The sequence below is a fragment of the Heptranchias perlo genome, chromosome 17, assembly GCF_035084215.1.
Source record: "Heptranchias perlo isolate sHepPer1 chromosome 17, sHepPer1.hap1, whole genome shotgun sequence".
NCBI classification, from domain to species: Eukaryota; Metazoa; Chordata; class Chondrichthyes; order Hexanchiformes; family Hexanchidae; genus Heptranchias; species Heptranchias perlo.
In genome coordinates, this window is record NC_090341.1 from 3,201,379 (window position 1) to 3,345,557 (window position 144,179).

Sequence of the window (144,179 nt, forward strand, 5' to 3'; positions counted from 1 at the left end):
GGGATCTTGCTGTGCACAAATCAGGCTGCCGCGTATCCTACATTACAACAGTGATTAGATTTCAAAAGTACTTAATTGGCTGTGAAGTGCTTTGGGACATCCTGAGGCTGTGAAAGGCGCTATATAAATGCAAGTTAAAAAGGCATAGAGGATTGATGGCTTTATAAATAGAGGCATAGAGTGCAAAAGCAAGGAAGTTATGCTGAACCTTTATAAATCACTGGTTAGGCCCCAGCTGGAGTATTGTGTCCAATTCTGGGCACCGCACTTTAGGAAGGATGTCAAGGCCTAGGAGAGGGTGCAGAAGAGATTTACCAGAATGGTACCAGGGATGAGGGACTTCAGTTATGTGGAGAGACTGGAGAAGCTGGGATTGTTCTCCTTAGAGCAGAGAAGGTTAAGGGGAGATTTAATAGAGGCGTTCAAAACAATGAAGGATTTTGATAGAGTAAATAAGGAGAAACTGCTTCCATGTGGCAGAAGGGTCAGTAACCAGAGGACACAGATTTAAGATAATTGGCAAAAGAGCCAGAGGCAACATGAGGAAACATTTTTTACGCAATGATCTGGAATTCACTGCCTGAAAGGGCGGTGGAAGCAGATTCAATAATAACTTTCAAAAGGGAATTGGATAAACACTTGAAGGGGGGAAATTTGCAGGGCTATGGGGAATGAGCAGGGGAATGGGACTAATTGGATAGCTCTTTCACAGAGCCAGCACAGGCATGATGGGCCGAATGGCCTCCTTCTGTGCTGTGCAATTCGATAATTTTGTGAAGTCTTTCTTTTTTCGCGTGGTCAGGTGACACCAATGACTGTGGGAGAAAGGGAGGACTGAGGGAGTTAAAGGGTTAATGCTCCTGAGGTTCACGCTGGGCAGCGCAAGGTACTGGAGTAGAGTCACCGAGCAGCGAGCCAGATTGCGGTCGAGGCTTAATGATAATGTGGTGGGCAAACTTCCCACCAGGGCTCCGACTGGGCTCGGTGACGAGGGCACAGCACGGTTTGAAGCGGCTGGTGAATGCAGGGGCTTTGGGAGAGTCCGTGGGTGAAATACTGTTTACTGAGGCAACAGTCGAAAGCCTGGAACATGTGCGAAATATCTACAGTGCCATTGCCAAGTTGGAACTGGCAGCAGCAGTTCAGTTGTTTTTTTTTTCGTTTGGAATTAAAAGCGCCAAAGAGAAATAATTAATCCCTGAACCAAACAGAGGCCCGGCTGTCCCGCGGGAGTCCCCAAGATCGAGGGGGTGAGGAGGGGGGGTAGGTGGCGGGGGGCCGCGGGGGGTCGTGATCGCGGCAGGGGAGGCCTAAGATTTCCCCGTGGGGCCCGGTGGGGGGGGCGGGGGAGAGATTTTAAGCTCACCGTTTCGTGCCTGTTCTGTCCGCGAACCACTTCCGTGCTGGGTGGGGCCTGGCGGGTAGGGGGGGTTGCCAACTCTCCAGGATTTGAAGATTAAATCTCCAGGACACTGCTGGGAGCAAAAAAACCCCGGAGAAAAAATCATGGGGGCATCTAAAAAAAATGGTGTTTTTTTCAAATTAAATTTTCTTTGAAGACTTTTGTTTATTTGTTATAAAAATAATGTGGAGATGCCGGTGATGGACTGGGGTGGACAAATGTAAGGAATCTTACAACACCAGGTTATAGTCCAACAAATTTATTTTAAAATCACAAGCTTTCGGAGATTATCCCCTTCGTCAGGTGACGAAGGGGATAATCTCCGAAAGCTCGTGATTTTAAAATAAATTTGTTGGACTATAACCTGGTGTTGTAAGATTCCTTACATAAAAATAATGGACATGGGGAAGAAAGGATGTTTGGCTGACAGTCAAGAATCATGCAATTGGGGAACGAAGAGTCTGTTCGGTTTCCAATTGGCCGTGGGGAAGGCGGGGCATTGAGAGGATGGACGTGTCGGGCGACCAATGACGGGAGTGAGGAGGCGGGGCGGTTGGAGGCCGGAGCCTTCAGGAATACACCCAGCCAGAGCTGGCGACCCCTGCCTGGCGGGAAAGTCAATGCTGAATTGCCACTCGGTCACCCGGTAAAAATTCCAGTCGGGTCCCAATGACACCATCAGGACCTGACGTGCAAATGTTTAAACAGGACCCCTCTGGCCTTGGGCGGGCGTCCATACCGCCTACTCAGGAGAGCAGGTTAAAACAGGAGAGCTCCAGGTGGATCCAGGCCAGGTATTTAGGCTTTAAAGTTGCCCCCACAGAGTCCCTGCAATCCCACACCATGTCAGTAAAGAGGGCTGGTTGCAGCAGGAAAATTTCTTCACTCAGAGGGTTGTGAATGTTTGGAATTCTCTACCCCAGAGGGCTGTGGATGCTCAGTCGTTGAGTATATTCAAGATTGAGATCGATGGCTATTTGGATACTAAGGGAATCAAGGGATACGGGGATAGGGCGGGAAAGTGGAGTTAAGGTAGAAGATCGGCCTATTTTTTTATTAGAACATAAGAAACAGGAGCAGGAGTCGAGCCTGCTCCGCCATTCAATAAGATCATGGCTGATCTTCGACCTCAACTCCACTTTCCCGCCCGATCCCCATATCCCTTGATTCCCTTAGATTCCAAAAATCTATCGATCTCAGCCATGAATATATTCAATGACTCAGCATCCACAGCCCTCTGGGGTAGAGAATTCCAAATATTCACGACCCTCTGAGTGAAGAAATTCTTCTTCATCTCAGTCCTAAATGGCTGACCCCTTATCTTGAGAAAGTGCCCCCTAGTTCTAGAATCTAGATACATCCTCTCAGGATCTACCCTGTCAAGCCCTATAATCTTATATGTTCCAATGAGATCACCTCTCATTCTTCTAAACTCCAGAGAGTATAGGCCCATTCTACTCAACCTCTCCTCATAGGACGACCCTCTCATCCCAGGAATCAATCTAGTGAACCTTCGTTGCACTGCCTCTAAGGCAAGTATATCCTTCCTTAGGTAAGGAGACCAAAACTGTACACAGTACTCCAGGTGAGGTCTCACCAAAGCCCTGTACAATTGCAACAAGACTTCCTTACTCTTGAACTCCAACCCACTTGCAATAAAGGCCAACATACCATTTGCTTTCCTAATTACTTGCTATACCTGTATGTTAACTTTCTGTGTTTCATGTACAAGGACACCCAAATCTCTCTGAACACCAACATTTAATAATTTCTCACCATTTAAAAAATATTCTGTTTTTCTATTTTTCCTACCAAAGTGAATAACCTCACATTTCCCCACATTATACTCTATCTGCCACCTTCTTGCCCACTCACTTAACCTGTCGATATCCCTTTGCAGACTCTGTATCCTCCTCACAGCTTACTTTCCCACCTAGCTTTGTATCGTCAGCAAACTTGGATACATTACACTCGGTCCCTTCATCTAAGTCATTAATGTAGAATGTAAATAGCTGAGGCCCAAGCACTGATCCTTGCGGCACCCCACTAGTTACAGCCTGACAACCTGAGAATGACCCGTTTATCCCTACTCTCTGTCCGTTAACCAATCCTCTATCCGTGCTAATGTCCTAATCAGGACACTGTGCTTTGACGATGAGGCTGCAGGAAGTTGAGCAACGAGGGGACGTCCGGTTTCCCCCATGCCCCCACCCACCCACCATGGGATGAAGGTTCTCAAGGCTGTGGTTGGCAGAGCAAGGCAACAGGTGCGTGAGGCACCGCATACAGCAGTGGAAAGGTAAGTGAGACACATCACACACACAATGCTGTTCATCATCTCCTTGGCAATAACATAGTGTACCTCCTCCGACAATGTGATGTCCTTCAAATTACACAGTGATAGCCATCAGAGCCTCACAGACACTTCCTGATTTCTCCCTGGTCACTAGCGCTGTACAGTGGGGTATAAATTCATCTTGCACAAATTGGCTGTCGCGTTTCCCTACATTACAACAGTGGCTACATTTCAAAAGTACTTCCATTGGCTGTAAAGTGCTTTGGAGCTTCCTGAGGATGTGAAAGGAGCTCGAGAAATGCAAGTCTGTCTTTTTTGGGCAGTAGCGAGTAGTCAGCCCTTGTTACACTCTGGCAGATTTGATTTTCCCTGCTTCACAGGAACGTAAATCAGAAAAGATTTGACACCGAGCCACATAAGGAGATATTAGGACAGGTGACCAAAAGCTTGGTCAAAGAGGTAGGTTTTAAGGAGCGTCTTAAAGGAGGAGAGAGAGGGCGGAGAGGTTTAGGGAGGGAATTCCAGAGCTTAGGGCCCAGGCAGCTGAAGGCACGGCCGCCAATGGTGGTGCGATTAAAATCGGGGATGAGCAAGAGGCCAGAATTGGAGGAGTGCAGAGATCTCGGAGGGTTGTAGGGCTGGAGGAGGTTACAGAGATAGGGAGGGGTGAGGGATTTGAAAACAAGGATGAGAATTTTGAAATCCCAGAACCCTGGGCAACCCTGCAAATCTGCAAAAGCCAAGGGCACCCACAGGGAACACTATGGATTGGTTTGTCTTGGCAAATCTGCTACCTGCTGGATGTATAATGGACAGCAGACTCTCTGATCCAGACTAAGTTCCTGGCAGCCTGGTGAAAACCTCCATCTTTGACTCCGCCCCTGCCTCAGCTCATCTGCTGCTGAAACCCTCACCCAGGCCTTTCTCACCTCCAGACTCCACTATTCCAGTGTTCTCCAGCCCGGCCTCGCGTCCTCCATAAATTTCACCTCATTCAAAACTCTGCTGCCCCGTATCCTAACTCGCACCAAGTCCCGTTCACCCATCACCCCGTGTCCTCGCTGGCCTACATTGCCTCCCGGTCCCCCAACACCTCAAATTTTAAATTTTAATTGTTGCGTTTGAGTCACTTCATGACTTTGTCCCTTCCCAATCTCGGTAACTTCCCTCCAGCACTGAAAACCCAACCCCCGAATTCTCCGTTCCCCTGACACTGGCCTTTTTGCGCATCCCGGCCCCCTCCGTTTGTCCCACCATTGGCAGCCCTGCCTTCGGTTGTCTACGTCCCCATCTTTGGAATTGACTCCATAAAACCTCTCCCTCTCCTCCTCTTTCTTTAAGGCCCCATTTAAAACCCTCTTTGACCAAGCTCTTGGTCACCAGCTCCTAATACCTCCTTTGGCTTGGCGTCCATTCTCAATTGATTGTGCTCCTGTGAAACGCCTTGGGGCGTTTTTCTACATTAAGGGCACTGTATATAAATGCAAGTTGTTGTTCTTGTTGTGTCCTCGACAGCAGGCAACGAAGGCTGGAAGTGGGGTGGGCACACTTTAATCTGCGGTCACTTGTAGGTTTTGAAGCTTAAATGCTTCCGCAATTAATGTCTCTGCTGCTGTTGTAGTTGCCAAAATTGTGGCCTCTTTCTCAAGACCGTTTCTTCGCACTGACTGGCAGCTGGCTGAATTCGAGTGTGGCTGTGCCTCCCCTGTCATGGGTTGTCAGTCCACACAATGGTCGACATACTCTTCATTTTATCTCCAGCACGATCATCCTACATGGACAGCTTGAACACGACATTTGACTGTTGCGCAGCGACAGGAAGTAGGATCACAGGGTCGTCATGATGAGGTCAATGTATTTAAATACCAGCCCTCCATCCAGAAATAAAAGAGCAGTAATGTCACGGCAACACCATCATTTATCTCTAAGTTCGCCTCCAAGTCACACACCACCCGACATGGACATGTATCGGCCGTACCTTCCTCCGACAGTGCAGCGCTCCCTCAGTACTGACCCTCCGACAGCGCAGCGCTCCCTCAGTACTGACCCTCCGACAGTGCAGCGCTCCCTCAGTACTGACCCTCCGACAGTGCGGCTCTCCCTCAGTACTGACCCTCCGACAGCGCAGCGCTCCCTCAGTACTGACCCTCCGACAGCGCAGCGCTCCCTCAGTACTGACCCTCCGACAGTGCAGCGCTCCCTCAGTACTGACCCTCCGACAGTGCGGCGCTCCCTCAGTACTGACCCCCCGACAGTACGGCTTTCCCTCAGTACTGACCCTCCGACAGTGCGGCGCTCCCTCAGTACTGACCCTCCGACAGTGCGGCGCTCCCTCAGTACTGACCCTCCGACAGTGCGGCGCTCCCTCAGTACTGACCATCCGACAGTGCGGCGCTCCCTCAGTACTGACCCTCCGACAGTGTGGCGCTCCCTCAGTACTGACCCTCCGACAGTGCGGCGCTCCCTCAGTACTGCCCCTCCGACAGTGCGGCGCTCCCTCAGTACTGACCCTCCGACAGTGCAGTGCTCCCTCAGTACTGACCCTCCTACAATGCTGCACTCCCTCAGTACTGACCCTCCGACAGTGCGGCGCTCCCTCAGTACTGACCCTCCGACAGTGCAGTGCTCCCTCAGTACTGACCCTCCTACAATGCTGCACTCCCTCAGTACTGACCCTCCGACAATGCAGCGCTCCCTCAGTACTGACCCTCCGACAGTGCAGCGCTCCCTCAGTACTGACCCTCCTACAATGCTGCACTCCCTCAGTACTGACCCTCCTACAATGCTGCACTCCCTCAGTACTGCGCTGGGAGTGTCAGCCCAGATTTTTTGCTCAATTCTCTGGAGTGGGATTTGAACCCATGACCTTCAAACTCAGTTTACCAACAGAGCCATGGCTGATACACATGAGGGAAAGTTGCCTATCAGATGAAAAATTTAGTTCTTGAACCTTATCGAAGCAAATTAGCTGGAAGAGCTTCACTTCCTCTCACTTCCCTGAATGCTTTGTTGGGAGGGGTGGGGGTTTCGGGGATGGGGGGGCGGTGGTTAGAGAGATTGAATTGTCCAATATTTATATGGTCCAATAGTTATATTGTCCAGTATTTGTGGGGCTGAATTCATGCCTATCTCTGTGTTTTTCCTCTCTGTCCTATTTTTGGATGTCTGTGTGTTGAGGTGAGGATGCCAGCATACAGGCAACAGCCATGCAAATAAAATAAAACAAATTTCAAGTTTCAGATAATGTCAAAAATACGAAAATATGGAAATCAGCATGTAAATAGAATCATCCAGGAACCACAATGGTTCAACATGGACGATGCAAATTAACGAATTTATTAACATGATTTGCACAGGATGTGGCTACAGTTCCTCAGTAACACTCGGGTTAGGTCTCGCCCGGTCCAACCAACACAACCATTAAACATCGGAGGCAGGATATCTCAGCCCCATGCCCATTGTATCAGCTGTTGCTTAACTAATGTCAGTCATGGCTCAGTGGGTAGTGCTCGTGCCTCTAGAGTCAGAAGGTCATAGGTTCATAGTCCCACACTAGAGACCTGAGCCTATAATCCAGGCTGACACTCCCAGTGCAGTGTTGAGGGAGTGCTGCACTGTTGGAGGTGCTGTCTTTCAGATGAGACGTTAAAGTGTGGCCCGTCTGAGCTCTTAGGCGGATGCATGAGATCCTATGGCACTATTTCGAAGAAGAGCAGCGGAGTTTTCCCTGGTATCTTGGCCAATATTTATCCCTCAACCAACACCTAAAAGATATGATCTGGTCGTTATCACATTGCTATTTGTGGGATCTTGCTGTGGGCAAATTGGCGGCCGCGTTTCCTACATTTCAACAATGGCGACACTTCAAAAAAAGTACTTCATTGGCGGTGAGGCACTTTGGATGTCCTGAGGTTGTGAAAGACGCTATATAAATGCAAGTCTCTCTTTCTTTATGTCACAGGGATGCAGCCTTTGATACCGACACATGGACTCCTCCCAGCTGTGTATAGTTGTACCAGCAAAACATAAGCCTCACCCATGGCCTTCTGTCCCAAACACGATACAAGTCATGCACTGAATACTGGACTCACAAAATATTGGTACAGCTAACGTAGAGAAAATATTTCCACTTGTGCGTGAGTCCAATAGTGGAGGCCATCAATATAAAATAGTGACTAATAAATCCAACCGGGAGTTCAGGAGAAACTTCTTTACCCAGAGAGTGGTGAGAATGTGGAACTCGCTCCCACAAGGAGTAGTTGAGGTGAATAGTGTAGATACATTTAAGGGGAAGCTCGATAAACACATGAGGGAGAAAGGAGTAGAAGGATATTCTGGTGGGGTGAGATGAAGTAGGGAGGGAGGAGGCTCGTGTGGCCCATAGACCATTGGGCCGAATGGCCTGTTTCTGTGCTGTAGACTCGATGTAACGACTGCCCAGAATATGTGTACAAAAAGAAGAAAAAAAAATCGGGGGAAAGGATTAAAGGTGGAAAAGTAAGACCAGAGTCAGACGGTCTAATTCTTCACAGGAGATGATGGGCCACACTCACACTGCTGGGATCAACATAAGAACATAAGAAATAGGAGCAGGAGTAGGCCAATCGGCCCCTCGAGCCTGCTCCGCCATTCAATAAGATCATGGCTGATCTGATCCTAGCCTCAAATCTAAATTCATGTCCAATTTCCTGCCTGCTCCCCGTAACCCCTAATTCCCTTTACTTCTAGGAAACTGTCGATTTCTGTTTTAAATTTATTTAATGATGTAGCTTCCACAGTTTCCTGGGGCAGCAAATTCCACAGACCTACTACCCTCTGAGTGAAGAAGTTTCTCCTCATCTCTGTTTTGAAAGAGAAGCCCCTTATTCTAAGATTATGCCCCCTAGTTCTAGTTTCACCCATCCTTGGGAACATCCTTACCGCATCCACCCGATCAAGCCCCTTCACAATCTTATATGTTTCAATAAGATCGCCTCTCATTCTTCTGAACTCCAATGAGTAGAGTCCCAATCTACTCAACCTCTCCTCATATGTCCACCCCCTCATCCCCAGGATTAACCGAGTGAACCTTCTTTGTACTGCCTCGAGAGCAAGTATGTCTTTTCTTAAGTATGGACACCAAAACTTTATGCAGTATTCCAGGTGCGGTCTCACCAATACCTTATATAACTGCAGCAATACCTCCCTGTTTTTATATTCTATCCCCCGAGCAATAAAAGCCAACATTCCGTTGGCCTTCTTGATCACCTGCTGCACCTGCATACTAACCTTTTGATTTTCTTGCACTAGGACCCCCAGATCCCTTTGTACTGCAGTACTTTCCAGTTTCTTGCCATTAAGATAATAACTTGCTCTCTGATTTTTCCTGCCAAAGTGCATAACCTCACATTTTCCAATATTGTATTGCATCTGCCAAATCTCCGCCCACTCACCCAGCCTGTCTATATCCCCTTGTAGGTTGTTTATGTCCTCCTCACTCTCTACTTTCCCTCCCATCTTTGTATCATCTGCAAACTTTGATATGTTACACTCGGTCCCCTCCACCAAATCGTTAATATAGATTGTAAAGAGTTGGGGACCCAGCACCGACCCCTGCGGAACACCACTAGCTACTGGTTGCCAGTCCGAGAATGAACCATTTATCCCAACTCTCTGCTTCCTGTTAGATAACCAATCCTCCACCCATGCCAGAATATTACCCCCAATCCAGTGATTCTTTATCTTGAGCAATAATGGCCTGAGTCATCGGTGGAAAGTAACTGGCTAGAATTGAATATGATGTGGAGATGCCGGTGATGGACTGGGGTTGACAATTGTAAACAATTTTACAACACCAAGTTATAGTCCAACAAATTTATTTTAAATTCCACAAGCTTTCGGAGGCTTCCTCCTTCCTCAGGTGAACGGTGTGGAAATGAAATTTTCGAATCCTTCGCATTTGAAAATCACAGAACAATGCCTGATGATTACTGCCCGTTGCCAAGGCAATCACAGTGAGCAGACAGAAAGGTGTCACCTAAAAGGCCACCGAATATACAAACCCCCCAAAAAAAAAGAGAGAGAAGGAAGACAGTCAATGACCCGTTATATTAAAAACAGATAACATTTGTTCGCTGGTGGGGTTACGTGTGGTGTGACATGAACCCAAGATCCCAGTTGAGGCCGTCCTCATGGGTGCGGAACTTGGCTATCAATTTCTGCTCGACGATTTTGCGTTGTCGTGTGTCTCGAAGGCCGCCTTGGAGTATGCTTACCCGAAGGTCGGTGGCTGAATGTCCATGACTGCTGAAGTGTTCCCCGACAGGGAGAGAACCCTCCTGTTTGGCGATTGTTATATTGAATAGTTCAGGCTGCAGTTTGAATTAATGCTGTGGAGCTTCGCATGGCCCAAAAACAGGAGCATTTTACTTCAGGTTTTACCTGTGATTAGTCACTGGGGTGAGGAGCTGGGTTAGAATCCATTGTCGGCCATTTAAAAAAAATGGCTAGTGGATCTCCCATGGCATTGCTCGTCGGGCGACAGGCTGTTTTGTAAAAGGCAGTGGCGTTCAACCGTGCAGCGCACAACCCAGCGTGAAGCTCGGCCCCTCTGAGGTCACAAAGTCTAAGCTCAGATCAATCGGAGTTCGGTTGTTGTTTGGTTCGAGAACTTTGCAGATTGGAATCTGCGTCTTAGTTTCGGGCTGCACCTCAGAAGCACTCAGCATTTGTCACCAGTCAGCTGTGAAAACCGGCATAAAATTAACCTGCACTGAGTGTGACACAGGACGTGTGACGTTTGAGGTGACAGGAAGTGTATGCACACATACCATTTTTATAATCTCTTGTTACATATTAAAATCTCGTGTCTTGTGTAACACTTATTTCCTGTAGCATTTTTCAGTCACACTTTCCTGTCACGCTTTTCTGTCGCTTTCCTATTGATTTTACTCGCCTCTGATTGAACCCTGCATTATTTGGTCTCCGAGGTATGTGACAGATCTACCGATTTCCTTCTGTGGCTGTCTCCTGATTGGCTCAAGGTTTACTTAAGGCTACTCAGCTCAAGTAAGTTCTGTTGAACATTTTAATTTTTTTAAATTTTAAGTTATGGCTTATTTTTAATGCGGCCCCTTTCCTGATTTTGCCAGGTCTGGGACCTCCATTGGTTCTGTATTCCACCCCTTCTAGTTGGCTTTGCTTCCCCACCCCTCTACCAGCTCTGCAGCCCCTTTGCCCATTCCCACCGCTGCTAAAGGGTGAGTGGGATGGGTCATGGGCAGGATGCAGGCCGACAGCACGTACTGTTCTGCGTTCCTATCGTCTAAAACACTGTCAGACCCCCTCCCCTCCCCTCCATCTCTCTCATGTACCCAACTGCCCAACTTTCACTGTCAGCGCGCAGCTACCCCTGATCTCCCAGCCCGCCCGCTCTAACCTCACCCTCCCACTCTAACCTTCTGCCTGGCTCGCTGGTGCCAACTGCACACTGACCTGAGGCATGGCTGTCACCAGCGAATAGCATGGCAATGTAATGGTAGGACGTTGGAGGGGTGAGTGGGCACCACAGGAACAGGAGGAGGCCGTTCAGCCCCTCGAGCTCGTTCCGCCATTCAGTCAGCTCACGGCTGGTCTGTCCCTCAACTCCATTTACCCGCCTTTGCTCCATATCCCTCGATACCCTTACCCAATAAAAATCTATCGATCTCAGTCTTGAAAATCCACACCTTTCTGGGGGAAGAGAGTTCCAGATTTCCACTCTCCTTTGTGTGAAAAAGTCCTTCCTGATTTGTGCCCCCTTGTTCTAGATTCCCCCACCAGAGGAAATGGTTTCTCGGTGTCTACCCCATTGAATCCCTTTATCATTTCAAAAACCTCGATTAGATCACCCTCATCCTTCTAAACTCAAGGGAATACAAACAAAGTTTATGCAATCCTGGGACTCCCTCCTCGCCATCTCAGATCCCAACTTCCTGCTCAATTACTGTCAGACCCCAGGAATGCTGAGTGAGCTAGATCTACAGTCCAACCTCCAGTCCTGTTGTAGCCTTGACTGCTCCTCCACAATGCTGCCAATCTCCAGACCCCCTCCCCAGTGATACCAATCTCCAGGACCCTCTCCCCAGTGATACCAATCTCCAGAACCCCCTCCCCAGTGATACCAATCTCCAGAACCCCCTCCCCAGTGATACCAATCTCCAGGACCCTCTCCCCAGTGATACCAATCTCCCGGACCCCCTCCCCAGTGCTGCCAATCTCCAGGACCCCTCCCCAGTGATACCAATCTCCAGGACCCCCTCCCCAGTGCTGCCAATCTCCAGGACCCCATCCCCAGTGATACCAATCTCCAGGACCCCTCCCCAGTGATACCAATCTCCAGGACCCTCTCCCCAGTGATACCAATCTCCAGGACCCCCTCCCCAGTGCTGCCAATCTCCAGGACCCCCTCCCCAGTGATACCAATCTCCAGGACCCCTTCCCCAGTGCTGCCAATCTCCAGGACCCCCTCCCCAGTGCTGCCAATCTCCAGGACCCCTCCCCAGTGCTGCCAATCTCCAGGACCCCCTCCCCAGTGCTGCCAATCTTCAGGACCCCATTCCCAGTGCTGCCAATCTCCAGGACCCCCTCCCCAGTGCTGCCAATCTCCAGGACCCCCTCCCCAGTGAAACCAATCTCCAGGACCCCCTCCCCAGTGATACCAATCTCCAGGACCCCCTCCCCAGTGATACCAATCTCCAGGACCCCCTCCCCAGTGATACCAATCTCCAGGACCCCCTCCCCAGTGATACCAATCTCCAGGACCCCCTCCCCAGTGCTGCCAATCTCCAGGACCCCATCCCCAGTGATACCAATCTCCAGGACCCCTCCCCAGTGATACCAATCTCCAGGACCCTCTCCCCAGTGATACCAATCTCCAGGACCCCCTCCCCAGTGCTGCCAATCTCCAGGACCCCCTCCCCAGTGATACCAATCTCCAGGACCCCTTCCCCAGTGCTGCCAATCTCCAGGACCCCCTCCCCAGTGCTGCCAATCTCCAGGACCCCTCCCCAGTGCTGCCAATCTCCAGGACCCCCTCCCCAGTGCTGCCAATCTTCAGGACCCCATTCCCAGTGCTGCCAATCTCCAGGACCCCCTCCCCAGTGCTGCCAATCTCCAGGACCCCCTCCCCAGTGAAACCAATCTCCAGGACCCCCTCCCCAGTGATACCAATCTCCAGGACCCCCTCCCCAGTGATACCAATCTCCAGGACCCCCTCCCCAGTGATACCAATCTCCAGGACCCCCTCCCCAGTGATACCAATCTCCAGGACCCCCTCCCCAGTGATTCCAATCTCCAGGACCCTCTTCCCAGTGATACCAATCTCCAGGATCCCTCCCAAGTGACGCCAATCTCCCGGACCCCCTCCCCAGTGATACCAAAGCATGAGATGCCCACACCAGTGCTGAAAGACCTTAGGTCTCAATGCTAACAAACCCGAGGCTCATCCCCAATCGCTGCTAAACCTGGGGCCCCACTCCCAATCCAAAACCCTGGGACCCACACCCCATTAATGGCAACCTTCAGGACCACCTCCCCATTAGTGCTGCTAAACTCCAGTAACCCTCTCAAACCCCTCATGCTGCTAAAGTCCACGATTGTCCCCTATTCTGAAAAGCTCAACACTTCCACCAGAGTCCTACCGAATGCTGGGACCACCCCTCCCAGTGCTAGGAGAGACCAGCCCCCTAGCGCTGCTAAATCCCATGCCCCCTCCCCTGGGACCCTGACGGCCAGTACCTACCTCCAGCCTGCTATACCGCGCGTACCAACTGGCTGTGGATACTTCTCTTTAAATATGGTAAGACACAATGATTGAGGACATAAGTGGAGGAAGCACTGCATCCTCCAACTCACCATTCTCTCCTTCATCACCATCCCCTCGCTCCTTCCCACTCCACTCTCTTTCATGCTCACCATTCACCACCACACTTTCTGCAATACCTACCTTTCCTCCTTATTTGCCCCCTGAGCTGTCACCGATGCCTGACACGAAACGCAAACTCCTATGTTAACGCCCATTCACCACCTCCCTCTCCCATTCACCACCTCCCTCTCTCCCATTCACCACCTCCCTCTCTCCCATTCACCAACTCCCTCTCTCCCATTCACCACCTCCCTCTCTCCCATTCACCACCTCCCTCTCTCCCATTCACCACCTCCCTCTCTCCCATTCACCACCTCCCTCTCTCCCATTCACCACCTCCCTCTCTCCCATTCACCACCTCCCTCTCCCATTCACCACCTCCCTCTCTCCCATTCACCACCTCCCTCTCTCCCATTCACCACCTCCCTCTCTCCCATTCACCACCTCCCTCTCTCCCATTCACCACCTCCCTCTCTCCCATTCACTACCAACCTCTCTCCCATTCACCAACTCCCACTCTCCCATTCACCACCAACCTCTCTCCCATTCACCACCTCCCTCTCTCCCATTCACCACCTCCCACTCTCCCATTCACCACCTCCCTCTCTCCCATTCACCACCAACCTCTCTCCCATTCACCACCTCCCTCTCTCCCATTCACCACCTCCCTCTCTCCCATTCACCACCTCCCTCTCTCCCATTCACCACCTCCCTCTCTCCCATTCACCACCTCCCTCTCTCCCATTCACCACCTCCCTCTCTCCCATTCACCACCTCCCTCTCTCCCATTCACCACCTCCCTCTCTCCCATTCACCACCTCCCTCTCTCCCATTCACCACTAACCTCTCCAGAGCCCCACTCCAGCCCCATTCCTCTCCTAATGTCTCACACTGCCCCACCGCTCAATCCAAACTCCCCAACCCACCTCGTCTTCAGATCCAACTTCACACTTACATTCCAACCAGCGCAGAAACTGACTCTCAATAAGTATAAAACCCTCTACATTTTTATTTATTAGAAATCTGTCCACAAATAAATCTAAACAATGAAATCAGATACATACATTATAGAAAGGTATTTACACTGCACAGATTTTGTAGATATATAATATACACACACATACCTTATAAACACATTACATAAATACATTGTAAGATACTATTTATACATTTAACATTAATTTATTTTAACTCCCGTTCTTTTATTCATCAGCCTCTACAATTATATAAAATATTCCGATATACAATTCCATTAATTGTTCAGTAATACTCAGTTACATATGTAATTTTTCTTACACCACAATGTTTATAAAACTATCGTTTTTACTTTTCATAAGTATGTAAATATGTAAATTATATATGACTTCAATCAATTTCTTCATTTTTCTCCATAAATCTATCTACATCTACATCTATGATTCTATGAGCAGGAGACCTACTAGAATCATAGATGTAGATGTAGATAGATTTAGACATGTACAAGACCAATATCCAAGGCACAGGACACCACATGTTTAGGAAGAACAGGAGGAAAGAATTAGATAAATCAACAATTTGTGGTTACGGGAGGTCATTGGGTTTAAAAGGCGGTCGATTACAGGTTAAGGGGAGACTGAGGGAGGGGAGGGGAGGTCCTGCCAAAGAGTGAGTTAGAGTTGCAGGCGGCCGATGAGTCTTCACTTCAACACAGAGAGGACGAAGAGTGTGTCGTTCAACGACTCAGTTCAGAAGACCACTGACCACAGAAACACCGTCCAGTGTGGACCAGTATCTCAGTGAGGGCCGAGAGAGGGCAGGGGCAACTGAAATAAGAACATATGAAGAAAGAAAGGGCTTGGGTGTGGAAGGTGCAGCTCTTAAACTCAATCAAAGCAAGATTTAATCCCATTCATTAATCCGATGTTCATTCACCGCTGATGTGTGAAATTCCTTGCCGACTGGTGTAATAAATACAACTCCTGTTCCCACTGATGGGCATTAACTGGTTTAATGAAAAGAGGGAATTGTTGCAAAGGGACAATTACGGAGTTAATGACCGTTTCACGCAAGTGAACATCAGTCAGATGAACCCAAAGACGTCTTCAATGAATTACACTCCCCGCCGTTAGTTTCAATCTACACGTGCGGATGTTTTGCAGAGTGCGACCTGTTTCGAAGGAAAATCTGACGTCTTGTACTTGTAGTCAGCTAAATACACTGACCCCAAGGTCCCAGGGTCTCTGCTGCTACCCGCTGGAACCAGCCCAGCAGTGGGAAAAAGGAAGGAAGGAAGGAAGGACAGACTTCATAGTATCATAGTAGGTACAGCAATGGAGGAGGCCATTCAGCCCATCGTGCCTGTACCGGCTCTTTGAAAGAGCTATCTGATTAGTCCCATTCCCCTGCTCTTTCCCCGTAGCCCTGCAAACTTTTTCCCTTCAAGTGTTTATCCAATTCCCTTTTGAAAGTTACCATTGAATCTGCTTCCACCGCCCTTTCAGGCAGCGCATTCCAGATCATCACATCTGGCTCTTTTGCCGATCACCTTAAATCTGTGTCCTCTGGTTACTGACTGTTCTGCCATTGGAAACAGTTTCTCCTTATTTACTCTATCAAAACCCCTCATGATTTTGAACACCTCTAGCAAATCTTCCCTTAATCTTCTCTGCTCTAAGGAGAACAACCCCAGCTTCTCCAGTCTCTCCACATAACTGAAGTCCCTCATCCCTGGTACCATTCTGGTAAATCTCTTCTGCACCCTCTCTAAGGCTTTGACACCTTTCCTAAAGTGTGATGCCCAGAATTGAACACAATACTCCAGCTGAGGCCTAACCAGTGATTTATAAAGGTTTAGCATAACTTCCTTGCTTTTGTACTCTATGCCTCTATTAATAAAGCCCAGGATCCCCCATGCTTTTTTAACAGCCCTCTCAACTTGTCCTGCCACCTTCAGCGATTTGTGTACATACACCCCCAGGTCTCTCTGTACCTGCACCCCCTTTAAAATTGTCCCATTTAGTTTATATTGCCTCTCCTCATTCTTCCTACCAAAATGTATCACTTCACATTTCTCTGCATTAAATTCTATCTGCCATGTGTCTGCCCATTTCACCAGTCTGTCTCTGTCCTCCTGAAGTCTGTTACTATCCTCCACATTGTTTACTACATTTCTGAGATTCGTGCAAACTTTGAAATTATACCCTCTATACTGAAATCCAGGTCATTAATATATATCAAAAAGAGCAGTGGTCCTAAAACGGACCCCTAGGGAACACCACTGTATACTTCCCTCCAGTCTGAAAAACAACCGTTCACCACTACTCTCTGCTTTCTGTCCCTTAGCCAATTTTATATCCACTCTGTCACTGTCCCTTTAATCCCATGGGCTTACATTTATGTAGCGCCCTTCATGACCTCAGGACATCCCAAAAGCCAATGAAGTGTTTTTGAAGTGTAGTCACTATTGCAACGTAAGAAACGCGGCATCCAATTTGCACACAGCAAGATCCCACCAACAGCAAGGTGATAATGACCAGATCATCTGTTTTAGTGACGTTGGTTGAGGGATAAATATTGGCCCAGGACACTGGGGAGAACTCCCCTGCTCTTCTTCGAAATAGTGGCTACGGGATCTTTTACGTCCACCTGAGAGGGCAAATGGGGCCTTGGTTTAACGTCTCATCCGAAAGACAATTTATGGTATATAGAAGTTCACACTAAAAACCATCTGTCAAACGGCCTCTATTAGCTCTCTCCAGAGAAGCTGGAGATTGTTCTCCTTGGAGCAGAGGAAGTTCAGGCAGAGATTTGTTAGGGGTGTTCCAAATTTTGAAGGGTTTTGAGAAAGTAAATAAGGAGAAACTTTTTCCACTGGCAGGAGGGTCGGTAACCAGAGGTCACAGATTTATGGTAATTGGCAAAAGAACCAGAGGAGGAGATGAGGAGAATTTTTTGTACACAACGAGTTGTTATGATCTGGAATGCGCTGCCTGAAAGGGCAGTGGAAACAGGATTCAATAATAACTTTCAAAAGGGAATTGGATAAATACTTCAAAAGAAAATATGCAGGGCTGCGGGGAAAGAGAAGGGGAGTGGGACGAATTGGATAGCTCTTTCAAAGGGCCGGCACAGGCACGATGGGCCGAATGGCCTCCTCCTGTGCTGCGGGATTGTCTGATTCTAAGATGAGTCACTTTCTCAGGAAAGGAAAACAGTGAAATCTCACACTCCGGCCAGGTCTGGTCGAATGCTGGGCTCCATTGCGAAGAGTTTGGGTTTGGTTCCCCAACCTTGACTCTCATCCAAACCCATTCTTTGCAGTTCTCAACTGGGCCGTAGAATGGGATGGTCTGGGGTAGCAGTTCAGTGCTGGGATTGGGGGGGGGTGGGTACAGGGATCAGCAAGGAGATCCAGCTGTGACGATGAAGGAGTAGATAAACCATAACACTTACCATTCAGCTGAAGAAAAGGCAAGGTTAAGATAGGGGGCGGAGAACGGGGGGATTTAAACAATGATGGGCAACAAAATGTTTTGATTTCCTATTTAAATAGGTCAGCGTTGACGCAGACCGTGTCTCACCGAGGTACATCTGAGCTGATTGAATTCCTCAGCTTGTTTCCAATCAGCCTGCCAAGTTTTTTTTTAAGTAAAGAGAGATGATGCACAAATGTTACATCCACAAGCAACAGCTGCATCGATAGAACTCGTCAAGGGCACGGTGTGAATGGGCCGGGTAGCTTGTTAACGGATGGATTTATTCCGTTCAGGGTGCCATGAGGGGGGAGCGAGGGAGTCAACGCACGTGGGCCAGAGATGCCGCGGCGAGTCTTCACGGGCCGTGCCCAGAATGTTGTGCGTATCGGGAGTCACAGATGGACAAACAGCTGTCATTTACTGAACTGGCAACAACAACAGGAGCAAGAACAGCAATAGACGAAACATCTGAGGGCAAAATCTCCACAGCTCCTGGTCAGACGATCGGAGTAAATGAAAATAAGCTTTAAGGATTCACATTTTTAATTTCTTTCTTCGCTTTCAGTTTCCCTGGTTGTCAGCCGTTTCTCAGTGCCTACATAAGAGCATAAGAAATAGGAGCAGGAGTAGGCCTAATTTCAAGGGCAATTAGGGATGGGCAATAAATGCTGGCCCTGCCAGCGAAGCCCACATCCCATGAACGAGTAAAAAAAAAATAAGGCCCCTCGAGCCTGCTCCGCCATTCAATAAGATCATGGCTGATCTTCGACCTCCACTCCACTTGCCTGCCCAATCCCCATATCTTTTGATTCCCTTAGAGTCCAAAAATCTATCAATCTCAGTCTTGAATATATTCAACGACTCAGTATCCACAGCCCTCTGGGGTAGGGAATTCCAAAGATTCACAACCCTCTGAGTGAAGAAATTTTTCCTCATCTCAGTCCTAAATGGCCGACCCCTAATCCTACAACTATGCCCCCTAGTTCTAGACTCTTCAGCCAGGGGAAACAGCCTCTCAGCATCTACCCTGTCAATAACCCTCAGAATTTTACACATTTCAATGAGATCACCTCTCATTCTTCTAAACTCCAGAGAGTATTGGCCTATTCTACTCAATCTTTCCTCATAGGACAACCCTCTCATCCCAGGAATCAATCTAGTGAACCTTCATTGCACCGCCTCCCAGGCAAGTATATCCTTCCTTAGATAAGGAAAACCAAAACTGTACGCAGTACTCCAGGTGAGGTCTCACCAGAGCCCTATATAATTGCAACAAGACCTCCTTACTCTTATATTCCAACCCCCTTGCAATAAAAGCTAACATACCATTTGCCTCTGAGTTAGTAGGTCATGGGATTGAGTCCCACTCCAGAGACTAGAGCACATAATCCAGGCTGACACTCCCAGTACAGTACTGAGGGAGTGCTGCACTGTCGGAGGTGCCGTCTTTCGGATGAGACAATAAATCAAGGCCCCGTCTGCTCTCTCAGCTGGACGTACAGCACGGGTTAGATACAGAGTAAAGCTCCCTCTACACTGTCCCATCAAACACTCCCAGGGCAGGTACAGCACGGGTTAGATACAGAGTAAAGCTCCCTCTACACTGTCCCATCAAACACTCCCATACAGCACCGATATGAAGAGCGTGTGAATTGGAAGTAGCTCACTGTAATATTGGATTGGTGACAGTATGTTTGTGCTGAAGTAATATATAGCACTCAAGGGCAAGGTTACACAATCAGATCTTGTAATTCAATACTGATGTACACATGGTCCTGTGCAGGGACTAATGCAATGAATAACCAAATCCCATTTATTAATTAATGTGCTAAGGGCCAACATGAGTTAAATATCACCGATAACTCCTGTTGCCCAATAGTTTACACACCTTTATTTGTAATAGAAGATTATGCAGAACATAAAGTACTTTATACAATCATCAATGTTAACTTCCTGTAATTCAAAAGTTTATTTAAATCGTGCTATTTCTGCAGTTTGGATCACAAACAGATGGAATCGTGCAGACTCTGCACGATCAAATATTCTAAAATATTCCCTCCACTTAAAAGGGAAATGTCAGCACTGGAGCACAGAAATCGCTGGACGAGAAAAGGCCAGAGTCCATTTAGTTCGCCTTCTACCATCCTGGTAGTCACAGGATACAATGACAACATCTTGCGGATGAAATGTTAAACCGTGGCACCGTCTGCCCTCTCAAGTGGACATAAAAGATCCCTCGGCCACTATTTCGAAGAAAAGCGGGGGAGTTCTCCTGAGGTGTCCTGGGCCAATATTTATCCCTCAACCAACATCACTAAAAAAACAGATTATCTGGTCATTATCACATTGCTGTTTGTGGGAGCTTGTTGTGTGCAAATTGGCCGTCAAACACTCCCAGGGCAGGTACAGCACGGGTTAGATACAGAGTAAAACTCCCTCTACACTGTCCCATCAAAAAAAAAGTCAACGGGAAATTGAGGAGCAAATATGTAAGGAGATTACAGACAGCTGCAAGAAAAATAGGGTGGTAATAGTAGGGGACTTTAACTTTCCCAACATTGACTGGGACAGCCATAGCATTAGGGGCTTGGATGGAAATAAATTTATTGAGTGTGTTCAGGAGGAATTTCTCATTCAGTATGTGGATGGCCCGACTAGAGAGGGGGCAAAACTTGACCTCCTCTTGGGAAATAAGGAAGGGCAGGTGACAGAAGTGTTAGTGAGGGATCACTTTGGGACCAGTGATCATAATTCCATTAGTTTTAAGATAGCTATGGAGAATGATAGGTCTGGCCCAAAAGTTAAAATTCTAAATTGGGGAAAGGCCAATTTTGATGGTATTAGACAGGAACTTTCAGAAGTTGATTGGGAGAGTCTGTTGGCAGGCAAAGGGACGTCTGGTAAGTGGGAGGCTTTCAAAAGTGTGTTAACCAGGGTTCAGGGTAAGCACATTCCTTATAAAGTGAAGGGCAAGGCTGGTAGAAGTAGGGAACCTTGGATGACTCGGGAGATTGAGGCACTAGTCAAAAAGAAGAAGGAGGCATATGACATGCATAGGCAGCTGGGATCAAGTGGATCCCTTGAAGAGTATAGAGATTGCCGGAGTAGAGTTAAGAGAGAAATCAGGAGGGCAAAAAGGGGATATGAGATTGCTTTGGCAGATCAGGCAAAGGTGAATCCAAAGAGCTTCTACAAATACATAAAGGGCAAAAGGGTAACTAGGGAGAGAGTAGGGCCTCTTAAGGATCAACAAGGTCATCTATGTGCGGAACCACAAGAGATGGGTGAGATCCTGAATGAATATTTCACATCGGTATTTACGGTTGAGAAAGGCATGGATGTTAGGGAACTTGGGGAAATAAATAGTGATGTCTTGAGGAGTGTACATATTACAGAGAGGGAGGTGCTGGAAGTCTTAACGCGCATCAAGGTAGATAAATCTCCGGGACCTGATGAAATGTATCCCAGGACGTTATGGGAGGTTAGGGAGGAAATTGCGGGTCCCCTAGCAGAGATATTTGAATCATCCACCGCTACAGGTGAGGTGCCTGAAGATTGGAGGGTAGCAAATGTTGTGCCTTTGTTTAAGAAGGGCGGCAGGGAAAAGCCTGGGAACTACAGACCGGTGAGCCTGACATCTGTAGTGGGTAAGTTGTTAGAGGGTATTCTGAGGGACAGGATCTACAGGCATTTGGAGAGGCAGGGACTAATTAGGAACAGTCAGCATGGTTTTGTGAGAGGAAAATCATGTCTCACGAATTTGATTGAGTTTTTTGAAGGGGTAACCAAGAAGATAGATGAGGGCTGTGCAGTAGACGTGGTCTACATGGACTTCAGCAAAGCCTTTGACAAGGTACCGCATGGTAGGTTGTTACATAAGGTTAAATCTCATGGGATCCAAGGTGAGGTAGCCAATTGGATACAAAATTGGCTTGACGACAGAAGACAGAGGGTGGTTGTAGAGGGTTGTTTTTCAAACTGGATGCCTGTGTCCAGCGGTGTGCCTCAGGGATCGGTGCTGGGTCCGCTGTTATTTGTTATTTATATTAATGATTTGGATGAGAATTTAGGAGGCATGGTTAGTAAGTTTGCAGATGACACCAAGATTGGTGGCATTGTGGACAGTGAAGAAGGTTATCTAGGATTGCAATGGGATCTTGATAAATTGGGCCAGTGGGCCGATGAATGGCAGATGGAGTTTAATTTAGATAAATGTGAGGTGATGCATTTTGGTAGATCGAATCGGGCCAGGACCTACTCCGTTAATGGTAGGGCGTTGGGGAGAGTTATAGAACAAAGAGATCTGGGAGTACAGATTCATAGCTCCTTGAAAGTGGAGTCACAGGTGGATAGGGTGGTGAAGAAGGCATTCGGCATGCTTGGTTTCATTGGTCAGAACATTGAATGCAGGAGTTGGGATGTCTTGTTGAAGTTGTACAGGGCATTGGTGAGGCCACACTTGGAGTACTGTGTACAGTTCTGGTCACCCTATTATAGAAAGGATATTATTAAACTAGAAAGAGTGCAGAAAAGATTTACTAGGATGCTACCGGGACTTGATGGTTTGACTTACAGGGAGAGGTTAGACAGACTGGGACTTTTTTCCCTGGAGAGTAGGAGGTTAAGGGGTGATCTTATAGAAGTCTATAAAATAATGAGGGGCATAGATAAGGTAGATAGTCAAAATCTTTTCCCAAAGGTAGGGGAGTCTATAACGAGGGGGCATAGATTTAAGGTGAGAGGGGAGAGATACAAAAGGGTCCAGAGGGGCAATTTTTTCACTCAAAGGGTGGTGAGTGTCTGGAACGAGCTGCCAGAGGCAGTAGTAGAGGCGGGTACAATTTTGTCTTTTAAAAAGCATTTGGACAGTTACATGGGTAAGATGGGTATAGAGGGATATGGGCCAAGTGCAGGCAATTGGGACTAGCTTAGTGTATAAACTGGGCGACATGGACATGTTGGGCCGAAGGGCCTGATTCCATGTTGTAACTTCTATGAAACACTCCCAGGGCAGGTACAGCACGGGTTAGATACAGAGTAAAGCTCCCTCTACACTGTCCCATCAAACACTCCCAGGGCAGGTACAGCACGGGTTAGATACAGAGTAAAGCTCCCTCTACACTGTCCCTTCAAACACTCCCATACAGCACCGATATGAAGAGCGTGTGAATTGGAAGTAGCTCACTGTAATATTGGATTGGTGACAGTATGTTTGTGCTGAAATAATATATAGCACTCAAGGGCAAGGTTACACAATCAGATCTTGTAATTCAATACTGATGTACACATGGTCCTGTGCAGGGACTAATGCAATGAATAACTCAGTTTCCAAATCCGGTTTATTAATTAATGTGCTAAGGGCCAACATGAGTTAAATATCACCGATAACTCCTGTTGCCCAATAGTTTACACACCTTTATTTGTAATAGAAGATTATGCAGAACATAAAGTACTTTATACAATCATCATTGTTCATGATTCAAAAGTTTGTAATTCAAATGTTTGTTTAAATTGTGCCACAGGCAATTTCGGAGCTTTCTGTGCGCAAATTGGCTGCCACATTTCCTATATTACAACAGTGACTACACTTCAAAAGTACTTCATTGTCAAAAAGCGTTTTGGGACATCCTGAGGTCATGAAAGGCGCTATATAAATGCAAAAAAAAGAGGCAGACACTTGCACTCACTGGTTGTCTGCAGTCTCCCCCACACCCCAGTTACCATGTTTCACTCTTTAGACTATTGGTCAGACCCAGTCTAAGAGCAAATACTTTCTGCTGAGCTCCCAGTTACATGACAACAGGAATAGGGAATGCTCATGGCGCACTGCTCTCTCGCATTGTCACTTGAGAGTTTCACAATGTCACACCAAGGGAGCAAGAGAGAGGGAGACAGAGACAGGAAGAAGCAGTCAGAGAAACAGGCGAGAGAGAGAGAAAGACAAAAATACGGAAACACAGAGATAGAGAGATGGAGAGAGACAGACATACAAAGACAGACAGAATAAAGCAGAAACAGTGATATAGACATACAGAGATGAAGAGGGAGGGAGCCAGACACAGACACATGCACAGAGAGGGTTTTATTAGATTTACTCTAGGTGAAAAATGGTAATGGAGAAAATAATTGGGCTTAAGATAAACAAATCTCCAGGACCTGATGGTTTCCACCCCAGGGTATTAAAAGAAACAGGTGAGGAAATTGTCGATTATTAGTCAGAAATTTCCAAAGTTCTCTAGATTTGGAAATTATGCCTTTGGCATGTAAAATTGCAAATGTCACTCCATTATTTAAGAAGGGCAGGAGGAAGAAACCAGGAAACTACTGTCCTGTCAGTTTACCTTCAGTTGTGGGGAAGCTCCTGGAATCTATCATCAGGGACAGAGTGACTGAACATTTGGAACATGTATCAGTTGATCAAAGAGGGTCAGCGTGGATTTGTGAAGGGCAGGTCACGTCTGACTAATCTAGTTGAATTTTTTGAGGAGGTCACTAGCATGGTGGATAGCAGAGTGTCCGTGGATTTTGTCTACGTGGATTCCAGGAGGCATTTGATAAGGTTACAGACAAGAGATTATTGGCAAAAATGAGAGCGCACGGATATTGGAGGTAACCTCGAGACATGGGTCAGTAATTGGAGACAGAGAGTGGGGATAAAGGACTCATTGTTTGATTGGCATGATGTGACAGGGATCTGTTCTGGGGTTTCAGCCTTTCACCATATATAGCATTTCAATGATTTGGATGAAGGAATAGAGAGTTGTGTATCCAAGTTTGCAGATGACACTAAGTTAGGAGGCACAGTAAGTTGCGCAGATGATAGCAGAAAGTTACAAAGGGACGTAGACAGACTAAGTGAGTGGGCAAAACTATGGCAGATGGAGTTCATTGTGGGGCAGTGTGAGGTCATCCACTTTGGATCTGAGAAAGATAAATCGGAATATTGTCTTAAATGGTGAGAGACTAGGAGCTGTGGAGGAGCAGAGAGATTTAGGGGTCCATGCGCACAAATCACTAAAAGCTAATGGACAGGTACAAAAATTAATCAAAAAGGCTAATAGGATGTCAGCCTTTATCTCAAGGGGGTTGGAATTCAAAAGTGAAGAAGTTATGCTTCAGTTGTACAGAACCTTGATCGGACCCCATTTGGAGTATTGCGTTCAGTTTTGACACTGGACCTCAGGAAATGAATCAAAAGCAAAATACTGCGGATGCTGGAAACCTGAAATAAAAACAGAAAATGCCGGAGCAGCTCAGCGAGTCAGGCAGCGTCTGTGGGAAAAGAAACAGAGTTAACGTTTCAGGTCGAAGACCTTTCGTCAGAACTGGGAGATCTTAAAGAGTTAAAGTTTTTAAGCAAATACAGAGCCAGGGAAAGGGAGGGATGGGGAGGGGGGAGGAAAGAACAAAGGGAAGGTCTGTGATAGGGTGGAGCTGCTGGTGTGATTAATTGACAAAAGGGATGATGGTGCGAGGCAAAAGGGGGTGATAATGGGACAGGTTAAGAAACAAAATATGGGTCTATGGGAGCTGTAAATGGAAACAGCAGAACCAATACCAGAAGCTGCAGTCTCACAAAAAAAATGGGAGCAGTGGTTATGGAAATCTTTTGTTGGCCTTGGAGAAGGTGCAGCACAGAGTCACCAGGATGATACCGGGGCTTAAAGGATTAAAGGATTAAATTATGGGGATAGGTTGCAGAAACTTGGATTCCCTCGAGTTTAGAAGGTTGAGGGGTGATCTAATCGAGGTGTTTAAAATGATAAAAGGATTTGATAGGGTAGATGGAGAGAAACTATTTCCTCTGGTGGGGGGAGTCCAGAACAAGGGGGCAGAACCTTAAAATTAGAGCCAGGCCATTCAGGGGTGATGTCAGGAAGCACTTCCTCACACAAAGGGGAGTGGAAATCTGGAACTCTCTCCCCCAAAAAAAGCTGTTGAGGCTGGGGGTCAATTGGAGATTTCAAGACTGAGATCGATAGAGTTTTGTTGGGTGAGGGTATCGAGGGATACGGAGCAAAGGCGGGTAAATGGAGTTGAGGAACAGATCAGCCATGATCTGATTGAATGGCGGAACAGGCTCAAGGGGCTGAATGGCCTCCTCCTGTTTCTATGAGGGAGAGCGACAGAGGCAGACATGCAGAATGAGAAAGACAGACATGCACAGGCAGAGAGAGACAGAGATGGACAAACATACAGAGAGAGAGTAAGAGAGAAAGAGAGAGAGGAGATAGAGACAGACACACAGGAAGACAGATAGACAGAGTGATTACCCAGGGCGATTGGTCACCTATTTTTGAATGCATTGCGTATTGAGTGCAGTGCTGATCCTGTTGCTAGGAGATATTGTTAAGTGTGAGTCATGGCTGCTCAGTGCCTGCAGGCCCCTGAGTTCTCCTACATCCTAAAGCTAAGGGATGATTTTAATACTACCCGCCCGATGGAAACGGGTAACCTATTAGCAGATGTCCTGCCACCTTCAATTTCAACCTGAGCAGGCATCAAGGGCAGCCGCCTGAAATTGGCGGAGTCCTCCTTTAAATATAGAAATCTGATGACATCATCAGGGTCCAGACTACAATTTTAACTCTGGCCTGAGTGCGGAAGCCAACGCGATTTTAACTCTGGCCTGAGTGCGGAAGCCAACGCGATTTTAACTCTGGCCTGAGTGCGGAAGCCAACGTGATTTTAACTCTGGCCTGAGTGCGGAAGCCAACGCGATTTTAACTCTGGCCTGAGTGCGGAAGCCAACGCGATTTTAACTCTGGCTTGAGTGCGGAAGCCGCTGTGATTTTAACTCTGGCTTGAGTGCAGAAGCCGCTGCGGTTTTAACTCTGGCCTGAGTGTGGAAGCTCCGCCAGGTAAAGACAGCGAGAAAGAAGAGCCGTGACCAGAAGAGGTTGTTTTCAGGTACTTTCCCTGTGGGGCCAGGAGGAGCAGGGGCAACAAGAGGGAAATGAGAGGGCAACAAGGGGGCAACAAGGGGGCAACAAGGGGGCAATCTTAGGGACTGTAGGGAAATTCAATAGAATATGATCTTAGGAACATAGGAACAGGAGTAGGCCATTCAGCCCCTCGTGCCTGCTCCGCCATTTGATAAGATCATGGCTGATCTGTGATCTAACTCCATATACCTGCCTTTGGCCCGTATCCCTTAATACCTTTGGTTGCCAAAAAGCTATCTATCTCACATTTAAATTTAGCAATTGAGCTAGTATCAATTGCCGTTTGTGGAAGAGAGTTCCAAACTTCTACAACCCTTTGTGTGTAGAAATGTTTTCTAATCTCGCTCCTGAAAGGTCTGGCTCTAATTTTTAGACTGTGCCCCCTACTCCAAGAATCCCCAACCAGCGGAAATAGTTTCTCTCTATCCACCCTATCCGTTCCCCTTAATATCTTATAAACTTCGATCAGATCACCCCTTAACCTTTGAAACTCGAGAGAATACAACCCCAATTTGTGTAATCTCTCCTCGTAACTTAACCCTTGAAGTCCTTCAAGGAACTATGATTTAAATACAAACCTGGCAATAAAATAACAGGAAAGGGTCTGATGGGGCGATAAAGTTGTAAAATCCCGGTATCGCATTGACAGCAAATAATCATTGTCAGGTCAAGTCTTCTGAGTTTTCTATTCCACTCATGTGGATGGTGATCTCTGGGTTTTTTTCGCTTATTCTAGGGATGTGGGCATCGCTGGCGAGGCCGGCCTTTGTTGCCTGTCCCTAATTGCCTTGAGAAAGATGGTGGTGGGCCTTCTTCTTGAACCATTGCAATTATTCTTTGTAGCAGTTTGACACAACCGAGGGGCTTGCTGGGCCACTTCAGAGGGCAGTTAAGAATCAACCATTTTGGTGTGGGACTGGAGTTTTTTTTTATTCGTTCATGTGATGAGGGCGTTGCTGGTGAGGCCAGCATTTATTGCCCATCCCTAATTGCCCTTGAGAAGGTGGCGGTGAGCCGCCTTCTTGAACCGCTGCAGTCCGTGTGGTGAAGGTTCTCCCACAGTGCTGTTAGGAAGGGAGTTCCAGGATTTTGACCCAGCGACGATGAAGGAATGGCGATATATTTCCAAGCCAGGATGGTGTGTGACTTGGAGGGGAACGTGCAGGTGGTGTTGTTCCCATGTGCCTGCTGCCCTTGTCCTTCGAGGTGGTAGAGGTCACGGGTTTGGGAGGTGCTGTCGAAGAAGCCTTGGCGAGTTGCTACAGTGCATCCTGTGGATGGTACACACTGCAGCCACAGTGCGCCGGTGGTGAAGGGAATGAATGTTTAGGGAGGTGGATGGAGTGCCAATCAAGCGGGCAGCTTTGTCCTGGATGGTGTCGAGCTTCTTGAGTGTTGTTGGAGCTGCACTCATCCAGACAAGTGGAGAGTATTCCATCACACTCCTAACTTGTGCCTTTTAGATGGTGGAAAGGCTTTGGGGAGTCAGGAGGTGAGTCACTCGCCGTAGGATACCCAGCCTCTAACCTGCTCTTGTAGCCACATTATTTATATGGCTGGTCCAGTTAAGTTTCTGGTCAATGGTGACCCCCAGGATGTTGATGGTGGGGGATTCGGCGATGGTAATGCCTCATGTTGAGGTAGCGGAGTGTGGACGTCGTTCAAGGACACCACAGGAGACAGGCCTTCGTCCAAGAACTTCTGTGTTCTGACACATCTTCCCTGCACTCAAGAAAAGAACCGTCAGATCCCAGTGCTTTTTGGGAGGGGGCGTTGAGGAGAAACGAGTACAAGAGGAAGTGAACAATGACAATAATAACTTGCGTTTATAAAGCGTAGTGAAACGTCCCGAGGTATTTCAGAGGAGTGTAATCAGACAATTGACACCGAGCCGCAGAAGGAGATATTAGGACAGGTGACCAAAAGCTCGGTCAAAGAGGTAGGTTTTAAACAGCAACTTAAAGGAGGAGAGAGAGGTAGAGAGGTGGAGTGATTTAGGGAGGGAATTCCAGAGCTTAGGGCCCAGGCAGCTGAAGGCACGGCCGCCAGTGGTGGAGCGATGAAAATCGGGGATGCGCAAGAGGCCAGAGTTGGAGGACGTTGGGTGATGTGAAGCAACTGCTACGGTGAAGGAGCACATGGTCCAGTTTCACTTTGACCCCTTCAACCCTCTCATTCTGCAGCTCTTTACATTCCTCTGCTGTTTACAGATTTTTCAAAAAAATTATTGACAAATCTCAGTCTTGAATATACTCAATGACACAGCCCTCTGGGGTAGAGAATTCCAAAGATCCACAACCCTCTGAGTGAAGAAATTCCTCCTCATCTCAGTCTTAAATGGCCGACCCCTTATCCTGAGACTATGCCCCCTAGTTCTAGACTCTCCAACCAGGGAAATAACCTCTCAGCATCTACCCTGTCAAACCCCCTCAGAATCTGTATGTTTCACCTCTTATTCTTCTAAACTCCAGAGAGTATAGGCCCATTCTACTCAATCTCTCCTCATAGGACAACCCTCTCATCCCAGGAATCAATCTAGTGAACCTTCGTTGCACTGCCTCTAAGGCAAGTATATCCTTCCTTAGATAAGGAGACCAAAACTGTACACAGTACTCCAGGTGAGGTCTCACCAAAGTCCTGTACAATTGTAATAAGACTTCCTTACTCTTATACTCCAGCCCCCTTGCAATAAAGGCCAACATACCATTTGCCTTCCTAATTACTTGCTGTACCTGCATACTAACTTTTTGTGTTTCTTGTACGAGGATACCCAAATCTCTCTGAACACCAACATTTAATAGTTTCTCACCATTTAAAAAATATTCTGTTTTTCTATTTTTCCTACCAAAGTGAATAACCTCACATTTCCCCACATTATACTCCATCTGCCACCTTCTTGCCCACTCACTTAACCTGTCTATATCCCTTTGCAGACTCTTTGTGTCCTCCTCACAGCTTACTTTCCCACCTAGCTTTGTATCGTCAGCAAACTTGGATACATTACACTCGGTCCCTTCATCTAAGTCATTAATATAGATTGTAAATAGCTGAGGCCCAAGCACTGATCCTTGCAGCACCCCACTAGTTACAGCCTGCCAACCTGAGAATGACCCGTTTATCCCTACTTTAACCAATCCTCTATCCATGCTAATATATTACCCTCAACCCCATGAGCCCTTATCTTGTGTAACAATCTTCTATGCAGCACCTTATCGAATGTCTTTTGAAAATCCAAATATACGACATCCACTGGTTCCCCTTTACCTACCCTGCTAGTTACATCCTCAAAATACTTCAATAAATTTGTCAAGCACGATTTCCCTTTCATAAAACCATGTTGACTCTGCCTAATCATATTATGATTTTCTAAGTGCCCTGTTACCACTTCCTTAATAATGGATTCCAGCATTTTCCCGACGACTGATGTCAGGCTAACTGGCCTGTAGTTCCCTGTTGTCTCTCTCCCTCCTTTCTTGAAAAGCAGGGTTATATTTGCAGTGACAGACCTGTACCCACCAGTACTGTACCCCAGTGTTATACAGTGACAGACCTGTACCCACCAGTACAGTACCCTAGTGTTATACAGTGACAGACCTGTACCCACCAGTACAGTACCCCAGTGTTATACAGTGACAGACCTGTCCCCACCAGTACTGTACCCCAGTGTTATACAGTGACAGACCTGTACCCCCAGTACTGTGCCCCAGTGTTATACAGTGACAGACCTGTACCCACCAGTACTGTACCCCAGTGTTATACAGTGACAGACCTGTACCCACCAGTACTGTACCCCAGTGTTATATAGTGACAGACCTGTACCCACCAGTACTGTACCCCAGTGTTATACAGTGACAGACCTGTACCCACCAGTACTGTACCCCAGTGTTATACAGTGACAGACCTGTACCCACCAGTACTGTACCCCAGTGTTATACAGTGACAGACCTGTACCCACCAGTACTGTACCCCAGTGTTATACAGTGACAGACCTGTACCCACCAGTACTGTACCCCAGTGTTATATAGTGACAGACCTGTACCCACCAGTACTGTACCCCAGTGTTATACAATGACAGACCTGTACCCACCAGTACTGTACCCCAGTGTTATACAATGACAGACCTGTACCCCCAGTACTGTGCCCCAGTGTTATACAGTGACAGACCTGTACCCCCAGTACTGTGCCCCAGTGTTATACAGTGACAGACCTGTACCCACCAGTACTGTACCCCAGTGTTATACAATGACAGACCTGTACCCACCAGTACTGTACCCCAGTGTTATATAGTGACAGACCTGTACCCACCAGTACTGTACCCCAGTGTTATACAGTGACAGACCTGTACCCACCAGTCTCCAAGGCTGTTTAATAACTGTAAAACTACTGGGATCATTTCGAGTAAAAATCGTTCGAGGTTAAATCGATATTGTCCTTTTTTTGGCAGTGTTTACTATCAGTTTCTTTCTCTTCTTGCCTCTGATGATGGTGTTGGCTGCTTTGCTGGTTTACCGCTCTGTGCCCATCAGTCACACTCCAGAACCTTGGCCAAGGGCGCCAGCTCTGACAATTAGCATTGCCGAGGCTGCTCGACTGCATGAGGCATCACCACCAGGCCAAATCCTCTCTTCACCAACTCCCGCGTGTGTTAATTTTTCGGCAAGGTTAATGCCAGTGGAAACTCTGGCAGGATTGACCATCCCTAGAGACGGGCAATGAGGCTAATTGTAACTCGCAAACTGGTTAGTTCTTGTTGGACCCCATCTGGAGACTGCATTCAGTTCTGGGCACCGCACCTCAGGAAGGATATATTGGCCTGGGAGGGGGGCAGAGCAGATTCACCAGAATGATATTGGGGCTAAAAGGGTTAAATTATGAGGACAGGTTGCAGAGACTAGGCTTGTATTCCCTCGAGTATAGAAGATTAAGGGGTGATCTAATCGAGGTGTTTAAGATGATTAAAGGATTCGATAGGGTCAATAGAAACTATTTCCTCTGGTGGGGGGAGTCCAGAACAAGGGGGCAGAACCTTAAAATTAGAGCCAGGCCGTTCAGGGGTGATGTCAGGAAGCACTTCCTCACACAAAAGGGAGTGGGAATCTGGAACTCTCTCCCCCAAAAACTGTTGAGGCTGGGGGTCAATTGAAAATGTCAAAACTGAGATTGATCGATTTTTGTTGGGTGAGGGGATTAAGGGTTACGGAACCAAGGCGGGTAAATGGAGTTAAGATACAGATCAGTCATGATCTAATTGAATGACGGAACAGGCTCGAGGGGCTGAATGGCCTCCTCCTGTTCCTCCTAACTGCTGCTAAAGCAGCAGAAGCCAAGGCAAATATGAGACCTTCCTGCCCAGCAAGGAACAGCAAGTCACTGCCTTAACCACCCAGGCCAGCTCAGGTGCAGTAGGTAGGGCGTGCAATGAGACCGATAGCTTTGCAGAGACTCTAAAGGGTTACGTCACGAAAGCAGAAGCCCGTTCGTGTGTTCAGAACAGCTTGAACTCATTTTAGCCACTCACTCGAACTGAGTTGCATCTGACATAGGAACAGAAAATGCTGGAAACACTCAGCAGGTCAGGCAGCGTCTGTGGAGAGAGAAACAGAGTTAACATTTCAGGTCGATGACCTTTCAGCAGAACTGGAAGAAGTTAGAGGTTTAACAGTTTTTAAGCAAGTACAGGGCCTGGGAAAAGAATTACATTGAGTTACATCGAAACTACAACACAGAAACAGGGGGAGAGAGTTCCAGATTTCCACTCCCCTTTGTGTAAAAAAGTGCTTCCTGATTTCGCTCCTGAACGGCCTGGCTCTAATTTTAAGGTTCTGCCCCCCTTGTTCTAGATTCCCCACCAGAGGGAATAGTTTCTCTCTCTCTACCCTGTCGAATCCTTTTATCATTTTAGAATCATAGAATCATAGAAAGGTTACAGCACGGAAGGAGGCCATTCAGCCCATCGAGTCCGCGCCGGCTCTATGCAAGAGCAATCCAGCTAGTCCCACTCCCCCGCCCTTTCCCTGTAGCCCTGCAAATGTTTTACTTTCAAGTACTTATCCAGTTCCCTTTTGAAGGCCATGATTGAATCTGCCTCCACCACCCCCTCGGGCAGTGCATTCCAGATCCTAACCACTCGCTGTGTACGCTCAGATCTCTCTTTTCCTGTACCCCTTTTAGAGTTGTGCCCTCTAGTTTATATTGCCTCTCCTTGTTCTTCCTACCGAAATGTGTCACTTCGCATTTTTCTGCGTTAAATTTCATCTGCCACGTGTCCGCCCATGCCACCAGCCTGTCTATATCCTCTTGAAGTCTATCACTATCCTCCTCACTGTTTACTACCCTTCCAAGTTTTGTGTCATCTGCAAATTTGGAAATTGTGCCCTGTACACCCAAGTCCAAGTCATTAATATATATCAAGAAAAGCAGTGGTCCCAGCACTGACCCCTGGGGAACACCACTGTACACCTCCCTCCAGTCCGAAAAACAACCGTTCCCCACTACTCTCTTTCTTGTCCCTTAGCCAATTCTGTATCCATGTTGCTACTGCCCCCTTTATTCCATGGGCCGCAATCTTGATAATAAGCCTACCATGCGGCACTTTATCAAACGCCTTTTGAAAGTCCATATACACCACATCAACTATATTGCCCTCATCTACCCTCTCTGTTACCTCATCAAAAAACTCTATCAGGTTAGTTAAACACGATTTGCCTTTAACAAATCCGTGCTGGCTTTCCCTAATCAATCCACACTCATCCAAGTGACTGTTAATTCTGTCTCGGATTATTGTTTCTAAAAAGTTTCCCCACCACTGAGGTTAAACTGACTGGCCTATAGTTGCTGGGTTTATCCTTACACCCTGTTTTGAACAAGGCTGTAACATTTGCAATTCTCCAGCCCTCTGACACCACCCCCCCGTATCTAAGGATGTTTGGAAGATTATGGCCAGTACCTCCGCAATTTCCATCCTTACTTCCCTCAGCAACATAGGATGCATCCCATCCGGACTGGGTGACTTATCTACTTTAAGTACAGCCAGCCTTTCTAGTACCTCCTCTTTATCAATTTTTAGCCCATCCAGTATCTCAACTACATCTCTTTTTACTGAGACTCTGGCAGCATCTTCTTCCTTGGTAAAGACAGATGCAAAGTACTCATTTAGTACCTCGGCCATTCCCTCTGCCTCCATGAGTAGATCTCCTTTATGGTCCCTAATCATCCCCACCCCTCCTCTTACTATCTGTTTACCGTTTGCATGCCTGTAGAAGACACATGAATTCCCTTTTATGTTGGCCGTCAGTCTATTCTCATACTCTCTCTTTGCCCCTCTCATTTCCTTTTTCACTTCCCCTCTGAACTTTCTATATTCTGCCTGGTTCTCACTTGTGTTATCAACCTGACATCTGTCATATGCCCCTTTTTTCTGTTTCATCTTACTCACTATCTCTTTTGTCATCCAGGGAGCTCTGGCTTTAGTTGCCCTCCTTTCTCCCTCGTGGGAATGTGCCTAGACTGTACCTGAACCATCTCCTCCTTAAAGGCTGCCCACTGTTCAATTACAGATTTGCCTGCCAATCTTTGATTCCAGTTTACCCGGGCCAGATCTGTTCTCATCCCATTGAGATTGGCCCTCCTCCAATTGAGTATTTTTACTTTAGAGTGGTCCATGTCCTTTCCCATAGCTATTCTAAACCTTATGATACTATGATCGCTGCTCCGTAAATGCTCCCCCACTGACACTTGCTCCAATTGGCCCGCCTCATTTCCTAGAACCAAGTCCAGCAATGCCTCCTTCCTCATTGGGCCGGAAACATACTGGTTGAGAAAATTATCCTGAACACATTTCAAAAATTCCTCCCCTTCTTTGCTCCTTATAGTATTATTATCCAGTCTATATTTTGATAGTTGAAGTCCCCCATTATCATTACTCTATGGCTTTTGCACCTCTCTGTAATTTCCCTGCAAATTTGTTCCTCTATCTCTTTCCCACTAGTTGGTGGTCTATAGAATACACCCAGTAGTGTAATGGCACCTCTATTGTTTCTTAACTCGAACCAAATAGATTCTGTCCTTGACCCCTCCAGGACATCCTCTCTCTCCAGCACTGCAATATTCTCCTTAATCAATCTTGCCCTTTCCCTCTTTTCTTTTGTTCCCTTTCTTTCCTGAACACCTGGTATCCAGGAATATTTAGTACCCAATCCTGCCCTTTTTTGAGCCAGGTCTCCGTTATCACCATGACATCATAGTCCCATGTGGCTATTTGCGCCTGCAGCTCACCGACCTTGTTTACCACACTTCGTGCGTTTATACACATGCACCGCAAACCCATTTTAGACTCTCTTGTACTCCCTCAGTCTGATCCCACCTAATACTGTACTATTTCTTGCTCTAGTGCTATCTGTCTCTCCTGATCCTTTGTGCACCCTGTTTCTCTTTTCCAATGCTACATCCTGGTGCCCATCCCCCTGCCAAATTCGTTTAAACCCCCTCCCAACAGCACGAGTGAACCTCCCCGCAAGGACATTGGTCCCAGCTCTGTTGAGGAGCAACCTGTCCGGCCCGTACAGGACCCACCTCCCCCCAGAACTGGTCCTAATGCTCCAGGATTCTGAAGCCCTCCCTCCTGCACCATCTCTCCAGCCACACATTCATCTGCTCTATCCTCCTATTTCTATACTCGCTAGCGCGTGGCACCGGGAGTAATCCGGAGATTACTACCTTTGAGGTCCTGCTTGTTAATCTCCTTCCTAACTCCTTAAAATCTGCCTGCAGGACCTCATCCCTCTTTCTGCCTATTTTGTCGGTACTGATATGGACCACCACCTCTGGCTGTTCACCACCCCCACCCCCCCCCACATCTGCAGAATATTCTGCAGGCGCTCAGTGACATCCTTGACCCTGGCATCAGGGAGGCAACATATCCGCAGATCATCCTGAAATCACGTCTGCAGCCGCAGAAAAGCCTGTCTGTTCCCCTAACTACAGAATCCCCTATCACTATTGCTCTCCTGACCTTTCTCCTCCCCCCGATCCCTGTACAGCTGAGCCACCCATGGTGCTGTGGACTTGGCTCTGGCTGCACTCCCCAGAGGTAACCCTCTCCCCCACCAGTATTCAGATACCGGTTAGAGAACGAGATGCCCTCAGTGGATCCTTGCACTACCTGCCTGGTCCTCCTTGTCTATCTGGCGGTCACCCAGTCCCCCTCTGCCTGCACTCTCTTAAGCTGCGGGGTGACCACCTCCTGAAACATGTTATCCACAAATCTCTCAGCCTCGCGGATGCACTGCAGCTGCTGCAGAATCTATTTAGTTCGAGTTAAGAAACAATAGAGGTGCCATTACACTACTAGGTTGGATTCTGTAGGCCAACAACCAGTGGGAAGGATAAAGAGGAGCAAATTTGCAGGGAAATTACAGAGAGGTGCAAAACACTTCAATCAGATCAGTCCTCAATCTTCTAAACTCACAGGAATACAAACCAAGTCTATACAACCTGTCCGCATAATTTAACTCTTTAAGCCCTGGTATCATTCTGCCTGAATCTACACTGCCCCCCCTCCCAACAACAGCAACAACTTGCATTTATATAGCGCCTTTAACGTAGTAAAACTTTCCAAAGCGCTTCACAGGAGCGATCAAACAAAATTTGACACCGAGCCACATATGGGGATATTAGGACAGGTGACCAAACGGTAGATTTTAAGGAGCATTTTAAAGGAGGAGAGGTTTAGGGAGGGAATTCCAGAGCTTAGGGCCCGGGCAGCTGAAGGCACGGCCGCCAATGGTGGAGCGATGAAAATCGGGGATGCGCGAGAGGCCAGAATTAGAGGAGCGCGGAGATCTCGGAGGCTGATACATCCTTCCTGCGGTGTGGTTCCCAAATCTGAGTTCATGGAGTCTGACCAAGGCTCTCCACAACTGGAGGGGGACTTGAACTCAGGACCTTCTGACTCAGAGGCGAGAGTGTGGACACTGAGCCCACGGCCTATGAAGGGTCCCCACCCTGGGGGACCTGCCGTGCCTTTCTAACATGTCCTGAAAGAGCGACAGATATTGGCCGAATAATATGTGAAAAGAAAACAACCCTGGATTCTCCTCCCGACCAAACCTCAGGAATTTCTGAGTGCGTTTGTTCCGGAACCATCTCAACACCAGCTTCTGATCAGCGAAATGTGGCCAAAGTGACCATGTGCTTCCAATTTGTCCTTCCCTGTTTTTGCTCCCAGTGGCTGCATCAATCAGTCCACGGGCCAAAACCATCAGTCGCAAGGCCCAATCCACGAAGCCTCCCCACAACGCACTGATAATGCTGCCCAGCCAGACTCCAACTTCACACAGAGCGACAGGAACAGGCCACTCCACTGTTCCCAATAGCAACGCAGATTCCCTTTACATAACTGCAACAACAAAAAGCAAAAAATACTACGGCTGCTGGAAGCCTGAAATAAACCCAGAAAAATGCTGGGAAACGTCCAGCGGGTCAGGCAGCATCTGTGGAGAGAGTGAGAGACAGAGTTAATGGGATCAATTTTAGGGGGCAATTGCGGGTGCGTTGGGGGCAGGGTTGTGGTGGGGGGGGGCGGGTGGGGGGATCTCCGAAAATCGCAGAAATCCCGTTCGGGTTCGGAAGCCGGCTCCAACCCGCTGACTTCCGAGTTTCCCAGGGACCCGCCTGCGTGCGCGCGGGCGACTCGAAAACGGATTAAAGCCGGTGCGATGACAGATAAAGAGCCAAATGTACCTCATTGAGGTATTTAGGGCACTTTACCTGGGACAGATGAAGTAATTGTAACGATTTTTAACTTACCCGGGCGGCTTGCTGATTCACACCTGGTGAAACCAGACATGAAGGGCCGGATCAGGGAAAAAGAATCAAAATAAATTACATAAAACACCATAGAAGGAAGTTAAAACACAAAATGAACCTACCTTTGCACCCTGCTCCGATGTCTCCCTCTCCGATCTCCCCCCTTCACCCACCCCCCCTGATATCCTTCCGATGTCCCCCTATTCACCCCCCCCCGATGTCCTCCTGATCTTCCCCTCTCCGCCCCCGATGTCCCCCTTGTCACCCCTGATCTTCCCCCCAATCTTCCCCTCGCCTCCCCTCTTCCCCCCAATCTCCCATTCTCCCCCCGATGATCCCCTCTCCCCGATCTTCCCTTCTCCCCCCGATCTTCCCCTCTCCCCCCGATCTCCCATTCTCCCCCCGATGATCCCCTCTCCCCCCGATCTTCCATTCTCCTCCCCGATCTTACCCACTCCCCACCCCCGATCTTCCATTCTCCCCCCTGGATCTTCCATTCTCCCCCCCAATCTTTCCCTCTTCCCCCCACCCCGATCTTCCATTCTCCCCCCTGGATCTTCCACTCTCCCCCACCAATCTTCCCCTCTCTCCCCCCCCCCGATCTTCCATTCTCCCCCACAATGTTCTCCTCTTCCCCCCCCCCCCCGATCTTCCCCTCTCCCCCCCCCCCCCCGATCTTCCATTCTCCCCCCTGGATCTTCCCTTCTCCCCCACGATCTTCCGTTCTAGCACCGGATGATGTCTTGCTCTCTCTCTTTCTCTCCCCCCACCCCCCCCACCAACCTCGCGTTGCAGCTCCTGACGGCAGCCAATCAATCGGATGCGAAACCCGGAGAGGACATTAATCATCATCAATCACCATGCGATCGTGTTGGAAACGGTGAGTTTTGCTCCTGCAGGTTTGCCTCGCGCACCTTCACTCCCCCTGCCCGCCCCTCCCACCTCGCTGCCAAACTGCCACCATTGCAAAATCGACCCCAATGTTTCAGGTCGATGACCTTTCATCAGAACTGGAAGAAGTTAAGAGATTTAACAGTTTCTGAGCAAGTGTAGGGCCAGAGAAAAGGGGAGGGTGTGATAGGACGGAAGGCTGGCGTGATTAAATGACAAAATGGATGATGGCGCAAAGCAAAAGAGGGTGGTAATTGGTCAAGTAAAGAAACAAAGGACAGTTCCAGAGGAGGTGTAAATGGTGAGAACAGAATAACAAAGGAGGAGGAAGCCTGGTAAATCTGACAAAGAGGAGATGGCTCCTGGAATTACCACACACTTTGGGGAAATGTAAGTGTTTTTGTGATAAGAACATAAGAACATAAGAAATTGGAGCAGGAGTAGGCCAATCGGCCCCTCGAGCCTGCTCCGCCATTCAATAAGATCATGGCTGATCTGATCCCAACCACAAATCTAAAGAACACAAGAAGTCGGAGCAGGACCCGGCCACATAGCCCCTGGGCCCTCTCCGCCACCCACAGGGCATTGACCGATCCGAACTCAGCTTCATGTCCAATTTCCTGCCCGCTCCCCATAACCCCTAATTCCCTTTACTTCTAGGAAACTGTCTATTTCTGTTTTAAATTTATTTAATGATGCAGCTTCCACAGCTTCCTGGGGCAGCAAATTCCACAGACCTACCACCCTCTGAGTGAAGAAGTTTCTCCTCATCTCAGTTTTGAAAGAGCAGCCCCTTATTCTAAGATTATGCCCCCTAGTTCTAGTTTCACCCATCTTTGGGAACATCCTTACTGCATCCACCCGATCAAGACCCTTCACAATCTTATATGTTTCAATAAGATCGCCTCTCATTCTTCTGAACTCCAATGAGTAGAGTCCCAATCTACTCAACCTCTCCTCATATGTCCGCCCCCTCATCCCCGGGATTAACCGAGTGAACCTTCTTTGTACTGCCTCGAGAGCAAGTATGTCTTTTCTTAAGTATGGAGACCAAAACTGTATGCAGTATTCCAGGTGCGGTCTCACCAATACCTTATATAACGAAAGTGAAGTTATTAAACATCCTGTTTTTCAGAGTTCAGTCTGTCACCTACAGTGTACCGGTGAACAGAGATTTTAATCATGGACCCAACTTTGCTACTCACCATTGGGCAGTCAATCAACTAGATTTGACATAACCACACATGCTTTCTAGACAAGTCACATGTAGAGTTTGTTTTGAGTCATTTGGAACATACTTGAGTTTTTGGGACCGATGCTTAGTGGGTTGTCCTGTGTCACGTAGACATCTTGTGACCCCAGAGAGAGAGAGAAGTCCGGTCTAAAGAGAGCTTTGGCGAAATGATTAATTAGCTCAGCAGTTTTGCGAAAATGGTTTTGTAAAGTGATTGTCAAAGGAAGTGAGAAATTAGAGAAACAAAAGCAATTTTCAAAATCATGAAGTGTTTTGATAGAGTAGATAGAGAGAAACTGTTCCCACTGACAGGAGGGTCGGTAACCAGAGGACGCAGATTTAAGATAATCGGCAAAAGAGCCAGAGGGGAGATGAGGAGAATTTTTTTTACGCAGCGAGTTGTGATGATCTGGAATGCGCTGCCTGAAAGGGCGGTGGAAGCAGATTCAATAATAACTTTCAAAAGGGAATTGGATAAATACTTGAAGGGGAGAAATTTGCAGGGCTACGGGGAAAGAGCAGGGGGAGTGGGACTAATTGGATAGCTCTTTCACAGAGCCAGCACAGACACGATGGGCCGAATGGCCTCCTCCTGTGCTGCATCATTCTGTGATTCTATTTTTCTGGTTTATGCACGCTCCTCTCCTCCTCTGCTGCGACCATTCACATTTCCTCTCGACACGATCTTTATTCTCGTTTAACTTCTCTCATTATCGTCTCCGTTTGTCTCACACCATCCTCACTTCTGTCATCTCCTGCCCCCCAATCACAGAGCTCTCCTCTTTTCTTTTCCCGCCCCCCTTTTTCCCCGCTTATGAACCATAACATCCGTAACATCTTCCAGTCCTGACCACAGGTCATCGACCTGAAAAGCTTATCTTTCTTCGCAGCTGCTGCCCCGACCCGCCGAGAGTTTCCAACATTCCCTGGTTTTGTTTCACATTTTCCAGCTTCCGCTGTATTTTGTAAAGTGATTCACTTCTGCAATGGTTTCAAAACATTTTACCTCTGTGGGTAACTGCTCATTGTATCACACCCTTGAGAGGCTGAGTGCGTTGCTTGTTGGACTAATGATTGCCACACACTTTGAGGGAATATTCGTGTTTTCGTGATGTGAATCAAAAGTGAAGTCATGTTCGATCCTGTTTTTCCAGAATAGTAAGCAAGAAAGAACTTGCATTTCTATCACGCCTTCCATGACCTCAGAACGACCCAAAGCTCTTTACAGCCAATGAAGTACTTTTGAAGCGTAGTCACTGTTGTAATGCAGGAAACATGACAGCCAATTTGTGCACAGCAAGATCCCAAAACAGCAATGAGATAATGATCAGAAAATCTGTTTTTTTAAGAACAGGAGTAGGCCAATCGGCCCCTCGAGCCTGCTCCGCCATTCAATAAGATCATGGCTGATCTTCAACCTCAACTCCACTTTCCTGCCCGATTCCCATATCCGTTGATTCCCTTAGAGTCCGAAAATCTATCCATCTCAGTCTTGAATATATTCAACGACTCAGCACCCACAGCCCTCTGGGGTAGAGAATTCCAAACAACCCTCTGAGTGAAGAAATTCCTCCTCATCTCAGTCTTAAATGGCCGACCCCTTATCCTGAGACTATGCCTAGAGACTTTTTTAGAGAAAAGAGCACCAGTCTGTTCAGCCTTTCCTGATAAGGATGTCCTCTCGGTTCTGGTATCATCCTTGTGAATCTTTTTTGCACCTTCTCCAATGCATCTATACCACTTTTTATAATGTGGAGACCAGAACTGTTCACAATACTCCAAGTGTGGTCTAACCAAGGTTCTATACAAGTTTAACATAACTTCTCTGCTTTTCAATTCTATCCCTCTAGAAATGAAACCCAGTGCTTGATTTACTTTTTTAATGGCCTTGTTAACCTGTGTTGCTACTTTGTGTATCTGTACCCCCAGATCCCTTTGCTCCTCTATCCCATTTAACAGTATGTTATTCTTCCTACCAAAATGCACCACCTCATACATATCTATATTCAACTTCATTTGCTAATTACACGCTCATTCTGTAAGTTTATTCATGTCCTTTTGCATTTTAACACATTCTTCCTTTGTATTAACCACACCCCCCAATTTGGTGTTGTCCGCAAATTTTGAAAATGTACTTCCGATTCCCGAGTCCAAATCGTTACTGCAAATCGTGAATAACAGTGGTCCCAGTCAGTCACCTCCAGGGTACCGGTGAACAGGAACCTTAATCACGGACACAACTTTAAATGGCACTATTTGAGTGAATTTTACATTCCTCAGTATTTCTCATAATAATTCCTCAGCTCCGATCCGCCAACGCACTCGTCCTCCACCCTCAATCTTCCCTTCTTACAATCTAAACCCAACCTTCGTGTCCCTTCCTGATTTGCCGAGTCACCTGCCTGACTCTTTTCAATCTCGATGGTTCCCGAACTGTGGGTCCTCAGCCTTTAATATTTATATGAAAATAACACACTCAATTTTTATTATTCATTCTGGGGATGTGGGCGTTGCTGGCAAGGCCGACATTTATTGCTCATCCCTAATTGCCCTTGAGTTTTTTTTTATTCGTTCATGGGATGTGGGCGTCGCTGGTGAGGCCAGCATTTATTGCCCATCCCTAATTGCCCTTGAGAAGGTGGTGGTGAGCCGCCTTCTTGAACCACTGCAGTCCGTGTGGTGAAGGTTCTCCCACAGTGCTGTTAGGAAGGGAGTTCCAGGATTTTGACCCAGCGACGATGAAGGAACGGCGATATATTTCCAAGTCGGGATGGTGTGTGACTTGGAGGGGAACGTGCAGGTGGTGTTGTTCCCATGTGCCTGCTGCCCTTGTCCTTCGAGGTGGTAGAGGTCGCGGGTTTGGGAGGTGCTGTCGAAGAAGCCTTGGCGAGTTGCTGCAGTGCATCCTGTGGATGGTACACACTGCAGCCACAGTGCGCCGGTGGTGAAGGGAGTGAATGTTTAGGGTGGTGGATGGGGTGCCAATCAAGCGGGCTGCTTTGTCCTTGATGTTGTCGAGCTTCTTGAGTGTTGTTGGAGCTGCACTCATCCAAGCAAGTGGAGAGTATTCCATCACACTCCTGACCTGTGCCTTGTAGATGGTGGAAAGGCTTTGGGGAGTCAGGAGGTGAGTCACTCGCCGCAGAATACCCAGCCTCTGACCTGCTCTTGTAGCCACAGTATTTATATGGCTGATCCAGTTAAGTTTCTGGTCAATGGTGACCCCCAGGATGTTGATGGTGGGGGATTCGGCGATGGTAATGCCATTGAATGTCAAGGGGAGGTGGTTAGACTCTCTCTTGTTGGAGATGGTCATTGCCTGGCACTTATCTGGCACGAATGTTACTTGCCACTTATCAGCCCAAGCCTGGATGTTGTCCAGGTCTTGCTGCATGCGGGCTCGGACTGCTTCATTATTTGAGGGGTTGCGAATGGAACTGAACACTGTGCAATCATCAGCGAACATCCCCATTTCTGACCTTATGATGGAGGGAATGTCATTGATGAAGCAGCTGAAGATGGTTGGGCCTAGGACACTGCCCTGAGGAACTCCTGCAGCAATGCCATGGGGCTGAAATGATTGGCCTCCAACAACCACTACCATCTTCCTTTGTGCTAGGTATGAGTCCAGCCACTGGAGAGTTTTCCCCCTGATTCCCATTGACTTCAATTTTACTCGGGCTCCTTGGTGCCACACTCGGTCAAATGCTGCCTTGATGTCAAGGGCAGTCACTCTCACCTCACCTCTGGAATTCAGCTCTTTTGTCCATGTTTGGACCAAGGCTGTAATGAGGTCTGGAGCCGAGTGGTCCTGGCGGAACCCAAACTGAGCATCGGTGAGCAGGTTATTGGTGAGTAAGTGCCGCTTGATAGCACTGTTGACGACACCTTCCATCACTTTGCTGATGATTGAGAGTAGACTGATGGGGCAGTAATTGGCTGGATTGGATTTGTCCTGCTTTTTGTGGACAGGACATACCTGGGCAATTTTCCACATTGTCGGGTAGATGCCAGTGTTGTAGCTGTACTGGAACAGCTTGGCTGGAGGCGCAGCTAGTTCTGGAGCAAAAGTCTTCAGCACTACAGCTGGGATGTTGTCCGGGCCCATAGCCTTTGCTGTATCCAGTGCACTCAGCCGTTTCTTGATATCACGTGGAGTGAATCGAATTGGCTGAAGACTGGCTTCTGTGATGGTGGGGATATCGGGAGTTTTATACAACGAGTGGTCCTGGGGTTTGCTTAGGCCCAATTCTGAAGGCATTAAGAGTCAACCACGTTGGTGTGGGGACTGGGTCAGTAATCCAGGGAACATAGCCAGGATTCTGACCTGAAGCCGGGAAGGGAGCGGGGGTCGAATCACGGATGGGAAACCCAGAAGTCGGGATTGTCTGGACATCGTTATGATTTTGACATAAGGACGTCTTTTTTTTTGTCGGTTTCCTGTCCGATAGGCCGGCCTGATTGACAGGCTGGTCTCAGTCGGACGGGAGCAGAGCGAGGAAGAGGACGTGAAAAGGTAAGTCCGGATTGGGGCGGGGGCAGGGGCATGGGTGGGCATGGTGGCATTGTTGGGCACGGTGGCACTGAGGGGCATGGGGTTTACGGGGGAGGGTCAGTCATCGGGTGGGGGAGGGTAAGTCAGTCATCGGCGGTGGGGGGGGGGGGGGATTTGGGGGTCATGGGGGACGGCGATCAGGTGTCAGTCACCGGGGGTGGGGGGTGGGGGGGGTCAGTCGCTGAGGGGGGGTTCGGGATCGGGGGTTCGCAATTGTTGTGGGGGGGGGGGGTCCTCGATCATCGGGTGGGTCGCTGCAGGTAGGCTTGTTGGGCCTGGGGAACCATTCCTGCTCCTCCGGGCCCACAAGCTGTGTCAGAAAGGCACCTACCTGAAATTGGGGGTCTTCTCGCCTCCTCTCATATGGCGTGAGGGAGAAGGCCCTGGAATCCTGGCCACCAGGGGTTAAAATCACAAAACCTTTCAAAATGGAGGCCCTCAGCCTCCTGGAAAGGTTTTAGTGACCAACCCGCCTCCTGAGAGTGGGTTGGTTGCCTGGTCCTCATCCCACCCCCATGGAAACCGGAAATGGGCGGGTTGGGGGCTGGTCTGAAGTTATTGCAATTTTCAATGCCCCCCCCCCCCACCCACCGCCCCTAACCCCACCCGTTATTCCCAATTAAAATCCTGCCCCTTGAGTTCAAATCCCACCACCGTCGCAATTTGAGAATTTGAATTCTGATTTTAAAAAAATCTGGAAATAAAAAGACCATAAAAAAAATTAGTGACCGCGAAGCTGTCGGATTGTCCGAAAAACCCAACTGGTTCACTATTGCCCTTTAGGGAAGGAAACCTGCCGTCCTTACCCGGTCTGGGCCTATATGTGACTCCTGTCCCCACACCAATGTGGTTGACTGTTAACTGCTCTCTGAAGTGGCCCAGCAAACCCCTCAGTTGTAATTATGGATGTGCAATAAACCCTTCATTCGCTATAATACTTCTGCAGTATCGATCTGCTTTTCAGTTCTATCCCTCTAGAAATGAACCCCAGTGCTTGGTTTGCCTTTTTATGGCCTTATTAACCTGCATTGCTATTTTAGTGATTTGTGTATCTGTACCCCCAGATCCCTCTGCTCCTCTACCCCATTTAGACTCTTATTATTCAAGCAGTCTGTGGCCTCCTTATTCTTCCTACCAAAATGTACCACCTCACACTTATCTATATTGAAATTCATTTACCAATTACACGTCAATTCTGTAAGTTTATTAATCTCTTCCTGTATTTTGTCTCCTCAGTATTAACCACACCCCCCAATTTGGTGTCGTCCGCAAATTTTGAAATTGTACTTCCGATTCCCGAGTCCAAATCGTTGATGTAAATGGTGAACAACAGTGGTCCCAGCACCGATCCCTGGGGAACACCACTTCCCACCATTTGCCAATCTGTGTAACTACCTTTAACCCCTACTCTCTGTTTTCTGTTTTGTAGCCAGCTTGCTATCCATTCTGCTACCTGTCCCCTGACCCCACGTACTCTGACCTTAGTCATGAGTCTAATATGCGGTACCTTATCAAAGGCCTTTTGAAAATCCAAACATATTAAATCTACTACATTCCCCTTGTCTACCCTTTCTGTTACTTCTTCAAAGAACTCAATAAGGTTGGTCAAACACGACCTTCCCTTTTGAAATCTGTGCTGACTCTTTGTTATATTTTCGGTTTCTAGATGTTTTTCTATTACATCTTTGAGTAAAGATTCCATTATCTTTCCCACCACCCACGTTAAGCTAATTGGTCTATAGTTCCCTGGACTGGTTCTATCTCCTTTTTAAATAAAGGAATCACATTATCTGTCCGCCAGTCCTCTGGCACTATTGTTTTTCTAATGAATTTTTATATATGTGTAATAGTGCCTCTGCTATCTCTTCCTGAACTGCTTTTAATATGCACGGATACAATCCATCCGGACCAGGGGTTTTATCCCCTCTCAGTTTGATTAGTTTATCAATTATCTCTCGCCTTTCCAATTTAAATATTTTTATATCTTTTTTGATCTCTTCTTCTAATGTCATGCCCACCATGTTAGTCTCTCTGGTAAATACTGAGGCAAAGTAATTATTTAATATTTCTGCCATTTCGCTGTCATTACCTGTGAGTTCATCGTGTGTTTCCCTTATTGGCCCTATCACCGTCCCTATCCTGATATTTCTTCTGTTATTTATGTGTCTGTGGAATACTTTTTCTTTTTATATTCCTTGATAATTTAATTTCATAGTTTTTCTTTGCCTTCTATCTCATTGTACTTTTGATTTCTTTCCCAACCTTTCCCTATTCCCTCCTGTCATCCTCTCCTTTGTTGTCTGTGTACTCAGTGTCTGCCTTTGTCTTTAGTTTCAATTTTGCCCTAATTTCTGTATTCATCCATGGTGTTTTATTATTGGCTAGTTTGTTGCTTTTTAGTGGGATATATTCCTCCAGGACTGTATTGATCACCGTTTTAAATGTTTCCCTCTGCTGTTCTATTTCCCTATTTGTCAGTAACTTTTCCCAGTTTATTTTCCCGAGTTCCATTCTCACCTCCTTAAAATCAACTTTTTTTCCAATGTATTACTTTGGTCTTTGTCTCCTCTGCCAAAACTGTCCAATATTCCAGGATCATCCTGGGGAGCAAAGATAACAACCCCCCCCAACTTCTTTTCTCCACTACCAGCCATCTCCTTAAACCCCTCTCCCCTGTCCCCTCCACCCTCACCTCCAACAACAAGTGCGAGGAGCTCGTGGACTTCTTTGCCACTAAGATTGAGACCATCTGTTCAGCTGGCTGTGCCCTCCATTCCCTGTGCCCACCAAGCCAAACCCCCCCCCCCATGCTGCCCCCCCACTCTAGCCCTGAACCTGGGTCTCTCTCGAGTTTATCTCCTATCCCCGCTCATGCCCTCTCCGAGCTCATCTTTCCATGAGATCCACTTCCTGCACTATTGACCCCATTTCCACTAAACTGCTGACCATCCAACTTCCCTCAATTTTAAAATTCTGATCCTTGTGTTCAGATCCTTCATGGTCTCGCCCTTCCCTACCTCTGTAACCTCCTCCAGATCTACAACCCTCCAAGAACTCTGCGATCCTCCAATTCTGGTCTCTTGCGCATCCCCCCTCCCTTTGTCCCACCATTGGCGGCCGTGCTTTCAGTCAAGGCCCTAAGCTCTGGAATTCCCTCCCTAAACCTCTCCGCCTCTCCCCCCTCTCTCCTCCTTTAAGACCCTGCTTAAAACCTGCCTCTTTGACCGAGCTTTTGGTCACCTGTCCTAATGTCTCCTTCTTGGGGTTGGTGTCAATTTTTGCCTGATTACGCTCCTGTGAAGCACCTTGGGATGTTATATAAATGCAAGTTGCTGCTCTTCATGGCCTTGCCAGTGACGTGCACATCCCGAGAATGAATTTTTAATAAAGCATTGCACTCATACAAAGCTCAAGGGTGTTCAGGAGGCCTGCATTCTATCAAGTGTTGCTGTTTTGATTTGCAGACATAAATTTGCCTTGAAACAGGTTCAGGCTTTCCAAAAAAAAATTGGAGAACCGGGCCCTCTTCTTCCAAAGACGTAGGGACTCGATAAGATCAATTATCTGCGACGCTTTGACACTTCTAACTGTTCCAGACTAATGTGGGAAACTGTAAAAACTTTGTCAACCTTCCGCCAGGTTTGCGAAGAGAGGAAGGTTCTGCCTTCGCTCTTCGAGGTGAGACGGAAAGCTCCTGAGATACGCGTCTGAAACCAATCAATTCAGTTGTCAGCTCGAGCACAAGTTGCATAAATATTTAGAGGACTTCTCGGGATGGAAATAGTACCCACGGCCTCCACTTCAGGAAAAGAAAATAATCATTGCTTTTGTTGGGAATTAATTGAATAACGTTCTCCTGTCCAAAGACCTTGATTGTGGACAGGTCCTCCAGACAGGCTCAGCCCGAGTATTGTGTCCAACTCTGGGCACCATACTTCGGGAAGGACATCAAGGCCTTGGAGAGGGTGCAGAGGAGATTTACTAGAATGGAAACAGGGAATGAGGGACGTCAGTTACGTGGAGAGGCTGGAGAAGCTCGGGCTGTTCTCCTTAGAGCAGTGAAGGTTGAGGAGATATGAGGGGCTTTGATCGAGTAGATTGGGAGAAACCGTTTCTACTGGCAGGAGGGTCGGTAACCAGAGGTACACAGATTTAAGGTAATTGGCAGAAGAACCGGGGTTGGGGGGAAGGGGGGGTGAGGGGAAATTTTTTACACAGCGAATTATTATGAGCTGAAGTGCACAGTCAGTGAAGTATAGTCACTGTTGTAATGCAGGAGATACGGCAGCCAATTTGCACACAGCAAGATCCCACAAAGAGCAATGAGATAAATGATCTGTTTTAGTGATGTTGGTTGAGGGATAAATATTTGTCAGGACACTGGGGAGTACTCCCCGGCTCTTCTTTAAACACTGTGATTCTTTTATGCCCTCTTATGGGGGTAGACGGGGCCTTGGTTTAACGTCTCATCTGAAAGACAGCCACTTCTGATGGTGCAGCACTCCCTCGGTACTGCACTGAAGTGCCAGCCTGGATTATGTGTTCAAGGCTCTGGATTGGGGCTTGACCCCATGACCTTCTTACTCAGAGGTGAGAGTGCTACCCACTGAGTCACAATACTTGCACACCCCTCCAAAGCACTCACGTTCCTCCAATTCTGGCCTCTTGTCCATCCCCCATTCCCTTCGGTCGACCATTGACGGCCGTACCTTCTCGGCCCTAAGCTCTGGAATTCCCTCCCTAAGCCTCTGCAGCTCTCACTCCTCCTTTAAGACACATTTAAAACCTACCTTCGGATGCACAATTTCAAAATTTGCGGACACCACCAAATTGGGGGGGTTTGGTTAATACTGAGGAGAACTGCGACAAAATACAGGAAGACATTAATAAACTCGCAGAATGGGTGTGTAATTGGCAAATGAATTTCAAAATGGATAAGTGTGAGTTGGTTCATTTTGGGAGAAAGAATAAGGAGGAAAATGTATCATAGAATTATAGAAAGGTTACAGCACGGAAGGAGGCCATTCGGCCCATCGAGTCCGCACTGGCTCTATGCAAGAGCAATCCAGCTAGTCCCACTCCCCCGCTCTTTCCCCGTAGCCCTGCAAATTTTTTCCTTTCTAGTACTGATCCAGTTCCCTTTTGAAGGCCATGATTGAATCTGCCTCCACCACCCCCTCGGGCAGTGCATTCCAGATCCTAACCACTCGCTGTGTAAAAAAGTTTTTCCTCATGTCACCTTTGGTTCTTTTGCCAATCACATTAAATCTATGTATTTCTGCCAATGGGAACAGTTTCTCTCTATCTACTCTGTCTAGACCCTTCATGATTTTGAACACCTCTATCAAATCTCCTCAGAACCATCTCTGTTCCAAGGAGAACAATCCCAGCTTCTCCAGTCTATCCACGTAACTAAAGTCCCTCATCCCTGGAATTATTCTAGTAAATCTCCTCTGCACCCTCTCTAAGGCCTTCACATCTTTCCTAAAGTGCGGTTCCCAGAACTGGACACAATACTCCAGTTGTGGCTGAACCAGTGTTTTATAAAGGTTCATCATGACTTCCTTGCTTTTGTACTCTAGGCCTCTATTTGTAAAGCCCAGGACCCCATATGCTTTTTTAACCACTTTCTCAACCTACCCTGTCACCTTCAATGATTTGTGCACATAAACCCCCAGATCTCTCTGTTCCTGTACCCCTTTTAGAATTGTGCCCTCTAGTTTATATTGCCTCTCCTCGTTCTTCCTACTGAAATGTATCACTTCACATTTTTCTGTGTTAAATTTTATCTGCCACGTGTCCGCCCATGCCACCAGCCTGTCTATATCCTCTTCAAGTCTATCACTATTCTCCTCACTGTTTACTACCCTTCCAAGTTTTATGTCGTCTGTAAATTTTTGAAATTGTGCCCTGTACACCCAAGTCCAAGTCATTAATATATCTCAAGAAAAGCAGTGGTCCCAGCACCGACCCCTGGGGAACACCACTGTACACCTCCCTCCAGTCCGAAAAACAACCGTTCACCACTACTCTCTGTTTCCTGTCCCTTAGCCAATTCTCTATCCATGTTGCTACTGCCCCCTTTATTCCATGGGACACAATCTTGATGATAAGCCTACCGTGCGGCACTTTATCAAACGCCTTTTGAAAGTCCATATACACCACATCAACTACATTGCCCTCATCTACCCTCTCTGTTACCTCATCAAAAAACTCTATCAGGTTAGTTAAACATGATTTGCCTTTAACGAATCCGCGCTGGCTTTCCCTAATCAATCCACACTTGTCCAAGTGACTGTTAATTCTGTCCCGGATTATCGTTTCTAAAGGCTTTCCCACCACTGAGGTTAAACTGACTGACCTATAATTGCTGGGTTTATCCTTACACCCTGTTTTGAACAAGGGTGTAACATTTGCAATTCTCCTTTCTGAGAGTCTAAATGGGGTAGAGGATCACAAATCATCAAAAGTAGCGACACAGGTTAATAAGGCCAAAAAAAAGCAAACCAAGCACTGGGGTTCATTTCTAGAAGGATAGATTTGAAAGGCAGAGAAGTAATGTTAAAACTTGTATAGAACCTTGGTTAGACCACTCTGGTCTCTATATTATAAAAAGGATATACAGGCAGTGGCGAAGATGCAAAAGGATTTACTAGGATGATGCCAGAACTAGAGAATATACTTATCAGGAAAGATTGAACAGGTTGGGGCTTTTTTCTCTAGAAAAGAAAAGGCTGAGGGGTGACCTGATCGAGGTCTTTAAAATTATGAAAGGGTTTGATAGGGTGGACGTAGAGAAGATGTTTCCATTAATGGGATAGACCAGAACTAGGGGTCATAAATATAAGATAGTCACTAATAAATCCAATCGGGAATTCAGGAGAAACTTCTTTACCCAGAGAGTGGTGAGAATGTGGAACTCACTCCCACAAGGAGTAGTTGAGGTGAATAGTATAGATACATTTAAGGGGAAACTGGATAAACACATGAGGGAGAAAGGAATAGAAGGATATGCTGATAGGGTGAGATGAAGTAGGGAGGGAGGAGGCTCGTGTTGAGCATAAACACCGGGATAGACCTGTTGGGCCGAATGGCCTGTTTCTGTGCTGTAAATTCTATGTATTACCTCTTTGAACAAGCTTTTGGTCACCAGTCCTGATATCTCCTCTTTTGGCTCAGTGTCCAATTATTCTCTGATTTACGCTCCTGTGAAGTGCTTTGGGATCTTTCACTACGTTAAAGGCACTGAATAAATGAAAGTTGTTGTCAATATAAGTGGGAAATGCTTCACATCAATGTGCAAGTATTAGTATAACCGCAGCCTATATGAGCCTTGGTTCCTTGCTCCATATTAATGAAGAACGTCTTTGATCCTGCCTCTCTCTCCTGTACTCAATATTTACCTGAAAATAATCCTCGTTGTTTATAAATAATTGGTTAGGTGGATCTTGGTGTCTCTAGACTCCTCTATGCTGTCTATCTTGCCCCTGGAGGCAGCCCTTCAAGTCACACACCATCCCGACTTGGAAATATATCGCCGTTCCTTCATCGTCGCTGGGTCAAAATCCTGGAACTCCCTTCCTAACAGCGCTGTGGGAGAACCTTCACCACACGGACTGCAGCGGTTCAAGAAGGCGGCTCACCACCACCTTAGAACATAAGAAATAGGAGCAGGAGTAGGCCAATCGGCTCCTCGAGCCTGCTCCGCCATTCAATAAGATCATGGCTGATCTGATCCTAACCTCAAATCTAAAGAACACAAGAAGTAGGAGCAGGACCCGGCCACTCAACCTCTGGGCCCGCTCCGCCTTGACCGATCCGAACTCAGCTTCATGTCCAATTTCCTGCCCGCTCCCCGTAACCCCTAATTCCCTTTACTTCTAGGAAAGAACTTCTCAAGGGCAATTAGGGATGTGCAATAAATGCTGGCCTCGCCAGCGACGCCCACATCCCGTGAACGAATAAAAAGAAAACAAAGACAACGTGGGATTTAAATAGCTTTCAGGAGTGCTGTAACGCTCTTAACTACCTTGGGTATCAGTGATCAAACTATAAACTGGAATCCCATCAGTATTAGTGTGTGGCAGACGGAGAATGTGAATGTGACTCACTGTCTCGACCTGTTGCCATGCCTTCTGGTTCAAGTTTTTCTTTATATGTAACCTTTCCACCAAACCTAACGTGTTTACCTATTTATATAATGCTGTTGAATTATTCAGTGACTCACCTGTATCTGTAGTGTCACTTCACACTTCCTGCAGTGCATTCTCCTCAATTTGCAAATACCTGTAACAACAACTTGCATTTATATAGCGCCTTGGATGTAGTAAAATGCCCCAAGCTGCTTCACAGGAGCGATTATCAAACAAAATTTGACACCGAGCCACATAAGGTGATATTAGGACAGGTGACCAAAAGGTGAACAAAGAGGTAGGTTTTAAGGAGCGTCTTAAAGGAGGAGAGAGAGGTGGAGAGAGAGGTTTAGGGAGGGAATTCCAGTGTTTAGGATCTAGCCAGCTGAAGGCCCGGCCACCATTGGTGGGGCGAAGGAAATTGGGGATGTGCAAGAGGCCAAAATTGGAGGAGCGCAGAGATCTCGGAGGGTTGAAGGGCTGGAGGAGGTTACAGAGATAGGGAGGGGGTGAGGCCATGGAGGGATTTGAAAACAAGGATGAGGATTTTAAAATCGAGGTGTTCCCGGACCGGAAGCCAATGTAGGTCAGCGAGCACAGCGGGTGATGGGTGAACGGGACTCGGTGTGAGTTAGGATACGGGCAGCAGAGTTTTGGATGAGCTTAACTTTACGGAGGGAGGAAGGTGGCAGGCCGGCCAGGAGAGCATTGGAATAGTCTGTATTTCTGTGAGTCCCAATTTTATCATGAGCATGATTTTGATACATATTAATGAATTGGACTTGGGTGTACAGGGCACAGTTTCAAAATTTGCAGATGGCACAAAACTTGGAAGGGTAGTGAACAGTGAGGAGGATAGTGATAGACTTCAAGAGATATGGACAGGCTGGTGGAATGGGCGGACACGTGGCAGATGAAATTTAATGCAGACAAGTGCGAAGTGGTACATTTTGGCTGGAAGAATGAGTAGAGGCAAAATAAACTAGAGGGCACAACTCTAAAAGGGGTACAGTGAGACCTGGGGGTATATGTGCACAAATCGTTGAAGGTGGCAGGGCAGGTTGAGAAAGCGGTTAAAAAAGCATACAGGATCCTGGGCTTTATAAATAGAGGCATAGGGGCCGATTTTCGGATGACCGAGTGGGTGCGTTGGGGGCAGGGGGGGGGGGGCTCCTAAAATGGCGGAATCCCGGAGCAGGTTCGGAGCCCGGCTCCAACCCACTCACTTCCGGGTTCTCCAATGACGCGCTCAGGTGCGCGCGCAGCTCCTGCATGCGGGACTCCCACCGGCAAGTAAAGCTGGCGGGATGATAATTTAGATACTTATTTAGCTAGTTGAGATACTTGACAGAGCTCATTGACAGGACATTTTGGCAGGGGTGCAATTTTGAAGGATCCTCAGCGTGTTTCCTGTGCTGTGGGAAACGCTCCCTGTTGGAGCAGACGTGTTTCAGCCAGCAGCCAGTGGGAAATGCAAAGGATTTTTTTGACAGTTGGGGGGAAAACCTCATTTATTGCAGCAGGGCACTCTGTCACTTCAGACAAAGTTTTGGCTGAAACACCTTTGTCTTTCCACTCAAAATTATTGATTTATATCCTAAACTCTACTGTGCAAACACATTTACCTACTTTGCGAACCCCCTCAAACTCACACCGTCAGGATGGGGGACGCCATGCATTCATCACTTCATCCGAGGACGAGCAACATCACCAGCCTCGCCAGGCATGCCGTCCACCTCCGCCACGTGGATCTCCACAACACAGTGCTGCACCACAGGCACCTGCACAAAATAGTCGTGCAACTACACATACACCCACTGTAGGGTGACCCAATGGGTGGCATCAAGTGTGGGTGCTCATGGTGAACATCATGAAAAGGACTTATTACACAACCCAGTCAAGAATGGCCAAGACGTGGCAGTAGTGGTGACAATAATAATATTTAATGTGAGTTGAACAAAAATCAAATATAAATAAAAAACATGACAAACCGTCAAACACCCTTGTGAATCCCCTTTGTGCTCACAAAACCTTTGCCTTTCTCTTCCGACTACTCCTATGTGGTTCTCCCCTGTGGCTGCAGCAGAGGTAGTGCCAGGTTGCTCTTGTCCATGCCCTGACCGATTAGATGCTTTGGGCCGACGCCCTCTGGGTTTCGGTGCCCGTGACGGCCCCTCCAAAGACTGCTCCACCTGCACCTGTGCAGGGGCAGACTCGGCCACCTGGAGAGGAGGCAGCATTGCGGGTACTGGTTGAGAGGGGGGCAACGGGTGAGACGTGGGAGCGCTTTGAGTGGTGTCCCCACTTCCATGTCCCTTTTCGCCATCATCCCTCTCCTGGGCCAGGCCCAGATCACTCCTTCCACCCTGCTGGACGACAGTTTGGAGGACATGTGTGAAGCTTTGTAAGGCCAGTGCTAGTGTATCTGCCTGCCTGTTTAAGGCGGCAGAAAGTTGCTCACCCTGAGTCCGAAAGGCCGTTTTCAGGGCCTCAGTGGACCCATTGTTGAGCCGTGCTTGAAGCTCGATGGAGGCTAGCCTTCCCTCCATCGCAGACATTCCCGCACTTACCCGCGACACTATCTCAGAGATGCCCTCACGTCCCTGTGACAGTATCTCAGAGATCCCCTCCTGTACCTAAGCCACCATTCCACTCATGCAGGAGTTGGACTCCTCCATCCTCTGCGCGATTGTGGAGAGTGCGCGTGGCACCTGTTCCAGCACCTCGCAAATGTGCTGCTGCCCCTCGATCATTCTCCTTTTAAAGGATGGCCCCCAGGGTTCAGCATCTGTGTCCAGTTGAGCAGAGCCTGGGGAGGAGTGCTCCCACCGACTCGGACTCTCCACAGCTGCCCCTGCCACCAGTGTCTGCTCGTGCTCACATGTGTGTGGTGACTCACCATGTGCGACCCCAACTAACTGCGGACGGGGACCCACCAAGGTGTGTGTATCTGCGCTGGTGGATGGCTCGCTCAGATCGTGACGGTGCCCCCTCAGAGGCCGGCAGGTCCTCTGAGGAATCGCCCTCCGCAGTCACAGCGGTCGCTGAAGGCCCTGTAAGAGAACAGAAGGCAATATTAAGCATGGTGACAGATGTTGAGGTGCTGAAGGTGGCGAGGCATGTTAACATCATTTGCTATTGTGAGTGCTGAATGTTAAAGTTCTGTCACCAGCCGTTTGTCGGGTGCCAGTCTCGGCGTCCCCGACGGACAGGCACTCGAGGGTGCGGCTCACTTCAAGAGCCTCCTGCTCCGCGTCCGTGAGGACGATCTGATGTTGCGGCCCCCCCCACCTCCGGTCTTCGCCCTCTCCCGTGTATTCTGGGCTCTCTTCTCCTATAAGGGGAGAAAGCAGAGAGGCGTGAGTGAGGGATATCACGTGGCCAACCGCTGAATGCATTGGTTTGGGTGAGGCTGACCATGAAAGAGATGCATCAGAGGGTGAGTATGAGACTGGGCCATGAGATTGTATGAGGATTGGGTTGAGTGGTAGTGGTGGGATGAGTACTGGGGAGGTGAGTAAGTGCAGGTAAGTTGAGGATGAGGTTTGAGTGGGTGTGAGGAGTGATGTGATAGAGTAGTATTGGCAGTGCAGGAGGAGTTGTGGGGTGGGGGCGGTGATGTGGAAGACGGAGTGTAGGGGAATGAGTAAGTGTGCTCACTTTGACTGACCTAGTTAGGTCATTGAAGCGCTTCCTGCACTGGATCCAGGTGCAGGAGATGTTGCTGCTGCTGGTGACCTCCTCTGCCACCTCAAGCCAGGCCTTCTTGGTGGCAGAGACAGGCCACTTCCTCCCGTCCGCCGTGTAGAAAATATCCCTCCTCCTCCTCACCCCATCCAGTAGGATCTGGAGTGAGGCATCAGTAAATCTGGGAGCAGCCTTTCCCCTAGGCTGCTCCATGCTGCTGTGTGGTTCTTTGCTGCAGGAGCAGTCATTGGAGGACTGCCCCTTTAAATAGGGCTCCTCCAGCTGACAGCCTGTGATGGGGGTGCGCACTCCGCCCGCTGCGCAGGTTTCCAACGGGAAACCCGGAAGCCACGGTAAGTGGTTTCAATTTACCTGCGATCGCGTGGGGGAACGGACGGATTTCACTGGGCGGGTTACCCACCCCCCCTCTGCCATCCCGCCTCCCTGGTAATATCGGGGCCATAGAGTACAAAAGCAAGGAGGTTATGTTGAACCTTTATAAAACACTGGTTCGGCCACAACTGGAGTATTGTGTCCAATTTAGGAAGGATGTGAAGGCCTTAGAGAGGGTGCAGAAAAGATTTACTAGAATGGTTCCAGGGATGAGGGACTTTAGTTACGTGGATAGACTGGAGAAGCTGGGATTGTTCTCCTTGGAGCAGAGAAGGTTGAGAGGAGATTTGATCGAGGTGTTCAAAATCATGAAGGGTTTAGATAAAGTAAATAAAGAGAAACTGCTCCCATTGGCGGAAGGGTCGAGAACCAGAGGACACGGATTTAAGGTGATTGGCAAAAGAACCAAAGACGACGTGTACTTAGGATCTGGAATGCGCTGCCTGAAGGGCGGTGGAGGCAGATTCAATCGTGGCTTTCAAAAAGGAATTGGATAAATACTTGAAGAGAAAAAATTCGCAGGGCTACGGGGAAAGAGCGGGGGAGTGGGACTAACTGGATTGCTCTTACAAAGAGCCGGCACGGGCTCGATGGGTGGAATGGCCTCCTTCTGTGCTGTAACCGTTCTATGATTCTATGTAGTGAGGAAAGAAATTTAAACTTTGCAATCACTTCACGCTAGGCTCATTGATAGCATTCCTCATTCTAAGCCGAAAGTTTATGGCCTCCATTTTAGCACCCGCTATCGGGTGGGTTCCTGGCGGGGGGGGCTCCAAAAATCGGGGAATCCTGGAGCGGGTCGGGAGCCCGGCTCCAACCCGCCCACTTCCGGGTTCCCCACAGACGCGCCGGCGTGCGCGCGCAGCCCCCGCATGTGGGACTCCCGCAGGCAATTAAAGCCAGCGAGGGGCCACTTGAGAATATTTACCTTGCTATTTCAGGTCATTAACAGACCTGATTAAGGGATTATGTGAGGAGGGGTGGGATTTTAGAAACAACTGGGACTGTTTCCCGTACTGGGGGAAACACTCCCAGTTCAAATGGACGTGTTGCAGCCATCAGCCTGTGGCAGCAGCAAAGGTCCATTTGACAGGTCGGGGGGGAGACCCTCACTCATTGCAGGAGGCCACTCTGTCACTTGGGACAAAGTTTGGCCTCCACCACCCTCCTCCTGACAATCAAATTCACCAACTTTATCACTTACCCTGGGGTCCAGAGACATGTAGCTACCTTGCGGACCCCCTCAGATGTACATCTTCCGGATGGGAGCCGCCGTAGCTGCAGTCATGACCTCCTCGGAGGGCGAACAGCCTCACCAGCCTCGCCGGCCAAGCCATCCACCTCTGACACGTGGAGCTCCACAACACAGTGCTGTGACACATCCACCTGTACAGCAGGAGGGAGGGCAACCGCAGAGAGAGATGCGTCGCAGAGGGCACTACCCTCGCCACAGGGTCCACAGACCAAGGCTCAGCTTCCTGGACCTCTCTGAGCAGCAGTGCACACGGAGGCTCAGAGTCACTCGACATGTAGTCATGGACATCAACAGCCTCCTTCATGCCGAGCTGCTCCCGGCTGGCCCGAGCACCATCTTCTTACCTGTCGCTGTCAAAGTCACCACTGCCCTCAACAACTTCTCCTCCGTATCCTTCCAGGGTGCAACCGGGGACATCGCTGACGTCTCTCAGTCGTCTGCGCAGGAGAGCCCTGCAAATACACCTACACCCACTCTGCAGTGACACAATGGGTGGCATCAGGTGTGGGTCTTCAGAGTGATCCTCAGGAAAGGGCATTATTGCACAAACCAGACAAGATTTGCAAAGACGTGGCAGTAGTGGTGCCAATATAATATGTAATGTGAGTTGATCAGAAATCAATATAAGTAACAACCATGACAAACCCTCAAACACCCTTGTGCATCCCCTTCATGCTCACGACACGTTTGCCTTGCACTGCCTACTGCACATATGTGTTGCATGCCCTGTGGCTGCAGCACAGGTAGTGGCAGGTTGAGTGAGGCTGGCCGTGAAAGAGATGCACGAGAGGGTGAGTATGAGATAGAGCCATGAGATTGTATGAGGATTGGGTTGAGTGGTAGTGGCGGGATGAGTACTGGCGAGGTGAGTAAGTGCAGGTAAGATGAGGATGAGGTTTGAGTGGGTGTGAGGGATGATGTGACAGAGTAGTGTTGGCAGTGCAGAAGGAGATGTGGGGTGGGGGCGGTGATGTGGCAGATGGAGTGTAGGGGAATGAGTAAGTGTACTCACTTTGGCTGACCTACTGAGGTCATTGGAGCGCCTCCTGCATTGTATGCAGGTGGGCGATATGTTGGTGGTGCTGGTGACCTCCTCTGCCACCTCGAGCCAGGCCTTCCTGGTGGCAGAGGCAGGCCGCTTCCTCCCGCCCGCCGGGGGGAAGATCTCTGTCCTCCCCCTCCTCCTCACCCCATGTATTGATACCTGGAGTGAGGCATCATTAAACTGGGAGCAGCCTTCCCCCTGGGCTGCTCCATGCTGTAATTTTTCCGATTTGTTGCAGCATCTGTCAGTGGAGGACTGCCCCTTTAAATAGAGCTCCTCCAGCTGACAGAGCTTACTGCGCATGCGCAGCCCGCCCGACGCGCAGATCAGCAGTGGGGAACCCGGAAGACCAGGTAAGTGGATCAAATTAGGCTGCGATCGCGCGGGGGGCAGACTGATTTCACCGGGCGCGTTACCCACACGCCCAATCGCCCCCCGCTGCAAACCCGCAGCCCTGGCAATATCGAGCCCTATGTGTTCAAGTCCCACTCAAGACTCCTAGTGCCAGTACTGAGAGAATACCATCTTTCGGATGAGATGTTAAACCGAGGCCCCGTCTGCCCTCTTGGGTGAATGTAAATTATTCTATGACACTATTCGAAGAGCAGGGGGGAGTTCTCCCCGGGGTCCTGGGGCCAATATTTATCCCTCAACCAACATCACTAAAAACAGATTACTTGGTCATTATCACATTTCTGTTTGTGGGATCTTGCTGTGCGCAAATTGGCTGCTGCATTTTCCAACATTACAACAGTGACTACACTTCATAAGTATTTCATTGGCTGTAAAGCGCTTTGAGTCGCGCTGCGGTTGCGAATTGAACTATATAAATGCGAAACCTTCTTTCCTTCTTTCAATCAATCTGGACTTGATTAGAACGCAGGCCCCAGAGGTGAAAGGTCAGTGTGTTAACCCACTGCGACACCGAACTCCGCTACTGTTGTATTGAGTGCCTAACATTTTGGCACTCCATGCCATTCCCACCTCATTTGCACGATATGCTGGGAATCCAAGCCCTCGACCAACGTGTCATATCCTGTCTTTTGCTCCCTTGGCTCGTGTCGTTGCCATGTTCATGTAACATTTTGGACAACTCATCTCATATCTTCAGTGGCTCCTGTTTGTCTCATATCCCTCTTAATCCCGATCTCCGGAACGCCTAGCACGGCTCCCGATTCCTTCGTCACTCTCCTTCGTCATGGAACTGTTAATTTGCTCTGGGAAGGGCTAATTCTAACTTGCTGTGAGAGTTGAACCATTCCTTGCATGCTTTGCCCAAACCAGGAGTTGCACGTGGTGACTGAGATCTTTATATGATCTGATCCCTCCCATGCTTTCCTTCTAATTTTTGGACTTTTGCCCAGCCAGATACAGCTCCTGGACGGTGGCCACTCCCCAGTCTGTCCCTTCGAGCTTTTGAAGGCCCCATAAACTGCTTCTCAGGATTATTTATACACTTGTCATTCCAGGAACATTGAGTTACATTGAAACTACAGCACAGAAACAGGCCATTCAGCCCAACTGGCCTATGCTGGCATTTATGCTCCAGACGAGCCTCCTCCCTCCCTACTTCATCTCACCCAATCAGCATATCCTTCTATTCCTTTCTCCCTCATGTGTTTATCCAGCTTCCCCTTAACGGTATCTACACTATTCACCTCAACTACTCCTTGTGGGAGCGAGTTCCACATTCTCACCACTCTCTGGGTAAAGAAGTTTCTCCTGAATTCCCTATTGGATTTATTAGCGACTATTTTATATTTATGACCTCTAGTTTCGGACTCCCCCAGGAGTCCCCCATTGGTTTCCCACTCACTGTAATATTTTTCTTTATGTTTCTTCTACACACCAACTTGTTGGACACTTTGGCTCCCAGTTTACGCCTGTAAAACAGGCCTGCACCAACACATTTCTAGGCCGCGCTCTCTATTAAGGGTCAGTGACTATTGATGAGGTGCAGGATCCCTCGCTGATTCTCCCCTTTCCCTAGTTCAGGAGTGTTAAGGTCAATCATAATGGGACCACCTAACTCAGCACAGACCGGGTATCGAACCTGGCACCTTCCGTGCTCACTGCTACACCAGGCAGTACACCTATCGACTCAGGCATCGGGGGAACTGTATGCCCGTGTCCTAACCTGCTCCAAGTCACGTTCACCCATCGCTCGCTGACCTACATCGGCTCCAGAACCAGCAATGGCTCCATTTTAAAATCCTCATCCTTGTTTTCAAATTCCTCCATGGCCCTCGCCCCTCCCTATCTCTGTAACCTCCTCCAGCCCTACAACCCTCCGAGATCTCTGCGCTCCTCCAATTCTGGCCTCTTGCTAATTCACAATTTCCTTCGTGCCCCCCCCCCCCATTGGCGGCCGTGCCTTCAGCTGCCTGGGCCCTAAGCTCTGGAATTCCCTCCCTAAACCTCTCCGCCCTCTCTCTCCTCCTTTGAGACTCTCCTTAAAACCTACCTCTTTGACCAAGCTTTTGGTCACCTGTCCTAATATCTCCTTATGTGGCTCGGTGTCAAATTTTGTTTGATAATCGCTCCTGTGAAGCGCCTTGGGACGTTTTACTACATTAAAGGCGCTATATAAATGCAAGTTGTTGTTGTTGTAATTGCGCAACACATGAAAGTCACCCCCACTCTTCTTAATAATCTCAACCCCACCTTCTCTCCGCATCCCCTCAATCTCACTCCCTCCAGGGAGTTGGCAGTTTTGAGGATCCGATGTAAAATGAGTTTGGAGAAACTCAACTGAGGTCCTGGGGGCAAAGTGGCTCAGTGACAAGCTGTGTGTCAGCTCTGACCCGGTGGGTAGCACTCTCAGCTCAGAGTCAGCAGGTTTATGGATTACAAATCCCACACCAGAGACGTTGAGCCCATAATCCAGGCTGCTACTTGCAGAGGGAGTGCTGCACTGTTGGAAGTGCTGTCTTTTAAATGCGATGTCTGCCCTCTCACATGGATGTAAAAGATCCCATGGCCACTATTTGATGGTTTTATTTCAAAGAAGAGCAGGGGGGAGTTCTCCCCAGTATCCTGGGTCGCTATTTATCCCTCAACCAACATCACTAAAAAAGAGATTATCTGGTCATTATCACATTGCTGTTTGTGGGATCTTGCTGTGCGCACATTGGATGCCGTGTTTCCTACATTACAACAGTGACTACAATTCAAAAGTACTTCATTGGCTGTAAAGCGCTTTGGGATGTCCTGAGGTTGTGAAAGGCGCTATATAAATGCAAGTCTGTCTTTGTTTCTTTAAAACCACCCACAATCTGTAACAACATTTTCAATCTCACTTAAGTCACTGTTGTTAGTTGGAAAGACTAGAGAAGCTGGGATTGCTCTCATTTAGAGCGGTGAAGGTTAAGGTTAAATTGACTGCTATATTTGTCTACATAACACTTCAAAAAGTAATGAATTGGTTGTAAAATGCTTTGGGACGTCCTAAAGACGCAATAAGACACTGTACAGATGGAAGTTCTTTCTCTCTAAGAGTAATTTCTAGCCTTTGTGTATTACGGGGCCTATTCCATTTGTATATCAAGCCCCAGTCTTTTTAATTGGACCTATTTTACTTGCAAGCAGTTCCGTGACAAAACACATAGGGCTAGAAATTTGTTTTAGGCCATTTTTCGGGTGCAGATTGGTCGTTGGGCTGGGAGCACCAACCAGAAGCCGGGAGCCCGAATGGGGGTTGCCAACTCTGGCTGGATGTATTCCTGGAGGTTTTATCACGTGACCTCCTCCCTCTCACCGCCCCGCCTCCACCCTCCCCTCATTGGTCATGTCCATCCTCTTGGAAGCCCGCCTTCACCCGGCCAATTGGAAAACGAACTGACTCTTCGTTGCCTGATTGGATGATTCTTGACTGTCAGTCAAACAGCCTTTTTCTTTCCCATCACTAACATTTTGATAAAAAGCGTTGAAAGAAAATTATTTTTTTATTGCCCCTATGATTTTTCCCCGCTGGGTATTTGCTCCCAGTGGCCCTGGAGATTAACCTCCAATTCCTGGATACTCCAGGACAATCCTGGAGGGTTGGCAACCCCCAGGCAAATGGCTGCAGAATGAGTTCCAATTTCTCCCCGATATAATCCAACGAGTTTTCAGATTAAACCAATTCCTTGCATGGGCGGAGTTTTGTTTGTATGCGGAATCTTTCCGGGCAGTGACCGTGCCTGGTTTGACGGCCAAAAACTGTTAACAAAGCACAAGAACTCCAATTATCCTTGGCAACAGTCTTCACCTATTACAAAGCAATAAGCCTTTAATTGGCTAGAATACAGCGTAGCAACACAGGAGTCTGTCACCGGCATTGGCTCCGAGAAGCTTGGCTTTAATCCTTTTTTTTCGCAAAATGCTCAGCAACTCTCTCTCCTCCTCTCTCGTTTCTCCTCATCTCCAAATAGTGGCCTAGAAATTCAATGTCGCCCAGCGCCCATTTCTTGGGCGCTAAACGGACTCCTGAGCCTCCAGTATGGCGGGGAGGAAGCACGAGCTGATTACCAGCCGGAAGTGTACCGCCCGCCATATTGTTAAAGGACCAAAGTATCGGCGTGCAGTGTCTGCGCTTGGAACAGGCGTTAGGCCCTCGTCCAATTTTAAAATTCTTCATCCTCGTGTTCAAATCCCTCCATGGCCTCGCCCCCCCTCCCTATCTCTGCAACCTTCTCCAGCCCTTCAACCCTCCGGGAACTCTGTGCTCCTCCAACTCTGTGCGTCCCCCACTCCTTCGCCCCACCAATGGCGGCCGTGCCTTCAGTCATCAAGGCCCTAAGTTCTAGAATTTCCTCCCCAAACCTCTCTAGCTCTTTCTCCTCCTTTAAAGCTCAGCTTAAAACCTACCCCTTTGACCAAATGTTGTCCAAGTGTCTCGTTCCTTGGCTTGGTGTCAAACTTTGTCCTATGAAGCGCCTTGGGACATTTTACTATGTTATAAGGCGCTATATAAATGCAAGTTGTTGTGGTGTTCTGCACTATTGAGCAGCCCAGACAAAGGCCCAAGGCCCCACAGTGCAAGGTTGAAAAGAGTAGGAGAGAAGGTAAGATAAATGAGGAAGGCAGTGATTCAATGGCAAGGAGTTTGGGATTCAAAAAGCTTGAAGACTGAAAGACTCACGGAGGTTAGAAGTTCAACACCTTTGAGATCCTGGGAAAGAATGAGTTTGACTTGGAGACGGTGAGTTTTGAGTGAGGATAGAGTGAGGAAGCAAATTGTTTGGGACGGGATATTTATGGATCTATCTCTTCAAATAGACTTCTCAAGTTTTAAAAAAAGCCCAATAGTCCCTTAACCAATGAGCTCCTTGCTCACTGCTAAACAACTCAATGGGTTAAGCACGCACCTTATTTCAATCTTGCCAAGAACAAAACAGGACACAATCGCGTTCAGTATTTGTTAAATGCTTATATCGAACCTTGGTTAGACCACACTTGGAGGACTGTGAGCAGTTCTGGTCTCCGTATTATAAAAAGGATATAGAGGCACTGGAGAAGGTGCAAAAAAAGATTTACTAGGACAATACCAGAACTGAGAGGTTATAACTATCAGGAAAGGCTGATCAGGCTGGGGCTCTTTTCTCTAGAAAAGAGAAGACTGAGGGGTGACCTGATAGAGGTCTTTAAAATTGTGAAAGAATCGATAGGGTAGATGTAGAGAAGATGTTTCCACTTGTGGGGGAGACCAGAACTAGGGGTCATAAATATAAGATAGTCACTAATAAATCCAATCGGGAATTCAGGAGAAACTTCTTTACCCAGAGAGTGATGAGAATGTGGAACTCACTCCCACAAGGAGTAGTTGAGGCACCAAAATATTAAGTATTTTCTTTTAAGTACTTTCATGTAAAGCCGGGGTAGATAAACACATGAGGGAGAAAGGAATAGAAGGATATGCTGATAGGGTGAGATGAAGTAGGGAGGGAGGAGGCTCGTGTGGAGCATAAACACCGGCACAGACCAGTTGGGCCGAATGGCCTGCATCCTGGCCAATATTTATCCCTCAACCAACATCACTGAAAACAGATGATCTGGTTATTATCACATGGCTGTTTGTGGGATCTCGTTGTGTGTAAATTGGCTGCTACATTTCCCTACATTACAACAGTGACTACACTTCCAAACAGTACTTCATCAGCTGTAAAGTGCTTTGGGACGTCCTGAGGTGGTGAAAGGCGCTATATAAATGCAAGTCCTTTCTGTTTTTGTTTCCTCTGTGGCCCAACCAGCGGGTCCTTAAAGAGACTGCTGGAGGCAGTTTTTTGTTTTTTAACTTAACTCGATATGGAGCCAGGAGGAGCAGGATCGCTCCACACCAACAAAGAGGGCTGCTGCCAGCCCATGTTCGCCCCCCTCCGCCTTCCCCCACCCCCCCCATGTCAATCTGCTCACGGTACAAAGCAGATGTCACATGGGCTCCCTTGCGCACTGTCAATTAAGAAGTGTTATGTTAGGACTCTAACCAGGGTATCACAGGTCCCTGCATGTGATCCCTGAGTTGAGACCAATTATGCAAACTCAACTTGCTAATAGCATAAAAAAAAAGCAATCAGGGAGAGTGTGCGCGGCAGAAAAGGAGTCCAGTCCTGACTTGTTCTCCGACAGGACTCCACACGAGCTGCCTGACTCCATGTCTTTTATTTGGATTTCCACCCCAGAATTTTTTTTTTTAAAAGAGTCCAATTAAACCGGAAAAACCGGAGCATTGTTTTCCGTAGGGGTTATTATCCCTGCTGTGGAAAAGTCTTACAAAGAAGCGGAGGACAAGCACAACAGGGGAGGGAGGGAGGGAGGGAGGGAGGGAGGGTGACGCCAAGTGATTATAAAGAGATTTCGAAAGGTCCTGGCATTCCACAGCCGATCTGGCTCCAATTAAAATAAATTTCTTTGCCTCCTGTGTCGGGCAGTGTTTAGGCATCGCTGGCGGACACCTCAAGCCGGCGTTCGGCCCCTTCGCTTATGCTAACGAGGGGGGCCTAACGCCTGCCTAATGATCCCGTTACGAAACTCGGCACGGGGAACGCTCTGCTCGGTCTCACTGGTTCCAGACAGTCGTGGCTCACTGGGTCCTACTCTTGCCTTCTGAGTCAGGAGGTTAGTGGGTTCAGGAACCCCCTCCAGAGACTTGAGCACAGAATCTCGGCTGATACTCCTGGTGTAGTACGGAGGGAGTGCTGCACTGTCAGAGGTGCTGTCATTCGGATAAAATGTTAAACCCCGTCTGCCCTCTCAGGTGGATGTAAAAGATCCTGTGGCCACTATTTTGAAGAAGAGCAGGGGAGTTCTCCCTGGCATCCTGGCCAATATTTATCCCTCAACCAACATCACTGAAAACAGATGATCTGGTTATTATCACATGGCTGTTTGTGGGATCTCGTTGTGTGTAAATTGGCTGCTACATTTCCCTACATTACAACAGTGACTACACTTCCAAACAGTACTTCATCAGCTGTAAAGTGCTTTGGGACGTCCTGAGGTGGTGAAAGGCGCTATATAAATGCAAGTCCTTTCTGTTTTTGTTTCCTCTGTGGCCCAACCAGCGGGTCCTTAAAGAGACTGCTGGAGGCAGTTTTTTGTTTTTTAACTTAACTCGATATGGAGCCAGGAGGAGCAGGATCGCTCCACACCAACAAAGAGGGCTGCTGCCAGCCCATGTTCGCCCCCCTCCGCCTTCCCCCACCCCCCCCCGTTACTCATCTCCCCTCCCCCAACCCCATTCCTCCTCATCGCCTCTCCCCCGTTACTCATCTCCCCCTCCCCCATTCCTCCTCATTGCCCCTCCCCTGTTACTCATCTCCCCCTCCCCATTCCTCCTCATTGCCCCTCCCCCGTTACTCATCTCCCCCTCCCCGTTCCTCCTCATTGCCCCTCCCCCGTTACTCATCTCCCCCTCCCCCATTCCTCCTCATTGCCCCTCCCCCGTTTCTCATCTCCCCCTCCCCGTTCCTCCTCATTGCCCCTCCCCCGTTACTCATCTCCCTCTCCCCCATTCCTCCTCATCGCCTCTCCCCCCGTTGCTCGTCTCCCCCACCCCCGTCCTTCCTCATCACCTCTCCCCCCCGTTACTCGCCTCCTCTCCTCCCCTGTTCCTCCTCATTTCCTCTCCTCCCGTTACTCGCCTCCCCCCTCCCCCCCCCGTTCCTCCTGGTGACCCCCCTCCCCCCCCCAGGACCTACCTGAGAGCCAATCGCAGTCAAACAAATTGGTCTGGAGCTGCTTCTGAACACCGATTGGTTCTCCGGACTTGGTGATGAGGCCCAATTAGGGACGCGGCCTCGTGCTCCTGGGCCGCGTATCAAACACATCACCAATCTCACCCCCTAAAAACAGGACCAAACTGATTCCCCCGTTCATTTTTATTGGATAACTATTTGTTTTACGAACATACCGGGTTATATATTGCCCCCATTGTAACAGGACTAATCACCTGCCATAAGACCATAAGACCATAAGAGATAGGAGCAGGAGTAGGCCATTCGGCCCCTCGAGCCTGTTTCGCCATTCAATGAGATCACGGCTGATCTGATTTTTATCTGAACTCCACTTTCCCGCCCTTTCCCCATATCCTTTGACTCCCTTGCTGATCAAAAATTTGTCTAACTCAGCCTTGAATGTATTCAATGACTCGGCCTCCACAGCTTTTAGGGGTAAAGAATTCCAAAGATTCACGACCCTCTGGGAGAAGAAATTCCTCCTAATTTCCGTCTTAAACGGGCGACCCCTTATTCTGAGGCTATGCCCCCGAGTTTTAGATTCCCCCATGAGGGGGTAACATCCTCTCAGCATTTACCCTATCGAGTCCCCTCGAGTTCCTCGAGGCCCATGAGGAGAAAAAAATAGAGGCGGAAAATAGCACAAAAATACCCAATCCGGTCAATTCCTTTCTCAGCTGAACTTGAAATTAATCTGCGTGGATTGACTTTTGCTGCTCGTTCCAGTCCAGGGACAGGCGGGAACGTTAAAACAAAACCTGTGATTTTGTCACGAGAATTTTAAAAATGATAAACTTCACCGTCTTGGTTGCAGAAGAATAATGTTATTGTGTTACAATTAAACAGCTGTATGTATGAGTTTGGTTATAGACTAAACCTCCTTCTCTGACCTTGTCTTTTCTTTTTAATATTAATTCATCCACTTGGAGAAGATTAAAGGCAGACGCCGGAGAGTCAGTCCTGTTGTCGAACTCAATAACAGTAATGCGACTCTCAATCATCCCAGATTGGGCTGCGGGATCAAGCTAAATAAAGCAAATGCCTCTGTGACAGACACTGTTCATTGTAACCCTCTGCCTTATATATTGGTTATATAACCAGTGAAAGTCCTGCCTCAATTCTTCAGCAGGTTTTCCTTTCCCCAATAAAGAGGTTTATAACTATCAGGAAGGACTGAACAGGCTGGGGCTCATTTCTCTAGAAAAGAGAAGGCTGAGGGGGTGACCTGATTGAGGTCTTTATGATTACAAAAGTGTTATGATCTGGTCGATTTAGAGAAGATGTTTCCACTTGTGGGGGAATCCAAAACTAGGGGCCATGAATGTAAGATAGTCACTAATAAATCCAATCCGGAATTCAGGAGGAACTTCCAAGCCTGATCCCGTCCTCCTATAAGGACAGAGGGATGGATTTTCTGAATGAGTGCTCCCAATAAACCTTAAAATTTAACATGGGATTTGAAACCCTTCAATCCACAAACACAAAGATTAGTTTACAGAGTCTATTTACCAAACATCTCTTGGTTGGCTGGATAAGGCTGGAATTTGTCAACAATAGATGTTGAAGCTGATGGGCATCAAAGGAAAAGACGACTTAGTATCAAAGTATATTACAGCACAGATGGAGGCCATTCGGCCCATCGAGCCTCTGCCGGCTCTTTGAAAGAGCTATCCAATTAGACCCACTCCCCCTGCTCTTTCCCCATTGCTCTGTAAATGTTTTCCCTTCAAGTATTTATCCAATTCCCTTTTGAAAGTTATTATTGAATCTGCTTCCACCGCCCTTTCAGGCAGCGCATTCCAGATCATCACAACTTGCTGCATAAAAAAATGTTTCCTCATGTCGCCTCTGGCGCTTTTGCCAATCGCCTTAAATCTGTGTCCTCTGGTTACCGACCCTTCTGTTACTGGAAAACGTTTCTCCTTATTTACTGTATCAAAATCATTCATGATTTTGAACACCTCTGTCAAATCTCCACTTAACCTTCTCTGCTCTGAGGAGAACAATCTCAGCTTCTCCAGTCTCTCCACATTAACTGAAGTCCCTCATCCCTGGTACCATTCTAGTAAATCTCCTCCCCACCCTCTCCAAGGCCTTGACATCCTTCCTAAAGTGCGGTGCCCAGAATTGGACACAATATTCCAGCTGATCAGTGGATACAACTAATATTACAAACAGTAGTTACTACAACTCATCAATGTTTTAGAAAGGTTTCCTTGCTTTTGTACTCTATGCTTCTATTAATAAAGCCCAGAATCCCATTTGCTTTTTTAACTGCCTTTTAATACCTCGTCGAGCTCATGCAAGGAACATCTGTCAGGAGACAAGAAGCAGTCGATGCTAAGGTCTGATTAAGTTGAGCTTAGGTCGCTCTTAGTTTATGAACAAGCCCTCTGGTCCTCCTGCCCTGATGTTGTGCAAAAATCCCTCTCCGTGCCCAGCTCCTTACCAGCAATGTACGTTTATATATCGAAATACAAGATGCTTTAGGGTCGGAATGATGGACACCAGGCAGATTGTTGGAGATTAGCTGGGGGACGGTGACTGAAGGCGTGGTCAGAAAGGTAAGATTCCCTTCCTTTGGGACCTGGGCTCAAATCTAGCCCAATATGGTCGGTCGCCCAAAAGTCAAAATAGGCCCCATGAGCTTTTCAGCCTTGCCTGAGGTGACCGAGAGGGGGCCGTGTGTAAGATATTAAATGATATCGAAAAGGTAAATCTGGAGTGACACTTCATAGTATGTGGTGAAAATAGGATAAGAACGACTCAAAGTGTTGAAAGACCAACTTAGGACTGGTATAGAATTACAGCACAGAAACAGGCCATTCAGCCCAACAGGTCCGTACTGGTGCTTATGCTCCACACAAGCCTCGTCCCACCCCTCTTCATGTCACCCTATCAGGAAGGCCTTCTTCTCCAAGAGATCAATACTTGGAATGGGTGTCTGGGTAGCAACATCCCTGGAGTCATTCGAGATATAGTCTCTGAGTCAGAAGGTCATGGGTTCAAGCCCCACTCCAGAAACTTGAACACCAAGTCTAGGTTGTCACTCCCGGTGCCAGGGAGGTGCCGTCTTTCGGATGAGATGTTAAACTGAGGCCCCATCTGCCCTCTCAGGTGGACATAAAAGATTCCACGGCCACTATTTTGAAAAAGAGCAGGGGAGTTCTCCCTGGTGTCCTGGTCAATATTTATCCCTCAACCAACATCACTAAAACAGATTATCTGGTCATTTATCACATTGCTGTTTGTGGGATCTTGCTGTCCGTACATTAGCTGCCGCGTTTCCTACATTACAACAGCGACTACACCTCAAAAAGTACGTCATTGGCTGTAAAGTATTTTGGGACGTCCTGAGGTCATGGAAGGCGCTGTATAAATGCAAGTTCTTTTTTTTCTTTCGTTCTTCAGATGCTGCGATGGGGAACCGTAGGTTTTTCTAGATAGTTGGGCTTATGGCCTTGTGTATATTTATTGTGCCATCTTGAAATCCAGAGAAGATGGAAAGCGGCAAAGGACATGACTGTGAGAGAGTATCGCGCCCAGGAAAATCAGTCACCAACAATGTTTGTTCTTGTACATTAAACGGCAGAGGTCCAAGCAGCAAGACCGAAAGAATAAGTTGGAGGGAACTTTGCCCAACTCAAAGTTCATCACCGCTCAGCAGTAGAGAATCCCATTCCATTTCTTCATGTATTTAAGACACTCCCTGAAGTCGAGCTTGACCAGAAAGTAATTCTTGATGACAGGAAACCTTTCAGACTGAGCAGTTTCAGGCTTGGGACCAGTGGATCCACTCAGAAACCCAGAACTACTTGGAGAAGGAAATTAATGAGAGAAAATTCTTGAGCTAGCGGAAGAAAAGAGAGGACCGGTGAGGCTGATTATGAGAAAGGTGGCACACAGTCTGGCACGGTAATGAGAAGGCGATGGCAGTAGATCATGGCGTGGTGTAAGAGCTTGGCTCCATGATGTGACGGAATGGGCAGGAACGACTCAAACACCTGTACAGAGACCTGAAAGTATGGAGTGCAATGGTTGCCAATCTCCAGAGTGGAGAAGAGACATGTAAAGAGAGCACCACTCAGTACAAGAAGCCCACAGCAAAGATCTGACGTTTAAAAAAACATCTCCTAGGCTGCGGGCAGTGTAGTTGCGCTGAAGTGTTGGTGGTGATTTGTACAACTGAGTAGTTTACTAAACCACATCAGAGTGGACTAGAGTCGTGTGTAGGCCCAGACCAGGCAAGGAGGCCGTGGTCCATTCCCTGAAGGACATTAGTGAACCAGTTGGGTTTCTACAAAAATCTGGTCGCTTTGATGTTTTTTTCTGGTATCAACCTTCAAATTGCCTGATTTATTGAATTCAATTTCACAGTTTCTAGTACGGTAAAAGAAGAACTTGTATTTCTACAGCGTCTTTCACCACCTCAGGGCGTCCCAAAGCGCTTTACAGCCAACAAAGTACTTTCGAAGTGTAGCGACTGTATTAATGTAGGAAACACAGCAGCCAATGTGCACACAGCAAGATCCCACAAACAGCAATGAGATAAATGACCAGATAATCTGTTCTAAGTGATGTTGGTTGAGGGATAAATATTGACCAGGACACTGGAGAGAACTCCCATAGAACCATAGAAAAGATACCGCACAGAAGGGGGCCATTCGGCCCATCGTGTCCGCGCCGGCTCGAAGAACAACCAGGTGCCCATTCAATCCCACCTTCCAGCACCCGGTCCGTAGCCCTGCAGCTTACAGCACTTTAGGTGCAGGTCCAGGTACTTTTTAAAAGAGTTGAGGGTCCCTGCCTCTACCACCAATTCGGGCAACGAATTCCGTACACCCACCACCCTCTGGGTAAAAATGTTTTTCCTCATGTCCCCTCTAATCCTTCCGCCAATCAGCTTAAATCTATGTCCTCTAGTTCTTGATCTCTCCGCTAGGGGAAACAGGTACTTCCTGTCTACTCTATCTGGGCCCCTCATAATTTTGTACACCTCAATCAAGTCACCCCTCAGCCTCCTCTGCTCCAAGGAAAACAACCCCAGCCTATCCAATCTCTCCTCGTAGCTGCAATTTTCAAGCCCTGGCAACATTCTTGTAAATCTTCTCTGCACTCTCTCCAGAGCAATTACGTCCTTCCTGTAATGTGGTGACCAGAACTGCGCACAATACTCCAGCTGTGGCCTTACCAGCGTTTTATACAGTTCCATCATTACACCCCTGCTTTTGTATTCTATACCTCGGCTAATAACGGAGAGCATTCCGTATGCCTTCTTCACAACCTTATCTACCTGTACTGCCACCTTCAGGGACCTGTGCACATGCACTCCAAGGTCTCTCACTTCCTCTACCCCTCTCAATATATTCCCGTTTACTGCGTATTCCCTTTTACTGTTTGCCCTCCCTAAGTGCATTACCTCACACGTCTCCGGGTTGAACTCCATTTGCCACTTTTCCGCCTACTCCACCAACCCATTGATATCTTCTTGGAGTCTACAGCTATCCTCTTCACTATCAACTACACGGACAATTTTTGTGTCGTCTGCAAATTTGCCAATCATGCCCCCTACATTCAAGTCCAAATCATTAATATAGAGTCATAGAGTCATAAAGTTATACAGCACGGATAGAGGCCCTTCGGCCCATCGTGTCCGCGCCGGCCATCAAGCCCAGTCTAATCTAATCTCATATTCCAGCATTTGGTCCATAGCCTTGTATGCTATGGCATTTCAAGTGCTCATCCAAATGCTTCTTGAATGTTGTGAGGGTTCCTGCCTCCACAACCCTCTCAGGCAGTGAGTTCCAGACTCCAACCACCCTCTGGGTGAAAAAGTTCTTTCTCAAATCCCCTCTAAACCTCCCGCCTTTTACCTTGAATCTATGCCCCCTTGTTATAGAACCCTCAACGAAGGGAAAAAGCTCCTTAGTATCCATCCTATCTGTGCCCCTCATAATTTTGTACACCTCAATCATGTCCCCCCTCAGCCTCCTCTGCTCCAAGGAAAACAAACCCAAACTTCCCAGTCTCTCTTCATAGCTGAAGTGCTCCAGCCCTGGTAACATCCTGGTGAATCTCCTCTGCACCCTCTCCAAAGCGATCACATCCTTCCTGTAGTGCAGCGACCAGAACTGCACACAGTACTCCAGCTGTGGCCTAACCAGTGTTTTATACAGCTCCATCATAACCTCCTTGCTCTTATATTCTATGCCTCGGCTAATAAAGGCAAGTATCCCATATGCCTCCTTTACCACCTTATCTACCTGTTCCGCCGCCTTCAGGGATCTGTGAACTTGCACACCAAGATCCCTCTGACCCTCTGTCTTGCCTAGGGTCTTCCCATTCATTGTGTATTCCCTTGCCTTGTTAGTCCCTCCAAAGTGCATCACCTCGCACTTTTCCGGGTTAAATTCCATTTGCCACTGTTCCGCCCATCTGACCAACCCATCTATATCGTCCTGCAGACTGAGGCTATCCTCCTCGCTATTTACCACCCTACCAATTTTTGTATCATCAGCGAACTTACTGATCATACCTTTTACATTCATATCCAAGTCATTAATGTAGACCACAAACAGGAAGGGACCCAGCACAGATCCCTGTGGTACCCCACTGGCCACAGGCTTCCAGTCACAAAAACAACCTTCGACCATCACCCTCTGCCTTCTGCCACTAAGCCAGTTTTGTATCCAAAGTGCCAAGGCACCCTGGACTCCATGGGCTCGTACCTTCTTGACCAGTCTCCTGTGCGGGACTTTATCGAAGGCCTTACTGAAATCCATGTATACCACATCCACTGCGTTACCCTCATCCACACGCCTAGTCACCCCCTCAAAAAATTAAATCAAATTAGTCAGACATGATCTTCCCTTGACAAAGCCATGTTGACTATCCCTGATTAATCCTTGCTTCTCCAAGTGGAGACTAATTTTGTCCTTCAGAATTTTTTCCAATAATTTTCCTACCACTGATGTTAGGCTCACTGGCCTGTAGTTCCCCGGTTTTTCCCTACTCCCCTTCTTGAATAATGGGACTACATTAGCGGTTCTCCAGTCCTCTGGCACATCCCCTGGGGCCAGAGAGGTTCTGAATATATGTGTCAGAGCCCCCACAATCTCCTCCTTTGCCTCACACAGTAGCCTGGGATACATTTCGTCCGGGCCTGGGGATTTATCCATTTTTAGGCCTGCTAAAACCGCCAATACCTCCTCCCACTCGATGTTAATATGTTCGAGTATATCACAGTCCCCCTGCCGTATTTCTATGTCTACGTCGTCCTTCTCCATAGTGAAAACAGATGCAAAAAATTCATTTAGAACCCCTCCTACATCTGCCGGCTCCACACACAGATTGCCATTTTTGTCCCTAATGGGCCCTATTTTTTCCCTAGTCATCCTCTTACCCTTAATATACTTATAAAACATCTTAGGATTTTCCTTTATTTTGCTCACCAGTGTTTTTTCATGGCCCCTCCTTGATCTCCTAATTTCTTTTTTAAGTATCCCCCTGCACTTTTTGTACTCCTCTAGGGCTTCCTCCGTCTTTAGCCTTTTGTATCTGCCAAAAGCCCTCCTTTTTTTCCTAATCCATTCTCGTATATCCCCTGACATCCAAGGTTCCCTGGAGTTCTTGGAACCACCCTTGACCTTTACGGGAACATGTTGCCATTGTATGGTCTCAATCTCCCTTCTGAAAGACTCCCATTGCTCCGATGCGGATTTTCCTACAAGCAGCTGATCCCAGTCCATTTTGGCCAGATCCTGCCTTATCCTATTAAAATCGGCCTTCCCCCAATTTAGAACCTTTATTTCCGGCCCCTCCCTGTCCTTTTCCATGACCACCTTAAATCTCACTGAATTATGGTCACTGTCACCAAAGTGCTCACCTACTAGCACTTCTTCCACTTGGCCGGCCACATTCCCTAGAATTAGGTCCAGTACCGCCCCCTCTCTTGTAGGACTTTCTACATGCTGGCTCAAAAAGCTCTCCTGGATGCACGTTAAGAATTTTGTACCCTCTAAGCATTTTACACTCTGAGTATCCCAGTTAATATTGGGGAAGTTGAAATCCCCCACTATTATTACCCTATTATTTGCACAATTTTCTGAGATTTGCCTACATATCTGTTCCTCTATCTCCCCCTGACTGTTTGGGGGCCTATAGTACACTCCCATCAAAGTGCTTGCCCCCTTTTTGTTTTTAAGCTCCACCCATATGGCCTCATTAGAGGAACCTGCTAATATATCATCCCTCCTTATGGCAGTAATTGATTCTTTAATTAATATTGCGACCCCCCCTCCTCTTATACCTCCCCCTCTGTCTCGCCTGAAGATTCTGTACCCCGGAATATTGAGCTGCCAGTCTTGCCCCTCCCTCAACCATGTCTCTGTGACAGCAACAATATCATACTCTCATGTGTTTATCAACACCTTCAGTTCATCCACCTTATTCGCAAGACTCCTTGCATTAAAATAGATGCCATCCAGCCTTGCCCTTACATATTTGCCCTGTCTTCCAAGCTGACTTGTTTTTTTCTCTATATTTGGCTGCACATCACCCCCTATTGTAGCTCCACTCTGTATCCCATCCCCCTGCCAAGTTAGTTTAAACCCCCCCCAACAGTGCTAGCAAACCTCCCCGCAAGGATATTTGTCCCGCTCTGGTTCAGATGCAACCCGTCCGACTTGTACAAGTCCCACCTTCCCCAGAAGCAGGCCCAGTGATCCAGGAAACTGAAACCCTCCCTCCTGCACCAACTCTTTAGCCACGCATTCATCTGTTCTATCCTCCTATTTCTATACTCACTAGCCCGTGGCACTGGGAGTAATCCAGAGATTACAACCTTTGAGGTCCTGCTCTTTAATCTGCTACCTAGCTCCCTAAATTCTTGATGCAGGACCTCATCTCCCTTCCTACCTATGTCGTTGGTCCCAATGTGGACCACGACCTCTGCCTGCTCGCCCTCCCCCTTGAGAATGCCCTGAAGCCGCTCAGTGACATCCATGACCCTGGCACCAGGGAGGCAACAAACCATCCTGGAGTCACGTTTACGGCCACAGAAACGCCTGTCTGTTCCCCTTACGATAGAATCCCCTACCACTATAGCTCTTCCACTCTTTTTCCTCCCAGCCTGTGCAGCAGAGCTACCCCTGGTGCCAGGAAGTTGGCTGCTGCTGCCTTCCCCTGATAAGTCATCCCCCTCAACAATATCCAAAGCGGTATATTTGTTTGAGAGGGGGACGGCCACCGGGGACCCCTGCACCGCCTGCCTGCTCCTCTTACTCTGCCTGGTGGTCACCCAATTACTTCCTGCCTGTACAACCTTTACCTGCGGTGTGACCATCTCACTAAACGTGCTGTCCACGACGTTCTCAGCATCGCGAATGCTCCTTAATGAATCCATCCGCAGCTCCAGTGCCGCAATGCGGTTTGTCAGTAGCTGCAGCTGGATACATTTCCCGCACACATGGTCGTCAGGGACACCGGAAAGGTCCCTGATTTCCCACATAGAGCAGGAAGAGCATAACACGAGGCTGGGCTGTCCTGACATGACTTACCCTTTAACTAATTAATTCAAATTAAATGAATCCCACCAATTTCACTTCAATTAAAAGGTATACTCAAGGGCCCTTGCTGAACAGCAGTCCCCCACTACACAACAGAGACCCGAGAATCCACAAACTCTAACCTTAGACAAATTCAGCAGGAAAATACTCACCAGCCAATCACTTACCTCTTCCTTGGTGACGTCCCACTTGGATTACTTTTTGCTTCTTATTTATCTTAGGTCCAGGAGTTAAGTCCCTGAAAACAAAATATAAAAACGAACCTACCCTTTAAATTCCCTCTACCCCCCAAAAGGTTAGAGGAGGTGGGAGGGTGGGAGTCACTACTAGTGTAGTGTCTCGGGTTTAGCAACCGCTCCACCTATATACGGGCACCAATGAATTGGCCTTTGAATAAGCCGCGAAGCTCCTTCCCCGCTGGGGAAAAAGACTCACGTAGGTGAGTTTAATTACTCACCTCAGGCCTCCGCTGCTCCCTTTATCGACTCGCCAATCACCTACCCGCTAACCTGTGACCTCAATCCTTGTTTTTTTTTCACCGATTGCCTCTCTGCGGGTAGGCCCTCGAGCCTGGGCCTTTAGTAGTCTCCGAGTCCCGCGCTCTCTCCTCGGTCCGCTCCCACCTGTCGCTCTGCTCCGAGTGCGGGTAGGCCCTCGAGCCTGGGCCTTTAGTAGTCTCCGAGTCCCGCGCTCTCTCCTCGGTCCGCTCCCGCCTGTCGCTCCGCTCCGAGTGCGGGTAGGCCCTCGAGCCTGGGCCTTTAGTAGTCTCCGAGTCCCGCGCTCTCTCCTAGGTCCGCTCCCGCCTGTCGCTCCGCTCCGAGTGCGGGTAGGCCCTCGAGCCTGGGCCTTTAGTAGTCTCCGAGTCCCGCGCTCTCTCCTCGGTCCGCTCCCGCCTGTCGCTCCGCTCCGAGTGCGGGTAGGCCCTCGAGCCTGGGCCTTTAGTAGTCTCCGAGTCCCGCGCTCTCTCCTCGGTCCGCTCCCGCCTGTCGCTCCGCTCCGAGTGCGGGTAGGCCCTCGAGCCTGGGCCTTTAGTAGTCTCCGAGTCCCGCGCTCTCTCCTAGGTCCGCTCCCGCCTGTAGCTCCGCTCCGAGTGCGGGTAGGCCCTCGAGCCTGGGCCTTTAGTAGTCTCCGAGTCCCGCGCTCTCTCCTCGGTCCGCTCCCGCCTGTCGCTCCGCTCCGAGTGCGGGTAGGCCCTCGAGCCTGGGCCTTTAGTAGTCTCCGAGTCCCGCGCTCTCTCCTAGGTCCGCTCCCGCCTGTAGCTCCGCTCCGACACAAACAGCAAGGGACCCAACACTGAGCCCTGTGGCACACCACTGGAAACAGATTTCCATTCGCAAAGACATCCATCGACTTTTACCCTTTGTTTCCTGTTACTGAGCTAATTTTGGATCCAATTCGCCACATTTCCCTGTATCCCATGGACTTTTACCTTTCTGACCAGTCTGCCATGTGGGACCTTGTCAAATGCCTTACTGAAATCCATGTAGACAACATCCACTGCACTACCCTCATCAATCCTCCTTGTCACTTCCTCAAAGAATTTAATCAGATTTGTAAGGCATGACCTTCCCTGAACAAATCCATGCTGACTATCCCTGATTAAACCATGCCTTTCCAAATGACAGTTTATCCTATCTCTCAGTATTGATTCTAATAGTTTGCCCACCACCGAGGTAAGACTGACCGGCCTATAATTGTTTAGCCTTTCCCCCGTACCCTTTTTAAACAATGGTACTACGTTTGCAGTCTTCCAGTCCTCCGGTACCTCCCCTGTATCTAGTGAGGATTGGAAAATGATCCTCAGAGCATCCACTATTTCCTCCCTGGCTTCCTTCAATAGCCCAGGAAACAATCCATCCGGCCCTGGTGACTTATCAACTTTCAAGGATTCCAGTCCCTCTAGTACTTCCTCTCTCGTTATGTTTACCTCATCCAATATTTCACACCTCTCCTCTTTAACTACTACGTCCGGATCATCCCTTTCCTTTGTGAATACGGAGACAAAATATTCATTTAAAACCCTACCCACATCCTCTGCTTCTACACACAAGTTACCCTTATCATCCCTGATAGGTCTCACCTTTTCCTTAGCTATCCTCTTGTTCTTAATGTATTGATAAAACATCTTTGGGTTTTCTTTAATCTTACTAGCTAATATTTTTTCTTGCCCTCTCTTTGCTTACTTTATTTCCTTTTTTACGTCATCCCTGTACTTTCAATACTCCTCTAGGCTTTCTGCAGTATTTAGTTTTCTGTGACAGTCATAAGCTTTCTTTTTCTGCTTTATCTTGCCCCGTATACTTCTAGACAACCAGGGGGCTCTAAATTTGGCAGTGCCATCCTTTTTCTTTGAGGGGACATGTCTGCATTGTACCTGTAGAATTTCACTTTTTAGTGCCTCCCACTGGCTTGCCACTGATTTCTCCTCAAGTAGTTGTGTCCAGTCCACTTCTGCCAAATCACCTCTTAGTTCTGTAAAATTTGCCTTCCCCCAATTTAAAATGTTTACTCCTGATTTAACTCTGTCCTTCTCCATAATAATGCTAAAACTAACTGAATTGTGGTCACTATCCCCAATATGGTCACCCACTGTCACTTCACCCACTTGCCCATCTTCATTTCCCAGGACTAAATCTAGAATTGCATCCCCTCTTGTTGGGCTTGTCAAGTACTGGCTAAAAAAGTTCTCCTGGACACGATCAAGAATTTTGCCCCCTCTGTGCCCCTCACACTGTTTGAATCCCAGTTGATGTTCGGGTAGTTGAAGTCCCCGACTATTATTGCCCTCTTATTTTTGCACTCAGAAATTTGCCTACATATTTGTCCTTCTATCTCCCTTTCACTATTCGGGGGTCTATAGTTCACTCCTAGTAGTGTGACTGCCCCTTTTTTATTTCTTAGCTCGACCCATATGGCCTCGATTGATGATCCATTTAGCATATCATCCCTTCTCACAACTGTAATTGATTCTTTAACCAATAATGCTCCCCCTCCCCTCCTTTTTTATCACCCACTCTATCCTGCCTGAAAACTCTATATCCAGGGATACTGAGCTGTCAATTATCCCCCTCTTTAAGCCAGGTTTCCGTTATAGCAATGATATCATGCTGCCATGTGTCTATCTGTGCCCTTAGCTCATCTGCTTTGTTTGTAATACTCCTTGCATTGAAGTATATCCCCTTTAACCCCGTCAAATTCCTGTGCTGAACATTATTTAACCTTTGCTTCTTTTGCCTTTCTGAGTCGCTAACTACATCACTAACTGCTTTTCTACTTCCCGTTTCCTGGTCTGAATTTGTCCTATCTGTACCTGCCCTTTGGTTCCCATCCCCCTGCCATACTAGTTTAAACCCTCCCCAACAGAACTAGCAAATGCCCCCACAAGGATATTGGTCCCAGTTCTGCTTGGGTGCAACCCGTCCAGCTTGTACAGGTCCCGCCTTTCCCAGAATCGGTCCCAATGCCTCAGGAATTTAAACCCTTCCCTCCTACACCATCTCTCAAGCCATGCATTCATCTGGTCTATTCTCCTATTCTTCAAAATAGTGGCTGTGGGATCTTTTACCTCCAACTGAGAAGCCTCAGTTTAACATCTCATTTGAAAGACAGCACCTCCGACAGTGCAGCGCTCCCTCAGTTCTGCACTGGGAATGTCAGCCTGGATTATGGGTTCAAGTCTCTTGAGTGGGACTCTGAACCCGCGACCTTCTGACTTAGAGACGAGACTGTGCCTCACTGAGCCACAGCTGGCACCTTAACCACTAGATTACTGTTCCCATTGACATCTACATCGGGAGCAATAACCGTGGGAACTGCCTTGGGAATTTAAACTGAAGGGCCATCCGACACAGGGATTTCCAAAAATGTGCTTAATGGTTCCAAAGTCTGAGGCAGATCTGTGTTGATCACAAATCGTGGGCACAGTGGTGCATTCTCAAAATAGATAATGAAGGATGACAGAGTAAGACACTTAGTCTTGGAGCCAGGGAAGGGGATTACACCGAAACAAATCCGAAATAAAAATAAACATGCCTGACATTCTCTGACCTCGATGGATTGCCAGAATATGACAGTTCTTCTTCTGAGTCAACGACTCAGATTCACTCCGCCTGGATCAAGAGTTCGATGAGCATCTTGCCAGGAAAGACCAGCTCCTGACCTTTGGGCCTCATAGTACAGGATGTTCCACCCCTGGACCCGAGCAGAAGAAGAAGGAAAACAATTGGAAAGCTTGGTATAGTGGCAGCGAGAGTAGAGCAATGAGATTCCCTCAGAGAAAATGTGGGATGAAACAGAGAGAGCGGGGATCCTTCCCCACACTCCCACCGCTAGGCCTGTGAATGGGAGAATTTTTATCGAGCACGTTGATGGTAATATTTTGTCCCTCTAAACCCACACCACTTAGCCAGTCTCTATCAGTAGCCAAGATATTAACTGAAGAGTGATGGGGCACAAGGCTGAGTTTTCACTCCGTTTTAAAGGAGCCCATTCCCCTCCCCTCGCCACCCCCCTCCCCCCCCCAGCTTGGGCAGGGTGAGGAGTGGGGAGTGTCCAAGTCTCATGGTCATCACGATTAAATCGATGGGCAGGAAAAGACCAGCTGTTCCATCGAGCCTGCCCCACACCATGATGGCTGGAACATCGCAACCAAACGCTCCCTCCCTCCACCCCACCCCTCCTCCCATCCAGACAAACTCAAGGATATTCCCATTTCCTGAAGATGTCGCAATTCACTGCTTGGTGTAAGGTCCCACCGCTCTCCTGTTGTGGAGAGCCGCTGCGATTGGGCAGGTGCGGACATTTTGCGTTCCCTGCATCATCGCCGAATACCCTGCGCCTTCCTGCACAGCACAGGCTTGTATTTCTCCAGAGTGGTGTTAATTGTTTTAAAGATGGTCAGACTCATCGCTGAATGCACTGGATCTCATGTTAAACAACCCTGGACTCCAGTCTGTTGACAGGGTTGATTCATGGATTATGTATCCTGATCTCACCTGGCACTCTGCTCTTCTGTCCAGCCAAGTACAGAGGCATCTGAAATGAATGTTGAGTAAGGAAGCAGCTGGTGTAACATCAAACCTCTCGAAAAGTTGCCACTGGCCATCTAAATCGAAAGTCTGAGTTTGGGGGCTCACCCACCTAAATAGTTGACTTGCAAAATAGCAATCATTAAAGAAGAAAGAACTTGCATTTATATAGCGCCTTTCACAACCTCAGGATGTCCCAAAGCGCTTTACAGCCAATGAAGTACTTTTGAACTGTAGTCACCGTTGTAATGTAGGAAATGCAGCAGCCAATTTGCTCACAACTTTCTGAAATAAGCTAACAATGAATGAGAGCAGCTCCATCGCCACTGGTAAAATGTGGTCAACTTTGATACTTTGAAAGCCTTCTTTGTCTAAGTGCCAGAAGTGGATCTTGCACGAAACGATGGGGTCAGCTGAGATGTTGGTGATCAAGGGACTTCGACTGGCTCTCTTGGTGCCTTTATATAACTTGTTTGTTCTTTGAAGACTGCTCTGCTTCCTTTGGGAGCCTGATCCAGAGGGAGATAGGAACTGAAATGGCAGCAGATTTGTATCTAGGGGTTTCCCGTACAGACAGAGCACTTTGGCATTTTCACCTTGAGAATGGATTCCAAACTAGTCGTCAGAAAAACATTTACCTCCATGCGTTGGAGTTGGGACCTTTTTGTTTTGATGGGAGATCCAGTTAGTGTTGATATTTGATGCTGTTGAGGCAAATCTTAAGAATATAAGAAAGAGGAGCAGCAGTAGGTCGGACAGACTTCCATTTATTATCTAATACATTTATTATATAACTGGATATAGTAAACATTTCATCAGAAGTATAAAGTGAAATGAATGTATGTACAACCCATGATATCTTTTCTCAAATGCAGGAGCAGAAAGGTAACAATTTTGATAATTCCCTTGTTTCTAAAAATAAATATTAATTTCTCTTCCCCATCCTGCCCTCAGCCAGCAGCCCAGCAGTGTTTTCTTGCCGGTATGGACACACAGAATTATTTCGTTAGAAATCAGCCACAATGTTTTATTCAGACATGAATATACTAATTTAAAGTCAGGTTGGACATGGGATGCCACATTTTCAGACTGTCACATTATTTGGTCCAATAACTTTCATAAGGGGTAGAGCATACGATTATTGAATCTTATCACGATTCAGTAAGATCATGGCTGATCTGCGACCTCAACTCCACTTTCCCACCCGTTCCCCATATCCATTAATTCCCCTCGAGTCCAAAAATCTTTCGATCTCAATCTTGAATATATTCAATGACTGAGCATCCACAGCCCTCTGAGGTAGAGAATTCCAAAGATTCACAACCCTCTGAGTGAAGAAATTCCTCCTCATCTCAGTCTTAAATGGCCGACCCCTTAGCCTGAGACTATGCCCCCTAGTTCTAGACTCTCAAGCCAGGGGAAACAGCCTCTCAGCATCTACCCTGTCAAGCCTCCTCAGAATCTTGTATTTTTCAATGAGATCACCTCTCATTCTACTAAACTCCAGAGAGTGTAGGCCCATTCTACTCAATCTCTCCTCATAGGACAACCCTCTCATCCCAGGAATCAATCTAGTGAACCTTCATTGCACCCCCTCTAAGGCAAGTATATCCTCCCTTAGGTAAGGAGACCAAAACTGTACACTGTACTCCAGGTGTGGTCTCACCAATGGAATGTATATTCATTGAGAATTATGAAATATTTCTTTTGCAGAGCAGGCTCGAGGAACTGTATGGCCTATTCCTGCTCCTATTTCTTACGTTCTTAAATGTTTGCTATTGCTTATCTACCGTCATGTCTTTTAATCTAATTTCCTAATCTACTTTAACCAACTCGCTCCTCATACCTATGTAATTGGCTCTGCTTAAGTTTAAGACTCTAGTTTCAAACTTAAGCACATCACTATTAAACTCAATGTGAAATTCTATCATATTATGATCACTCTTCCCCAGAGGATTCCTTACTATGAGATTACTAATTAACCCTGCCTTATTACACAAGATAAGATCTAAAATGGCCTGTTCCCTGGTTGGATCCACAAAGTATTGATCTATGAAACTGTCTCCAATGCATTCCATGAACTCGTCCTCCAAACTACTTTTGACAATTTGATTTGCCCAGACTATATGAAGATTAAAGTCCTCCACGATTATTGTATTACCTTTGTAACAAGCTCCTCTTATTTCTTGATTCATACTCTGTCCAACAGTACTGTTAAGGGGCCTATAATCTACTCCCACCAGTGTTTTCTGCCCCTTGTTATTTCTTATTTCCACCCAGACTGATTCTACTTCCTGATCTTCTGAGCCAAGACCCTTTCTCACCACTGACCTTATGTCATCCTTTATTATCAAGGCTAACCCCCCACCCCTACTTTCCATTTTCTTTTCAAAAAGTCAAGTACCCTGGAATATTTAGTTCCCAACCTTGGTCACCTTGCAACCACGACTGAGTAATGGCTAATAGATCAACCCATTTATCTCTATTTGTGCCATTAATTCATCTATTCATCTAAGAGGCTTGGTTTGAATCTCTCGACAACCTGGAAGGGAGGAATGGCAGAACGGATTCTACCAATAACTGCAGAGAATTTTATCTTTGGAACATCAGCATCAAAAGATAAATCAAGCTACTGCTTCAATTAAGGAACACTCATATCCAGTATCTCCCTCCAAACCAACCGGGATTGTCAGTCTGAGGGATTTTCTCTGTGGGGTTTGGTGTTCAGCATACCAAACCTTGATCTTGCCAATGGTGTTGACCTCAATATGGCGTCGACTTGGACTTCACCAAGAACAGCAGCTTCGACCCTGAGGAGATGACCCTCACTCAAGAGCGAAACCGGGGGTCTCACTGATCCAATACATTCAATGCAATGCAGTGTAGATGGAAACATAAAATTACAGAGAGATATTAATAGATTAAGTGAATGGGCAAAACTGTGGCAAATGGATTTCAATGTAGACAAATGTGAGGTCATCCACTTTGGACCTACAAAGGATAGATCAGAGTACTTTCTAAATGGTGAAAAGCTCAAAACAATGGAGGTCCAAAGAGACTTAGGGGTCCGTGTACATAAATCATTAAAATGTCATGGACAGGTACAGAAAATAATCAATAAGGCTAATGGAATGCTGGCGTTTATATCTAGAGGACTAGGATACAAGGGGGTAGAAGTTATGCTGCAGTTATACAAAGCCCCGGTTAGACCACACCTGGAGATACTGGGTTCCGTTCTGGACACCGCACCTTAGGATATATTGGCCTTGAAGGGAGTACAGCGTAGATTTACTAGAATGATATCTGGACTCCAAGGGTTAAATTACGGCGAGTGATTACACAGACTAGGGTTGTATTCCCTGAAATTTAGAAGATTGAGGGGAGATTTGATTGAAGTTTTCAAGATATTAAGGGGAACTGATGGGGTAGATAGAGAGAAACTATTTCCGCTGGTTGGGGAGTCTAGGACTAGGGGGCATAGCCTAAAAATTAGAGCCAGGACTTTCAGGAGTGAAGTTAGGAAACACTTTCACACGCAAAGGGTGGTAGAAGTTTGGAACTCTCTTCCACAAACGGCAGTTGATGCCAGCTTAATTGTTAATTTTAAATCTGAGATTGATCGATTTTTGTTAACCAAAGGGTATTAAGGGATATGGGGCTAAGGCGGGCATATGGAGTTAGGTCACAAATCAGCCATGATCTCATTGAATGGTGGAACAAGCTCGAGGGGCTGAATGGCCTCCTTCTGTTCCTATGTTCCTATTCTTGCTGACTTAGAACGGTGGTGGGTGAGAGAACAGGAGCACATAAAAGAAAAAGAAAGAACTTGGATTTATTCAGTGCCTTTCACAACCTCAGGATGTCTGAAATGCTTCACAGCCAATGAATTACTTTTTGAAGCGTTTTCACTGTTGTATTGTAGGAAACGAAGCAGCAAGATCCCACAAACAGCAATGTGATAACCTGTTTTGGTGATCTTGGTTGAGGGATAAATATTGGCCAGTACACCGGGGAGAACTCCCCTGCTCTTCTTCGAAATAGGGTTGCGGGATCTTTTACGTCCACCTGAGAGGGCCTCAGTTTAATGTCTCATCCGAAAGACGGCACCTCCGACAGTGCAGCACTCCCTCAGTACTGACACTGGGAGTGTCGGCCTGGATTATGCGCTCAAGACCCTGGAGTGGGACTGGAAATGACGACCTTCTGAATTTCTGACTCAGAGGTGAGATTGCTACCCACTGAGCCGAGGCTGAAGGAAGCAGCTTGTTCAAAAATTGTCACTTTGCAAGTGGGAAGTCTGACGATGGAAGAAAAGAGGTTTTTGCTTTAGGACTGCACCCTGCAAAGCTTCTGCAGTTGAAATGCTTCTGTTACAAATGCAGTCCAGGAGAAATGTGCTGTTTGGAGCGAAGGGAAAATATTCTTTACCATGCAACAGTCTGCACAGCAAGCGAGAAGGTGGATCACAGGGGCACTGCCACCTCCCTCGACTGCAGGTTGTGAAAGCAAAACAGGAAGAAGTTTGGCAGCATTTGGAAGATTGCCTAAGTCATGTTTTGACCATTTTTTCAACGAGAGGATTTGGAAAAAACAGAGTTTACCATAAAAACATGTTTTAAAGCATAATTTTATTCAATGATAAACAAGCTTGCTTTGATGTTGTGTCCTCATAGACTGTGAATAAAATATGCAATTCATCAGCTTGTCTTGGTAATTGGTAATTACCTTACACCCACTGTACTGGAAAGTCTGTGATCCCTTTTCACGGTTGTGAACAACAAGAGATAAGATAGAGACACGGGCAGGGAGACTTTACGACATACCTAAGTGTCTGCAGTGGCTCAGTGGGTATCACCCTTGTCTCTGAGTCAGCCGGTCGTGGCTTCAAACCCCACTCCAGAGACTTGAGCGTGTAATCCAGGCTGACGCTCCCAGTGCAGTACCGAGGGAGTGCTGCATTGTCAGAGGTGCAGTCTTTTGGATGAGATGTTAAACCAAGTCCCTGTCTTCCCTCTCAGGTGGACGTAAAAGTTCCCACGGCCACTATTTAAAAAAGAGCAGTGATGTTCTGCCAGGTGTCCTGGCCAAACCAGATAATCTGGTTATTATCACATTGCTGTTTGTGGGACCTCACTGTACGCAAATTTTGCTGCTGCATTTCCCTACATAACAACATGACGACACTTCAAAAGTACTTCATCGGCTGCAGAGTGCTATGGGACGTCCTGAGGTTGTGAAAGAAAATAAGAACATAAGAAATGGAGCAGGAGCAGGCCATTCGGCCCCTCGAGTCTGCTCCGCCATTCAGTCAGATCATGGCTGATCTTCAAACTCAACTCCACTTTCCCAATCTATCCCCAGGTACTCGACAAATACAAGTTTATTCAAGTTCATGCAGGCAAAGAAAGGGCTGCACAGAGTTTTAAATGCAGGAAATAGTTACAGATTAGTTTGTTCAAGTCAAGCACTGATGTGGGGAAGGTTAGCATTTCATTATTTTTATATTTTTATGCAAAGACAAGTTGTGCCAATTGAACTAAGTAAATCTGATCATAACTGTCACTATCTCTGTTTGCTCACTGTGAAATAAATCAGTTTAATGATTTGATTGAAGAAATACATAACCCAAAGATACAAATATACAGTTCTGATCACAAGTAGGCTTATTGTTGCACGTCTGGAACATGCTATCAGGTAAATAGGTGCAAAGCAGTGTGAATCCGATAAAAAGTCAGATTTGTAACATCGACAGCAAGGAGATAAATGACCAGATAATCTCTTTGTTTAGTGATGTTGGTTGAGGGATAAATATTGGCCCCAGAACACTGGGGAGAACTCCCCTGCTCTTCTTCAAATTGTGCTCTGGGATCTTTTGCCTGGGATGGCTGATGGGACCTCGGTTTAACATCTCATCCGAAAGACGGCATCTCTGTAGGTGTAGCACTTGTTCAGTATTGGCACCGACCGGGACTGTCAGCCTGGATTTTGTGCTTAAATCTCTGCAGTGGGATTGAGCCCACGACCTTCTACCCCATCAAACACTCCCCGGGGCAGGTACAGGGTCAGATACAGAGTAAAGCTCCCTCTACACTGTCCCATCAAACACTCCCCGGGGCAGGTACAGGGTTAGATACAGAGTAAAGCTCCCTCTACACTGTCCCGTCAAACACTCCCCGGGGTCAGGTACAGGGTCAGATACAGAGTAAAGCTCCCTCTACACTGTCCCATCAAACACTCCCAGGGTCAGGTACAGGGTTAGATACAGAGTAAAGCTCCCTCTACACTGTCCCATCAAACACTCCCAGGGCAGGTACAGCACGGGTTAGATACAGAGTAAAGCTCCCTCTACACTGTCCCATCAAACACTCCCAGGGCAGGTACAGCACGGGTTAGATACAGAGTAAAGCTCCCTCTACACTGTCCCATCAAACACTCCCAGGGCAGGTACAGCACGGGTTAGATACAGAGTAAAGCTCCCTCTACACTGTCCCGTCAAACACTCCCCGGGGCAGGTACAGGGTCAGATACAGAGTAAAGCTCCCTCTACACTGTCCCATCAAACACTCCCAGGGTCAGGTACAGGGTTAGATACAGAGTAAAGCTCCCTCTACACTGTCCCATCAAACACTCCCAGGGCAGGTACAGGGTTAGATACAGAGTAAAGCTCCCTCTACACTGTCCCATCAAACACTCCCAGGGCAGGTACAGGGTTAGATACAGAGTAAAGCTCCCTCTACACTGTCCCATCAAACACTCCCAGGGCAGGTACAGGGTTAGATACAGAGTAAAGCTCCCTCTACACTGTCCCATCAAACACTCCCAGGGCAGGTACAGCACGGGTTAGATACAGAGTAAAGCTCCCTCTACACTGTCCCATCAAACACTCCCAGGGCAGGTACAGCACGGGTTAGATACAGAGTAAAGCTCCCTCTACACTGTCCCATCAAACACTCCCAGGGCAGGTACAGCATGGGTTAGATACAGAGTAAAGCTCCCTCTACACTGTCCCATCAAACACTCCCAGGGCAGGTACAGGGTTAGATACAGAGTAAAGCTCCCTCTACACTGTCCCATCAAACACTCCCAGGGCAGGTACAGGGTTAGATACAGAGTAAAGCTCCCTCTACACTGTCCCATCAAACACTCCCAGGGCAGGTACAGGGTTAGATACAGAGTAAAGCTCCCTCTACACTGTCCCATCAAACACTCCCAGGGCAGGTACAGCACGGGTTAGATACAGAGTAAAGCTCCCTCTACACTGTCCCATCAAACACTCCCAGGGCAGGTACAGCACGGGTTAGATACAGAGTAAAGCTCCCTCTACACTGTCCCATCAAACACTCCCAGGGCAGGTACAGCATGGGTTAGATACAGAGTAAAGCTCCCTCTACACTGTCCCATCAAACACTCCCAGGGCAGGTACAGGGTTAGATACAGAGTAAAGCTCCCTCTACACTGTCCCATCAAACACTCCCAGGGCAGGTACAGGGTTAGATACAGAGTAAAGCTCCCTCTACACTGTCCCATCAAACACTCCCAGGGCAGGTACAGGGTTAGATACAGAGTAAAGCTCCCTCTACACTGTCCCATCAAATACTCCCAGGGCAGGTACAGCACGGGTTAGATACAGAGTAAAGCTCCCTCTACACTGTCCCATCAAACACTCCCAGGGCAGGTACAGCACGGGTTAGATACAGAGTAAAGCTCCCTCTACACTGTCCCATCAAACACTCCCAGGGCAGGTACAGCATGGGTTAGATACAGAGTAAAGCTCCCTCTACACTGTCCCATCAAACACTCCCGGGGCAGGTACAGCACGGGTTAGATACAGAGTAAAGCTCCCTCTACACTGTCCCATCAAACACTCCCAGGGCAGGTACAGCATGGGTTAGATACAGAGTAAAGCTCCCTCTACACTGTCCCATCAAACACTCCCGGGGCAGGTACAGCATGGGTTAGATACAGAGTAAAGCTCCCTCTACACTGTCCCATCAAACACTTCCAGGGCAGGTACAGCATGGGTTAGATACAGAGTAAAGCTCCCTCTACACTCTCCCATCAAACACTCCCAGGGCAGGTACAGCATGGGTTAGATACAGAGTAAAGCTCCCTCTACACTGTCCCATCAAACACTCCCAGGGCAGGTGTGACAGTAAGTGCATGTATTTCTGTGACGCTCTTGGATCAAGATGACCCAAGCTCAGTCCATGTTGGACTCTCAAGCTTATCACCACTGATCCCAAATCACAGCGGAGAGCTGGGATTGTCAGGACCGTGAGATTTGATGCATTCACCCTTTGTTAAGGGGCTCTCATCCCAGCAATCGAAATTCCAAGCCAAATTCAAGGGATACGGAGGGTTAGGTCGGGAAATTGGAATTAATGTCGATCAGCCATGATCTGATTGAATGGCGGAACAGGATTGAGGGGCCCTATGGCCTACTCCTGCTCCTATTTCTATGTTCTTACGTACATGAGGTGAAAGGCCAGTGTCTCACACACTGAGATGCCCAATCTTAATTAAATTCTTCAAAAATTACTGCACATACTGTACAACAAACAAACTGATTATTTAACATCTGGACATCAAATAGATGAAGGGATACGGTGTAGAAGTCTTAAAGCTCAGAACGACAGAAAATCAAAGACTGCTTGTTTTCGAACTCATGTAGCAGACGATGTGTCACTTGTACCAGCAACAAAAATAATCTAAATAAGTGAACAACCGACTCTACGTAAAAGGTACTAAGATTATATTGGGCTGGAATTTTCTTTAGGCCCCTTTTGACACCAAGTCCCGTTCATCCATCACCCCTGCACTCGCTGACCTACATTGACCATTGGCGGCCGTGCCTTCAGCTGCCTAGACCCTAAGCTCTGGAATTCCCTCCCTAAACCTCTCTGCCTCTCTACCTCTCTCTCTCCTCCTTTAAGACTCTCCTTAAAACCTACCTCTTTGACCAAGCTCCTGTCCTAATATCTTTTTTTATTTGTTCATGGGATGTGGGCGTCGCTGGCGAGGCCGGCATTTATTGCCCATCCCTAATTGCCCTTGAGAAGGTGGTGGTGAGCCGCCTTCTTGAGCCGCTGCATTCCGTGTTTTGAAGGTTCTCCCACAGTGCTGTTAGGAAGGGAGTTCCAGGATTTTGACCCAGCGACGATGAAGGAACGGCGCTATATTTCCAAGTCAGATGGTGTGAGACTTGAAGGGGAGCGTGCAGGTGGTGTTGTTCCCATGTACCTGCTGCTCTTGTCCTTATAGGTGGTAGAGGTCGCGGGTTTGGGAGGTGCTGTCGAAGAAGCCTTGGCGAGTTGCTGCAGTGCATCCTGTGGATGGTACACACTGCAGCCACAGTGCGCCGGTGGTGAAGGGAGTGAATGTTTAGGGTGGTGGATAGGGTGCCAATCAAGTGGGCTGCTTTGTCCTGGATGGTGTCGAGCTTCTTGAGTGTTGTTGGAACTGCATTCATCGAGGCAAGTGGAGAGTATTCCATCACACTCCTGACTTGTGCCTTGTAAATGGTGGAAAGGCTTTGGGGAGTCAGGAGGTGAGTCACTCGCCGCAGAATACCCAGCCTCTGACCTGCTCTTGTAGCCACAGTATTTATATGGCTGGTCCAGTTAAGTTTCTGGTCAATGGTGACCCCCAGGATGTTGATGGTGGGGGATTCAGCAATGGTAATGCCATTGAATGTCAAGGGGAGGTGGTCAGACTCTCTCTTGTTGGAGATGGTCATTGCCTGGCACTTATCTGGCGCGAATGTTACTTGCCGCTTATGAGCCCAAGCCTGGATGTTGTCCAGGTCTTGCTGCATGCAGGCACGGACTGCTTCATTATCTGAGGGGTTGCGAATGGAACTGAACACTGTGCAATCATCAGCGAACATCCCCATTTCTGACCTTATGATGGAGGGAAGGTCATTGATGAAGCAGCTGAAGATGGTTGGGCCCAGGACATTGCCCTGAGGAACTCATGCAGCAATGTCCTGGGGCTGAGATGATTGGCCTCCAACAACCACTCCCATCTTCCTTTGTGCTAGATAAGACTCCAATCACTGGAGAGTTTTCCGCCTGATTCCCATTGACTTCAATTTTACAAGGACTCCTTGGTGCCACACTCGGTCAAATGCTGCCTTGATGTCAAGGGCAGTTACTCTCACCTCACCTCTGGAATTCAGCTCTTTTGTCCATGTTTGGACCAAGGCTGTAATGAGGTCTGGAGCCGAGTGGTCCTGGCGGAACCCAAACTGAGCATCGGTGAGCAGGTTATTGGTGAGTAAGTGCCGCTTGATAGCACTGTTGACGACACCTTCCATCACTTTGCTGATGATTGAAAGTAGACTGATGGGGCGATAATTGGCCGGATTGGATTTGTCCTGCTTTTTGTGGACAGGACATACCTGGGCAATTTTCCACATTGTCGGGTAGATGCCAGTGTTGTAACTGTACTGGAACAGTTTGGCTAGAGGCGCAGCTAGTTCTGGAGCACAAGTCTTCAGCACTACAGCTGGGATGTTGTCGGAGCCCATGGCCTTTGCTGTATCCAGTGCACTCAGCCGTTTCTTGCTATCACGTGGAGTGAATCGAGTTGGCTGAAGACTGGCTTCCGTGATGGTGGGGATATCGGGAGGAGTCAATATTTGTCTTAAAGGAGGAGAAAGGGGTGGAGAGGCTTAGGGAGGGAATTCCAGAGCTGAAGGCACGGCCGACAATGGAGGGAGCGAAGGAAATTGGGGATGCTCAACAGATCAAAATTGAAGGAACGCAGAGATCCGGGAGGGTTGTAGGGCTGGAGGAGGTTACAGAGACAGGGAGGGGCGAGGCCACGGAGGGACTTGAACACGAGGATGAGAATTTTAACATTGTGGCGTTCCCGGACTGGGAGCCAATGTAGGTCAGCGAGCACAGAGGGTGATGGGTGAACGGGACTTGACGCGAGTTAAGATACGGGGCAGCAGAGTTTGGGATGAGCTCAATTTTACGGAGGGTGGAAGGTCACAGTCTGCCTCATTTAAATGGCAGTGTCATTGGGACATGCCCGCCATTTTGACCACGAGTCCAAGTACGGCTCGCGCGGTGTCTGGCCGGCCAGAATAGGCCAGCGGCATCGAGGATCCAGGCTGCTAAAACCCCCCCCACACAAGGATACCTTGGGCCACCCCCTCCCCGCTCACCCCCTGCTCCCCCCCCCTCCCCCACAGTCCGTTCTTACCTTGCTGCGGACCGTTTCCGCGGCAACCCGACCTCCCACCATTTTGGATTCCCGGCCGTGTAATGATGGAACTGATTGCGTTTCCTCAACTTATTGTGTTCACCAAGTGTAATCTGATCAAATGAAAAGTTAACACAGCTGTATTATTTGCCCCCTGCCTAACCCAGGGGGCACTGAGTCCGATCGTAGCCCTGTTTACTGGTGCTCTGACTGAGATCGGATTATCCAGCGCCGAATGGGGAGGGAACCTGAGATCTTCCCAGCCGCTAATGCCTGAGGACCACATCAGGCAGAGCAATTACCCACTGAGCCACCCACAGAACTGATAGGGGAATGTTTATAGTCAACTAGATTATGTAACACTCACAGCAGAGGTGGGCTGGAGGGCACACACAAGGCCCACGCTATAAAAGTCCCAAATGTAAAATTCTCCGAAAGCTATGTATAACTCCTACCACAGAAATTACAGTGGGAATTTTTATAAGGCTCCTCGTCACAGAGTCTGATCCCCACTAATCTGCAGGGTTTTATGTAAAGTGCTTCGGAATTCCGATGGAATTCTCCAAGTGCTGGATTTCAGCTTCACTCCTGGTCCGTTAAACCTCGTTGAGTTGACCCCCCCCCCCCCTCCGCCCCTCCCCTCCTGAAGGCACACAGCCCAGCGTTCCCTGTGAGAGCAAACCGACTGCTCCCCCTGACCGCCCCTCCCACCACCACCCCGTCCCCACACCCCCCCCCGCCTCCGTGTCCCTGTTGTTCGGTTGATCGCCCCAGCCAGGATCGAGAGAGACAAATGGCGTACGCGGGGCTTTTGTGGCTGGCGTCTAATGTCAGGGCTTCCCAATAAACTCTGGACATTCTTGACTTGTATGTCAGATTGGCAAAGAGAGTGTTTGCGACTGCTTCCGTTCCCGTGACTTCCCGTGCCCGATAGCTGAGTGCGATCACATAGCTTCCCTTTGTGTTTTCGATTGTAACAACTGGTGCACTATCTCTCATTGAGATAACGAAAAGACAACCTTTCAGGGACGCCCAGGTTTTTGTCACAGGATGTGCGATATTCTGCCTGATTTCACCTATTGATGGGTACTTGTCTCTGCTGCCGATCTCCCGCCTGTTTTAAATAATAATTCTTGTTTTTCCAAAAAGCCCGAAGTTTGTGAAGAGAGAGGGGGATTTTAAAGGGGCACTCACCTCGGCATCAGAGGGTCGTGGGTTCAGGTCCCACTCCAGAGGCTTGTGCCCATAATCCAGGCCGACGCTCCCAGGGAGTGCTGCACTGTCGGAGGGGCCGTCTTTCGGATGTAGAAGTTAAACTGAGGCCCCGTCCGGCTTCTCAGGTGGCCGTGAAAGATCTGTGGGGCCAATAAATACTGTCGAAAAGTACTGGAAGTTTATGACTGTGCTAAAACCTAAAGAGTGGATCACACTCTCCCTGAAGATTCCTACGCGGCTGTTTCCTCTGCTCACAAAGTAATTTCAGTAAAGACACTGGAGCCACCCCCACACCAGAGGCATTCCCATCAGCTGCTCCCTGCTCTGGAATTTAAACAACATCTCCCACTCCCAAATCTTGACATCAATGTTTGTTCAAATCAGGGAGAGGAGATTTAAACTCAGAGAGGGGATACACAGAAGTAACAACTTGAAGCAGCCATTCGGCCCAATCAGTCTGTGTTGGTGTTTACTCTCCACACAGATCTAATCACATTTATCTGCCCGGGTCCTGTATCCCTTCATCCACCTTTTCCAATTTAATCTTGAATATTGACATAGTTTCTGCCTCAGCCACTAACTCTGGAAGTTATCTCCGCAGCCCCACAGCTCTCTGTGCGAAGAAGTTTCTCCTGCCTTCTGTTCTAAATCTCTTACATTTAATCTTGTATCTAAAGCTGTTAAAAAAAGGATATAGGATGCTAGGCTTTATAAAGTTATGCCAAACCTTTACAAATCACTGGTTAGGCCTCAGCTGGAGTATTGTGTTCAATTCTGGGCACCACACTTTAGGAAGGATGTCAAGGCCTTAGAGAGGGTGGGGAAGAGATTTACTAGAATGGTCCCAGGGATGAGGGACTTCAGTTATGTGGAGAGACTGGAGAAGCTGGGGTTGTTCTCCTTAGAGCAGAGAAGGTTAAGAGGCGATTTAATAGAGGCGTACAAAATCATGAAGGGTTTTGATAGAGTAAATAAGGAGAAACTGTTTCCACTGACAGGAGGGTCGGTAACCAGAGGACACAGATTTAAGATAATTGGCAAAAGAGCCAGAGGAGAGATGTGGAGAAATGTTTTTACTCAGCGAGTTGTTCTGATCTGGAATGCGCTGCCTGAAAGGGCGGTGGAAGCAGATTCAATAATAACTTTCAAAAGGGAATTGGATAAATACTTGAAGGGGGAAAATTTGCAGGACTATGGGGAAAGAGCAGGGGGAGTGGGACTAATTGGATAGCTCGTTCACAGAGCCGGCACAGACACGATGGGCCGAATGGCCTCCATCAGTGCTGTATCATTCAATGATTCTATCTGTGGCTCCTTGTTCTTGTCCCCTCAGTTACTGGAAACAGTCTGCCTCCTATCCTTTCAGAATTTTAAACAATTCTATCATATCGTTCTGTAATCTAACAAACAAGCATACAATTTTTTCAAGTATTTGTTCGTTTTTGTATTTCTTCATAGCAGGCAGCATTCTGGTGGGTCTGCGTTGTACCCTCTCTAAGGCATTAAAAGCAGTGGATTGGAGTTATAGTGCAGGCAGTGTGTACTCAGATGGTCCCTTGGAGGGTGTCTCAAACAGCCTGGCTTTAGTGAGCTTGGGACTCAGATTGAAACCCTCAATGGGTAGCACTCTCTCCTCTGAGTCATGAAGGTTATGAGTTTAAGTCCTACTCCAGTGATTTGAGAACATAATCCAGACCGGCAGTGCCGAGGGAGTGCTCCACTGTCGGAAATGCCATCTTTTGGATGAGATATTAAACCGAGGCGTGGACGAATAAGATCACACGACCACTATTTCGAAGAAGAGCAGGAGAGTTCTCCCCCGGTGTCCTGGCCAGTATTTATCCCTCAACCAACGCCATTAAAACAGATTGTCTGGTCATTATCACATTGCTGTTTGTGGGATCTTGCTGTGCACAAATTGGCTGCCGCGTTTCCTGCATTACAACAGTAACTATACTCCAAAAGTATTTCATTGGCTGTAAAGCACTTTGGGACATCCTGAGGTCGTGAAAGGTGCTATATAAATGCAAGTTCTTTCTTAAAGGCGCTTTATGACTGAAAATGTATTTCCGCTATTGTTTCTTCTCTACTGGTCTGGCGTTTTTGTTTTATACTCTGAGGGAATGTGGCCCTTAGCTCCTTCTTTGCCACATTGTCTCTCGACACCTCATTAGGTTTAAGGATGACATTGTATTAAAGATAATCATCATCTTGTTAAATGATTGAGGAGGGTCACCTGTTTGCATTGGTCTGAGGAGAAGAGTCGTCACAGGAACCTGCTGACCAGGAGCAATATTAACCTCAGAAGCAGCTTTGTGGCTGTAGACTATGGATAAAAGACCACACCATGAGCCTTTATAAGCAGGTCACCCAGTCTTGTTTGTCAATAGTTCATGTCATCATAAATATTGAGTTGGAATAGTGAGATAATCCTGTCACTTTATAAATCATTGGTGCGACTGCACTTAGAATATTGTGTCCAGTTCTCGTCACCACAGTCCAGAAAGGATATTGCAGCTATTGAAAGGATACAGAGGAGAGAAACCAGAATGATTGAGGGGATGGAGGGATTGGATTATGAGGAGCCATTATGTGAATTGGGCATGTTCTCACTCCAAAAGAGAAGGTTGAAAGGTGATGATTGCTGTATTTATGATTCTAAAGGGGCTGGATAATGTCGACCATGACCAGATGGTTCACCTTGTCCAGAACAGTAAAACCCGAGGACACGGCCTGCGCTCGAAGGATGGGGGGGGAATTCAAAACTAATCTGCGGAAACATTATTTCAGTGAGTGAGTGGTCAATCTGTGGAACAGACTCCCTCGAGAGACGGTGGGAGCAGTTAGTGTTGATTCATTCAGATTCAAATTAGATCAATTTCTTTCAGAAAAGGACATTTGTGGATCCAGTATACGAGTAATTTGAGACGTGTGGTGAGTGTAACAGGCTCGGGAGGAACAGGTGACTTTGGACCTATGGTTCCCAAAGCTCTCCCCCACTGGGGGTTTCCCTCACCTCATGTCTGGGTCTGTTGTAGACTCATTGATGGAGATTGAGTGCTAGGATTGGTCAACAATCCATTATCGTTGTATCATGACTGACACTCTAACACTCATTACATCACTTGCAGGCTCCCACTTAAATTCCAATAATGACTAGATTTACAGTATGAGCATGTATTCATTCCTGGGATCGCTGCCAAGGCCGGCATTTATTGCCCATCCCCGAGTTGCCCTGAGAAGGTGGTGGTGGGCCGCCTTCTTGAACCACTGATAGCAGATTGATACAACTGAGGGGCTTGTTAGACCATTTCAGAGGGGCAGGTAAGAGTCAACTACGTTGGTGTGAGACTGGAGTCACATATAGGCCCAGACCGGGTAAGGACGGCAGGTTTCCTTCCCTAAAGGGACATTAGTGAACCAGTTGGGTTTTTACGACAATCCGACAGCTTCACGGTCACTTTTACTGATCCCAGCTTTTTATTATTTCCAGAATTTTTTTAAAAACTGAATTCATGGTAGGATTTGAATTTACATTCTCTGGATTATTAGTCCAGTAACATAATCACTACACCACCGTACCCCCGCACACAGAGTTTGAGTGCCGTACTGTCTCACCTCCTAAAATAAAGTTACAGCAATTCTATTGCAGCTGCATGCCTGGTAAGAAACATGTCAAACCTCAAAACTACTGCCCCCCCCCGCCCAACTCCGTCTCTCCGTCTACATGCTGCACTCGGTGTAATGTGGGCCAGTGGAGGTTTTTAGGCAATGATTAGCTTGTAAGCATTGACGCACATGACCCATCTAACCTATTAAATCCAGGACAATCTCTGAGCCTCCGACGTATATAATTGCTCAATATCCTTCAGTATCACTTAGCGTCTTTAAGAATTAAATCAGCTCCTTACAGTCCAGCTGATCCACAATTAAAAACCGCTTCAAGAAATAAAGGCTGCTGGTGAGATTTGTGGGCAAGAACTGAGTGTGTTTGTGTGACATTTCCTATCCATTTATTCTCAGTGACAATGCTTCAGCTAAAAGCGAGGATGAGGGAATGTCAAGTCAGGGAGTTAAATATCTGTCCGTTATTGTCATCAATTCACATTTCCTTTTTTAGAAATTGAGCTCGCCGAGGTCAGGGTCACTTTCAATTTCAGGCATTCAGGATCGACATCAAACACTCCCAGGGCAGGTACAGCATGGTTTAGATACAGAGTAAAGCTCCCTCTACACTGTCCCATCAAACACTCCCAGGGCAGGTACAGCACGGGTTAGATACAGAGTAAAGCTCCCTCTACACTGTCCCATCAAACACTCCCGGGGCAGGTACAGCACGGGTTAGATACAGAGTGAAGCTCCCTCTACACTGTCCCATCAAACACTCCCAGGGCAGGTACAGCACGGGTTAGATACAGAGAAAAGCTCCCTCTACACTGTCCCATCAAACACTCCCAGGGCAGGTACAGCACGGGTTAGATACAGAATAAAGCTCCTTCTACACTGTTAAAGGGTATGGGGAGTGAGCAGGAGAGTGGGATTAGGCTGAGTGGGATATTAAAGGGTATGGGGAGTGAGGGGGAGAGTGGGATTAGACTGGGTGGGATATTAAAGGGTATGAGGAGTGAGCAGGAGAGTGGGATTAGACTGGGTGGGATATTAAAGGGTATGGGGAGTGAGGGGGAGAGTGGGATTAGACTGGGTGGGATATTAAAGGGTATGAGGAGTGAGCAGGAGAGTGGGATTAGACTGGGTGGGATATTAAAGGGTACGGGGAGTGAGGCAGAGAGTGGGATTAGACTGAGTGGGATATTAAAGGGTATGGGGAGTGAGGGGGAGAGTGGGATTAGACTGAGTGGGATATTAAAGGGTATGGGGAGTGAGGGGGAGAGTGGGATTAGATTGAGGTTAAGGAGGGAATTCGAGACTGTTGACCCTGGGGAATGGAGGGCACAGGTGCCAATAGTGGGACGAAGGGACCGATGACATGGGGAACGGGCGAGGGATTGTAAATCTGGAAGAGGTTACATAGATAGAGAGTTGTAAACAATTTTACAACACCAAGTTATAGTCCAGCAATAGTCCAGCAAATTGCTGGACTATAACTTGGTGTTGTAAAATTGTTTACAATTGTCAACCCCAGTCCATCACCGGCATCTCCACATCATAGATAGAGAGGGGAGAGGCTTTGGAGGGATTTAAACATGAGGATGAAAATTTTATCTTTGAAGCATGGGGGGATCCGGGAGACTCTGTGGAGACAAGGGTGTGAGGAGCAAGTGGGGCTTAGGATACGGGTAGCAGAGGGTCATACCCACGCTACAGCAGCTGAAGAGGTGGGCACAGAGTTAAAGGGGCTGATGTACCCCACAGACTGATGGAGCTGTAGCCTTGGCAGGGACCAAGGCCTTGACAGGAAAATCATTGGGAGCCAGGTTGGAAGGAGAGGGGGCTGGTACATTGAGTTGCCAACTGTCGTTGGATGTATTTCTGGAGGTTTCACCATATAACTTCCTGCCTCCAACTGCCCCAGCAGTTAAAATTCCCCTTGGTGTGTTGGGGCCGGGGAGGATGGGGCGGGAAAGGTGGAAGAGGACAGGAAAGTTAGCGGAGAAAAAGGCCAAAAGCAAAACTAGTTGTGGACGTGGGTTCGAGGCCCCATTTCAGAGATTTGAACCCATAATCCAGGCCGACATAAGAACATAAGAAATAGGAGCAGGAATAGGCCATACGGCCCCTCGAGCCTGCTCTGCCATTCAATCATGGCTGACCTTCGACCTCAACTCCACTTTCCTGCCCGATCCCCATATCCCTTGATTCCCCCAGAGCCCAAAAATCCATCGATCTCAGTCTTGAATATATTCAACGACTCAGCATCCACAGCCCTCTGGGGTAGAGAATTCCAAAGATTCACAACCCTCTTTGAGTGAAGAAATTCCTCCTCATCTCAGTCCCAAATGGCCGACCCCTTATCCTGAGACCATGCCCCCTCGTTCTAGACTCTACAGCCAGGGGAAATAACCTCGCCGCATTTACCCTGTCAAGCCCTCTCAGAATCTTATATGTTTCAATAAGATCACCTCTCATAGGCCCGTTCTACTCCATCTCTCCTCATAGGACAACTCTCTCATCCCAGGAATCAATCGAGTGAACCTTTGTTGCATCGCCTCTAAGGCAAGTATATCCTTCCTTAGATAAGGAGACCAAAACTGTACACAGTACTCCAGGTGAGGTCTCACCAAAGCCCCGTACAATTGCAGTAAGACTTCCTTACTCTTGTACTCCAACCCCCTTGCAATAAAGACCAAGCCATTTGCATTCCTAATTACTTGCTGTACCTACATGTTAACTTTTTGTGTTTCTTGTAGGAGGACACACAAATCTCTCTGAACACCAACGTTTAATAGTTTCTCACCATTTAAAAAATATTCTGTTTATCTATTCTTCCTACCAAAGTGAATAACCTCACATTTCCCCACATTATACTCCATCTGCCACCTTCTTGCCCACTCACTTAACCTGTCTATATCCCTTTGCAGACTCTTTGTGTTCTCCTCACAGCTTTACTTTCCCACCTAGATTTGTATCGTCAGCAAACTTGGATACATTACACTCGGTCCCTTCATCTAAGTCATTAATATAGATTGTAAATAGCTGAGGCCCAAGCACTGATCCTTGTGGTACCCCACTAGATACAGCCTGCCAACCTGAGACTGACCCGTTTATCCCTACTCTCTGTTTTCTGTCCGTTAACCAATCCTCTATCCATGGTATTATATTACCCTCAACCCCACGAGCCCTTATTTTGCATAACAACCTTTTATGTGGCACGTACTGAAGGAGCGCTGCACTGTCGGAGATGGCCTCTTTCGGATGACACTCGAGTCCCCGTCTGCTCTCTCAGGTGGACGTAAAAGATCCCACTGCCACTATTTCAAAGAAGAGCAGGGGAGTTTTCCCCAGTGTCCTGAACAATATTTATCCCTTGGCCAACATCAATAAAACAGATTATTTGGTCATTTATTTCATTGCTGTTTGTGGGATCTTGCTGTGCACAAATGCTGCTGCATTTCCTACATTACAACAGTGAATACACTTCAAAAATTACTTCATTGGCTGTAAAGCGCTTTGGGGCATCCTGAGGTGGTGCAAGGCGCTATATAAATGCAAGTCCTTCCTTTGTCTTTATGAAAGTGTAACAGTTAATGCCAGGAGTGGTAATCTGTGACTCTTTGGTTATGTTGGTTGAGAGAGAAATGTTGGCCAAAATATCAAGGGCACTCCCTGTTCCTCTCCAAAACAGAGCCGTAGGATCTTGTGCGATGGTTTAACGTCTCGCTCGAAAAGACAGTGCTCAGGTGAAGTGTCAGCCTCTCACCCTGCCTCCTAACCAATCCTAATAACCCCTTCTCGAGCATAAGCTGGCAGTGTGAATTGCCGAGGTTCGGTGCTGATGGATGGGCCCCTTGGGCAAGGCACTGGAAGGCTGCCAGTGAACATGGAACCGCACCCCAGGATGAGTCAAGGTCTCACAGCAGAGGAGTGCAGGAAATTGGCAGCAGAGCACTTACATGATGTGAATGAACAGCTCGCCCCTCTGGCTCAGGTCTATCGTTTTTTATTATATTCCATATTTTTCGTGCGTGCACTAATTAAAAAAATATGTTTAATGATGTTGATTGAGAGCTGGTGAGCTACGTCTCCTTAACACACTCTCCCGGCTCTCTGCATTCTCGTTGAAAACAGAACTCACTGCAATACCTCACACACCAGCTCCTCATCCGAAAGACAGCACCTCTGACAGTGCAGCACTCCCTCAGTACTGCCTTGGGAGCGTCAGCCTGCATTTTGTGCTCAACTCTCTGGAATGAGAGTTTGAACCCATGATCTTCTGACTGAGTAGAGTGAGAATTCTACCCACTGATCCAAGGCTGACATCTAAAGTGCATTGTAAAAGGAGATTGTGCAGGTAAGCAGCATGTAAACACATTTGCTTTGGCAGCCTTTCAGAGACCAACACTTTTCTTTCTTCCTGGCTCCCTGGCTTGGCTCCCAGGTTAACCAGCCTTGGATCTTTCAGGCACCTCCATCCCACCTGCTCTGGCATTGTCCTTCAGTTCCAAAAAGGATAACTCTTCTCTGCAGGACCCCCCAGGCTGCATCCGGGAATGTCGACCTGTTGGAGCCATCTCCTCCCCTCAGTAGCAGGACAGGTTTAAGGCAAACCTGCAGCTCTTCAACGATGACTGTGGTGTGCTTGCAAGACATCATGAGCTGTGAGAAAGAAAGAAAGAACAAATTTGCATTTATATTATGCTCTTTATGACCTCAGGATGTCACAAAGGGCTTTACAGCCAATGTGTAGTCACTGTTGTATTGGAGATAAAGGTAGCAGCTAAATTGTGCACAGCAAGGTCCCACAGACAGCACTGTGATGATAACCACAGATAATCTCTTTTTTAGTGATGTTGGTTGAGGGATAAATATTGGCCCCAGGACACCGGGGAGAACTCCCCTGCTCTTCTTTGAAATAGTGGCCTGGGATCTTTTATGTCCACTTGAACAGGCAGACGGGACCTGGGTTTAACGTCTCATGTGAAAGATGCTATAAAGAAACGTTACTGCATCAGGACTACATTAGTGCCCCTTGTATATCTTCAACCGGGGATCACCCATTCTGCTGAAAAAATACTAGATGGCACAATTGCATAGCAGGACCGATCTGTTCCAGTCACTCAGCAACACTCTTCATACATATTCATAACTTTGTGCATACATCAACTAGTTACACTTTAATTCCGTATGTTTGGTCAACCCTTAAAAGACAACAATGTGAATTGGGTAACTCTAGTACATGTAGGGAAGCCTGTAATCAGAGGCTGAGCCTATCCCTTCTCAAGAGATAAGCCAACCCTGTTATCTCTGTTTGAATTTGCTGAGTCTTTGGCTCCTCTTTTACACTTTGTAATCTTTCTGTATCTTCGATATTTTAACTCCTCATACTGAAGCTAATCATGAGGACAGGTTGCACAGACTGGGCTTGTATTCCCTCAAGTATAGAAGATAAAGGGGTGATCTAAGAGGTGTTTAAGATGATTAAAGGATTTGATAGGGTAGATAGAGAGAAACTATTCCCTCTGGTGGGGGGAGTCCAGAACAAGGGGGCAGAACCTTAAAATTAGAGCCAGGCCGTTCAGGGGTGATGTCAGGAAGCACTTCTTCACACAAAGGGGAGTGGAAATCTGGAACTCTCTCCCCCAAAAAGCTGTTGAGGCTGGGGGTTAATTAAAAATTTCAAAACTGAGAGGTTTTTGTTGGGTAAGGGGATTCAGGGAGATGGAACCAAGGTAGAGTTAAGATACAGATCAGCCATGATCAAATTGAATGGTGGAACAAGCTTGAGGGGCTGAACAGCCTATTCCTGTTCCTATGTTCCTAATTCAGATATCGAAACTCTTCAGTCTTACAGTGAAAGCTCCATTACTGATGAGGGCTATAGACACAATGCAAAAAGGAACTTGCATTAAAATAGCACTGTTCACAACCTCTGGACGTCCCAAAGCCCGTCACAGCCAATGAAATACCTTTTTGAAGTGTAGTCACTGTTGTAATACAGGAAACACGGCAGTCAATTTGCGCACAGCACGATCCCACAAACAGCAAATTAAATATATTTTTAATTCGTTCACGGGATGTGGGCGTCGCTGGTGAGGCCGACATTTATTGCCCATCCCTAATTGCCCTTGAGAAGGTGTGAGCCGCCTTCTTGAACCGCTGCAGTCCATGTGGTGAAGGTTCTCTCAGTGCTGTTAGGAAGGGAGTTCCAGGATTTTGACCCAGTGACGATGAAGGAACGGCGATATATTTCCAAGTCGGGATGGTGTGTGACTTGGAGGGGAAAGTGCAGGTTTGGGAGGTGCTGTCGAAGAATCCTTGGCGAGTTGCTGCAGTGCATCCTGTGGATGGTACACACTGCAGCCACAGTGCGCCGGTGGTGAAGGGAGTGAATGTTTAGGGTGGTGGATGGGGTGCCAATCAAGCAAGCTGCTTTGCCCTGGATGGTGTCGAGCTTCTTGAGTGTTGTTGGAGCTGCACTCATCCAGACAAGTGGAGAGTATTCCATCACACTCCTGACTTGTGCCTTCTAGATGGTGGAAAGGCTTTGGGGAGTCAGGAGGTGAGTCACTCGCCGCAGAATACCCAGCCTCTGACCTGCTCTCGTAGCCGCAGTATTTATATGGCTGGTCCAGTTCAGTTTCTGGTCAATGGGACCCCAGGATGTTGATGGTGGGGGATTCGGCGATGGTAATGCCTTTGAATGTCAAGGGGAGGTGGTTAGACTCTCTCTTGTTGGAGATGGTCATTGCCTGGCACTTGTCTGGCGCGAATGTTACTTGCCACTTATCAACCCAAGTCTGGATATTGTCCAGATCTTGCTGCATGCGGGCACAGACTGCTTCATTATCTGAGGGGTTGTGAATGGAACTGAACTCTGTGCAATCATCAGCGAACATCCCCATTTCTGACCTTATGATGGAGGGAAGGTCATTGATGAAGCAACTGAAGATGGTTGGGCCTAGGACACTGCCCTGAGGAACTCCTGCAGCAATGCTGTGAAGCTGAGATGATTGGTCTCCAACAACCACCAGCATCTTCCTTTGTGCTAGGTATGACTCCAGCCACTGGAGAGTTTTCCCCCTGATTCCCATTGACTTCAATTTTACTAGGGCTCCTTGGTGCCACACTCGGTCAAATGCTGCCTTGATGTCAAGGGCAGTCACTCTCACCTCACCTCTGGAATTCAGCTCTTTTGTCCATGTTTGGACCAAGGCTGTAATGAGATCTGGAGCCGAGTGGTCCTGGCGGAACCCAAACTGAGCATCGGTGAACAGGTTATTGGTGAGTAAGTGCCGCTTGATAGCACTGTCGACGACACCTTCCATCACTTTGCTGATGATTGAGAGTAGACTGATGGGGCGGTAATTGGCCGGATTGGATTTGTCCTGCTTTTTGTGGACAGGACATACCTGGGCAATTTTCCATATTATCGGGTAGATGCCAGTGTTGTAGCTGTACATTTACACCATTTAATCTTTTTCAGTAGTTTTGTACTTCATTGGCTGTATTGCGCTTTTGGGTGTCCTGAGGTCGTGGAAGGTGTTATCTAAAATGCAAGTTTTTCTTTTCCTTCTTTACTTTCTTTATTTCTCTCTTTCTAACATAGAGTTCAAAGATCAAGAGCAGTAGTCGAAGGTTTTAGAGATTCATTGATAGTTCTGTAGGTGAGTGCCCTACCTGACGTAAAATGGAGCCATATTTGATCGCCATACTGTAGTGAATTAGCTAATCTTAGACCAGTGATCCCGGGTGCTGGATTTGACTGGTAGTCCCTGGTCTATGGAGAAGAAAAATATGAGCCAGGATTCCCACTCCTGGCCTCTATCCAGAAATTCCTGTTAGACAGGGAGTGTGTGAGCTGTTGGACCAAGTTGGGTTGTGATGCCGCTCATGGTGGACTAGCCTGCCAGACACTCAAGGGGAAATTCTGTGAGGCCCTGGCAACACATGAGCAACGTACCAGAGGGCAGGCATCCAAAATGAGTGAGTGAGGGAGTGTGGGAGGGAATGAGGGAGGGTGGGAGGAAGGGAGGGAGGGTGGGAGGAAGGGAGGGAGGAAGGAGGGAACGGAGGGAGGGAGGGAAGGAGGAAAGAAGGGAGGGAGGAAGGGAGGGAGGAAGGAGGGAACGGAAGGAGGGAGGGAAGGAGGAAAGAAGGGAGGGAGGAAGGGAGGGAGGAAGGAAGGAAGGGGAGGGGGAGGGAGAGGGAAGGAGGGCAAAAAAAATTATATGGCGCCTTTCATGACCTCAGATGTCCCAAAGTGCGTTACATCCAATTAGATACTTTTTTTTGAAGGGTAGTCACTGTTGTAATGTAGGAAACGTGGCAGTCAATTTGCGCACAGCAAGATCCCACAAACAGCAATGACCAAAAGTACCAGTTAATTTGTCTTGTTGTCGTTGGTTGAGAGATTAATGTTGGGCAGGACATCGGGAGGGTTCCCCTGCTCTTCCTTGAATAGTGGCTGTGGGATCTTTTAATTCCACCTGGGGGGGGGGCAGACCGGGCCTTGGTTTAACATCTCATCCGAAAGACGGGTAGGTCACGTCTGATTAATCTAGTTGAGTTTTTTTGAGGAAGTCGCTAGCATGGTGGACAGGAGAGTGTATATGGATGTTGTCTATATGGACTTCGAGAAGGCATTTCATAAGGTTCCGCACATGAGATTATTAGTATAAATGAGAGTGCAAGGAATTGGAGGTAACCTCGAGACATGGGTCAGTAATTGGTTGGGAGGTAGGAGGCAGAGAGTGGGGATAAAGGGTTCATTCTCTGATTGGAGGGATGTGGCACGTGGTATTCCCCAGGGATCTGTACTGAGGCCTCAGCTTTTCACCATATATAGTTCATTAATGATTTGGATGAAGGAATAGAGAGTTGTGTATCCAAGCTTGCAGATGACACTAAGTTAGGAGGCACAGTAAGTTGTGCAGATGAGTGCAAGCAGCTACAAAGGGACGTAGATAGACTAAGTGAGTGGACAAAACTACGGCAGATGGACCTCAACGTGAGGAAGTGTGAGGTCATCCACTTTGGATCTGAGAGAGATAAACTAGATTGATTCCTGGGATGAGAGGGTTGTCTTATGAGGCGAGGTTAGGGTTAGGATTAGAATGGGCTTATACTCTCTGAAGTTTAGCAGAATGAGAGGTTATCTTATTGAAACATACAAGATTCTGCGGGGGCTTTACAGGGTAGATGCTGAGAGGATGTTTCCCCTGGCTGGAGAGTCTAGAACTCGGGGGTCATAGTCTCAGGATAAGGGGTCGGCCGTTTAAGACTGAGATGAGGAGGAATTTTTTCACTCAGAGGGTTGTGAATCTTTGGAATTCCCTACCCCAGAGGGCTGTGGATGCTGAGCCGTTGAATACGTTCAAGATAGATTTTTGGACTCTAAGGGAATCAAGGGATATGGGGATCGGGCGGGAAAGTGGAGTTGAGGTCGAAGATCAGCCATGATCTGATTGAATGGCGGAGCAGGCTCGAGGGGCCGAATGGCCTACTCCTGCTCCTATTTCTTTCTTAAATCGGAATATTTTCTTAATGGTGAGAGACTCGGAGCTGTGGAGGAGCAAAGGGATTTAAGGGACCATGTGCACAAATCACTAGAAGCTAAGTGGGCATCGCTGGCAAGACCACCATTTATTGCCCATCCCTGGTTGCCCTGAGTAGATGGTGGTAGGGCCTTCTTCTTGAACCACTGCAGTCTTTTGCCACTTCAGAGTCAACCATGTTGGTGTGGGGACTGGAGTCACATATAGGCCCAGACCGGGTAAGGACGGCAGGTTTCCTTCCCTAAAGGGACATTAATGAACCAGTTGGGTTTTTACGACAATCTGACAGCTTCACGGTCACTTTTACTGATCCCAGATTTTTATTTCCATTTTTTATTTGAATTTAAATTCTCAAGCTGCCCACAGTGGGATTTGAATTCTCATCCTGTGAGAGTGTTAGTCCGGTAACAGAATCACCACACCACCGTGTCCCAAGGGCTCGCAGGGAAGAAAAAAAAATGCAAGGGAGGAGGAATAAAATGAATTAATCGCACATTTTCAGAACTTCATGCTGAAAGCAACAATTTGCAATGATTGTTGGATGATTTGGCCATTTGCAAACACTGGGCACAAACATCTTTACAAACTCCCAGAGGACAGACGTGTTGATCGAACGCTAACAACTAAAATCGTCTCAGTCCCTGATTGATTACAGACTTCCTGTGGCCTTGGAAGACTTCAGGTTAAAAGCAAGATTCCACTTACAAAGTTTTACCGGTGCATAGTTTCCCATTTCGTTCACGACTGTCTCGTAAAACCAAACTGTTGGGCTCACATAACTCGCTTTTCTCTGGTTGAAAAGGGGACCTATTGATTTACGCCGACTTCCTAACCTTTTGTCCACTAGTTGAAACGTACGGCGCTATGAATCACGCATTAATCAATCAGCAAGAAGCCTCACTCTGTTTTTAGCCCATTCATGAGGGTGAGAAGTGAGCAGAACTCAGTGCTTCAAAGAGCACACAGGGGCGATGGGCAGCGAGGCCCTTAAATTGTCGGCTATCCATTAAGTGGATACTTTGTGGTCATGCTCTTGCTGATCAGCAATACTTTGGAAAGTGGTGAGCGATTTACATGGGTAAACACGTCACGTTCTGAGGTACTGAGCCATGAATTACATCGAATTTATAGCACAGAAAAAGGCCATTCAGCCCAACTGGTCTAGGCCGGTTTATATCCACCAAACGAGCCTCCTCCCACCCTACTTGATCTCACCCTATCAATATATCCTTCTATTCCATTTTCCGTCATGTGTTTATCCAGCTTCCCCTTAAATCCATCTATGCTATTCGCCTCAACCACTCCATGTGGTAGTGAGTTCCACATTCTAACCACTTCCTGGATAAAGAAGTTTCTACTAAATTCCTTATTGGATTTATTTGTGACTTATCTTACGTTTATGGCCCTTAGTTCTGGTCTCCCCCACATGTGGAAACATCATCTCCACGTCTAAGATCAGGTGAGGACCAGATTTTAAAAAACTATTCCTACTTCCCTTGAGGGCGTTAAATGGCAGCCACGTACTATGGAGCTGATGTCATGTGTAGGCTGGACTGGGTAAAATAAAGAAAAAGGAAAGACTTGCATTTATACAACGCCTTTCACCACCTCAGGATGTCCCAGTGTGCTTCACAGCCAATTAAGTACTTTTTTTTTAAAGTGTCGTAAGAAGGGAGACGCAGCAGCCAATTTGCGCACAGCAAGATCCCACGAACAACAATGTGATAATGACCAGATAATCTGTTTTACTGATGTAGGTTGAAGGATAAATATTGGCCCCAGGAGAACACCCCCGTGCTTCTTCAAATAGTGGCCGGGGGATTCTTTACATCCACCTGAGAGGGCAGACGGGACCTCATTTAACATCTCAACCAAAAGACGGCACCTCCGACAGTGCAGCACTCCCTCAGTACTGCACTGGGAGCGCCAGCCTGGATTTTGTACTCAGTCTCGAGTGTGGGACTTGAACCCTCGACTTTCTCACTCTGAGACGAGAGTGAGTGCTGCCCACTGAGCCACAGCTGACACCTTCTTTGTAATGTGCCCCTTAAAATCAGAGCCGGGCCGTTCAGGGGTGATGTCAGGAAGCACTTTCTTCACACAAAGGGGAGTGGGAATCTGGAACTCTCTCCCCTCAAAAAGGCTGTGGGTGCTGGGGGTTAATTGGAGCTTTCGAGACTGAGACCGATAGATTTTTGTTGGGTGAGGGTTGATGGAGCGTTGTCTGGAGGAGGAGTCGAGCGTTCCGTTGAATCCAGTGCCGGGGATGGGGAGGGGGGTGTCCCAGGAACAGCTGTCCGGGACGTGAGCTCGTCGATGGGCTCCAGTACAGGGCTGCACCGTTTCTCCTCGATGCCTGGTAGTTTTTCCAATGTTATTTCCGTTTATTGTCACCGCTGAGTTCTGCTTTTTGCGATCTGTCACTAAAGACAGAGCTCGGCCAGTGCCAAATCTGAATGGCAGAATTTGCTGATCACAGGGGTTTCCTGTTTTATCTTAAAGGGGCCTTACCTTACAACAACAACAACTTGCATTTATACAGTGCCTTTAAGGTCGCAAAACGTCACAGGAACGTAAATCAGACAAATTTTGAAACAAGCCACATAACAACATAGTAAGATAGAAAAAAGACTTGCATTTATATAGCACCTTTCACAACCTCAGGACATCCCAAAGCATTTTACAGTCAATGAAGTACTTTTAGAAGTGTAGTCACTGTAGGAAACACAGCAGCCAATTTACACACAGCAAGATCCCACAAACTGCAATGTGATAATGACCAGATAATCTGTTTTTGGTGATGTTGATGCAGAGACAAATATTGGCCCCGGACACTGGGGAGAACTCCCCTGCTCTTCTTCGAAATAGCACCATGGGATCTTTTACGTCCACCTGAGAGGGTAGAAGAGGCCTTGGTTTAACATCTCATCCAAACGATGGCACCTTGACAGAGCAGCACTCCCTCAGTACTGCACTGGAACGTCAGACAAGATTATGTGCTCAGGTCCCTGGAGCATGAGTTGAACCCACGACCTTCTGACTCGAGAGGTGAGAGTGTGCTACCCACCAAGTACCAGCTGACAGGTGACCAAACACTTGGTCAAAGAGATAGGTTTTAAGGAGGGACTTCAAGGAGGAGAGAGAGGTAGAGAGGCGGAGAGGTTTAGATGGGAATTCCAGAACTTAGGGCCTACCGGTCATCAAGGTTGAAGCCCATGGAATAAAGGGGGCAGTAGCAGCATGGATACAAAATTGGCCAAGTGACAGGAAACAGAGAGTAGTGGTGAACAGTTGTTTTTTGGACTGGAGGGAGGTGTACAGTGGTGTTCCCCAGGGGTCAGTGCTGGGACCACTGCTTTTCTTGATATATATTAATGACTTGGACTTGGGCGTACAGGGCACAATTTCAAAATTTGCAGATGACACAAAACTTGGAAGGGTAGTAAACAGAGAGGGAGATAGTGATAGACTTCAAGAGGATATAGACAGGCTGGTGGAATGGGCGGACACGTGGCAGATGAAATTTAACGCAGAAAAATGCGAAGTGATACATTTCGGTAGGAAGAACGAGGAGAAGCAATATAAACTAGAGGGCACAATTCTAAAAGGGATACGGGATCAGAGAGATCTGGGGGTATATGTGCACAGATTGTTGAAAGTGACAGGGCAGGTTGAGAAAGTGGTTAAAAAAGCATACAGGATCCTGGGCTTTATAAATAGAGGCACAGAGTACAAAAGCAAGGAAGTCACGATGAACCCTTATAAAACACTGGTTCGACCACAGTTGGAATGTTGTGTCCAGTTCTGGGCTCCGCACTCCAGGAAAGATGTGACGGCCTTAGAGAGGGTGCAGAAAAGATTTACTAGAATGATTCCAGGGGTGAGGGACTTTAGTTATGTGGATAGACTGGAGAAGCTGGGGTTGTTCTCCTTGGAACAGAGACAGTTGAGAGGAGATTTGATCGAGGTATTCAAAATCATGAAGGGCCCAGACAGAGTAGATAGAGAGAAACTGTTCCCATTTGCGGAAGGGTCAAGGAGCAGAGGACATAGATTTAAGGTGATTGGCAAAAGAATCAAAGGTGATTTAAGGAAAAACTTTTTTACACAGCGAGTAAGGGGGACACAGGGGGAAAACTCTCCAGTGGCTGGAGTCATACCTAGCACAAAGGAAGATGGTAGTGGTTGTTGGAGGCCAATCATCTCAGCCCCAGGACTTTGCTGCAGGAGTTCGTCAGGGCAGTGTCCTAGGCCAAACCATCTTCAGCTGCTTCATCAAATGACGTTCCCTCTGTCATAAGGTCAGAAATGGGGATGTTCGCTGATGATTGCACAGTGTTCAGTTCCATTCGCAACCCCTCAGATAATGAAGCAGTCCGTGTCCACATGGAGCAAGACCTGGACAACATCCAGGCTTGGGCTAATAAGTGGCAAGTAACATTCGCGCCAGACAAGTGCCAGGCAATGACCATCTCCAACAAGAGAGAGTCTAACCACCTCCCCTTGACATTCAACGGCATTACCATCGCCGAATCCCCCACCATCAACATTCTGGGGGTCCCATTGACCAGAAACTTAACTGGACCAGCCACATAAATATTGTGGCTACAAGAGCAGGTCAGAGGCTGGGTATTCTGCGACGAGTAACTCACCTCCTGACTCCCCAAAGCTTTTCCACCATCTACAAGGCACAAGTCAGGAGTGTGATGGAATACTCTCCACTTGCCTGGGTGAGTGCAGCTCCAACAACACTCAAGAAGCTCGACACCATCCAGGACAAAGCAGCCCGCTTGATTGGCACCCCATCCACCACCCTAAACATTCACTCCCTTCACCATCGGCGCACTGTGGCTGCAGTGTGTACCATCCACAAGATGCACTGCAGCAACTCGCCAAGGCTTCTTCGACAGCACCTCCCAAACCCGTGACCTCTACCACCTGGAAGGACAAGAGCAGCAGGCACATGGGAACAACACCACCTGCACGTTCCCCTCCAAGTCACACACCATCCCGACTTGGAAATATATCACTGTTCCTTCATCGTCGCTGGGTTAAAATCCTGGAACTCCCTTCCTAACAGCACTGTGGGAGAACCTTCACCACACGGACTGCAGCAGTTCAAGGAGGTGGCTCACCACCACCTTCTCAAGGGGCAACTAGGGATGGGCAATAAATGCCGGCCTCGCCAGCGACGCCCACATCCCATGAACGAATAAAAAAAAAGTGGTTATTATCTGGAATGCGCTGCCCGAGGGGGTGTTGGAGACAGATACAATCATGGCCTTCAAAAGGGAACTGGATAAGTACTTGAAAGGAAAAAATTTGCAGGGCTACGGGGAAAGGGCGGCGGAGTGGGACTAGCTGGATTGCTCTCGCATAGAGCCGGCATGGTGTCGACGGGTCGAATGGCCTCCTTCCGTGCTGTAACCTTTCTATGATTCTATGATACTGAAGCAGCTGAAGGCACGACCACCAATGGTGGGGCGAAGGAAGTGGGGGATGCACAAGAGGCCAGAATTGGAGGAAAGCAGAGATCTCGGAGGGTTGTAAGGCTGGAGGAGGTTACAGAGATAGGGAGGGGCAAGGCCATGGAGGGATTTGAACACAAGGATGAGATTTTAAAATCGAACTATTGCCGGACCGAGAGTCAAAGAAGCATTGTCGAGCAGGCCTGCTCTTCAGGCATTTTTGCTTTTAAATCAATCTCTTTTGATAAGGTCCCACACAAGAGGTTAGTGTGCAAAATTAAAGCACATGGGATTGGGGGGAATATACTGGCATGGATTGAGAATTGGTTGACAGACAGGAAACAGAGAGTAGGAATAAACGGGTCTTTTTCCGGGTGGCAGGCAGTGACTAGTGGGGTACCGCAGGGATCAGTGCTTGGGCCCCAGCTATTCACAATATATATCAATGATTTAGATGAGGGAACTAAATGTAACATTTCCAAGTTTGCAGATGACACAAAGCTGGGGTGGAATGTGAGCTGTGAGGAGGATGCAAAGAGGCTCCAATGTGATTTAGACAAGTTGGGTGAGTGGGCAAGAACATGGCAGATGCAGTATAACGTGGATAAATGTGAGGTTATCCACTTTGGTTGTAAAAACAGAAAGACAGATTATTATCTGAATGGTGATAGATTGGGAAAAGGGGAGGTGCAACGAGACCTGGGTGTCCTTGTACACCAGTCGCTGAAAGCGAGCATTCAGGTGCAGCAAGCAGTTAGGAAGGCGAATGGTATGTTGGCCTTCATTGCAAGAGGATTTGAGTACAGGAGCAGCGATGTCTTACTGCAGTTATACAGGGCCTTGGTGAGACCACATCTGGAGTATTGTGTGCAGTTTTGGTCTCCTTATCTGAGGAAGGATGTCCTTGCCATGGGGGGAGTGCAACGAAGGTTTACCAGACTGAGTCCTGGGATGGCAGGACTGACATATGAGGAGAGATTGGGTCGACTAGGCCTATATTCACTAGAGTTTAGAAGAATGAGAGGTGATCTCATCGAAACATATAAAATTCTAACAGGACTTGACAGACTAGATGCAGGGAGGATGTTCCCGATGGCTGGGGAGTCCAGAACCAGGGGTCACAGTCTCAGGATACGGGGTATGCCATTTAGAACCGAGATGAGGAGAAATTTCTTCACTCAGAGGGTGGTGAACCTGTGGAATTCTCTACCACAGAAGGCAGTGGAGGCCAAGTCATTAGATGTATTCAAGAAGGAGATAGATATATTTCTTAATGCTAAAGGGATCAAGGGATATGGGGAAAAAGCAGGAACAGGATACTGAGTTAGACGATCAGCCCTGATCATTTTGGATGGCGGAACAGGCCCGAAGGGCCGAATGGCCTACTCTTGCTCCTATTTTCTATGTTTCTATTTTGTCCTTTGACCAGGACTTAGCAGGTTCAATTATGAGGGCTGGTTGCAGAAACTTGGCTTCCATTCCCTTGAGTATAGAAAATTGAGGAGAGATCTAATTTAGGTGTTTAAAATGATAGAGGGGTTCGATAGGGTAGATAGAGAGAAACTATTTCCTCTGGTGGGGAATTTCAGAACAAGGGGGCATAACCTTAAAATTAGAGCCAGGCCGTTCAGGGGTGATGTCAGGAAGCACTTCCTCACACAAAGGGGAGTGGAAATCTGGAACTCTCTCCCCAAAGGGCAGTGGATACTGGGGGTCAATTGAAGCTTTCGAGACTGAGATCAATAGATTTTTATTGGGTAAGGTTATCGAGGGATATAAATAACAGTCACACCAACTCTCCACCCCCTTTTCAGCCTGTCATCATAAAATGGCCACCCACTCATCGGCAGTATATTATAATGATATGCAAAATGAGGTGGAATATGTCATATGAGGTACTTGCCATCATTTGTGCCCTAGCAACGCTATGCACAGGGGATACCTGGCTGTCCAGCATTGCTCAGTGTCTCACCAGCAATAACTTGCATTTATATAATGCCTCTAACATAGAAAAGATTTCACCAAGGCGCTTCACAGAGACATAACCAGATCAAAAATGGGCAGCCCGAGCCAAAGATGGAGGCATTAAGAGGACTCACCAAGAGCTGGGTCGAAGAAGAAGGTTTTAAGGAGGGAATGTTTGAGGCCCCATGTGAAATTAGGCTGCCCTGCATGCAGCCGGTGTCAGCGCAGGTAAACCTGGTCTATCTGGGGTTTAACCAGTGGTTCCTAAAGAATGGGTTTAGATTTACAATCCATATAATGTGCACAGGGTGTCCTACCCAGAGGGACATGCCATAAAGCTCACATTTGAGGTCCCTGCAGAGAATTCCGCAGCACCTAGGAGATATCTCAAAGACGTCCTGGATCAGTCCACAAGTCTGCACTGAATAGCAGCAATGAGGATTCGCTCACTGAATATAAAAACAGGGAGGTATTGCTGCAGTTATATAAGGTATTGGTGAGACCGCACCTGGAATACTGCATACAGTTTTGGTCTCCATACTTAAGAAAAGACATACTTGCTCTCGAGGCAGTACAAAGAAGGTTCACTCGGTTAATCCCAGGGATGAGGGGGTGGACATATGAGGAGAGGTTGAGTAGATTGGGACTCTACTCATTGGAGTTCAGAAGAATGAGAGGCGATCTTATTGAAACATATAAGATTGTGAAGGGGCTTGATCGGGTGGATGCGGTAAGGATGTTCCCAAGGATGGGTGAAACTAGAACTAGGGGGCATAATCTTAGAATAAGGGGCTGCTCTTTCAAAACTGAGATGAGGAGAATCATCTTCACTCAGAGGGTAGTAGGTCTGTGGAATTTGCTGCCCCAGGAAGCTGTGGAAGCTACATCATTAAATAAATTTAAATCAGAAATAGACAGTTTCCTAGAAGTAAAGGGAATTAGGGGTTACGGGGAGCGGGCAGGAAATTGGACATGAATTTAGATTTGAGGTTAGGATCAGATCAGCCATGATCTTATTGAATGGCGGAGCAGGCTCGAGGGGCCGATTGGCCTACTCCTGCTCCTATTTCTTATGTACCCCTTCTCTTGCCTCTGGAATCCTCTTCCAGATACTGCCACCCCCAGACATAGGAGATGAGGCCATTCAACCCCTCGGACCTGTTCCCCCATTCAATTAGACCAGGGCTGATCTGTACCTCAACTCCATTTACCCACCGTTGCTCCATATCCCTCGATACCCTCACCCAACAAAAATCTAGCGTTCTCAGTCTTGAAAGTTCTAATTGTCCCCCAGCATCCACAGCCTTTTCGGGGGAGAGAATTCCAGATTTCCACTACTCTTTGTGTGAAAACGTGCTTCCTGATTTCCCTTCTGAACGGCCTAGCTCTGATTTTAAGGTTACGCCCCCTTGTTCTGGATTCTCCCACCAGAGAAAATAGTTTCTCCGGATCTACCCTATCAAATCCCTTAATCCTTGAAAGACCTCAATCAGTTCACCGGTCAACCTTCTAGACTCAAAAGACTACAAGCCAAGTTTATGCAACCTATCCTCATAATTTAACCAATGTAAAGAATCTTACAACACCAGGTTATAGTCCAACAATCTTCGTGAATCCCTTTAAAGACCAATATATCCTTTCTGAGATGTGGTGCCCAGAACTTAACGCAGTATCTCCAGATGGGGTTTGAACAAGGCTCCGCACAATTGAAGCATCACTTCCTCACTCATGAAGGCCAACATTCTTGAACACAACGGCTCGAACCCCAGAGTTAACTATCTCTTGCTGAGCTTGCATTGGGCTGTGGGAAATGTTGGATTTTAGTTCCCCGGTATAATCTCTTCGAGCCCTCCTGGGCTCTCGCGGATGTGTCCGAATCACTTTGTCGTTATTCTAATTGATGAATGAAGCTAACAAGCAAAAAAACAGAAAAAGATTGATGGAGCACATGGGACTCGATGAGAGACTTTGGATCTAATTCTGGATCTAACAGCTTGAGAAACACTGGATCAGCCAAGAACACAGTCATAGCTCTTCTGCTTCTGTGACAGAAGCCCTTGTTCGCAGGGCAATATTGAAACTAAAGACAAAGGCAGACACTAAGTACATAGACAACAAAGGAGAGGATGACAAAAGGGAATACGAAAAGGTTGGGAAAGAAATCAAAAAAAACAATTAGGAAGGCAAAGAGAAACTACAAAATTAAATTATTAAGGAATATAAAAAGAAAAAGCATTCTACAGACACATAAATAACAAAAGAAATATCAGGATAGCGACAGGATCACCAAAGGGAAACACACGATAAACTCACAGGTAATGACAGCGAAATGGCAGAAATATTAAATAATTACTTTGCCTCAGTATTTACCAGAGAGACTAACGGGGTGGGCATGACAATAGAAGAAGAGATCAAAAAAGATATAAAGACATTTAAGATAGAAAGGGGGGGAGATAATTGATAAACTAATCAAACTGAGAGGGGATAAAACCCCTGGTCTGGATGGATTGTATCCGTACATATTAAAAGCAGTTCAGGAAGAGATAGCAGAGGCACTATTACACATATATAAAAATTCATTAGAAAAGGGAATAGTGCCAGAGGACTGGTGGTCAGATAATGTGATTCCTATATTTAAAAAGGAGATAGAACAAGTCCAGGGAACTATAGACCAATTAGCTTAACGTGGGTGGTGGGAAAGATAATGGAATCTTTACTCAAAGATGTAATAGAAAAACATCTAGAAACCGAAAATATAATAAATAGCACAGATTCCAAAAGGGAAGGTCGTGCTTGACCAACCTTCTTGAATTCTTTGAAGAAGTAACAGAAAGGGTAGACAAGGGGAATGCAGTGCCCGAGCAATGTGCATTAACCCAAAGCTCACACGAGCAGCCCCTCCTGCCCCAGTGTGACATTTTATCGTTTCCCACACCAGCCTCTGATGGTGACATTTTTCATTTCCTGCCAGTTACCCCCAGACCAAGTGACAGTTTTGCACTCTGAAGATTCCCAGGACAGGCACGGACTGAAATGAATCCTCGTGCACTGCAAACTGCCCAAACCTCTTTCGGGAAGGCAGGACCTCGATTAACAGCAGAGAGAGGAGACGTTTGCCACATTAGCCTGGGCTGGATTCGATCGCAAGTCCAGAAGTGAAGAGAAACGGAAAATATTTGTGGAGTTTGCAAGTTTCCAGCAGACCAGTCAGAATATTAATTCACCAAGGGAGGGAAGGATGAATTGCTATGTATGCTAGTTGTTGGAATAGGGTGAGGCTGGATTGGACAATATGTCCAGAGTTAGACCCCACCCCTCTCACCTCCAAAAACCTTTGCCTCATTTGCAGATCTTCACCAATCATTTGCACCTACTTTTTTCAATTGTTCACTGATCTTGCACGCCCCCAATCTCTATAACCTCCTCCAGCCCTACAAGCCTAAGTACATTTCCACAAGGGAGAAAGGAGGGCGACTAAAGCCAGAGCTCCCTGGATGACAAAGGAGATAGAGAGTAAAATGAAGCGGAAGAAAGGGGCATATGACAGATGTCAGGTTGATAACACAAGTGAGAACCAGGCTGAATATAGAAAGTTCAGGGGAGAAGTGAAAAAGGAAATAAGAGGGGCAGAGAGAGAGTATGAGAATAGACTGGCGGCCAACATAAAAGGGAATTCAAAAGTCTTCTACAGCCACATAAACAGTAAACGGGTAGTAAGAGGAGGGGTGGCGCCGATTAGGGACCATAAAGGAGATCTACTCATGGAGGCAGAGGGCATGGCCGAGGTACTAAATGAGTACTTTGCATCTGTCTTTACCAAGGAAGAAGATGCTGCCAGAGTCTCAGTAAAGGAAGATATAGTTGAGATACTGGATGAGCTAAAAATTGATAAAGAGGAGGTACTAGAAAGGCTGGCTGTACTTAAAGTGGATAAGTCACCCAGTCCGGATGGGATGCATCCTAGGTTGCTGAGGGAAGTAAGGGTGGAAATTGCGGAGGTACTGGCCATAATCTTCCAAACATCCGTAGATGCAGGGGTGGTGTCAGAGGACTGGAGAATTGCAAATGTTACAGCCTTGTTCAAAACAGGGTGTAAGGATAAACCCAGCAACTACAGGTCAGTCAGTTTTAGAAACGATAACCCGGGACTGAATTAACAGTCACTTGGATGAGTGTGGATTGATTAGGGAAAGCCAGCACGGATTTGTTAAAGGCAAATCGCGTTTAACTAACCTGATGAGTTTTTTGATGAGGGTAACAGAGAGGGTAGATGAGGGCAATATAGTGGTGTATATGGACTTTCAAAAGGCATTTGATAAAGTACCACATGGTAGGCTTATCATCAAGATTGAATCATAGAATCATAGACGTTACAACATGGAAACAGGCCCTTCGGCCCAACATGTCCATGTCGCCCAGTTTATACCACTAAGCTAGTCCCAATTGCCTGCACTTGGTCCATATCCCTCTATACCCATCTTACCCATGTAACTGTCCAAATGCTTTTTAAAAGACAAAATTGTACCCGCCTCTACTACTGCCTCTGGCAGCTCGTTCCAGACACTCACCACCCTTTGAGTGAAAAAATTGCCCCTCTGGACCCTTTTGTATCTCTCCCCTCTCACCTTAAATCTCTGCCCCCTCGTTATAGACTCCCCTACCTTTGGGAAAAGATTTTGACATGCCAAGACTACTCTATCACATCACTCCTCACACCCACTCAAACCTCATCCTCAACTTACCTGCACTTACTCACCTCCCCATTACTCATCCCACCACTACCACTCAACCCAATCCTCATACAATGTCATGGCTCTGTCTCATACTCACCCTCTGATGCATCTCTTTCACGGTCAGCCTCACCCAAACCAATGCATTCAGCGGTTGGCCACGTCACCATCCCTCACTCACGCCTCTCTACTTTCTCCCCTCATAGGAGAAGAGCCCAGAATGCACAGGAGAGGGTGAAGACCGGAGGGGGGCCGCAACATCAGGTCGTCCTCACGGACGCGGAGCAGGAGGCTCTTGAAGTGAGCCGCACCCTCGAGTGCCTGTCCGTCGGGGACACCGAGACTGGCACCCGACAAACGGTTGGTGACAGAACTTTAACATTCAGCACACACAATAGCAATTGATGTTAACATGCCTCGCCATCTTCAGCACCTCAACATCTGTCATCATGCTTAATATTGCCTTCTGTTCTCTTACAGGGCCTTCAGCGACTGCTGTGACTGCGGAGGACGATTCCTCAGAGGACCTGCCGGCCTCTGAGGGGGCACCGTCACGATCTGAGCGAGCCATCCACCAGCGCAGATACACACACCTTGGTGGGTCCCCGTCCGCAGTTAGTTGGGGTCGCACATGGTGAGTCACCACACACATGTGAGCACGAGCAGACACTGGTGGCAGGGGCAGCTGTGGAGAGTCCGTGTCGGTGGGAGCACTCCTCTCCAGGCTCTGCTCAACTGGACACAGATGCTGAACCCTGGGGGCCATCCTTTAAAAGGAGAATGATCGAGGGGCAGCAGCACATTTGCGAGGTGCTGGAACAGGTGCCACGCGCACTCTCCACAATCGCGCAGAGGATGGAGGAGTCCATGAGGATGGAGGGAAGGCTAGCCTCCATCGAGCTTCAAGCACGGCTCAACAATGAGTCCACTGAGGCCCTGACAACGGCCCTTCGGACTCAGGGTGAGCAACTTTCTGCCGCCTTAAACAGGCAGGCAGATACACTAGCACTGGCCTTACAAAGCTTCACACATGTCCTCCAAACTGTCGTCCAGCAGGGTGGAAGGAGTGATCTGGGCCTGGCCCAGGAGAGGGATGATGGTGAAAGGGGACATGGAAGTGGGGACACCACTCAAAGCGCTCCCACGTCTCACCCATTGCCCTCCTCTCAACCAGTACCCACAATGCTGCCTCCTCTCCAGGTGGTCGAGTCTGCCCCTGCACAGGTGCAGGTGGAGCAGTCTTTGGAGGGGCCCTCACGGGCACCGAAACCCAGAGGGCGTCGGCCCAAAGCATCTAATCGGTCAGGGCATAAACAAGAGCAACCTGGCACTACCTCTGCTGCAGCCACAGGGGAGAACCACATAGGAGTAGTCGGATGCGTAAGGCAAAGGTTTTGTGATCACAAAGGGGCTGCACAAGGGTGTTTGACGGTTTGTCATGTTTTTTATTTATATTTGATTTTCGTTAATGGCACATTAAATATTATTATTGTCACCACTACTGCCATGTCTTGGCCATTCTTGACTGGGTTGTGTAATAAGTCCTTTTCATGATGTTCACCATGAGCACCCACACTTGATGCCACCCATTGGGTCACCCTACAGTGGGTGTATGTGTAGTTGCACGACTATTTTGTGTAGGTGCCTGTGGTGCAGCACTGTGTTGTGGAGATCCACGTGGCGGAGGTGGACGGCATGCCTGGCGAGGCTGGTGATGTTGCTCGTCCTCGGATGAAGTGATGAATGCAGTCATGGCATCCCCCATCCTGACGGTGTGAGTTTGAGGGGGTTCGCAAAGTAGGTAAATGTGTTTGCACAGCAGAGTTTAGGATATAAATCAATAATTTTGAGTGGAAAGACAAAGGTGTTTCAGCCAAAACTTTGTCTGAAGTGACAGAGTGCCCTGCTGCAATAAATGAGGTTTTCTCCCCACCTGTCAAATAATCCTTTGCATCTCCCACTGGCTGCTGGCTGAAACTCCAATGAGTAGAGTCCCAATCTACTCAACCTCTGCTCATATGTCCACCCCCTCATCCCCGGGATTAACCGGGATTCGGAGGAGGGGACCGAGTGTAACATATCAAAGTTTGCAGATGATACAAAGATGGGAGGGAAAGTAGAGAGTGAGGAGGACATAAAAAACCTACAAGGGGATATAGACAGGCTGGGTGAGTGGGCGGAGATTTGGCAGATGCAATACAATATTGGAAAATGTGAGGTTATGCACTTTGGCAGGAAAAATCAGAGAGCAAGTTATTATCTCAATGGCGAGAAACTGGAAAGTACTGCAGTACAAAGGGATCTGGGGGTCCTAGTGCAAGAAAATCAAAAGGTTAGTATGCAGGTGCAGCAGGTGATCAAGAAGGCCAACGGAATGTTGGCTTTTATTGCTCGGGGGATAGAATATAAAAACAGGGAGGTATTGCTGCAGTTATATAAGATATTGGTGAGACCGCACCTGGAATACTGCATACAGTTTTGGTGTCCATACTTAAGAAAAGACATACTTGCTCTCGAGGCAGTACAAAGAAGGATCACTCGGTTAATCCCGGGGATGAGGGGGTGGACATATGAGGAGAGTTTGAGTAGATTGGGACTCTACTCATTGGAGTTCAGAAGAATGAGAGGCGATCTTATTGAAACATATAAGATTGTGAAGGGGCTTGATCGGGTGGATGCGGTGAGGATGTTCCCAAGGATGGGTGAAACTAGAATGAGGGGGCATAATCTTAGAATAAGGGGCTTCTCTTTCAAAACTGAGATGAGGAGAAACTTCTTCACTCAGAGGGTAGTAGGTCTGTGGAATTTGCTGCCCCAGGAAGCTGTGGAAGCTACATCATTAAATAAATTTAAAACAGAAATAGACAGTTTCCTAGAAGTAAAGGGAATTAGGGGTTACGGGGAGCGGGCAGGAAATTGGACATGAATTTAGATTTGAGGTTAGGATCAGATCAGCCATGATCTTATTGAATGGCGGAGCAGACTCAAGGGGCCGATTGGCCTACTCCTGCTCCTATTTCTTATGTTCTTAAACACGTCTGCTCCAACAGGGAGTGTTTCCCACAGCACGGGAAACACGCTGAGGATCCTTCAAAATTGCACCCCAGCCAAAATCCCCTGTCAATGAGCTCTGTCAAGTATCTCAACTAGCTAAATAAGTATCTAAATTTTCATCCCGCCAGCTTTACTTGCCGGTGGGAGTCCCACATTCGGGAGCTGCGTGCGCACCCAAACGCGTCATTGGGGAACCCGGAAGTGAGCAGGTTGGAGCCGGGCTCCGAACCCGCTCCGGGATTCCGTCATTTTTGGAGCCCCCCCACCCCCCCACCAACACACCCACTCGGTCATCCGAAAATCGGCCCCCTGACATTGCTGTTTGTGGGATCTTGCTGTGCGCAAATTATCTGTCGCGTTTCCTACGGTGGCTACACTTCAAAAGTACTTCATTGGCTGTGGGATAGCCTGAGGTCATGAAAGACGCTATATAAATGCAAGTCTTTCTTTACTGTTTTCCACCTCGGAACCGAGTTGCGTGTATTGTTAAAAGAAAAGAACTTGTAAATTGAAGTAAATAAATGGGATGTTTTTCCTTTGGCTTTGCTCACAGATAGTCTGGGGTCTGGAGAATGGCGGTGATGTTAGCCTGGTCTGTCCCTTTAAGGCCACTCCCTGTGGGAATCCTGGTCACTCTCGGTCACTCTTGTGTCAAGAAGGAGGCCCTTCACCACTTCTCAAGGGGCAGCTCGGGATGGGCAATAAATGCCGGCCTTGCCAGCGACGCCCACATCCCCAGAATGAATTAAAAACAAATTCTGTGCCACTATCAGCTGCTTCTGTTGAAGATTTTGTACCAGAAATGTTAACTTGTCCATCGTTTCCACAGATGCTGGCTGACCTGACCAGCACTTTCTGGTTTTGTTCAACACATTACACACTAAAAGAAAACCCACAGGATAATACTCTGTGAAATTGGAACACTCTGTCCTTCAATTAATTAATTGTTTCTAGAAGTCAAATAGATAATGAGCTAAGTGTCACGCATAATACACACAGAGACAGTCTGCTTCCTGCTTACAAATAACACGGCCCAAGAATTTGTTTGAAAGCTTTTTAAGGAAACTATAGTTACAGCCAAATGAGAAAAAATATTCATCCTTGTTTTTTTCTCCTTTCTGCCTTCTCATCAAGCACCGCACCAGCACGAAACGCTCCACAAATCCTTCTTCCTGGCACTTACTACCCTGACACAAATCACACTGAAAAGTGTCATTGTTCAGTGGGCTTGTGCTGCTGAGAAACCCAGGCTTGGGCCAAGGCCTCGATCTCAGCATGGCACCACAGTTGGAAGGGGCAGAAGCAAGTCAAGAAGTGGGGATTAGATGACGCCACGCTTTGGGTTTCGAAGACCGTTAAATTGTAAGGGGCGGTGGGGAGATGGACGGAGGGGAGGAATTCCAGAGTCTTGTGGTCCTGGGATAGAATGGGAGAGTAGGAGATGACAGCGACGGGTAAGATTGTGATGAGACGCCAGGAACTGAAGATAAATCTCCAGGGCACTGCAGCGAGCAAAAAAAACCCAGGAGAAAAACATCATGGGGGCATTTAAACAAAATTGTGTGTTTTTTTCATTTTTTTTGAACATTTTCATTTCTCGGTTATAAAAATATTGGAGTTGGGGGAAAAGTCTGTTTGAGTTTTTTTTTATTCGTTCATGGGATGTGGGCGTCGCTGGCGAGGCCGGCATTTATTGCCCATCCCTAATTGCCCCTTGAGAAGGTGGTGGTGAGCCGCCTTCTTGAACCGCTGCAGTCCGTGTGGTGACAGTTCTCCCACAGTGCTGTTAGGAAGGGAGTTCCATGATTTTGACCCAGCGACGATGAAGGAACGGCGCTATATTTCCAAGTCGGGATGGTGTGTGACTTGGAGGCGAACGTGCAGGTGGTGTTGATCCCATGTACCTGCTGCTCTTGTCCATCTAGGTGGTAGAGGTCGCGGGTTTGGGAGGTGCTGTTGAAGAAGCCTTGGCGAGTTGCTGCAGTGCATCCTGTGGATGGTACACACTGCAGCCACGGTGCGCCGGTGGTGAAGGGAGTGAATGTTTAGGGTGGTGGATGGGGTGCCAATCAAGCGGGCTGCTTTGTCCTGGATGGTGTCGAGCTTCTTGAGTGTTGTTGGAGCTGCACTCATCCAGGCAAGTGGAGAGTATTCCATCACACTCCTGACTTGTGCCTTGTAGATGGTGGAAAGGCTTTGGGGAGTCAGGAGGTGAGTCACTCGCCGCAGAATACCCAGCCAAGATTGATGACAGACAAGATTAATCCCATTGGGTAACAAAGAGTTTGTTCCCTTTCCAATTGGCCATGGGAAGGTGGTTACACCTGGAGGGTGGACCAATGGCGGGAGTGTGGGGGCGGGGCAGTTCAAGGCGGGGGTCATGTGATGAAACCTCCAGAAATATGCCCATCCAGAGTTGGCAACCCTTAGCGACGAGTCTTGTTTTCAAAACAGTGAGGATGCAGGGAGGAGGAAGAATGTGTAGGACGGGGGATTGGGAGCTTAATTTAAATTAAAGAAAATAGATGGGCTGTTTCCCTACGGCGTTGCTCACGGCTAACCTGAGGCCTGGAGCATTGTGGTGATGTTGAAGTGTTAGCCTGGCCTGTCCCTTTAAGACCGCTCCCTGTGGGTATCCTGGTCATTGGTGGGTCAGTTAGAAGTCAGTAATTTTCTTCCACATTTGAAGCACCAGGTGAATGACAGGCTGTCTTTGATATTCACACTTCTTTTTCCACCTGTAACAGGATGTGATGTCTATGTGTCACTTCTGGAGTATTGGCATGGGGAGTATGATGTCGACGATGCCACATCTGGACTGTCACATCTGGAGTGTGAGGTTTTGAATGTAGCATCTGGAGTATGACTTCTGGAGTGTGACCTTTGGAGCATGATATCTGGAGCATCACATCCAGTGTATGACATCTGTAACATGTAACGTCTGGAGTATGATGTCTGGAGTATCATGCCTGGAGTGTGACATTTGGAGTTTGGAGTTTGGAGTATGATGTCTGAAGAGTGACTTCTGGAGTGTTATATGCTTGCGCTGTGACACCTAAAGTGTGACATCTGGAATGTAACATCTGGAGTATGATGTCTCAGGTATGACACCTGTAGCATGACATATGTTGTGTGATGTTGAGAATGTGATAGCTGATGTGTGACATCTGTAGCATGACATCTGGAGCACAATGTCTGGACTGTCACACGTAATATATGAAATGTGTCATCCGGAATGTGATATATGGAATGTGACATCTGGATTGTAATATGTGGAATGTGACATCTGGATTGTGATATGTGGAATGTGACATCTGGAATGTGATCTATGGAATGTGACATCTGGAATGTGATATATGGAATGTGACATCTGGATTGTGATATATGGAATGTGACATCTGGAATGTGATATATGGAATGTGACATCTGGAATGTGATGTATGGAGTATGGCATCTGAAGAGTGATGTATGAAATTTGACATCTGGTGTGTGAGGTATGGAGTGTGAGATATGTGTGAGGTATGGAGTGTGAGATATGGTGTGTGAGGTATGGAGTGTGAGATATGGTGTGTGAGGTATGGAGTGTGAGATATGGTGTGTGATGTGTGGAGTGTGAGGTATGGTGTGTGAGATATGGAGTGTGAGGTGTGGAGTGTGAGATATGGTGTGTGATGTGTGGAGTGTGAGATATGGTGTGTGATGTGTGGAGTGTGAGATATGATGTGTGAGGTATGGAGTGTGAGATATGGTGTGTGAGGTATGGAGTGTGAGATATGGTGTGTGTGGTATGGAGTGTGAGATATGGTGTGTGATGTGTGGAGTGTGAGATATGGTGTGTGATGTGTGGAGTGTGAGATATGGTGTGTGATGTGTGGAGTGTGAGGTATGGTGTGTGAGATATGGAGTGTGAGGTGTGGATTGTGAGATATGGTGTGTGAGGTATGGAGTGTGAGATATGGTGTGTGATGTGTGGAGTGTGAGGTATGGTGTGTGAGATATGGAGTGTGAGGTGTGGATTGTGAGATATGGTGTGTGATGTGTGGAGTGTGAGATATGGTGTGTGATGTGTGGAGTGTGAGATATGGTGTGTGATGTGTGGAGTGTGAGATATGGTGTGTGAGGTATGGAGTGTGAGATATGGTGTGTGAGGTATGGAGTGTGAGATATGGTGTGTGAGGTATGGAGTGTGAGATATGGTGTGTGATGTGTGGAGTGTGAGATATGGTGTGTGATGTGTGGAGTGTGAGATATGGAGTGTGATGTGTGGAGTGTGATATATGGTGTGTGAGGTATGGAGTGTGAGATATGGTGTGTGAGGTATGGAGTGTGAGATATGGTGTGTGATGTGTGGAGTGTGAGGTATGGTGTGTGAGATATGGAGTGTGAGGTGTGGATTGTGAGATATGGTGTGTGATGTGTGGAGTGTGAGATATGGTGTGTGATGTGTGGAGTGTGAGATATGGTGTGTGAGGTATGGAGTGTGAGATATGGTGTGTGAGGTATGGAGTGTGAGATATGGTGTGTGAGGTATGGAGTGTGAGATATGGTGTGTGATGTGTGGAGTGTGAGATATGGTGTGTGATGTGTGGAGTGTGAGATATGGAGTGTGATGTGTGGAGTGTGAGATATGGTGTGTGAGGTATGGAGTGTGAGATATGGTGTGTGAGGTATGGAGTGTGAGATATGGTGTGTGATGTGTGGAGTGTGAGATATGGTGTGTGATGTGTGGAGTGTGAGATATGGAGTGTGAGGTGTGGATTGTGAGATATGGTGTGTGATGTGTGGAGTGTGAGATATGGTGTGTGAGGTGTGGAGTGTGAGATATGGTGTGTGAGGTATGGAGTGTGAGATATGGTGTGTGATGTGTGGAGTGTAAGATATGGTGTGTGATGTGTGGAGTGTGAGATATGGTGTGTGAGGTATGGATTGTGAGATATGGTGTGTGAGGTATGGAGTGTGAGATATGGTGTGTGAGGTATGGAGTGTGAGATATGGTGTGTGATGTGTGGAGTGTGAGATATGGAGTGTGATGTGTGGAGTGTGAGATATGGTGTGTGAGGTATGGAGTGTGAGATATGGTGTGTGAGGTATGGAGTGTGAGATATGGTGTGTGATGTGTGGAGTGTGAGATATGGTGTGTGATGTGTGGAGTGTGAGATATGGTGTGTGATGTGTGGAGTGTGAGATATGGTGTGTGAGGTATGGAGTGTGAGATATGGAGTGTGATGTGTGGAGTGTGAGATATGGTGTGTGAGATATGGAGTGTGATGTGTGGAGTGTGAGATATGGAGTGTGATGTGTGGAGTGTGAGATATGGTGTGTGAGATATGGAGTGTGATGTGTGGAGTGTGAGATATGGAGTGTGAGATATGGAGTGTGATATGTGGAGTGTGAGATATGGAGTGTGATGTGTGGAGTGTGAGATATGGTGTGTGAGGTGTGGAGTGTGAGATATGGAGTGTGAGATATGGAGTGTGATGTGTGGAGTGTGAGATATGGAGTGTGAGATATGGAGTGTGAGATATGGAGTGTGATGTGTGGAGTGTGAGATATGGTGTGTGAGGTGTGGAGTGTGAGATATGGTGTGTGAGGTGTGGAGTGTGAGATATGGTGTGTGATGTGTGGAGTGTGAGATATGGTGTGTGATGTGTGGAGTGTGAGGTGTGGAGTGTGAGATATGGTGTGTGATGTGTGGAGTGTGAGATATGGTGTGTGATGTGTGGAGTGTGAGATATGGTGTGTGAGGTATGGAGTGTGATGTGTGGAGTGTGAGATATGGTGTGTGAGGTATGGAGTGTGAGATATGGTGTGTGATGTATGGAGTGTGAGATATGGAGTGTGAGATATGGTGTGTGATGTGTGGAGTGTGAGATATGGCGTGTGATGTATGGAGTGTGAGATATGGAGTGTGAGATATGGTGTGTGATGTGTGGAGTGTGAGATATGGAGTGTGATGTGTGGAGTGTGAGATATGGAGTGTGATGTGTGGAGTGTGAGATATGGAGTGTGAGATATGGAGTGTGAGGTGTGGAGTGTGAGATATGGTGTGTGATGTGTGGAGTGTGAGGTATGGAGTGTGAGATATGGTGTGTGAGATATGGTGTGTGATGTGTGGAGTGTGAGATATGGAGTGTGAGATATGGTGTGTGATGTGTGGAGTGTGAGATATGGTGTGTGATGTGTGGAGTGTGAGATATGGTGTGTGAGGTATGGAGTGTGATGTGTGGAGTGTGAGATATGGTGTGTGAGGTATGGAGTGTGATGTGTGGAGTGTGAGGTATGGAGTGTGAGATATGGTGTGTGAGATATGGTGTGTGATGTGTGGAGTGTGAGATATGGAGTGTGAGATATGGTGTGTGATGTGTGGAGTGTGAGATATGGTGTGTGATGTGTGGAGTGTGAGATATGGTGTGTGAGGTATGGAGTGTGATGTGTGGAGTGTGAGATATGGTGTGTGAGGTATGGAGTGTGAGATATGGTGTGTGATGTATGGAGTGTGAGATATGGAGTGTGAGATATGGTGTGTGATGTGTGGAGTGTGAGATATGGCGTGTGATGTATGGAGTGTGAGATATGGAGTGTGAGATATGGTGTGTGATGTGTGGAGTGTGAGATATGGAGTGTGATGTGTGGAGTGTGAGATATGGTGTGTGATATGTGGAGTGTGAGATATGGAGTGTGATGTGTGGAGTGTGAGATATGGTGTGTGATATGTGGAGTGTGAGATATGGAGTGAGAGATGTGTGTGAGATATGGAGTGTGATGTGTGGAGTGTGAGATATGGAGTGTGATGTGTGGAGTGTGAGAAATGGTGTGTGATATGTGGAGTGTGAGATATGGAGTGTGAGATATGGTGTGTGAGGTATGGAGTGTGAGATATGGTGTGTGAGGTATGGAGTGTGAGATATGGTGTGTGAGGTATGGAGTGTGAGATATGGTGTGTGATATGTGGAGTGTGAGATATGGTGTGTGATATGTGGAGTGTGAGATATGGAGTGTGATGTGTGGAATTTGACCACTGTGCATTGCCACGATATGAAAGCCTGTTCTATATATAGTTGCATTGTCGATGTGCAATGTCAACGTTTATGTCCTTGTCAAAACAGTGATGCAACCCCAGCTGACGAGACTTTTTTCCCTGAAAGTCCATATATTTCCCTTTTGTTTTTTGCTCTTTGTACAGATGTTGCTGGATTCCAGACACCGGTGGCAGTTTGAGGGGGGTGGGGGGAAGGGGGATGTGGAGAATGGCCGATTAGGGAAACAGGCCACCCAGTGCCCGGGGACCACGTACCCCAGTGAAAAATAAAAGAAAGATAAAATCGCCAAACCTCAGTGTGAGCAACTTTCTTTCCTTCTGTGCGAATCGCGATGGGTTAAATGTAGGAAGGGGCTTTGCCAAGCTGGTGAGTACAGGCCCCGGTCTTTAAACACAGTCATGTGACCCCCGCCAACAGCAGGAACAGGAAGTCCTGCGGCTGAGTGCGATCGTATAAACTAAACCCAGATTAATTGAGACCAGAGAAATAACAAACTTCACAAAGACTGTTTGCTAAAACATTTCACGGCACGATAAACCCGTCAGGGTGGATAGACTGTGAGCAAGACAAACAGAGCAAGTGGCGATCGTGCTCCGCCAGATTTCTTTGTGATTTTGCTCTTTGTACCAGTAATTCGCCCTGTTTTTGTTTTGAGCCTGTAATTATTTTCAGCTTAATCCCTTCTCTTGGCTCTGGGTTACGTCAGATGTTTGGGCTCTCAGCTCTCACATGACAAGGGTCGAGCTCCTGCATTATGGGATTATAGACACGGCCAGCGACACATCCTCTCCTGTAACGATGGTTCATTTAAAGCGACAGCGTTCTCGCTGGACTTCCTTACGCACCTGTCAAGGTGATCGGGACCAGCGGCAGAGGATGAAGCAGTGTTTTTAGCGGGTCAGCGGGTTACACTCTCACCTCTGGGTCAGAAGGTCGTGGGTTGAAAGTCCCCGCACCAGAAACATGAGCACAAAATCGAGGCCAACACTCCCAGTGCCAGTACTGAGGGAGTGCTGCACTGCCAGAGGTGGCGCCTTTCACAACCTCGGGGCGTTCCAAAGCACTTTCCAGCCAATGAAGTACTTCTGAAGTGTAGTCACTGTTGGAATCTAGGAAATACAGCAGCCAATTTGCACACAGCAAGATCCCACAAACAGCAATGTGATAAATGACCAGATCACCTGTTTTTAGTGATGTTGGTTGAGGGATAAATATTGGCCCAGGACACCGGGGAGAACTCCCCCTCTGCTCTTCTTTGAAATAGTGGCCATGGGATCTTTTACATCGACCTGAGAGGGCAGACGGGGCCTCAGTTTGACGTCACATCCGAAAGACGGCACCTCCGACAGTGCAGCACTCCCTCAGTACTGGCACTGGGAGTGTTGGCCTGGATTATGGGCTCAAGTCTCTGGAGTGGGGCTCGAGCCCACGACCTTCTGACTCAGAGGCGAGAGTGACACCCACTGGGACCATGGCTGACACATTTGGCCTCAGCAACCCTGGGCTAGGGGGAAGGGAAATCGCCCAGGGTTCTCACACACGATCACCAGCCAGCAACCTCTGCTTGGAAGGGCATGATGATTGGACTTGCCCGTGATGCTTCTCCCGCAGCCGAATAGCCGGGCAGTGCTGACCCTTGAACATGAAGGACAGGGTGAGATCCTGGAGGGCTGCCCGCATCCTTGGATCCAGAGCACAGCAAGAGTCAGCTCCTGAAGGAGAGGAGTCGGCTAAGTCCAGAAGGGAACGGCATTGATAGCTGGTTGGGAACGAGATTGGAAGTTATAGGGACAGGTATGGACTCCCCAGGACACCACAGGTCGTCTCAGCGCCGCAGGGGCAGCAGGCATGGGTTAAATGTCAGGAGGGCAAAGGCAAAGGGAGCAAAGGTTCCACATCATAGAGATTGGGCCTAGTTGTTGATTTTGAATGGCATCACTGTGAAGGTTATTAAATTACTTGCAAAGTTTGATTGCCTGAAGTAGCCTTGCATGAAACAGGAAACCAACTTGGAGTGAGATTACAATCCAATCCCTGCTCCAGGTTCTGAGATGAAATGAGCAGCTGTTCGTCTGATGAAGCCATCACCTGCCAGAGCAGATGGATAGGAAACGATCCCTCAGTTTAAGATATCTAAAGAAAACACCCGCTCCCTGCCCCACCTTAAACACCCGCTCCCTCCCTCACCATAAACACCCGCTCCCTCCCTCACCATAAACACCCGCTCCCTCCCCCACCTTAAACACCCGCTCCCTCCCCCACCATAAACACCCGCTCCCTCCCTCACCATAAACACCCGCTCCCTCCCCCACCTTAAACACCCGCTCCCTCCCTCACCATAAACACCCGCTCCCTCCCTCACCATAAACACCTGCTCCCTCCCCACCTTAAACACCCGCCCCCTCCCCCACCATAAACACCCGCTCCCTCCCTCACCATAAACACCCGCTCCCTCCCTCACCATAAACACCTGCCCCCTCCCCCACCTTAAACACCCGCTCCGTCCCCACCTTAAACACCCGCTCCCTCCCCCACCTTAAACACCTGCTCCCTCCTCAACTTAAACACCCGCTCCCTCCCCACCTTAAACACCCGCCCCCTCCCCCACCTTAAACACCCGCTCCGTCCCCACCTTAAACACCCGCTCCCTCCCCCACCTTAAACACCTGCTCCCTCCTCAACTTAAACACCCACTCCCTCCCCCACCATAAACACCCGCTCCGTCCCCACCTTAAACACCCACTCCCTCCCCCACCTTAAACACCCACTCCCTCCCCCACCTTAAACACCCGCTCCCTCCCCCACCTTAAACACCCGCTCCCTCCCCACCTTAAACACCCGCCCCCTCCCCCACCTTAAACACCCGCTCCGTCCCCACCTTAAACACCCGCTCCCTCCCCCACCTTAAACACCCGCCCCTCCCCCACCTTAAACACCCACCTTAAAGACCCGCTCCCTCCTCCACCATAAAAACCCGCTCCCTCCCCCACCTTAAACACCCACTCCCTCCCCCACCTTAAACACCCGCTCCCTCCCCACCTTAAACACCCGCCCCCTCCCCCACCTAAAACACCCACTCCCTCCCCCACCTTAAACACCCGCTCCCTCCCCCACCTTAAACACCCGCTCCATCCCCGACCTTAAACACCCCCTCCCTCCCCCACCTTAAACACCCGCTCCCTCCCCCACCTTAAACACCCGCTCCCTCCCCCACCTTAAACACCCACTCCCTCCCCCACCTTAAACACCCACTCCCTCCCCATCTTTAACACCCGCTCCCTCCCCCACCTTAAACACCCGCTCCCTCCCCCACCCTAAACACCCCCTCCCTCCCCCACCTTAAACACCCGCTCCCTCCCCCCTCCTTAAACACCCACTCCCTCCCCCCACCTTAAACACCCGCTCCCTCCCCCCACCTTAAACACCCGCTCCCTCCGCCCACCCTAATCACCCGCTCCCCCCCACCTTAATCACCCACTCCCTCCCCCACCCTAATCACCCGCTCCCCCCATCTTAAACACCCGCTCCCTCCCCCATCTTAAACACCCCCTCCCTCCCCCACCCTAATCACCCACTCCCTCCCCCACCTTAATCACCCGCTCCCTCCCCCACCCTAAACACCCCCTCCCTCCCCCACCTTAAACACCCGCTCCCTCCCCCTCCTTAAACACCCACTCCCTCCCCCATCTTAAACACCCACTCCCTCCCCCACCATAAACACCCACCCCTCCCCCACCTTAATCACCCGCACCCTCCCCCACCTTAAACACCCGCTCCCTCCGCCCACCCTAAACACCCGCTCCCTCCCCCACCATAAACACCCACCCCTCCCCCACCTTAATCACCCGCACCCTCCCCCACCTTAAACACCCGCTCCCTCCCCCCACCTTAATCACCCACTCCCTCCCCCACCTTAAACATCCCCTCCCTCCCCCACCTTAATCACCCGCTCCCTCCCCATCTTTAACACCCGCTCCCTCCCCCATCTTAAACACCCGCTCCCTCCCCCACCCTAAACACCCCCTCCCTCCCCCACCTTAAACACCCGCTCCCTCCCCCAATTTAAACACCCGCTCCCTCCCCCACCTTAAACACCCGCTCCCTCCCCCCACCTTAAACACCCGCTCCCTTCCCCCACCCTAATCACCCGCTCCCCTCCACCTTAATCACCCGCTCCCTCCCCCAACTTAAACACCCACTCCCTCCCCCATCTTAAACATCCCCTCCCTCCCCCACCTTAAACACCCACCCCTCCCCGAAATTAAACACCCACCCCCTCCCCCACCTTAAACACCCGCTCCCTCCCCCACCTTAATCACCCGCTCCCTCCCCCACCTTAATCACCCGCTCCCTCCCCCATCTTAAACACCCGCTCCCTCCCCCACCTTAAACACCCGCTCCCTCCCCCACCTTAATCACCCGCTCCCTCCCCCATCTTTAACACCCGCTCCCTCCCCCACCTTAAACACCCGCGCCCTCCCCCACCCTAAACACCCCCTCCCTCCCCCACCTTAAACACCCGCTCCCTCCCCCACCTTAAACACCGACTCCCTCCCCCCACCTTAAACACCCACTCCCTCCCCCCTCCTTAAACACCGACTCCCTCCCCCCACCTTAAACACCCGCTCCCTCCCCCACCTTAAACACCCGCTCCCTCCTCCCACCCTAATCACCCGCTCCCTCCCCCACCTTAAACACCTGCTCCCTCCACCACCCTAAACATTCACTCCCTTCAACACCGGCGCACTGTGGCTGCAGTGTGTACCATCCACAGGATGCACTGCAGCAACTCGCCAAGGCTTCTTCGACAGCACCTCCCAAACCCGCGACCTCTACCACCTAGAAGGACAAGAGCAGCAGGCACATGGGAACAACACCACCTGCACGTTCCCCTCCAAGTCACACACCATCCCGACTTGGAAATATATCGCCGTTCCTTCATCGTCGCTGGGTCAAAATCCTGGAACTCCCTTCCTAACAGCACTGTGGGAGAACCTTCACCACACGGACTGCAGCGGTTCAAGAAGGCGGCTCACCACCACCTTCTCAAGGGCAACCAGGGGATGGGCAATAAATGCCGGCCTTGCCAGTGACGCCGGCATTTATTGCCCATCCCGAGGATGAATAAAAATAAAAAACAACAGATCTCCCTCAAACTTTGGAGTTGTTAAGCATGTTTTTAGAAATTCCTGTGTGCCAAGGCTTTTCAGTTTATGTTCCAAAGGTAATTGCACCCAATCCAGAGGTAACCACAATGGGTATAGTCGTCTCGTGATCAGCTCAGTGTATAGCACTCTCACTTCTGAGTCAGCAAGTCATGGGTTCGAGCTCCACACAACAGACTTGATCCCATAATCCAGGCTGACACTCCCAGTGCCAGTACTGAGGGAGTGCTGCACTGTCGGAGGTGCCGTCTTTCAGATGAGGCCCCATCTGCCTTCTCAGGTGGATGTAAGAGATCCCACAACACCATTTCGAAGAAGAGCAGGACAGTTTTGCCCGGTGTCTTGGGGCCGATATTTATCCCTCAACCAACATCACTAAAACAGATGGTCTGGTCATTATCACATTGCTGTTTGTGGGATCTTGCTGTGCTCAATTTGGCTGCCGTGTTTCCTTTATTATAACAGTGACTTCACTTCAAAAAGTACTTAATTGGCTGTAAAGCACTTTAGGACGTCCTAAGATGGTGAAAGGCCCTGTATAAAGGCAAGTCCTTCCTTCATGGTACTACTCTAGGAAACCAGAGTTCAAATCCCACTAAGACAAACTGTGAAATCACGTTCAATAATCAGGAAATTTGAAGGTTGATACCAGAAAAAAAATTAGCATCAAAATGACCAGATTTTTGTATAAACCCAATTGGTTCACTAACGTCCTTCAGAGGACAAAACCTGCCGACTAATGAAACAAAAGAAAGTCACAATGTACTGAAGCGTTTCCTCAAAAGTTGAACACAACTCTGTGAGAGGGCAGCACGATGCACGTGGAGTGTGTAAGTTGGGGATCTGTTCACAATTTATCGTGACTATCCTCTCACTACTGACTCAGGCTGAACAGGCCAAGTTGCCTGGCGACAGTTTTTGAAGAGCCATTTCTCCTGCCAGTGCGTCACTTTCCCTGAGAATGTCATCGCCCAGAACCCTGTCTCGTTGAGCCAGAGTCGGTCGGCAGGGCATACGTTTTGGGGTGGGGGTAATCTGTGATGCTGGTGATGTCCAGCATAATCCCTCCAAGGTGTAGTGTAGTCTTTACAGACCTGACGTCATATCTACCCATGACAAATTGGGAGATTGAATTCATTGGACCTGGTAATTAGTAAACATAGGAACAGGAGGAGGCCATTCAGCCCGTCAAGCCTGTTCCGCCATTCAATTCGATCATGGCTAATCTGTATCTTAACTCCATTTACCCACCTTGGTTCCATAACCCTTAATACCCAACAAAAATCGATCAATCTCAGTTTTGAAATTTCCAATTGACCCCCAGCCTCAACAACTTTTTGGGGGCGAGAGTTCCAGATTTCCACTCCCCTTTGTGTGAGGAAGTGCTTCCTGACATCATCCCTGAATGGCCTGGCTCTAATTTTAAGGTTCTGCCCCCTTGTTCTGGACTCCCCCCACCAGAGGAGATAGTTTCTCTCTATTGACCCTATCAAATCCTTTAATCATCTTAAACACCTCGATTAGATCACCCCTTAATCTTCTATACTCGAGGGAATACAAGCCCAGTCTGTGCAACCTAGCCTCATTTAACCCTCGAAGCTCCTGCATTAGTGTGGTGAATCTTTACTCAAAGATGTAATAGAAAAAAATCTAGAAACCGAAAATATAATTAAAAGTCAGCACGGATTTCAAAAGGGAAGGTCGTGCTTGACCAACCTTATTGAATTTTTTGAAGAAGTAACAGAAAGGGTAGAAAGGAGGAATGTAGTAGATTTAATATATTTGGATTTTCAAAGGGCCTTCGATAAGGTACCGCATATTAGACTCATGACTAAGGTCAGAGTACGTGGAGTCAGGGGACAGGTAGCAGAATAGAATACAGAAAATAGGAGCAGGAGTAGGCCATTCAGCCCTTCGAGCCTGCTCCGCCATTCAATATGATCATGGCTGATCCTCTATCTCAATACCATATTCCCGCTCTCTCCCCATACCCCTTGATGCCTTCTGTGTCTAGAAATCTATCTAGTTCCTTCTTAAATATATTCAGTGACTTGGCCTCCACAGCCTTCTGTGGTAGAGAATTCCACAGGTTCACCACCCTCTGAGTGAAGAAATTTCTCCTCATCTCAGTCCTAAATGTCCTACCCCGTATCCTGAGACTGTGACCCCTCGTTCTGGACCCCCCCCCCCAGCCAGGGGAAACATCCTCCCTGCATCCAGTCTGTCTAGCCCTGTAGCATGGATAGTAAGCTGGCTCGAAAACAGAAAACAGAGAGTAGGGGTTAAAGGTAGTTACTCAGATTGGCAAATGGTGGGAAGTGGTGTTCCCCAGGGATCGGTGCTGGGACCACTGTTGTTCACCATTTACATCAACGATTTGGACTCGGGAATCGGAAGTACAATTTCAAAATTTGCGGACGGCACCAAATTGGGGGGTAAAGTTAATACTGAGGAGACAAAATACAGGAAGAGATTAATAAACTTACAGAATGGGCATGTAATTGGCAAATAAATTTCAATATATATTACATTTTGGTAGGAAGAATAAGGAGGCCACATACTGCTTGGATAATAAGAGTCTAAATGGGGCAGAGGAGCAGAGGGATCTGGGGGTACAGGTCACAAATCACTAAAAGTAGCGACGCAGGTTAATAAGGCCATAAAAAAGCAAACCAAGCACTGGGGTTCATTTCTAGAGGGATAGAATCGAAAATCAGTGAAGTATAACGAGGAGAATGAGAAGAGGCAATGTAAAGTAAATGGTACAATTCTAAAGGGGTTGTCGGAACAGAGAGATCTGGGGGTATATGTGCACAAATCTTTGAAGGTGGCAGGGCAGGTTGAGAAAGCGGTTAAAAAAGCATACGGGATCCTGGGCTTTATAAATAGAGGCACAGAGTACAAAAGCAAGGAAGTCATGATGAACCTTTATAAAACACTGGTTCAGCCACAACTGGAGTATTGTGTGCCATTCTGGGCACCGCACTTTAGGAAGGATGTGAAGGCTTTAGAGAGGGTGCAGAAAAGATTTGCTAGAATGATTCCAGGGATGAGGGACTTTAGTTATATGGATAGACTGGAGAAGCTGGGATTGTTCTCCTTAGAGCAGAGAAGTTGAGAGGAGATTTGATAGAAATGTTTAAAATTTAGATAAAGTAAATAAAGAGAAACTGTTCCTATTGGCAGAAGGGTCAAGAACCAGAGGACACAGGTTTAAGATGATTGGCAAAAGAACCAAAGGCGGTATGAGGAAAATCTTTTTTACGCAGCAAATAGTTATGATCTGGAATGCGCTGCCTGAAAGGGCGGTGGAAGCAGATTCAATCATGGCTTTCGAAAAGGAATTGGATAAGTATTTGAAGAGAAAAAATTTGCAGGACTACAGGGAAAGAGCAGGGGAATGGGACTAACTGGATTGCTCTTACAAAGAGCCAGCACAGGTGCGATGGGCCAAATGGCCTCCTTCTGTGCTGTAATGATTCTATGATTCTAAGTTATGTTAAACTTGTATAGAACCTTGGTCAGAACACACATGGAGTACTGTGCACAGTTCTGGTTTCCATATTATAAAAAGGATAGAGAGGGCATTGGAGAAGGTGCAAAAAAGATACCAAAACTGAGAGGTTATAACTATCAGGATAGATTGAGCAGTTTGGGGCTCTTTTCTCTAGAAAAGAGAAGACTGAGAGGTGACCTGATAGAGGTCTTTAAGATTATGAAAGGGTTTGATAGGGTAGACGTAGAGAAAATGTTTCCACTTGCGAAGACCAGAACTAGGGGCCATAAATATAAGATAGTCATTAATAAATCCAATGGGGAATTCAGGAGAAACTTCTTTACCCAGAGAGTGGTGAGAATGTGGAACTTACTACCAAAAGGAGTAGTTGAGGTGAATAGTGTAGATGCATTTGAGGGGAAGCTGGATAAACACATGAGGGAGAAAGGAATAGAAGGATATGCTGATAGGGTGAGATGAAGTAGGGAGGGAGGAGGCTCGTGTGGAGCATAAACACGGCATAGACCCATTGGGCCGAACGTCCAGTTTCTGTGCTGTACATTCGATGTAATCTGCACTGCACCCCTTCCAAAGCCAATATAACCTTGCTGAGGTGCAGTGCTCACTGAATGCAGTACTCCAGATAAGGTCTAACCAGAGCTTTATATAACTGTATCATAACTTACACCCCTTTGTATTCCAGCCCCCTTGAGATAAAGGCCAACATTTACAGGGCTATGGGGTAAGAGCAGGGGAGTGGGACTAATTGGATAGCACTTTCAAAGAGCCAGCACGGGCATGATGGGCTGAATGGCCTCCTTCTGTGCTGTATCATTCTATGATTCTGTGATTCTATGATTCCATTAGCCTTTTAAATTATTTTTTGTATCTGTCCACCAGCTTTTAGTGATTTCTGTACATGGCCCCCTAAATCTCTCTCCTCCTCCACAGTTCCGAGCTTCTCACCATTTAGAAAATGCTCTGATTTATCTTTCTTAGGTCCAAGGTGGATGACCTCACATTTCCCCACATTGAACTCCATCTGCCCCAGTTTTGCCCACTCACTTAATCTCTCAATGTCCCTTTCCAACTTTCTGCTCCCAGCTACACTATTTACTGTGCCACCAAACTTCGTATTAGCAGCAAACTTGGATATACAGCTCTCTGTTCCTTCATCCAAGTCATTTATAAATATAGTGAAAAGCTGAGGCCCCAGTACAGATCCCTGGGGGACACCACTAGTCACATCCTGACAATTTAGATTTAGCATAGTTATGGAAAAGGACAGAGTCAGAACAGGAGTAAAAGTTCTAAATTGGAGAAGGGCCAATTTTACTAAGCTGAGAAGTGATTTAGCAAAAGTGGACTGGAAACAGCTACTTGAAGGTAAATCAGTGTCTGAGCAGTGGGAGGCATTCAAAGGGGGAGATTCAAGGGGTTCAGAGTAAACATGTTCCCACAAAGAAAAAGGGTGGGACTGCCAAATCTAGTGCCCTCTGAATGTCAAGGAGCATACAGGGTAAGATAAGGCAAAAAAGGGAAGCTTATGTCAGATACCGAGAGCTCAATACTGCAGAAAGCCTAGAGGAGTATAGAAAGTGCAGGGGTGAAATTAAAAAGGAAATTAGAAAAGCAAAGAGAGGGCATGAAAAAATACTGGCAAGTAAAATTAAGGAAAACCCAAAAATGTTTTATAAATACATAAAGAGCAAGAGGATAACTGAGGAAAGAGTAGGGCCGATTAGAGACCAAAAAGGTAACCTGTGTGTGGAGGTGGAAGATGTGGGGATGGTTCTTAATGAATACTTTGCATCTGTCTTCACAAAAGAGGGGAACGATGCAGAGATTGTAGTTAAGGAGGAGGAGTGTGAAATATTGGATGGTTCAAACATAGTGAGAGAGGAAGTATTAAGGGGTTTAGCATCTTTGAAAGTAGATAAATCGCCAGGCCCGGATGAAATGTATCCCAGGCTGTTAAGAGAAGCAAGGGAGGAAATAGCGGAGGCTCTGACCATCATTTTCCAATCCTCCCTGGATACAGGCGTGGTGCCGGAGGATTGGAGGACTGCTAACATTGTACCGTTGTTTAAAAAGGGAGAAAGAGATGGACCGAGTAATTATAGGCCAATCAGTCTAACCTCCGTGGTGGGTACATTATTAGAATCGATTCTGAGGGACAGGATAAATCGTCATTTAGAAAGACACGGATTAATCAAGGACAGTCAGCATGGATTTGTTAAGGGAAGGTCGTGTCTGACTAACTTGATTGAATTTTTTGAGGTGGTAACAAGGAGGGTCGATGAGGGTAATGCTTTTGACAAGGTCCCACATGGCAGACTGGTCAAAAAAGTAAAAGCCCATGGGATCCAAGGGAGAGTGGCAAGTTGGATCCAAAATTGGCTCAATGGCAGGAAGCAAAGGGTAATGGTCGACGGGTGTTTTTGCAACTGGAAGGCTGTTTCCAGTGGGGTTCCGCAAGGCTCAGTACTCGGTCCCTTGCTTTTTGTGGTATATATTAAGATTTGGACATGAATGTGGGGGTCTTGATCAAGAAGTTTGCAGATGATACAAAAATTGTCCGTGTGGTTGATAGTGAGGAGGAAAGCTGTAGACTGCAGGAAGGTATCAATGGACTGGTCAGGTGGGCAGAAAAGTGGCAAATCGAATTCAAACCAGAGAAGTGTGAGGTAATGTGTGAGGGCAAACAAGGCAAGGATGTACACAATAAATGGGAGGATACCAAGGGGTATAGAGGAAGTGAGTGACCTTGGAGTGCATGTCCACAGATCCCTGAAGGTAGCAGGACAGGTAGATAAGGTGGTTAAAAAGGCATATGGGATACTTTCCTTTATTAGCCAAGGATTAGAATATAAGAGCAGGGAGGTTATGCTAGAACTGTATAAAATACTGGTTAGGCCGCAGCTTGAGTACTGCGTACAGTTCTGGTCACCACATCACAAGAAAGATGTGATTGCACTAGAGAGGGTACAGAGGAGATTTACGAGGATGTTGCCAGGGCTGGAGAATTTTAGTTATGAGAAAAGATTGGATAGGCTGGGGTTGTTTTCTTTGGAACAAAGGAGGCTGAGGGGAGATTTAATTGAGGTGTATAAAACTATAAGGGGCCTAGATAGAGTGGATAGGGAGGACCTATTTCCTTTAGCAGAGGGGTCAGTGACCAGGGGACATAGATTTAAAGTAATTGGTAGAAGGATTAGAGGGGAGCTGAAGAGAAATTTTTTCACCCAGAGGGTGGTGGGGGTCTGGAACTCACTGCCTGAAAGCGTGGTAGAGGCAGAAACCCTCAACTCACTTTAAAAGTACTTGGATGTGCACCTGAAGAGCTGTGACCTACAGGGCTACGGACCAAGTGCTGGAAAGTGGGATTAAGCTGGATAGCTCATTTTTGGCCAGCATCTACACGATGGGTCGAATGGCCTCCTTCTGCCGTAACTTTTTATGATTCTATGATTCTAATTGGAGTACGTACCCATTATCCCCACTCTCTGACTCCCTTTCTGGGATGGCACAAGGAAGGAAAATATATCCATGAAACTGGATCTCTAATGTCCTCCCGAAACCCTTACTTGGTCTGACCAACACGTGACTCCAGTCCCACACTATGTTGACTCTTAAAGCTCCTGAGTTGACCTAGAAAGAAAAAGACCCATTATCACCATCTCAGGGCAACTAGGGATGACCAATAAGTTGCTTCCATCGCCCTTTCGGGCAGTGAATTCCCGATCACAAGATTCCAGAACATTTGAACCCATATTCCCTGGATTACTAGTCCAGTAACAGGGCCACTGCACTACCGTACCGACTGGGAGAGTGTTTGATGCTGACGCCGGGCAGCCAATGTGCAGAAAGTGTTCTGTTTCCTGGCGCCAGTATAATAACGGTGAGAATCTTGTGCAAAGTGAGCACAGAAAACAGTCGTTGCTGCTGTGGTTGTCTGAGACGCAGCCGGTCGCAGTGAGAGGAAACAGAGAGTCTGCACAAGACACCGGATGTTTAAAGATAATTGTGTTGAGAGGGAGCAGGTTTTACAACAGTTTCCAGCACCAACAGCCCTTGCAAACGATGCCACTGACAAAACCCGGCCCTGCCTCTCACCCAGTGATGGGTCAGGTGTCACAGTCAGTATAAAACTCATCTCAATGCTGCGTCTTAATCGCTAATTTATTTTACGTGTTGCCCGTGGCTCAGCGGGCAGCTCTCTCACCTCCGAGTTCGAAGGCCGTGGGCTCCAGTCCCCACTCCAGAGGCTTGAGCCCCATAATCCAGGCCGCCACTTCCCATTGCAGTACTGAGGGAGTGCCGCGCTGTCAGAGGTGCCGTCTTTCTGATGCGGCTTTAAACCGAGACCCTATCTGCCCTCTCAGTTAGACGTAACGGATCCCACAAGGACTATTCGAAGAGGAGCGGGGGAGTTCTCCCTGGTGTCCAGGCTGATATTTATCCCTCAACCAACATCATTAAAGCAGATTATCTGGTCATTTACCACATTGCTGTTTGTGGGATCTTGCTGTGCGCAAATTGGCTGCCGCGCCTTGTACATTACAACAGAGACTACACTTCAAAAAGTACTTCATTGGCTGTAAAGCGCTTTGGGGCGTCCTGAGGTCGTGGAAGGCGCTATATAAATGCAAGTTCTTTCTTTCTTTTTAAGAAAAGAACAGCCCTGTCGAGTTGCGAGTTTCCTGTTAATCGCACAGTCTCCACACGTTGCTAACTTTGGAGGGCTGAGTATCAGTCCATGCAAATGATGCGGTGACATTTGCTGGGGAGCAGCAGGCGCTGTGAGTGCGCAGTGCAATCACGCCGGGGGGTGGGGGAGGAGGGGTAGCGTGGAAGCCAACAGGAAGCAAAAGTGATTAAGTTGCCGTTGGTAACGAGAGAGAGGCAGATATTCATCGTGTCTGTAACATTACCTCTTGTCACAGACAGGAAGAGAACGAGGTCGATGTATATTTATATAACCCACATCTCCCAGCAAAGTCCCAAAGTGCTTCATGGGCTACGGATCACCTCGAAGGGCAAACGCAGCAGCCATTTTGCACACAGCAAGATCCCACAAACAGCAGTAAAGAAAGAAAGGACTCGCATTTATATAGCGCCTTTCACAAAGTCCCAAAGCGCTTTACAACCAACAAAGTACTTTTGAAGTGCAGTCACTGTTGTAATGTAGGAAACGTGGCAGCCAATTTGCGCACAGCAAGATCCCACAAACAGCAATGTGATAATGACCAGATAATCTGTTTTAGTGATGTTGGTTGAGGGATAAATATTGGTCCAGGACATCGGGGGGAACTCCCCTGCTCTTCTTCGAATAGAGGCCGTGGGATCTTTTACATCCACCGGAGAGGGCAGACGGGGCCTCGGTTTAATGCCTCACCTGAAAGACGGCACGTCCATCAGTGCAGCACTCCCTGGCACCGGGAATGTCGGCCTGGATTATGGGTTCAAGTCTCTGGAGTGGGGCTCAAAGCCACAACCATCTGATGCAGAGGGTGAGAGTGCTGCCCACTGAGCCATGGTATAGACATAGAAACATAGAAAATAGAAGCAAGAGTAGGCCATTCAGCCCTTCGGGCCTGCTCCGCCATTCAAAATGATCATGGCTGATCGTCTAACTCAGTACCCTGTTCCCACTTTTTCCCCATATCCCTTGATCCCTTCAGCATTAAGAAATATATCTATCTCCTTCTTGAATACATTGAATGACTTGGTCTCCACTGCCTTCTGTGGTAGAGAATTCCACAGGTTCACCACCCTCTGAGTGAAGAAATTTCTCCTCATCTCGGTTCTAAATGGCATACCCCGTATCCTGAGACTGTGACCCCTGGTTCTGGATTCCCAAGCCATCGGGAACATCC

At 47.8% G+C, this 144,179-nt stretch overlaps 3 long non-coding RNA genes across 3 annotated transcripts; 1 reads left to right on the top strand and 2 right to left on the bottom strand.

Annotated features, from left to right (window-relative positions):
• The first annotated feature begins 10,601 nt into the window (after positions 1-10,601).
• LOC137333982 (uncharacterized) lies at positions 10,602-69,439 on the top strand. The gene is made up of 3 exons (XR_010966024.1): positions 10,602-10,745; positions 38,582-38,666; positions 68,124-69,439. It is a non-coding gene; the product is annotated as an uncharacterized lncRNA (long non-coding RNA).
• On the bottom strand, positions 19,850-60,117 carry LOC137333983 (uncharacterized). Its single transcript, XR_010966025.1, has 3 exons — positions 59,963-60,117; positions 32,499-32,564; positions 19,850-20,349 (listed from the first exon to the last, which is right to left on the bottom strand). It is a non-coding gene; the product is annotated as an uncharacterized lncRNA (long non-coding RNA).
• On the bottom strand, positions 62,933-94,453 carry LOC137333981 (uncharacterized). Its single transcript, XR_010966023.1, has 3 exons — positions 94,190-94,453; positions 82,423-82,488; positions 62,933-63,178 (listed from the first exon to the last, which is right to left on the bottom strand). It is a non-coding gene; the product is annotated as an uncharacterized lncRNA (long non-coding RNA).
• Between the last annotated feature and the right edge of the window lie 49,726 nt (positions 94,454-144,179).